The 142199-nt window shown below is 35.2% G+C and overlaps 5 protein-coding genes and 1 long non-coding RNA gene across 14 annotated transcripts; 2 read left to right on the top strand and 4 right to left on the bottom strand.

Moving 5' to 3' along the window:
- Nucleotides 1–2938: 2938 nt before the first annotated feature.
- LOC112326293 (uncharacterized) lies at nt 2939–7307 on the top strand. Its single transcript, XM_024593857.2, has 2 exons — nt 2939–3814; nt 5396–7307. Exon 2 carries the CDS (start codon nt 5557–5559, stop codon nt 6520–6522), a length of 966 nt encoding a protein of 321 aa, XP_024449625.1. The 5' UTR covers nt 2939–3814; nt 5396–5556; the 3' UTR covers nt 6523–7307.
- Nucleotides 7308–9055: 1748 nt separating this feature from the next.
- Nucleotides 9056–11295, bottom strand: LOC18094961 (sugar transporter ERD6-like 17). The gene is made up of 6 exons (XM_006369371.3): nt 11225–11295; nt 10922–10997; nt 10738–10802; nt 10566–10658; nt 9987–10064; nt 9056–9220 (listed from the first exon to the last, which is right to left on the bottom strand). The coding sequence occupies exons 2-6, from the start codon at nt 10992–10994 to the stop codon at nt 9119–9121; spliced, it is 411 nt and encodes a 136-aa protein (XP_006369433.2). The 5' UTR covers nt 10995–10997; nt 11225–11295; the 3' UTR covers nt 9056–9118.
- A 7621-nt stretch (nt 11296–18916) lies between these two features.
- Nucleotides 18917–20360, top strand: LOC112328384 (uncharacterized). The gene is made up of 2 exons (XR_008057029.1): nt 18917–19955; nt 20022–20360. It is a non-coding gene; the product is annotated as an uncharacterized LOC112328384 (long non-coding RNA).
- An 8613-nt stretch (nt 20361–28973) lies between these two features.
- Nucleotides 28974–34339, bottom strand: LOC7486658 (cyanogenic beta-glucosidase). Of its 5 annotated transcripts, XM_024611192.2 has the most exons (13): nt 34107–34339; nt 33514–33583; nt 32846–32904; nt 32669–32744; nt 32488–32565; nt 32218–32305; nt 31830–32088; nt 30519–30634; nt 30187–30404; nt 29989–30020; nt 29785–29887; nt 29593–29701; nt 28974–29414 (listed from the first exon to the last, which is right to left on the bottom strand). In XM_024611192.2, the coding sequence occupies exons 1-13, from the start codon at nt 34287–34289 to the stop codon at nt 29222–29224; spliced, it is 1584 nt and encodes a 527-aa protein (XP_024466960.1). In that variant the 5' UTR covers nt 34290–34339; the 3' UTR covers nt 28974–29221. The 5 variants fall into 5 exon arrangements, with proteins under 5 accessions (XP_024466960.1, XP_052302188.1, XP_052302184.1 ...); XM_052446228.1 differs by lacking the exon at nt 32846–32904 and having other exon boundaries at nt 34107–34337; XM_052446224.1 differs by lacking the exons at nt 32669–32744; nt 32846–32904.
- Nucleotides 34340–37294: 2955 nt separating this feature from the next.
- LOC18094956 (cyanogenic beta-glucosidase) lies at nt 37295–101481 on the bottom strand. Of its 3 annotated transcripts, none has more exons than XM_052446211.1 (13): nt 101167–101460; nt 42130–42199; nt 40605–40663; nt 40342–40417; nt 40198–40275; nt 39925–40012; nt 39369–39627; nt 39009–39124; nt 38688–38905; nt 38309–38340; nt 38120–38222; nt 37900–38011; nt 37295–37782 (listed from the first exon to the last, which is right to left on the bottom strand). In XM_052446211.1, the coding sequence occupies exons 1-13, from the start codon at nt 101359–101361 to the stop codon at nt 37563–37565; spliced, it is 1626 nt and encodes a 541-aa protein (XP_052302171.1). In that variant the 5' UTR covers nt 101362–101460; the 3' UTR covers nt 37295–37562. The 3 variants fall into 3 exon arrangements, with proteins under 3 accessions (XP_052302171.1, XP_006369428.2, XP_002298155.4); XM_006369366.3 differs by lacking the exon at nt 101167–101460 and adding an exon at nt 42470–42731; XM_002298119.4 differs by lacking the exons at nt 37295–37782; nt 37900–38011; nt 38120–38222; ... (7 more) ...; nt 40605–40663; nt 42130–42199 and adding exons at nt 96138–96625; nt 96744–96855; nt 96964–97066; ... (7 more) ...; nt 99295–99353; nt 100827–100896 and having other exon boundaries at nt 101167–101481.
- Nucleotides 87702–93171, bottom strand: LOC18094960 (cyanogenic beta-glucosidase). 3 transcript variants are annotated; one of them, XM_024610989.2, is made up of 13 exons: nt 92946–93171; nt 92236–92305; nt 91568–91626; nt 91391–91466; nt 91210–91287; nt 90942–91029; nt 90554–90812; nt 89247–89362; nt 88915–89132; nt 88717–88748; nt 88513–88615; nt 88321–88429; nt 87702–88142 (listed from the first exon to the last, which is right to left on the bottom strand). In XM_024610989.2, the coding sequence occupies exons 1-13, from the start codon at nt 93126–93128 to the stop codon at nt 87950–87952; spliced, it is 1584 nt and encodes a 527-aa protein (XP_024466757.2). In that variant the 5' UTR covers nt 93129–93171; the 3' UTR covers nt 87702–87949. The 3 variants fall into 3 exon arrangements, with proteins under 3 accessions (XP_024466757.2, XP_052302183.1, XP_024466762.2); XM_052446223.1 differs by lacking the exon at nt 91568–91626; XM_024610994.2 differs by lacking the exons at nt 91391–91466; nt 91568–91626.
- Nucleotides 101482–142199: the final 40718 nt, after the last annotated feature.

Below are 142199 nucleotides of genomic sequence, written 5' to 3'. Positions count from 1 at the left end.
CCCATGGTTTAGTGCCCTTCTCCCTAATTATTTTGATTCACCTCTTCCTTTCCTTTTATTGATTATTCTCCTTGATTTTTTTTATTCTATATTAGTTTCTTCTTATTTTTTTTTTTCATTTCGTGTGTGTTAATTCTTAGTAAATTTGTTTGTCTCACTAAACCATATCAAGTCATGGGGTAAACGGCAGAGTTACTGCCCCTTTATTTTTTTTGGTAAAAATAATAGCCTCTATAATTTTTAATAATTCAATTTTACTATGTTATGTTGTACTTCATGTTCTCGACAACTTTTCCCCCTTTTATCTTTGAATCCTAGCCCCGCCCCTTGATGGTGCTGAAAGTGAGAGAAATTAGTCTTCACTCTTCTTCAGTTTCAACGGTGGGAGGTCGGGGATGAGAAAGCTCTCTAGTAAACAAATTGGAATAGTTTCTTCTTGCACGATCTTCCATAGTTCTGCTAGTAGATATACTTTGGGGTACTATTAGCTTTTTTAGTGTAACAATTAGGAATAGTAAGAGGAAGGTACTAATTGAAGATTAGATAATGAGTTCAAGGAGACCGTCTTGGGCACTTGTCTATTTACAAGGAGATAAGAATGAAGTGTACGAGAGAAGCTTATGCTTTGCCTGGAAAGAAAAGGAAAATCAATTTTCACATGTTGTGGCTGTTTTGACCACACAAAATGGGAGATTTTTATATTCTGAGCTTCCAAAGCAAGGAAGATCTGATATAATACTATATACTAATCATACATATGTGTGCTAAGTCTTAGTTGAATATTATATTAGCAAGCGACAGTCCCAAATTAGTTGATTGTATGGTGGTTGTGGGCATGTGGCTCTTAAAGCAATATTGCTAGATTATTTATTTACTATGATTTTTTATAATCTTGACTCTTGATCATAGATATTTTAATATAAATAAATACTATATATCAATGATTGCGAACATTGTTCGTCTATCTTCGAATTCCACTGATTAAAGTATATATAAGCAAAATTTAAGAAATTTTACCCATAAAATAAAAAATAATTCAGAACAGTACCGGCTACAGCCATATGATGAGTTGCATAAACATCACGCATGAAATAGTCTTGAGATAGAATTTCCGCTACTCATAATTGCTACAATCACTTCAAAGCCTAACGTAGCAGCATTGCCACACTGTCATACAGTTGGTTTTTGTGAAAAAGGCCGAAGATGGTCCACGATTATCGGCATAGAAAGTACCACATGGCCCTTCTTCATCTCCCTGGAATGGAATTTCCTACAAGCGAGAGAGAGATGAGTTCACGGGGAAGTAAGAAACTACGATTGGGGCACCTGATGATTTTGATTTGCTTTTGGTTTTCTCTGTCTTATTACGGGCTTCATCTGCAACCCTTGAAGAAGATGATGAAACAAAGAAACTAAAAATGGCAGAGAAACGACCCATTTCTTGCTTTCTCTTGTTATCTAAAACAATTTTCGATCAAAGTATTGGTGTAGGCCAACTAGTTATCTTTCTTTAGCTGAACAAAGTTAAGTTGGAGTTTCTTGATGATCTTCAAGGGAATCCAGTCTATTTATAGTGAGAAAATATTTGGAAGTTGCTTTGACAGTCTTGTTGTGCAAGGAAACACAAGATTCTTGGTTTGTGGCTGCTTTGACTAATAGCCACAGTTGACCCCGCGTTTCTTTTTCGTGCCTGCTTTGAACACCAGCAGCACATGCTTAGAAAGTTCATGACAATTTTTGTTTACATTTTGCAATCTGCATCTAGTCATGAATTAAGACATGAAAGTCTTTCAATTGTCACTTTCAATTTGAAAATTAAGCCTGTCCTAGCTCGTTGGACCGGCGTGTAGCAAACACAGGCAGGATACACGGTTTCAGGTTCAACGTGAGAGAGCTTTATTTAACTAAAAAATAAAATAAAAAGCTGCTATGTTAGCCACGGAATGATTACGCTGACAAGCCTATCATTGTGGAATTCATATATTATCAACTATATCAATAAATATAATAAGACATAGATAAAAGCATGTGGAATTCATATATTATCATCTATATTTTACTTAATATATATGACGTATTTCTCATCCTAGTTTGATGTGATAAACTTTTAAAGTTTATCTAGAAGTATTATGATATGAGTTTTTTTTTAAGTGTTTATTATTTTAAAATATATTAAAATAATATTTTTTTATTTAATTTTTTTATATTAGTATTTTAAAGTGATTCAAAAACACTATTTTTTTTTAATTGGAAGCAAAAAATTAAATTCAAAATTTATTAAAAATTCAGTTTAACCACAGCTTTAAACATTACCTTATTCTATATAATAATCCCAAATAGCCATCTTTTTTTAGAGCATATATGCTCTATAGTAATGGATTTATAGTTGTCGTTTTAAAAAAAACCCTTAAATACATTGATATCATATAGTAATATTTTTATATGAATTGATGTTGAAACAAAACAGGGATGATATTTTTGCATATTTGAGCCAATGCTAAAGATCCGGTAGAAAAAAGGATTTTGTTACCATCGTTGTCACTTTATAAAGATGAATGAAGAAACTTCCTACTCCTATTACTTAGAAGGTTGTCCAAACATTTTTTGAAAAATACATTATTTTCTTATATTTATTACCATGAGCAATAGTTATCGATAATGCTTAGGATTTTAATGGAAAAATAATTCAAGATTTATGTCAAAAGCAAAAAATCAAGTATCTTAATTCTTTACCTTATCTGTTGTTACCCATTTTTGGGTTCACATAAAAATAAAAAAATACAAAAAAATATATCAAAAGAAATCCAAACAATAATAGGAGCGAGAAAAAGGATTGCTGGAATGCCGAAAAAATGCCAAAATTGGTTGAGGAGATTCAAAAATACAAAAGGTTGAAATTTGACAGTGAGAGCCCTGTTGATGAGAAAAATTTAATTTTAGGAAGAAAAGTCCAAAATCAGATGTTTATGGACTCAATTAAATTTTATCCAAGGTTTAATTGAATTTATAGAGGGTTTGATTGCAAGAAAATTGATTTTTGTAAGTCAATTTAGGCTTTTATCGGAAGAAATTAAAGTTCTGGGGTCCAATTGTAATTTTAAAGAGTTGATTTGGTCAAATCAGGGGCTTAATTGCATAATTATTGAAGTTTGATGGACAATTAGGGACTTAATTGAAACAATTCGAGACCAAGGATCAAACCAGAAAAGGCGCTAACATTAAGGGACCCAATTACAATTTTGTCGGGGGGTTTGATTATAAAACAGCGAAAACTTCAAGAGCCAAATTAGAAGAACCCAAACGGCGCCGTTTCCACCATTAATGGTCTTCAAACAGCTGTGAATCGGTGACAATAATGGAAGGAGACGTTAGCAACGATTATGGAATTATTCTCGAATCAATGGGGCGGGTATCGCGGCTGACATCCCTCGTCACCGTGATGAACGCCGGCTTACCAAAATTGCTGGCGTCCTCTGGCTATAAAAGCCAGAGGAAGAGCTGCAACAAGGGAGGGAAAAAAAGGAGAAGGAGGGGGAGAAGGACCCGATGAAAAAAAAAAAAAAAACAGAGGGAGAGGGGAATGTAAGGAAGAGAGAAACAGAGGAAGGAAGAGCATAAGAAAGTAAAAAAGGCAGCAAGAGAAGAGAGCAGAAGGAGGAGGATAGAGGAGAGCAGACGGGCAAAGAAAGAAAAAGGGAAAGAGAGAGAGACGTGAGTTGAACAAAAAACAGAGGAACGCATAGCAACCCGAAACAGCGAACGCAGATAGCAGAAGAGATCAGCACCACCATCTTCTTCATCTCTCCAGCACCTGGTATGTTTTACTTCCTTCCACAGTCTCTGTGATACAAAGTGTTGCCTGCGTTTTGGGTTAATTGGCAAGAAGGAGATGAACAGTGCGAAGGTAATTTAATTACCTTCGCACTGTTCATACACGGGTAAAGTTTTACACGTGCATGGCATAATTGGGTCACTGGCTTTGGGCCAGTGACCAGGCTGGGCTGGCTGAGTCCAGCCCAGCCACACAGGTGGGCTGGGTCCAGCCCAGCCACATGGGCCGGGTTGGGCCCAGCCAGAAAAATTCAAAAAAATTCAAAAAAATTCTTTTCAAAAATCTGTGATTTTCCGCAAATATTTCACTGCATTTTGATCAATATTGGTTTGTATTTTTATACTGTAAAGATACAAATTCGGTATTAAATACCTGGTTTTCAAAAAAAATAAATAAATAAAATAAAATGTTTTGTTTTCATGCATACGGCCAAGTCTCTCTAAAAAATATATAAATAAAAAATCATATTGTATCTTCATATAAAAAAAAAAGTTTAGCATGCATTTTGGCTTTAATAACCAGTTTATTAAAGTCACGAGAACTTACCAATATTTCAAAAATTCAAAAAAACATTATTTTGTTTTCTTTTAATATCTAGGATTACGACCTTATACGTAAGACGTATTCCGGATATCAAATTATTTGTTGACGTTAGAACAGTTAGGTTTTACCCAATAAGATAAAGATTTCTTTATCGAAGAGAACTTTTTCTTAAACCATAGACGGACCAACAACTAAAAAACACAACAAAACTTTAAATTTTATCAGACAATAAAACAATGCAGCTTACCTTAGGTAGGGCGTATTTGGGGTGCTAATACCTTCCCTTTACGCAACTAGTCCCCGTACCCGATCTCTGAGACTAGTTAGGGTTCCTAGTGACCAAAATACTAGGTGGCGACTCCCATTCCATTTTTCCACTAATAAAAGACAAGAATTCCTTGTCTCGCCACATTGACACATTATATAAAAATTCGAGGGTGGATGTTTTCGCCGCGACGCCGCACACGTGCGACAGAATGGCGACTCCACTGGGGACCTTGTGGACTAAACTTTGTTTTTGTCTGATAATTGTGTTTTGTTTGGTTTGCGTGTTTTCTGTTAATAAGCTTATTTTATTTATTTATTTATTCACACTTTAATTTCTGTACATATATAATCATGTATTGTATAGAAATGCCTCATGCATCACATGTTTTAAATTTTTGGAAAGCACACACAAGCTTTAAAGTTAGGTGGGGAATTAGCGATCTGCCCTATGACTATTGGTCAGGGTTCAGATGCGTGAAACACCCAACTCATATCTGAGTGCCTGCTTGGTAATGGTGGGCATACGTGCCTTAACTGTTCCTTGCAACGCCCCCACATTGTCTTTACGAAGATCGTCACTGGGCAGATATGAGACCCTTTTGAGACTAGATAATCAACCTACCATTGGTCTCACTTAATGAATAGAACATGTCCTTAGGTTGTGTGTTTTACCTTTTGTTTTACATCAAAGTAAACATTTCCTGAAGCTTCTTGAACTCAAGACTTGTGGTTGACACAATGGTCGTTACTCAGGAAATTTCCGTTGTGGAGCAAAAATCAAAATGCAAGGGTTACGACTATGTGTCAACCCTAGAAGGGCAAACTCATCATATAGGAACATACTCATACATTTATTATACAAGTTGCCAGGTTGAAACATAGGTCCCCCATCCAAGATTTCCTACACCTGAAAGATGGATAATGAAGAAAGAGCTCAATTGGAGGCCCATTATCAAAATGAAATTGAGAGCATCAAAGGTGAAGTTGCTAGACTTACAGATCTGCTTGAACAAGTGCTGAGCTCCAAAAATGAAAAGGGGATTTTTGCACAACCTCCTGTGAAAACACCATCAATCCACGTCCCAGGGACATCTCAAAACTTGGGGGCAGATTCAAGAGCAGAACAACATTTTATGCCTATCGCCCCTATCCCATCAAGTCAAGCTCCCATCACCGTGGATTTAACAATAGATGGACCCCCTGGCAATAGATCCACTGATTTTGTGAACTACGACAAGTTGTCTGCTTTGGAAGAAAGATTAAGAGCAGTTGAGGGTAATGATTGGTTTGATCCCATGCGAGCAGCTGAAGTGTGTTTGGTACTAAAGAACTTTAGGATACCAGAGTTCATCAGATACACTGGATTGGAATGTCCAAACACTCACCTTCGATCTTACTGCAATAAAATGGCTGAGGTGATTTATGATGATAAGCTGTTGATCTATTTTTTCCAAGATAGTCTAACGGGATCTGCCCTAAGCTGGTATATGAGGTTGGACAATGCTAAAGTTAAGAAATGGAAAGATTTGGTGGAGGCTTTTCTTAAGCAGTACAAGTTCAATCTTGAAATTGCTCCTGACAGAACCATCCTAATGTCTATGGAGAAGGAAAACCAAGAGTCTGTGAGGGCATATGCTCAAAGATGGCGAGATAAGGCAACATATGTTCAACCTCCACTGATAGATACAGAAATGGTGATGTTGTTTGCCAACACATTTCAATCCCCTTATTATGCGCATTTAATAGGAAGATCGGCTCAACATTTCCATGAAGTTGTGAGGATTGCTGAAAGAATTGAACAAGCTATAAAGAGGGGAAAAATTGAAGGTTCTGTCATGGATTCCAGAACAATGATGAGAGATGACTCTGGAGGTGGATGAGCAAGAGGCAAGTTGAGTTTGTGAAAGGTGATGTCATTGGCTATATTGTCCCACGAACATCTTCAGAATGACAAGTGATTGAAAATGCTTGCTAAGAAAGCTGGTCCAAGAATGGCGATGAATTGTCAATTATATTGTTATGGAATTTTGTCATTTTGCATTTTGTTTTGGGATCACATCTCATTCTTTAACGAAACATGTCTTTTATTTGTCTCTTTGTTATTCTGAAGTCAGGAGATGTTTAGCATTTCATTTTTGACAAAATATTTTGATCAAACTCCAACATGCAATTAAGGCTAATCAATCTTGAAAGATTAAAAGTATTTTGATTTCAGAAATGACTCGAGGATTGGGGTGACCAAAAAAATTTTGAGCTCACACATGAAACTGAATCACCCACCATGTAGCTAAGTTTTAGCAGTATGCATAATGACATGTAATGGATTCAGTAGTTATGGACTCACGAATCAAGGTTCTTGCAAGTCGAAATCATTACATTGGACGAGGACAAAATTTATCGGTTCACACCAACCTTGCTTGAAACGAGAAAAGGCCATCTTTGTTTTATCCTTTCACAATACTTGAAATATATCATTTGCAATCCCATTTTGAGCCTGATAGAATATTCTTTTCAAAAGAAACCCTGACGAGGATCACACCCCACACTGGCGGCAAATAAGAGAAGACAAAAGTGAAAGGGAAGGCTTAGAACAAAAGTCCAACATTTGAGAGAGAGCTAAAAGAAAGAAGACCTAGACTGGGGGCATGTAAAAAAAAAAAAAACTGTGAGAAAGGCTATGTGAATGCCATTAAAAAAAAAAAGAAGAAGAAAATTGCCTACACTTAAAGGCAGGTCAAAGATAAATGAAGGAGAATGCCTATTAAGTTTAGGAAAGACAAAAGGAGTTTCACAACAAATGTCGAAAGTCGAAAAAAAAAAAAAAGTCTGGGCTACAAACATGACTTCTGGTATCCATAATAAAACCCCTGGTGTTATCAGATGATTGAGATTGGTTATTCATCAAAGAAAAAGTTGGATTTGCATTCTGATATATGTTAAGAGAATTCTGATATTTGAGGTTAATAAGGTTATATGTCGTTTTCTCTACAAAGACAACAAGAGAAAGAGAAATGATGAATAATTGATGTTGATCCTAGGTTTTTGAAACCCGCAAACACCTTTTGAGCCTGTAAAATTCCTTTCTTTCATAGCCATAAACCATAGCCTTCATTACGTACTTTTAAAAGCCCTTTTCAATCAAGTAAGCAATTTGAACCAATAAATGACGCTCTCAAAGCTTGAAGAGTTTTTCCATAAGGGTCGTGACTTCATGGATTAAGCTACTTGTTATTAGGCATGCTGGTAAAATAAGTGCTAAAAAAAAACCTTTCTTGATAAAAGCCCGAGTTCTGACTTGAGCATCTTGTTTCTTGAAATTCACAGAAGGTCACCTCATCACAGACCATCAAAAGATATACCCAAGATCAGAGATTAAAATTGACACAAAGAACCATGGAAAAAGCCATTTTGATCTTTTGATGAGTCAATTTCTGTTTTCAAAATACAAGATAATCAAAGGACTACATGTATTGAATGACGTGTGTTGGGCCTTTGACCAAAGAAGCTTGAATTTTAAAAAAAAAACTGACATCTCTCTGATTTCATTTCAATAATTATACTTTAAATAGACATGATCTTTGAAATATGAGAGTTGATTCTCGAACAAGAAAGATTGTCAAGCAAGAAGAGCATCGGTCGAGTTTGCAAAATCCTTATTATGTCTAGACTTGACTGCAGACTCCAGACTCCACTCTTGGTGGTGCCAATAAGCCAACGCTGCCGAATTCGACACTGCTACCGATTTGTCACTGCTGCCGATTCTGCCGACACTGTCTCGCGGGTTGCCATTGCCCCAATGTCTAAACCAACAATTTTTTTCATCAAGTTTTGGACTATTCATCGTCTTAGAGGGATTATGTCCTTCTTGGCCAAGGAAGTTTGGGGCAATAACAGGTCTGTGATATCTTTAGATGTTTTGGGCCGCACGTGCGTTACACTGATGTATTCAACGAGTCTATAGCCTTGGTTGACAAATCTGGGTAATCTTTGAAATTTTATCATGATGGAGATAGATCATTGCAATTGTTGGTGTCTTATTTATATTTAAAAAACATTAGAAGACTTGTATAAGAAAACTATAAAAAAATTCTAATTGTAGAGTATTAATTTTATTTTATTCAAATTAAAATTATCATAAAAAATTATATTGTTGACCCAAAAAATAATTATATTAAAGTTATAAATATTTGGTAAAATAATATTTATTTTATAAAATAATAGTATTAGTGAGAGAGGCTCATCACTAGCCCAGTTGAAAGAAGCATGATAAAATCTGCTTCCTTATTATAACCGTAACGGCCATGAAAGACTTCCCTTTCGTCCATGTTTCCTTTCCTTGTGTCAAAAGGATTGGAATCGTATAGTTTGGCTAGGTTTCCTCTTCCATTCCGGATTAAATAAAAACTATTATTCTGGGATTTCTCTTTGCATTAGTTCCTTGTAAGTTAATAATCAATGATCAGATGTTCATATATTTTAAGAGAGAGACTTACTAGCTTTAGCAAACACTGTGCTAAGATAAGCTGCAAACACACTGTTCCCTCCCAATTGTTGAAGTAACATTAACCCTACTCCAATCTAAGTTAGTTGAAATTGTGTTTATCAGTCAGCATAATGAAATGAGATGATATTTGATTGAAAGAATGAGGACAGATCGATTAATGAATTAATTTGTAACTCAACTTGTATTGAGAGCAGAAAATAAAGCTGCAAATACACAGCTTAATATCGAGACTGTTTTAATTTCTTATCTCAAGAATGCCGTTTATATTGTTACAATATAATGATTAACTAGCTATATTAGAAAATTCTAAATAGGAAATGGTTGGTTTAACATCTATTCCTCCTATTTTATGAGGAAAGTAAGAGTGTCTGGTATTGTGATGCAATGCTTGTTTAGAATTGAGGTTGAACCTGCTTTTCGTCAAAATTTTAAAAAAAAAAATTAATGTTTTTGGATCGTTTTGATGTTCTGATGTTAAAAATAGATTTAAAAAAAAACATTATTTTGATGCATTTCCAAGCGAAAAGAAAAGCATTCTCTATCATACTCCTAAACACCTTTACATGGTGTTTTTTAAAAGTGTTTTTCACTATAAAATTCATCAAAATAAATTTTTTTCATATTTTTTTTTATTTTTTATATCGTCACATCAAAACTATCGAAAAGCACTAAAAAATACTTCAACTTAATGTTTTTTCAAGTGAAACGCGCCAAAAAAAGAACATCCTGCACTCCCAAATAGAAAAACTCAACTCATGCTATCTCTCTAATCCCATTATCCCAACAGGTCTCAATTGAAAAGAAGAAGAAGAACAAAGGACAAGCTTATCTTAAACTTACCATAACTGGATAAGCATATTTCTTTTGAAACAAGCCTTGAAATCCAGCTTCACTGCGTTGGAAATTCTCTGTAGCATCCTACAACAGATATTGGAATCACATGTCAGCTCCTTGAGAAATATGAAAAGAGTAATGTTGGGATACTAATATTTCTTACTAACCAATCATGTGACATTTAACATTTAAAATGATCCTTGTCATTTAAATTGATTAATTTTGTATGCTGTATGGGAATATCGACGCTATAGTTGTTGCCTAAAACAAAATAATTTTTTCAATTTCATCCCTCAATTGTACATCATTATCTTCCCCTTAACAATGGCTAACAACAATTGTTAACCCACTCAAATTACTAAAACAAGCCTCAAAATCATGAAGGATAATATTTCCAGAAAATCACTTTATGTTTAGATGAATCATATGAAGAGTTTATATAGTTCCTTGAAGAGTAATAAGAAAGTGAAGGAGAAAAACAGAGGTAGGAAGAAAACATGAGGCTAAAAGCCGATCAAACCAAAAAAAAAACAATAACAAAAGATACTTTAATACAATCTAGATTTTTAAGACAAGAAATATTACTTTGATTTCAATAGCTTCTTGAGAAAAACCGGCATCCACTCCTCTAAGCCGTCGCAAAGCATCTTCAAACTCTATTTCCTTGCCAATTGATGCCTATAGCAGCAAACACTTAGATTACCTTTACTGTCTCAAAATGGGAAAATATGTGTGTGTGATCACAAAAGGAACTCACTAGCCATCTTGGAGACTCTGGTATGAAGACTAAACCGACAACTTGCATTAAACATGGAATTATAGCTGGGATTCAACAAGATTTAGGCACAAGTAAATTAACAATGATAAAATGCTTAATCATTTTAGAAATAAAACTCCTTCGATGATGAAATAATTAATTAAATCAAATTGTGAAACATTACCTAATAGAGACACGGTGCGCCATGAAAAAAAGTTTCCAAGGAAAAAAACTACCAAGAGGCCAGAACAGTTCATCAACTGCAAACATGAAGAGTAAAGTCATTGAAAAAGAAGGAAATGAAAGAAGACATTGATGGCCTCAAATTATTTTTCGCTCGAAAAATAATTGATGTTTTTTTTAGGTTTTCTGGATGGTTCTAACATCAAGAATAAAAACAAATATGAAAAAACATTTTTTTTAACATGATCTTAATTGAAAAACATTTTTAAAAAACATCGTGCATCACAATACCAAACACGTTTACCTGAAGAGTCACTACAAATCGACCTCTAATATTTTTAGGTGTTATTTCTGCAATATATACAGGTACCTGTAATGAACAATCTTCATGTAGTTAATTACGAGTTACATAGAAATGTTAATCAATGATCAGAGGATAACTCCTTATTCCATGGTATAAATTAAAAAATACATTACATGATATCAAACTTCTATAAAAACATCAACAAGAATAACTCCTTACTCCTTGGTATATGGAATGAAAACGGTTTTACCTCTCAAAGTAGAGATACCCTCTTTAAAGAGTGTTGAAAGAAGCTCAATTAGAAGAGTCAGAACGTGCCAGAATACGATGCGAGTAATAGTTTTTTATAATGCCCATAATTTTAATGGAAAGATGATTCAAGAATTATGCTAGAAGTGGAAAATCAAGCATCTTAATTCTTCGCCTTATCGGCTTAAGATGAATGGTAGAGTAGAAGCGGCGAACAACAATATAAAGAAGATTATACAGAAAATAATGATCACGTATAAAGACTAGCATGAAATGCTTTCATATGGATTTCATGGATAACAAATTGCTATAAAAACATCGACATGAGTAACTATTTACTCGATCGGTATATAGAATGAAAGCGGTTTTACCTCTCAAAGTGGAGATACCTTATTTAAGGTTGTTGAAAGAAATTGAATTAGAAAAGTTAGAATGTGTTAGAATATGATATAAGTAGTTGAATTTGATCAATAAAAAGAGATTGACTTTGATTTGCATTGGAAAGTTGTATCAAAAAAGGATTGTTAGGCTTACAATAAAAAAAGTGCTTCCAAGAGTTTTTCAGGAAGGAGATTTGATTTTGAATAAGGTTTTTCAAATTCCTGGTGAAGATCAAAGAAAATACACGCTAAGTTATGAAGGCATTTATATAGTCAAGAAGACATTTTTAATAGGAGCTCTTATTTTGTCAAATGTTGAAGGAATGGAGTTGTAAGCTTGTAAATTCACATGTTGTAAGTAAATATTATGCTTGAATTTAATGCAATAAAGAACTTAAAATTTTGGCCAAAGAATTTTCAAAATGATTATTTTGTTTTATTCCTTGTTTCTCTTAATTAATCTTTTTCCTTGATTCTTAATTAGTCATATTTCCTTAAAAATAGTCTTTTATTTTTGTTAACTGCATAACCAACTCTAATATTAATTAAATAAAACTAATGAACAAGAACAACATTAAAGAAAAAAAAATAGAAAATGAGTTTATTTGAGTTTGAAGTGTATTTGGATCATCTATGAGATTGCTAGAAAAATAGCAAAGGGAGTTATGATGAAAGACGATAGTAAAAAGAAAAAGGTGGAAATGAATGTTAAGGGTAATCCAAGAAGCAAATGAAGCTTCAACATAGAGTTATAAAGAAACAACAAAGAAAAGATCTAAAAGGTTCATAACCACATTGCTTATTCAAAATAGAGTTTGAGTAGAAAATGAGCCTACTATCATAATCATATCTGCAATCAAAGATAAGGGTTTGAGGTGACAAGAGGAAGTTCACAAATCCTGAGCCAAGTTTGATCACCTTCTTTGGCCATAGTCTAAGTTTTTAAATTGTTTATCAAATATCCCAAAAAGATCATATTCCAAAACATCCTCAAACGATCATATTTCAAAAGATCCCTAGTCAATTATATTTGAAAGATTCCTAGTTGATCATTTTTCAAAAGATCCCAAGTCTATCATTTACCAAAAAAGATTCCTAGTCAATAATTTTCTAAAGATCCCAAGTCGATCATGTTTCTAAAGATCACCGGTTAATCGTTTTTCAAATATCCCAAGATGATTGTCGCACGTGTGCGGCGTCGTGGCGATCGTCCACCCTCTCAAGGAAAATGTATAGGTCTATCTGGAAAATGTGAAGAGACAAGGAATTCTTGTCTCTTATCAGTAGAAAATTTGAATGGGAGTCGCCACCTAGTATTCTGGTCACTAGAAACCCTAACTGGTCTCAGAGATCGGGTACGGAGACTGGTTGCGTAAAGGGAAGGTATTAGCACCCCAACTACGTCCTACCTAAGGTAAACTGCATTGTTTTGTTGTCTGATAAAATCTAAAGTCTTGTTGTGGTTTCTAATTGTTGGTCTGTCTACGGTTTAAGAAAAGTCCTCCACTATAAGGAGATCCTTATCTTATCGGGTAAAAACCTAACTGTTCTATGTTGTCAAAAGAAAATACCGTTTTAATATCGGAAATACGTTTTACGTATAAATTCGTAATCCCTGATACTAAAACAACACAAAATAATTTTTTTTTGTTTTTGATATTTTGGCCAATGTTCTCTTGACTTTAATAAACTGGTTATTAAAGCCAAAATGCATGCTAAAACATTATTTTTTTGGTGTATGAAAAACACAATATGATTTTTTTAGCTTTGAGACACTTAGCCATATGCACAAAAACATTTTATCAAAAAACATTTTAAGTTGACAAAAATCGGGTATTTTAATAACGGATTTGTATTTTTTACGACATAAAATACAGACCGATATTTAAACAAAATAGCGTAAAACAAAACGTTGGAAAATCACAAAATGTTAAAAATATATATATTTTTTGCTGGGCTGGACCCGGCCCACTATTGTTGGGCTGGACTGGACTCGGCCCAAGATCCATGAGCCCAGCCCACATCAGCTGGTTACTGTGTATGAGCACAATAACCAGCTTTATCTCACCTGCAAAGACGTGTACCGTGCACGTCCTGCATGGCAAGGGAAGAAACGAAAGCAAGAGGGGTGGAGGGTTTACCTGGAGAAGCCTCGGTTGTCAGTGATGGCCAGCGGTGGTGGTGGTTCCAGACGGTAGTGGTGTTGGTGGCAGCTCCTCCTCTGTTTTTTTAATCTTTCTTTTTCTCTGTTTTTTCTTCTCGTTTTTGTTTTCCTTCTCTCTTCCTCTCTCTGTTTTTTTTCTTTCCTTCTCTCCCCCTCTTTTCTCTTCGTTTCTCTCTCTTTGCTCTCCCATTTTTTTTCCTCTTCGTTTTTTTTCTCTCTATTCCTCCTTTTCTGCTCTGCCTCGTCTCCCCTGTATTTATAGGAAAACAAGGGAGAGACATGGCTGGGGCGGCCACTGTGTTGCCGCCCCACGATTGCCCGAGGAGGCACGTCTCCTCCGTTTCTCCAACACGTGGGAGGCCACGGGTCAGCTGAGCAAAATAAGGTCTTTGGTCGGCGTCTTTTTGAACTAAAAGGAGGAAGAAAAGACGGTGAAAACAGGGGAACAAAACTTTCTTCTTCCCCTGTTTTCTGCGCGTCCAGGGGAAGAAGAAAGGCTATAGTGCCGTTCAAAACGGCACCGTTTTGAGCTCTTTTTTTTAACAGTGTATGAAACGACACCATTTTAGCAAAAACGCGCCATTTCATTTAAATGAAAACGGCGCCAAACTTATGTCAAAGTACAAATCAGTCCTCAATTTGTGATTTCTCCAATCAAGTCCTAAATTGCAATTTTGATTTAAAAATCAATGCAATTGCATCCCTACCAAATATCAAACAGCGACTCTGAAGTTGGCCGCCTTTTTCACTTAGATCCTTGGTCTTGAATTTATACAATTTGACACTGAATTGAGTGATAAACTCCTAATTTCTTCAATTTGGTCCCTGAATTCCGTGTGCAGAGTGAAAGACAAAAAGTTTAATTACAGCCCCTCTATTTACGCTCGTTTTTCATTTTGGTCTTTGGTTTCGAATTTCTTCAATTAAGTCCCTAATTGGCCATCAAACTTCAATATTTATGCAATGTAGTCCCTGATTTGACCAAATTAACTCTCAAAAATTATAATTTGACCCCAGAACTTTAATTTCTTCCAGTTAAAGCCTAAATTGATTTCAAAATCAATTTCTCTTGCAATCAAACCCTCCATAAATTCAATTAAACCTTCGATAAAATTTAATTGAGTCCATAAACATATGGTTTTGGACTTTTCTTCCTCAAATTGAATTTTTTTTGTCAACAGGGCTCTCATAAGTCAACAAAATACTGTCAAATTTTATTTTTTGAATTTTTGAACCTTCTCAACCAATTTGTGACCATTTTTAGGGCGTTCTGGCATCTTCTTTTCACTGTTATATTTTTTTATAATAGTTTTTGATTGTTTTGTATTTTTTTGAAGAGAGAAAAAAATTTACATTGGGGAATAACCCAAAAATAGATTATGACAAACATCAACATTTTAAAGCGATTTAAAAATATTAAAAAAATTTAATTTAAAGTAAAAATAATTCAAAATTTATTGAAAAAACGATTCATCTGCAGCTGCAAACATGATCTTATTCTATATAATAATCCCAAATAACCATAGCCTAACAGGAGTGTAAGGGGGCAAATTTTTTTTTTTTTTCTAGAGCATATATGTTCTATAAGTAAAGGACTTATGTTTGTCGATTAAAAAAAAATTATAAATATATGGATGCCATATAGTAATATTTTTATATGAATAGATGTTGAAACAAAACAGGGATGATATTTTTGCATATTTAAGCCAGTGCTAAAGATCCACGTAGACAAAAGGATTTTGTTACCATAGTTATTTTATAAAGATGGTTGAAGCAACTTCTTACGCCTATATTTACCTAAGACATAAACAAATTAGAAGGTTGTCTGAATATTTCTTGAAAAAAGACATTATTTTTTTATCTGAATTATCATGAGCAATAGTTATTGATAATTTCCAGAAGTTTAATAAAAAAATAATTTAAGATTTATGTCAAGAGTGAAAAATCAAGTATCTTAATTCTTCACCTTATCGGCTCTAAAATGAAGATTTTGAGGCCATGGACAGTCGAGGGCTTAGATTAATGAATAGACATCATCTTTACCAAAAAATCTAAATTATTAGGTGTTGGTTTCGTTCTTGCATATAAACTACTTGGTTGTTTTTCTTTTATTGTTTTAGTATGAGATATTTTCTTACAACTTGCACATGGATGGGAATGTACCTCAAGATTTTTTATCTACAAATAGACATCCGAAATTTCGAAACCCTTAAAAAGATAAGTTTTTACTCTTCGTATATATTCTCCACGTTTTAGTCCTCAAAATCTGATGCATGGAATAAAGTGATCATTGTTTTATCTTTGGGATGAAATCCAAACCATCGACCTGGGCTAAAATTTTGATGTTGCCCTCGAATTAATTCTCCAACATTGTGTTATTTTTAGGGGGAATATTGTGACTTAGTTGACCATATAACTAAGTTGTGGGCTGCAAGTAACTAGATAGAAATAATATGATCAATTTAAATAAATTATTTGATCAATTTCACAATTACAAAAATAAAATTTTATGAGAATTACAAAACCCTGTTCATCAAATCTCAGATCATGAAGCTAGCAATCAAAGAACATTAATAAAGGAATTGCTTTCATCTTTATCCTTTCCACTTCACAATGATGCATCATCAACCTAAGTGAGTGAATGATATAGTTTCCCAGGGCTGGCTAAATATGACTAATTACATCTGATTTTGTTGGCAAAATTACTACAAGCGAGATGGATATGAATTAACAGGGAAGTAAGAAACTACAATGGGAGCTCCTGATGATTTTGATTTTCCCTTTGACTTCTCTGATTTGGGCGCTTTTACTTCCGGAACTGAAACGTTGTCATTGGAGACTCGTGAGGAAAAAGAGGTATCAAAGCAGCTGAAAATTGCTGAGAACTTAGCCATTGTGGCTTTGTATTGCTAGCTTGACGTTTCTTTCTCCGTGAAGAGAGGCACTTGGTGTTTTTTTTTAGCTTAACAGTTAGGAATACCTAGTAAGAGGGCAACGAGAGGGAAAAAACAAGCTTAGAGAAGGCACGTTGGAATCTAAGTTGATGAATTGAAACGCAAAAGAATTGGCTATTTATAATGAGAAAAAAATGAAGCGTATGAGAGAAGTTTATGTTTACTTGCAAAGAAAGGAAAACCAATTTTCAGTGGCTGCTTTCGGCCACAATGACTAGTGACACTTATAAGGGGAAGATTATTATATTTCGAGCTTGCAGAGCAAGGAAGATCTTGATATATATATATATATATATATTTTAATGTGTCCAAGTCTTAGTTGCGTATATATTACAAAAGCATGGGAACAGTCCGAACTTATTTTATACTATGGTTATTGTGTCCCTTCGGCTTTTGAAACAATGGTAGATAATCGTTACCTATGCCTTTTTTTGAACGTTGACTCTGGAGCATATATTTGCTTTCAAATTGCGTGTCAGAAAGAGATGTTTATTTGCTTGAAACATTGTCTGTTATCCAGCTGAGTCTTGTTTTCATGACAAAGTCCAATTGATCTAAATTAATTCTCTTAGAAAAGTATTTGAACGTGTTTTATGATGCACTTGTCATTTTCTAATTCCCAGATGTAAGCACTTACATTAGAGACCTCTGTACATCTGAATTAGAGACGTCAGATCATGTATTAATACAATTCCAATTTGCATGAAAACAATGGACAAAATTAATTTCATGGTGGGGTCTTTTGGTGTGCTCTAAACACACCTGATGAACTGCTGGTTTAATAGCAAATGATGGTAAATACAAGGTTTGAGAGGAAAACTTGGAAACTACTCTCATATGATATTACTTGAAATATCTGATTAACAAAAATAATTTAGTTTTCAATGATATTTGACAAAATCTGATTCTTGTTTTTCTTTAACCCTCCATCGGTTATACAATTGTGAAGAACATTTCTCTTACACGAGTAATGATCTTCAAGTGCTGATTACATTCATAGATGAACAAATGACAAAATACCATGCTGATTATTAGTACGGTGTTTTTGTAGCAAGTTGTAGGCATTTTTGTTTTATCAATCTTCGTTTTCTTTTCTTTTAGTTATGACTTTTCATGTAAAAACTATAAATTTTCATGATCGCCATCCTCTAAATGGCTAGCATGATATTAATAATTATTATAAAAAAAAAAAAGAACTAGATGTAAGCTTGCAAGTTCCTAGGGGTGTGCAGGATCTGTAGGATTAAGATTTTGCAAATAAATTTAATGGGTGAATGATTTGAGAGGTGGACTCCATAAATTTTACTCTTACTTCGGGACAAAATTATATATGATTTTGTATTCATCCTTTGTTTTCTTTACAGGATAAGCAATTCTTGCAATACCTAGCTATTGCAACAAATAAAATAACATATCCATAAAAAAATAAAAAAAATAAATCAGAACCGCACAGGCTCCCGCCATATGCTGAGCTGCATAAACAATCACATGGCCTTTCTTCATCTTCCTGGAATGGAATTTGCTACAAGCGAGAGAGATATGAGTTCATGGGGAAGTAAGAAACTACGATTGGAGCACCTGATGATTTTGATTTGCTTTTAGGAATCTCTGCCTTCTTATGGGCTTCATCTATAACCCTTGAAGAAGCCGATGGAACAAAGCAACTGAAAATGGCTGAGAAATGACCCATTTCTTGCTTTCTCTTGTTATCTAAAACAGTTTTCGATGAAGTAGTATTGGTGAAGACACTGTAGGCCAACTAGTTAACTTTCTTTTGCTGAAAAATGTTAAGTGGGAGTTTCTTGATGATTTTCAAGGGAATGCTATCAATTTATAGTGAGCAAATATTTGGAAGTTTGCTTGGACAGTGCTGTGCAAGGAAATACGAAGTTTCTTGGTTTGTGGCTGCTTTGACTAATAGCCAAAACACAGGTGACCCCTCGTCTCGAGTAATATCTCTTTTTTGTGATTGCTTTGAACGCCAGCACATACTTAGAAAGTTCATCACAACTTCTGTTTACCTTCTGCAATCTGCATCGAGAAAAAAATTTAAGACATGAAAGTCTTTAACTCGTCACTTCCTATTGAAAATTAAGCCTCTGCTAGACAGTTAGACCGTTGTAGCAATATTCATACTCGTTTTCAATATTCAACGTAAGAGAGCTTAATTTAATCTAAAAAATATAAAATAAAATGAAATAAGAACGTGCTAGGTTAGGTTAGACGAGAAATGTTTACACATGCTAAATTTACCATATCACTTGCAGGCTATACTAATAAATAGAAGACATAGATAAAATTATGTGAATTGCATCATGATCAACAAAAATCTCTGTATTTTACCCTGTATGTCCCATGTTTATTAATTTAGTTTATGCCTCATGTGATGTGATGAACTTAGTTTATGTAATAATTTCTTTATGTTAGCCTAATTTCGTCAGGGCAGAGTCAACAGGGGTGTGGAGGGGGCGAAAAATGAACAGAACAACTAAGTTATGGGCAAAATTATTGTAGACCAGAGAGAAAAACACTGTGGGCTGTAAACCCATTTTCCTCTCCCTCTCCCTTTATGAGCAAAATTATTGTAGACCAGTTCGACTCCCCAACCACCAGACGCCAGCCCCTCAACAACCACAAGAACCACCATCCACAGCTCATTTCCCTTCCAAAACTCACGGCAGCTCTAGCTTTTCCTTATCACTACCAACAGCACCGCTGACCACAGCCTCTCCCTTTCCAAAACACAAGTAATTAACAACCCTCCCTCTCGGTCATCTACTCATTCCCCATCAAAACAAATCCATGACGTCCTACACCACTAGCAGCTCCCAACATAGTCGTCCTCATCAACAATAGCCCACACATCTAGTAACACTAACGATTGTCCTTCAGCTGCACCGTTGACCATCACAATCCAGCTACTCCATTGAACAGCAACCAACAAACCGAGAGGAAGAAAGAATCAATTCTAAAGAAATAGAAACGTAAGTAAAAGCAATTGTTTGTGTGTTTTTCCTCGTTTTGCTGGTAACGTTGACTTTCACCACCAGCTAGGGAGGAAGAAGAGGACTAACCACTTCAAATCCACCTATATTTCTAGTTTTACCTGTGGAGGCGCCTGGTTCCACACACCAGCAGTGGGAGAGGCACGTGGTTCCACTCGTTATCACTATTCGCCCAGCCCCTGGAATCTTTCAGTACTGTCCTCAAGTTTCAACAACTTCTCCATATTATTTTTATCTTGGGAAGATCTATTTTATAATTTTAGATGTTTAATATGTATTTTTAAATTATTATTTGAATTTGAATTATTGGTGCTTTGTAGATATGTGTAATTAGGTGTGTAAGTAAAATATAGTAAAATAGAGAATGTGTGTGTATGTTTATTTTCTTTTTATTGCCCTTTTACTTTGTGTTAAATAAATGATAAAAAAAGGGATAGATAAAAAGAAGAAAAAAAACTAATTAACAAAATGTTTTATTTGCATATGGACAAGTCTCTCAAAATAAAAATAAAAACATATTTTGCTTAAATAAAATAAAATACATGGTATTTTAGTATTTTTATGCAAAATTCAAAGAATATATATTTGCATGCATTTTGAATTTAATTACCATTTTACTGAATTCATGAGAATTTTGTCAATATTTTAATAATCTCTAAAATTTTAATTTATGAGAATTAATGGTCAATATTCTAGTATAAATATTGGACCTACAAATAGGCTGATATTTAAATATCAGAAATTGACTGGAAAATTCATTAATTTTAATTGGGAGTATTTATCGCCACAACACACAAGTTGTGGAAAACACTTCCGTCTTTAAGGATAGGTGAACCATTTCAAGATATCTACATGGATCCCTCTCCATAAAAATTAATTTGGGTACACGAGCTTATAATAAATTCGAAATGCTAAAATTTATTCACTGGAATAAATTCCTATCATATGTCATAAGCATACCACCAATTAGAAACCCATCAAAATCTTTAAACCAAATTCAAACAACATAATGCATCTTATTTCAAGTAGGGTGTACTAAAGAAGCTAATACATTTTCTAGCCACGAGCAGTCCCTTAACCTTTGAATTTCTGATAAGTCCATTACACTCGGGTTTTCTAGTAACCCTAAATCAAATAATTAGGTGACGACTTTCACGACCTCTCAACGTCATGCGTCCACGTGCAATAGAATGACAACTCCACTTGATAAGGTATTGCTTCTAATAGTATTGGACTAAACTTTGTGTGTTTTATATGGTTTAGTTGTTTTGATGTGTTCACATTTTTTTTTTCATTTGGCTTATTTTATTTTATTTATGATTTAGCATATTTTATCATGTCTATGCATGTATGTTTTCATGCATCATTAGTTTATTTGCAATATATCGCTATGAGATGAGCACATAGAAACTTTAAGTTATGTGGGGGGAGTAGCATCTTACCCTATGAATTTTAGTCGAGGTTTAAGCTTATGAAATCATCTAACTCTTTGCTAAGTTCTTGGACTGGTAGTAACTAATATACATGTCATCTCATTACCTACCGAGCCCTCTTATTGCCTTCATGAAGACGATCACTAGAACAATGAGAGATCTTTTTTTAAACTAAGTAGTGAACCTACCCCCCGTCTCACGTAAAATGATTATAACTTGCATTTAGAGTGTATACTCCCTATACATTGTTTTGCATTAAGGCAAGCCCTCCTTAAAGCATCTTAAGTTCAGGACTTATGGGTGACACAATGGTCGTCACTCAGTAAATTTCCGTTGTAGAGTTAGGAACTCATCAAAATCTTTAAACCACATTCAATTCATATAATACAGCTTACTTTAGGTAAGGTGCAGTAGATTTGTTAATACCTTTTCTAACCACAATCAGTCCTTTACCCCTTGAATTTCTAATAAGACTAGTACACCCGAGTTTCCTAGCGACACAACTAGGTGGTAACTTCCACTATCCCCTAATGTCGTATGTCCACAGGCGACAGTTCCCTTACCTTTTTTTTTTTTGTTTGTTGGTTAGTGTTATCCTTTTAAGAAAAAAAATCACCAGTTTTTTTAGTATCAAATCCTTGAAGATAGTAATAGAAATCAACTTAGGTATTAGCCATTGATTCCTCTTTGCTTGAGTCATGGAGAAAGGATCAAATTTTAAAAATTGAATCTTGCATAAGAATGGAAAGGTTGGGCTGTGGTTCTTAATTAAAGGCTGACTGAGAAAATATATTTGACCTAAAATTTGAAGTGGATTATAAGACTTAAACCCTGATTTCTCGCACCATGATTGTAGCTGACAAATTAAACGCATGTTTTCTCATGTTTTTGTGCCATTAAGGAATTCAATTACAATCAAGATTAAGCCTTAATGTTACATGAGAGGTAGATATCTCTCATTTGAAATCTACAAAAATAAAATCCAAAACAATGCCATTATTGTATAAGCTTTATTGGGATCACATTGACCTAGCTCAAACTACTAAATCGGATGCTAAGAAAATATTGCGGAATGATAAATGACAATTTTATTTTATTATTTTTCTTACAATTCTATAATTTTGTTTTATTCATTGTTTTTTCTATAAGAATATCACTGCTGAACAAAAAAAATTATATTTTTACAATAAAACAAGAGCATAAAATTATTAATATATACAAAATTTAAACATAAAAATAACAGAAATATTTACTTGGGTTTGAGATTGATTTTTTTTTTGTCGAAAAACACCAAAAAATTATTGGAAAATACCACTAGGACACGTGGTGAGAGTGTGGCTCACGCACTGGCGGATTAGATTCTCTGGACTGTGACGCGCGTGTGTTACACGGGCCTATATTAAAAGCCTGCATAAATGAGGGGAATAATAAACTGCGAAGAAAAGCTCCAAAACAAACTCTTCTCCTCTTCCTTCCTTAACCAATGCTTCGGGTATAAGTGAGGTTTTGTCTAGAGGAGAAACCCACGGTGGATGAGGGTAGATTTATGGTTTGTTTCAAGGTGGTTTCTTGGCTATGGACCCAGATTCAATCAATTGGGTTTGTTGGGTTGTTGTCTTCGGGTTTAGAGAGAAAAAGCTAAGTTGTATTTGGGCTATGGGTTTGGAGGATAGATGGGCTGACGGGCTATGAGAGTAGGTGTCAGTGTGGTGTGCCAAGTTTGATGGCTAAGGTGAGGGTTGTTTCTTGGGTTTGTTATGGGTTACAACCGTGGGTATTTGAGGGTGGTTGGGGTTACTTTCGTGGGTATTTAAGGAGAAAAAGGTAACACTTTCATTTTTTGTTTGGATGATTTGTTGAGGTTTTATAGCGGATCGGCTTCGATTAATTTCTGTGGGTTTTGGTTTTTAGTGGTGGCGGCTTCACGGTGGTGCTCTTACTGGGTTGTTTCAAGACTGAAGGATGTGAAGAATGATGGTTAGAGATAGGTTGTTCGAGTTGAATTGGTTCGGGATGTGATGGTGTGGGTTTGTTGTGCGTCGTGTCGATGAAGAGGGCTGAGCTGACTGTGGGTGGCGGGTTTGAAGATGGAGGTTGTTGTTCGTCTATTATGGGTGAATAAGAAAATGGTGTGGAAGGTTATGAATGGAATTGATCTTGGAGAAACAATCGCTCTGTGATGCTTTGTGGTGCTTCTATGGAGCTGAGTTGGTGAAGGGTAGGAAATTGGTTTTTGGTTGGAAGAGATACTGGAAAAAATTTTGGTATTCAGTTGTGAGGAATAGTGGATGAAATTCTTGATGCTTTCTCTGGTGTTGCTTGTTTCGGGTTAATGGAGGGTAAGGAAGATGACAGGTTATAATGGTTTTGGTTTGCTGGTCTTGGAAGTTGATGAGGAAGACAATGGTGTTCTTGGAAGAAATTGGATTAGGTGACAGTGTATGGTGGTGAATCAATGACCACGGGTTTTTGGTTTGGGACTAGAATGGCTTGAAATTTCGGTTTGATTTTGGTGTGGGTGACTTGAGGCAGTTGCGTGGTTTTTGTTTTTATGGGTATGGGAGGCTTTGTCCTTGGTTGCGTCCTGGGTGCTTGGGAGGTTTTGTTTTGTGCTGTCTTTCTGGAATCAGAGGCTGGTTCTTCCCCTCCCCCTTTCTTGTGGAATTCCTTGCTTTTTATGGAGAGAAAAGGCTGAAGTTTTGAATGATTTGGAGGCTTGATTTATTGAGATTGGATTGGAGATAATTTGGGTTGTGATTAAGGGATTTTGAAGCTGGAATCTTGACTGAATGTCTAGCATTTGAGAAGCCAAAATTGAGGGATTGTGATTCTGGATTTAATTGCGAGGATCTTCGGTTTAATTGCTCAGAAATTTGGTTTTGAAGAGCTATAAATGGGAGATTGCTATCTCTGGTTTAATTGTCTGGAATTAATTTGGGACTAAATTGAATTAAATCAATTCAATTGGACTTAATTGGATTGAATTGGACTGGATTGAGACAAATGGGACTGAAATGAAGTTATATAAATAGCCATTTGGTCATTGGAGTGTTTCCCCTTTTTCATTACAGTCCTTGAATTTTGATTGTTTCTAAGTTTACTCAAATAGGGTTAAATCTTGAAGTCTCTCTCAATTTAATCCCTAAATCAAATCTTTTTAATTATCCTTGTTTCTCAAATTCATGTAATTTCAATTGAATTTGTCTTAATTGAAGTAAATCACTTGTTGGAAATTTATTTTTCATTCTCAAAATTGTGCAATTAAATTTTGATTTTCTTCTTCATTAAGCTCTTCATTGATTGATAACTTAACTATATTTTTTTTAAATCATCCTTGAAATTGAAATTTTTTTACTCTTAGCCAAATTAAATTAAATGAATTCATTTTCTTAATTTTTTTTCCAATTTAGAACCCTTAATTGTAGCCTAATAAATTCTCAACCTTCATTTTTTCCTGTAATGCTTAATCATTGGCCCAATTTCAACCATAACTATTTTTTTTGTTTTGTATTTTTTATGATTTTTTAACACATAAAAATGACAAAAGTAATGAAATTGTTAAAATTAACTAAATTTATTGAAAAGAAAAAAATTTAGATTTTTTTTCTAATTTTTGAAATATTAAAAAATAAAAATAAAAATACCTAAGATGGTTTCATTCTTATGAGTGACTTACTCAAAATAATCTCATTCTAATACGTGATTTATCTTAAGGTGTAGAAATTACTTACATGACTGTAGGATTTCTTAGCGTTTCCTAATTGTAGGGTCAAATTTCTCCTTGGTATCATGACTTGAGGATAACTTATTTATTGATTTGGATTTATTGGAGCCTTCTTTGACTTGATCAAGGATTCTTTCTTGAATTTGTTTTGCAGAAATATTATACAATACTTTAGGATCCTTATATAAGCTCTTTATTTTTTCTAAAAAATTGAATAAGATGAAAGGAATGATTACTAAAACTATATGCAACAAGGGGTATTTTTTTTAGATAGTGAGGACAAGAGGCTTAACTTCAATTAGACACCAAATCCCTCCCCCCGAGACTAGGGCGTTATACCACTCATTATTAAAATTTCGTACTGCTTTAATTGGCTGATTGAGGTGTTTCGTGCACAAGATTTTAGTTTCATACTTCTTTTCGTATTATTAAACTTGAGCTGTTTCACTTGCCAACATTCTTTTACATAAGTAGTCTTCTTTTTTACAACATTTTGTTTCACAAAATTGTACTATGTATACAGGCTACAAGCAGATCTTTTGATATCTTATTATTAATGCTACAGATGAATAACATGTACAAATTCCAAAATAAAAATAAAAATAATAATTATAATAAATCAGAACCTAGTATAAATAACCATTCATGAATCACGATGCAACTGCAGCTGGATTCGGCCTTGACTCCTTTGTGTAGGCCGAGTTTAAGAGTCCAGTTTATGGACAAAACCTTCATTCTCATGTGGACAGTGGATTTCAAAGCCCATTTGACATCCTCTTAATTTCATCTGGATCAAACTATGATTTAGCCTTTCAATCAACATATGATCCTCAAGACTTATAATTTCAGAACCTCAGCACATGAATCATTGTGTTATTTTACACCCTGAAACAAACACAAAAGAGAGTGTCACTGTTCTATCTGCCAAAAAAAGGAATGAAGCTGCGATGTACAAAGCTGATTACAGCTGACGGGAGTTTGAATGAAACAATTAACAAGAATGAGATGGATACTGAGGACTCAGCAATTCGGATGTGTAACAGGACTAACTTGCTAGCACATGGCGAAAACAATGAAGCTTCTGAGGGTGATGAGGTTCGTTTAATGCTAGAAATAGGGGAGGCTTTGCAGATTGCAAAACCTCACAACTTAGATGACTTCACATCTTATATAAAACAACAAAGGCATAAAGAGAAGGCTAATTGGGAAGCATCTCAGTGAGCAGCTGTTCCTCCTTGTTAGGTAAGGATTTTAAATCACTTTTCTTATGCAGATTCTTTCATGGAATTCTTGTGGTTTGGGGTTAGCTAGAAAGAAGAGGACGATTTCAAAGTTAATCAGGGATTTTGATATAAAGGTTTGTTTTTTATTTGAAACCAAGTTACAGAGTTATTTAAAGAGATTGGTTTTTCAATGTAACTTGAGTATAGAAAGCATGTGGTGGCAAAAGTCTCACCAAGTTTGTGTCGCCGAGGTGATCACAACACTCGTTTCTTCCATCTAGTTGCTAACTTCAAGAGGGCTAAAAACCATATCCTGAAAGTGGTTCATAATGGTTTTGTTGTTGAAGGTTTACGATCATCAAAGATGCAAAAGTTAGCTACTTCTCCAACTTATTTAGAAGCCTTGATAGATTCCGAAATGGTTTAGGGCCCGTTGGTTTTAAAACAGTTACGACTTCTTCTTCAACTAGTTTGGAGCGAGATATCACTTTGGAAGAATTGAAGCATAGTGTTTGGGACTATGATGGGAGCAAGAGTCTTGGTTCAGATGGTTTCAATTTCAAATTCTACAAGCTTGCTTGGGATTTCATTGCAGATGATTTGTTAGATCTGGCCAAGAATTTTTTTCAAAACAGGTAGTCTTCCAAAAGGAGTCAATCATACTTATGTTCATCTAATTTTGAAGACAATTTCCCTGGTTGGCTTCAAAGAGTTCAGACCTATTAGTTTGATTCACAACGTTTACAAAATAGTGGCTAAGGTTCTTTCTAGTCGTCTGAAAAAGGTTATGCATAACCTTATCAGTGAGAATCAAACAACTTTCTTGGCAGGGAGGCAAATAATTGATGGGTTTTTGGTTGCTAATGAAGCAGTTTATTTCTTGAAAGATGCAGGGTGTCGAGCTTTATCTTTAAGGTGGATTTTCACAAAGCTTTCGACAGTGTCTAGTGTGATTATTTAGAGCAGGTTATGAGGTATATGAGTTTTGGTGAAAAATTGATTAATTTGATCAACACTTGCATGTCCACCACAAAATTATTAGTGCTGATTAATGAATCTCCTTCTAAGGAATTCTTGATAGGTCGTGGGATTCGTCAAGGTAGCCCCCTTTCTCCATTCCTTTTTCTAATTGCAGCAAAGAGGTTATTTGTTTTGTTTCAGAGAACAACTACAACTGATCTTTTCAAAGGTATTCTTTTTGGAGACAACTTTTGCCTCAGTCATCTGCAATATGCAGATGACACTCTAATTTTCATGCATGCTAATCTTCACATGGTTAAAACAGTTCAAAGGATTCTTCTGTGGTTCGCTATTTGTTCAGGTTTGCATATTAACTTCCATAAAAGCTCTTTAATTGGTATAAATGTTGGGGAAGATGCTTGTGCTAGTATGTCATCTTCAATCTTTTGCAGATTTGGTTCCTTGCCTTGCTCTTATCTGGGCATGCCTTTGGAATCCCAAAATTGCATGGTCATATTTCCCCATTTTGAAAAGATATTTTGTCAATCTTGGATCCAAACAGTGTTATCAACTCAGTATTGCATCAAAACATTAAATTCATGATTGGTGATGGGTTCTCCATTCTCTTTTGGTTTGATGTGTGGATAGGATCAAATGCTTTGCGTAGCATTTTCCCTAGGCTTTACAAAGTTTCTGCTATTCAAAATAGTTTGGTTCATGAGATGGGTCAATGGGTGAATGATCATTGGCGAAGGAATTTGGTTTGACGTAGAAACCTCTTATCTTATGAAGAGTAGCAATATCATCAATTGCTATCGATGCTGGAGCCAATGATAATTCAGCATGAAAAAAATAACAAAATCATATGGCTGTGTAATTCTGATGGAAACTTCTTAGTTAAGTCTTGTTGTACCTTAATTGATAATACCTCTTTTGCTAATGCTAAAGTTTTTGAAGCCAACGTCTAGATTAAAAGGGCCTCTCCGAAAGTTCAAGTGTTTCTTTGGTTGACAGTCTAGGACAAAGTTAGTACAAGAGCTTTTCTCCATCACCGGAATGTTTTGCCTGCCACTCAAGTTTCGTGTGTCTTTTGCAACTCAGATTTGAAAACTTCAGAGCACCTTTTTACACATTGTAACTTTTCTAGAAGTGTTTGGATGAAAGTTTTGGATTGGTGGGGTATCCAATGTTGTTTACCGAGCACACTAGACTCGCTGCTTTTGCAGTGGTCCGAAATGAGGCAAGGCAAATTCCAAAGGTTAGCTTGGAGACTAATCTCCAGTAGTACTACTTGGGGTATTTGGTTGTTGAGGAACAATATTGTTTCTTAGGAGGGAACTATAAGCTTGTTTGATTATTTCTCCAACATCTTTCATCAGGTTGCTTACTCTGGATTAAAACTTCACTTATGCAGGAAATGACCTCTTAAGATCTTTTGATGACATCAAATTATGGTGTAATAAAAAATCTTAGGTAGTTTCTTTGTTTCTATTGTAACATTAGTTATTTTTTTTTTGTAGTAGATTAGTTTTTTTTCTCTCTTTCTGTTTCTCTACGTGTATTTTTTTTTTAATGTTTCTATATTTTGCTTTGACTATTAATTTTATAACCTTTTCAATATATTCTGGATGATTATAAAAAAAAAAAAAAAAAAAAAATCCAACTGTAGCCCTTTCCACTCCTCATAATCTCGGCATAACTCTGAAGCCATACATACTACCAGATGGTTTTGTGGAGGGAGGCTTGCATAAGATAGTCAATGGTTGCATGGGAAGAACCCACATAGAATCTCTTAAACTTTCTGATATATATACACACTAATATACAACACTAGTATATATAAATAGTCCCGTATATATTGGTCAAACACTTTCTGATCCATCAAGCTATTCTTAATCGCTTGAATTATACCTTTGGATCAGCCCATTTGTCCGCAAGGAATTCCGAAAACCAGGATGCTGAGCGCTTCCCCTTTCTTGAGAAACCAGATGAACGGTTTACTTGCACCAAACCAAATCCTATGGTAAATCCATCTATAAATTCGAAGTCGTCGGCGAAAGACCATGCAAAGTAGCCTTTGACTTGAACTCCATGGTCTCTGCAAAAATGAGCTCCAATGTTAAACAGTTTGGTCTAATAGTTTATCTAAATCATTATTTGAACCACCAGAAACTTTTTCGGTTAGCAGCCGATTTTAAGTTTATATATGTTCATCTTAATTAAAGGCAACAAAGGAATTAAAATCGTTTAACCACGCATGCAATAGGTAAACTCACTTGATAGATTGTAGAACATTCCGAAGATGGTTAAAATGGAATTCTATTCTAGGATGATCATCCAAGACTTTCGCTTCTGATACATCAGCACCAAGGAAGTCACTGTACCCTTGAAAGAAACAAGAATCTATGAATTCGACCATTAAAATTTTACTAACTTTCCATTAGAATGTGCAGAGTTTATTTTAATACCATTCTCAGTTATGTAAATTATTGGATTTTGGTATTTGTCTTTTATGTGATTCAAAAGATATCGTATCCCCTCTGGATAGATATACTGCCATGGCGCACCAGCCTGTAATTTGTAACAAATCCAGCGTAATATAATAAAGATTTTTCCTCAATCTCAAGTATCGAAAAAAAGCTATGTAAATTATGTATAATTTGCATACAAACCTTTGGACCGATGAGGATCCCATTTCGTTCTCCTGAAAAATATGAAGAGAACAACGGGGTAAAATTATATCATAACCACCTCAGCCTGGGAGATCATTTTTTTAAGCAAAACGTAACCTGACATTTCTTGTGGCTATGGTTCATGGCTACAATGCACCATTTTGTGCCTTAGCAAGACTAAAACAACAAAATTCTTACCTGTAATGTTGGAATTACAATCTGTTTGATATCTGCGATGATCTGGATCGGAAGAATTGGCATTTGCTGCATAATATGCAGTATAGTAATTTAATCCAACAAAGTCTAATGATCCTTTGAGAAAAATAGAATCCAGTGGAGAGAATTTTGGTAATCTATCTTGAACCAATTCCCGCATGTTGCTTGGATAGTCACCATATGTCAAAGGGTTCATGAACCTATATAGAAGCGTGAAAAATTGTAAAAAATATACAGATAATGTTATTAAAGCATATAATGAAAATAACAGAAGGCCTAGCTAGCTACTAGCATATATTTGGAGAACTACATACCAACCAAGCATGAAATCAAGAGTTCTTTTTGCAGCTTCATAATCTTCTGTACTGTTAGAGTATGGTTCATACCAACGAGCATTGAGTGTTATCCCAATCATCCCATTTTGAGAAGCCTGCATTTCAACAAACAAAGTGATACATACATATATTATTTTAATTTTCTACACATCCCGTAAAATTCATTAATTGTAAATTATGATTTGATTCATGTATGTTTTACAATTTTGTAAGTTAGTTTTTCTAGTTTTAAGCCCGATTTGTTTCATGAAAAATAGTTTTTTAAAAATCACTTTTCAAACTTTTATATGTTTGTTTGTCATTAGAAAAATTAGTTAATAAAAAACAATTTACTGTCAAAGAAAAAATTATATTCGTTTCCTAAAAAGTGTTTTCTTTTTATTTTAGACGGAAAACACTTTACAGAAGTTGTGAAAAATTCAGATAAATCTTATTATTTTTTTATTATATTCAATTTGGTCTTTAATCTTTTGATTGCAATATATATTTTCTTTTGAATCCTTTTTTTTTTCAATCTCATCATTTAAAATTTAATTTCAATTGATTTCCTTATTCTTTTGATTATTATATTTTTCTCTTATCATTTTTTTAATTGAATTTTTTATCTATAAGTTCTAATTCTTATTTTTTATTGTTATTTATTTTATTTGAAATAATTTATGATGTTTTTTGAAATAATTTATCAAATTGTATTTGTTTTAATTTCATTATCTTTCAACTTTTTTATCTGTGAGATCTAATCTCCACTTTATTTATTTTATTTGAAATAATTTATGGAATTAGATTTTTTTTTTAATTTCATCATCCTTCAACTTTTTTATCTGTAAGATTTATTCCTCGTTTTATTAATAAATTTGAAAAAAAATTAAAACATTAATAAGTTATTTTTCCAGCTTATTTTTTATTATATAACCAAATACTGGAAAATATTTTACAACTCACATGACATTATTATATACCAAAAAAATAATTTATTTTACATGAAAACTACTTTCCAAAATAATTCTTAGGCATGTAAATAAACGGGCCTAAAAAACATTTGTAGTCTATTGACAAGAGTTGATTGTTAGTTCTTTTATAAATGTAGTTGGTGAAATTAGAAGATTTTACTACAGGCGAAGAAAAGAATTAAGAAAGACAATGATTAAATTTTCACGCAAAACTAACACAAGGATTAATAATAGGATTCAATATTTATGCCTTAAACACAAGGGATAGACTAATTATTTCGCTAATATCATAGGGATTAAATAATAGTTTATCCATTAAAAATGTGCATTTAGTGGATACCTGATACCTTTTCTTGTATGTATCTGCTGCTGCTACATGAGAAAGGAGGAGATTATGGGCAACTAGGTAAGGTTCCGTGGCAGAGTTTCCATGTTTGCAGTACTTTTCATCCACCCATTTGGAACATCTGCCAGGTGCAAATTGACCTGAATCATAGCCGTCACTGGAGTATTTGTGTGGCTCATTTATAGTAATCCAGTACTTCACTCGGTCACCAAATTCCTGGAAGCAAAGCTCAGCAAAATCTCGAAAATCGTTCCTATAAATTAATCAGAAGAACAAAAAATTCTATGTTACAATTCCATATCCTATTTTTACAAATAAAAATGCTTGGCTTCTATTTTGATATATGTATTTAATGTTGGAACAAAAAAATGTGATAACTTACACAATATTATCACTTAGAAAGCCGCCGTACATGTCTTCGAGTGCTTGAGGAGTATCCCAATGAAAGATAGTTACAAAAGGCTGTAAACCTGTGTTATAGCATAAAATATGAGAGAGGGTTTTAGATAATAACTTCTCAAATAAAATTTTGCTTTTCTTTTTCACTTGGAAAACTATTTCTCAGCAAACTATTTTGAAGAATCAAGCAGCACGGATGACTAACAACAAGATTTTATATATATATTTCTAGGGAGAGGGAGAAGATTTAAACGTTTAGCTATGGTGGCATTGATGAGCTTGTTGTAAAACTCAATTCCATCTCTGTTCACTCCTGCCCTTATTTTCCCACCTGAATATCATTAGATTTTTGTTTTAGAGAAAAGTAAAAGTAAAAATTATCAGCAAATAAATAAATAAAAAGCACACCATCACTGTTCTTATATCATACTTACTGGGAATTACTCTCGACCAAGAGATAGAGAATCTGAAAGAATCCATATTCATGTCCTTCACTGTCTGAAGATCACTCTGTCGACACGGTATGGACATTCACGTCCATTAGTAGAAGTATCCATATCCATCCAAGAAACTCTATGTTACAATTACATTATCATCAAATTGATATATACCTGGTAGCGATGGTAAAAATCAATTCCCATCTCTCCGTTGCTGCCATCAGCTATTCTTTCTGAATGTTTTCATAAAAATGATTGATGGAGCTGTACATTAATGTGTTTGTGTGTGTGTGTATATATATATACTTTTGGTCTAAATGTAATAGTAATATAAAGTCTTTTTATTTAAATTCCCTTGAAATGATCAGAATATGATCATTTAATGATCATGCTACTGTATTAATTAACATCATTTAAATAAAATAAAAAATTAAGAAATTAATCAGAAACATGGTGGAGTAAAGTTCTATTTAGTTACTGTTTAATTTAGCTTCTTCATTCGTAAAATCAAAACTATATTTTGATATATAGTGTAGAAAGACAACAAGCTTTCGTTGAAAATATCTGTAAGAGAATATAGATTTAAAAAAAGTTGAATCACTTGTCCTTAGCAAATTACCCGATTCAAAGAGGCAAAAGCCAAAGGGAGAAATCGCAAGTAATTGAAACACTAAAATTTGAAAATTCATCTCTGAAATCAAAATTTAATGAACCCGAACCAGACCTATTTTGACATATAGTGTAGAAAGACAACAAGCTATTTTTGGTCTTTCTTCATCATCATCATCTTCATCTTAATTAATAACGCACGCATGCACACAGAGAATGGGCGAGACAAATACCTGGGAATTCTTGAGTAAAAGTGTCCCATATGCTCCGACCTCTGCAACTTTCGTTTGCATCACCCTCGTACTTGATACCATAAACACAGATTTGCATAATCAGTTCAGGATTCAAATTTTGATACATGCTAGCTCTAAATTCCTGAATCCGAATAGCATTAGCTTTGTAGCTATATTTAAGCTTGGTTTATAACTAATTGGCTATTTGTATTGAGCATTATGATCATTCTACTACAATTGTATATATTTCCTGTACTAAAATTATGTTTGGTATGGGTTTAAAAACTTTATATTGTCTCAAACGCCATCCATAAGTTTTTTATTCACTGTAAGTTTACCATGTAAATAGACATGTTTTACTAGTAGGATAATATTAAGTAAGATCAGCATTCTATTATTATTGTATCTAGACATGTTATTGCAGTAGTGTGCGTCACTATGTATCTAGACATGCTACACATATTAGCATTCCACTGCAATTGAATCTAGACATGTTATAGCACTAGTGTTCATGACGATGTATCTAGACATGTTATAGCACTAGTGTTCATGTAACTAGTAACTCGAGTTAAAGATTCAATCGATCTAGCTACCTGGTAAGAAGACGAGGCTGTCCCAAATATGAAATCACTTGGAAAGGATTTACGGTTGAAAAAATTAGTGGCAAAAGGAACATTTAAGTCCATAATGTTGTTTGGCATCACTAGCTTGGCAGAAGCAAACGAGCTTACTAGGAGGAGCATTCCTGAAAAAATCCAGCCAAGATGAATTGCCATTTGGCTAGATACTAATGTGAATGGTTTGAGGGATTTATGGTTTCAATTCTCATGCTATCCCTCCCTTTATATCTAAGACATGTTATACATTTCACCATTCTTCTGCAATTGTATCTAGACGTTATAATAGTACTTAGTATTGGTGACGATGTATCTAGACTTGTTGTACCTGGGATTTTGTCATGATAAATAATTGATTTATTGTGTACATCATGCCCAATTTCAAGCCCCGTAGAACCAATTCTGATGTTATCATCGCCAAACACAACCTGAAATGGGTAGTTGGAATGTACTTTTTTATTTAAATCAAATTATTCTTAATTTGGAATTATGTAGCTTTATATTTATACTTTTAAAGTTCTCAACTCAATCAAATAAAATTATTAAAAATAGAGATCAATTGACCGAACGACATGCCACTAACACATTTTTTTAAGTTTGAACGATGTGTCGTTTAGATTTTTTGATTTGGGATTGGACAATTTCAATTGAGCCTCTATTCTTCCAATTTATTTTAATTTCATCCATAATTGCTTTCAAACTTTTAATTTCAAGGAATTTCACTTCCGCCAAACTCAATTGTCAGCCCTTAAATTAGACTCATTTTTCATTTTGGTCATTGGTTATGAATTTATGTATTTTAACCCTTAATTGACCACCAAACTTTCAATTTTTTCAATTTAGCCTCTGATTTGGTTAATTTCAGCCCCTATATTTACACTTTCTTTTTTCATTTTGGGTGGTTTTGGATTTCTTCAATCAAGTCCCTAATTACCCATCAAACTTCAATATTTATGCAATTAAGCCCTTGATTTGACTAAATTAACTCCTAAAAATTGCAATTCGATCCCCAAACTTCAATTTCTTCAAATTAAAGCCTAAATTAATTTTAAAAATCATTTTTTCTTGTAATTTTCTAATTGAGTCCTTAAACATTCAATTTTGAATTTTCCTTCTTAAAATGAATTTTCTTTGCCAATATACACTGTTAAATTTTTCAATCTTATATATTTGAACTTTATCAACCAGTCTTGGGCGATTTCTTAAGCGTTCTGGTATACTCTTCTCACTGATATATATATATATATATATATATATATATATATATATATATATATATATATATATATATATATATATATATTATTTTCTTCTAATATTTTTTGTTGTATTTTTTTTCCATTTTTTAATGATTTTTTTGTTTATATAGGTCCTAAAAATAGATAACAACAAAAACTTTTAAGGACCTATAAGACAAAATGGGGTCCAGAGCCTAATTTTTATTATCCTTATATGTTCAATACCTATTCTTTTAACAACCTTGATGAAATCTTTTTTTTTAGGGATAAACATCATTTTTTATACTTCTTTTTTTAAAAAAAGAGATTGATGTTATGATTTTAAAATCAAATACGGGTTGCGCCTATTTTTAGCAATTTCAATGAAGATTCCTTTTTAGGAATGAACATCAATATTATTTTTATGAGTTTTCTATTTTAGAGATTGATGTTAATTTTTTGATGTGTTTCTAATTTTTAGAAACTGACATCAACCTTCAAAATAAATCGCGAATAATAGAAACAAACACCAACCTTCAAAATAAATCACGAATAATAGAAACTAACACCAACCTTCAAAATAAATTCCAAATAAACTTAGAATATTATAACATGGAATGAATTTAGAAAAAAAAACAAGTAATGATAACTTTTTATCTGAAAGGATATGTTAGGGGTGATGTCTACCTTCTCTTTGAATATAACTAACCTAGTTTCTAAATTTATGGAATCAATGTAAATATTAGAATTTTTAATTCTTTTATATTACTGACTTTAATTTTCTCATCTTCCGTACATTTTCCAAAACAGATTCAAATCTCGAGCTACTGCAAGTGATGTCCATCGGGGAGCGATAAAAAGCACAAACTTGATTCAAGTAAACAAGGATTACTAAAGTAACCATTCAATTCAAAGACTGATAACAAAATTAGTCTCTAATGAATTCAAAAAATCACACAGTTCATTAAACTTTGCTAATTAATGTTTTTGAGATTCATAATAGATCAAGAATATGGAGAGATGATTCATGGCGTATGGCCTTTCAAACAATAACATTTCAATTTTAGGTATTTTATAGCTATATTTGTAAATTACTAAAGTTGAATGCGTCACAGACCATCCAAAAGGCCTGCCACATTTAACAGCAACAAAACATCAAAGGAAATCAGACGTGAAAGTCTGGTATATCTGCCGAGATGACAAGTTTACTATAAAATCATGCAGTACTCTGATTGATAGATTAATGATGTTTAATAGAACTTGCTCATTTAAATCAAGCATTTGGAACAAAGCAGCTCCACCACAAAATGAAACTTTATATTGCCGGCTTCAAAACAGACAATGTACAAGATCATTTATTTCCAGTCGACGTCTATCATTGGAACAATGCTTCTTTGCTTTCTGTGCAGCTGAATTAGAATCATCAGATCATATGTTGCTTCTGATCAACTTTGCATGGAAAAAATGGACAAAATCTCTTTCATGGCGGGTGTCCTTTGTTGTGTTCCAAAATGAGTTGATGAGTTGCTGTTTCAATGGCCAGCAATGGTTAATGGTAGATTTCAGAGGATAGCACGGAGACTTCTCTCATATGGTATGGTATTGCTTGGAGTATCTGGTTGACCATAAATAATTTGGTTTCAATGATATACAACTAGATTTAGAATCATTCTTCTCTTTAACCCTCCACCGGTTGTCTACATGGTTAAAGAATTGTGAAGAACATTTCAATTACACAGGTAATGATCTCCTCAGAAATGCTGTTGGTATTTGTAAATGGACAAACAACAAAAGACGTGAGACTGGACTGATGCATCTCTATTTTTTCTTTCTGCAAATATTCTTACTTCTATAACAAACTGTCAACTTGTTTTGATTTGGCCATGGCTACCATTGACTAATAATACTATCGAAAAAAAAAGAAAAACAAACAGCCACAGAACATAATTAAGATAATAGTACGGTAAGAGTACTTCACAGCCTTTTCAAATTAAAATACAAAGCATTTCAGTACTAGAACAACACGAGGCTGGAGCTCTTACATTGAGATTTAACTTGGTGACATATATAACCAAGTTTTTATTGAAACAATACAGTATAATACATCACACACTTAATTAGGAAAAATTCATAGAATCGAGTTCACTGGATAAAAGTTATCCTAGTGATTATTTATTTATTTATATTGGCGGCCAAATACTTAATTTCTCTTCCATCAAGCTATATTCAATCGCTTGAAATATAATGGTACTGGATTAGCCGGTTGGTCCCCAAGGAATTCTGTAAACCAATGTGATGAGAGCTTCGCAATTCTTGTGAAATTAGACGTACGGTTTACGTACAACAAACCGAATCCTATGGTATATCCATCTGTAAATTCGAAATTGTCGGCAAAGGACCATACAAAATAACCTTTGACTTGAACTCCATGATTTCTGCCAAAATTAGTTCAAATGTTAACAGTATGGTCTTGTAATAGCAGAATTTAAGTGCATGCTCACGGTAACTAAGACAACAAAGCAAGAAAAAAAAATCCCAAAGTGTAAACTCACTTGATAGACGCTACAACATTCCTAAGATGAGTACAATGATATTCTACCCTTGGAAGATCCATCACGGTTCCATGATGTAGTTGTACATCTGTCTTAACGACTTCACCGTAGCCTGAACAGAAGAAAGAAATGGAATCAAGAATTGATGATGAGTTTGGCCATTACAACTTTGACTAGCTTCAATTAATTATAGAGCCAAAAGTTTTGTTCTTTCAAATACCATTTTCAGTGATGTAAATTACTGGATTATTGTATGTATCTTTGATGTGATTCAACATATACTGCAACCCCTCTGGATAGATATACTGCCATGATACACCAGCCTGCAATTTGTGATAAGAATATTTTTTAGTTTCAATTCCGTAAAAAAAAAAAAGAGTTTGAAAATTTGTATTATTTGCATACAAACCTGTGGACCGATGGGTTTGCCATCTCGTTCTCCTGAAAAACATTAATGGGTAAAATTTAACCACCTTATGGAAGAATTTTTTTTGGATTAGATCCTCGGCTTTTTGGTGGAAAATGTACAAATTAAACAAAATCTCTGTTTTAAGTGATGGAAGTAATTAAGGGAAACCTTGGCAAGGTAAGTAAAACTTCATTTCTTTTAGGAACATAGTCTGTAGAAATTAACGAATGAACCTGTGGCATACCTGTGATAATTATCCATGGCTACAATGATGTTTTTCGTCCCATGCAACAAGATTAAAACGAAAATATTCTTTCCTCTTTTTCCTCTTTCGTTCTCTTATATGTATATATATTATCATTACATTTTATGAGCATACCTGTAATAATGCAATTAGAATCTGTTTGATATCTACGAGGGTCTGGACTAGAAGAATTCGCATTTGCTGCATAATATGCAGTATAGTAATTCAATCCAACAAAGTCCAACGATCCTTTGAGATTTATAGAATCCAGTGGAGAGAATGTTGGTAGCCTATCATTGACTAATTCCCGCATGCTGCTCGGATAGTCACCATATGTTATAGGGTTCAGGAACCTAGAAACGTGAAATGTTAGTAAAAAATCTACACATAATTATATTGAAATAGCTAATGAAGATAATTTAAGGCCTACTTATTTATGTTTGGAGAAATACATACCAACCAAGCATGAAATCAAGAGATCTTTTGGCAGCATTACGATCTTCTGTACTGTTAGAGTACGGTTCAAACCAGCGGGCATTGAGTGTTACCCCAATCTTCCCATTTTGAGATGCCTGCATTTTTTCAAGAGTAGTTCATCGACAAGAGTTTGTTGCTGATTTCTTTTTCCAATCCCTTGAGATTGGAAAATTTGTGAGAAATAATGATTACTTTTTCTGGCAAAACTAGCAGGGGGATTAAAAATAGGATTCAATTTTTAGCATTTGAACTCAAGGGATTGACTAATTATATAGCTAAGATCATGGGGATTAAAAGATACTTTACACTACCCATTAAAAACGTGCAATTAGTGGATACCTGATACTTTTCCCAGTATGTATGTACTGCTGCTGCATGGGAAAGGAGGAGATTATGGGCAACTATGTAAGGCTCGGTGGAAGAGTTCCCATTTATGCAGTACTTTTCATCCACCCACTTGGAACATCGGCCCGGTGCAAAGTGACCTGAATCGTAGCCATCACCGGTGAACTTTTGTGGCTCATTCAAAGTAATCCAGTACTTCACTCGGTCACCAAATTCCTTGAAGCAAAGCTCAGCAAAATCTCGGAAGTCGCTCCTATAAATTAGACGAACAAAAAATTCACTATAACAACTTGATTCCCTAATTTTTGCACTTTGTGAATTATTAAATAAGCTTTTTTTTTTTTTTTTGAAAGATGTGTATATTATTTAAACGCCAAATCCTGGCGGGAGTAATACAGAAACTACACAATATCTTACTATGGCAAAAAACCATAAATAGAATAAAATGCAGTATAAGAAAAATAAAAGCAAAGAAAACCTTAGAATAGCAGCTTGATATATGCATAATGATGGAACACAGTATGTTACAGCATGCTAGGTGACAACTTACACAATATTATCACTGAGAAAGCCACCGTACTTGTCTTCAAGTGCTTGAGGAACATCCCAATGAAAGAGAGTTGCATAGGGCTGTAAACCTGTGTTGTAGCATAAAACATGAGAAAAGGTCTAAGATAAGAACTTCTGAAATCAAGTTTTGCATTTCTTTTTTTTTACATGGCAAATTATTTCTTAACAAACCATATATTTTGATGAATCAAGCAGCACGCATGACTTACAGCAAAAAAATTTATATTTCTAGGGAAAGGGAGAAGATTTAAACCTTTAGCTATGGTTGCATCGATTAGCTTGTTGTAAAACTCAATTCCATCTTTGTTCACTCCTGCCCTTATTTTCCCACCTGAACACACAAGATTTTTTTTAAGAATTGAAAGTAAAAAGAAAATATCAACCAACAAATACTTACTGGGAATTACTCTGGACCAGGAGATCGAGAATCTGAAAGCATCCATATTCATATCCTTCATTTCTTCAAGATCACTCTGTCACAAAGTATGCAAATTTACGTTCATTATTTGAAATTTGCATGCATATATGAGTTGAGTTTTGAGTAATGAAAATGTATCTATTTGATTTTAACAAATTTGAATTTTACGTAATAAATGCATTCCATTTTTTGGTATGCCATACCAGAAGGCAACTTAAATTCCATTTTCATCAAATTCATACCTCGTAGCGATTGTACAAATCAATTCCCAAGTCTCCGTTGCAGCCATCAGCTATCCTTTCTGAATGTTTTCATAAAAATCATTGATGCAACTGCATATTAGTCATTCATGCAAAGTATAATGGTTTATCTCTCTCAATTTTATTTATTATTTATTTAGTGTTCTTGATGGGATCCACCTCTATTATGTTTTGGGTTCTTATATTTTTTTCTCCGGCCCAAGTTTTTTTCTATGTTTTTAAATCTTTTTGATCTGTGAAGCAATGCTTCAGAACATGCATGAATATGATATGAATCGCCCCCATGACAATTCTAAAAATAAAAAAGATGTAATACTTCATATATATCTTAAATTAATAAAACATTACCATAATTAATACAATAATTATCATATATGTGTAATCGATTGAAATATAAGAATATATAAAGTAATAAAGAAGAAAAATATGCGTCATTTTATCTATATTGGATTTGAAATTATAAATTTAATTGAGATATAAAAATTTAATTTTCTTAATCACAATTGTTGTGATTACGAAATGATAAACGATAGTCTCATCTTTCCTCCTGTAAATTTAATTATTGTTGCTTAATATCTCTCTTTTAATTTATTATTTTATAATAAAATAAATATTTTTGGTATAGATATAATTATATCATGATTTTTTAAAAAAATATATTAAAAAATGAAAAAATAATTTTTTTTATTTACCTTTTAATTAAAATTCCCTTGATATATGGATACGATCCTTTAATCATAATGCTACTGTATTAATTAACATCAATTAAATAAAAATATAAATGTTGACAAATTAACCAGAAAATGATAGAGTAAAGCTATATTTGGTTAAATGTTTTGGTTTCTTAATTCAAAAAACTCAAAATTATATTTCTATACATAGGTTTGAAAAGCTATAAACTTTGACCGCCAAAAGCCAAGTCATATATCTCCATACATCGTGTCTTTCTTGCTTGCTGTTATATATATATATATATATATATATATATATATATATATATATATATATATCAGAAACACTGTGTCTAGACCGAAGCAAACCTGCTTGTGCATATATATTCTTAGTTTCGATTCATTTCATTTTTCCCTTTGATAAATACTCTCTTAGTGGAAATAAGAAACAATGGGAAAGGCCAACCTGGACTATTTATTGGCTTCCTTTCATAGTTTGAACGTAATTTGTCAAATGTCTTCCCTCTATTATAATCCAATAAATGTATAATAATAATAATAATAATAATAATAATAAAACAAAACTATAGGGTTAGCTTTCAAATTGAGATTCAATTAAAAAATTAAAGGACACCCGTAGCAATAATTGCCTGATGAAAGAGGCAAATGCTAAAGGGGGGGAGCACATGTAATAGAAATAATAAATTTTGAAAATTGATCCCTGAAATTCAATTTAATGAACCAGAACCAGCCATAGGGTAGCTTTCTTTAGCTCTTTCTCCTTCATCTTTATCGTAACAACATGGGCACGCACATAGAAAATGAGAGAGAACTACCTGGGAAATCTTGAGTAAAAGTGTCCCATATACTCGGACCTCTGCAACTTTTGTTTGCATGACCCTCGGTCTGCATACCATCACAAAGATTTGCATTATCAGAGGATTACGAATAATACACGCTAATTTACCAAAAATAAAATATCGTGTGTGCGTTTATTTTTCCGTTTGCTGCTCCTCTCCATGTGGATTCTGCACTTTGGTGCTGCATGTATTATTCTTGATTTACAAAAACTCTTGAGTTACAGCAGCTAAGCGAAATGTATCCAACAAGAGCAAATAAAAAAGAAATGTATACTGCATCATTAGGGAACTCTGGAAGCTAAGCGAAGGTTCATACCTGGTAAGCGGATGCCGCTGCCCCGAATATGAAATCCCCCGGAAAGGATTTACGAGATAACCCGAATTTAAGATCAGTGATACAAGTCGTATCAAAGTCCTCAGTGATACCTCTTGGCATCTCTATCTGAGCAGAAGCAAACGAGAACATTAGGAAGAGCATTCCTAATAAAAGCAAGCCAGTAGGAATAGCCATCAAGCTAGTTGGTAATGTGTATATGCTTCGAGGGACTTATGGTTTCCATTGCCATGCTAACCCTCCCTTTTTATAGAGGCTTCAAGAGAGACGTAGGTGTGCAATGCAGGCATTCTCGGCTGTTCGTGGCCCTAACAGTACTCTTCAATTAACTATTGATATGGACGATAAATCCACAATTTCGACATGTTTTCTGACTTCAGATTATCCTTTGAATTTCATCTCTACTCTATATTTTTCAATCTGTTTAACTGTTTATGCTTCTTTTAAAATAGATTCTATAAATAGAACAATTAACTCACCAAGTGTCAATTTAATCTTTTCATAATGTGTGTTTTAATCTTACTGTAAAAAATTGCTCGCTTTGTCCCAATAGTAGAAAGACTTTTCTCCAAGGGAAGAAAAAATCTCTTGCAAGCCCATGCATGTGTGTATATATATATATATATATACGGGTCTTTTATAGGTGAATTTCTATTAAAAAAAATGTACTTGGAATGTACTTGGATTGAGTTTTTATTAGCACGCAAAATATTTGGATCACTTAAATTTTCCAAATTCAATATGAAAGCCCTCAAAATTGCATTGGATTTTTTCTGAACAAAAAAAAGTACCAACTTTTACAATTTTTGTTATCTTCTACATGATCTTAGGGTTTAAATGTGTGTATCCGGAAGCTGGCAGCTGCCTCCTCACGCAAGCCATGCTTGTTCCTTGGTACTTTAGAAGGCAACTTCTTTCTTTTTATTTACTTCCGCAACTCCCAATCGACGTGTCAACTGGTCCAAATCGGTGATATTTATTACATGCCACCACTGTTCACTCTAACCTAAAAGGCATTCACAGGCGGCTTCTTTTCTTTTCTTTTCTAGGTGTGGATCAACCTTCTCTGTCACATGATAATCGTCCGGACGGTTGAATAATATATATAAATTATTTTACTTATTAAAGGTAAAATAGTAATTTTAGTTTAACCTATATATAATCTTTTTGTATTTAAATTAAAAAATATATATTTTACAATAAACAAATTAATGAGAATTTTAACTTCCTTCTCTCTTATATTCGTATTTCTTTTGTATTAATTTGGATTACTTTATATTATAGAATGTATAGCATGTATATCTCTGAATAGAAAATTAATGTAGGATTATTCCAATGTTGTAATCCCTATGGTTATTGTCGTATTCTGGCCTACATATATAAATAGGAAAGGTTGGCTAAGGCTAACCTATGTCATTCTGTTATTCTCAACTTGGTATCAGAGCCCTAAATAAACTAAAACACCTCTTCTCCTCTCTGCAATGGATCCTTCCCAGCTGGCAGCCATCTCTTCCTCTACAGCAGCACCGGTTGTGCCATCCTGCTCTCCTGCCACAGCACCACCTTCTTCTTCAGCTTCAGTTCTGCAATGGCCACAACCTACAGATGTTGGCCATGCTCTCTTCAACCCCAATAATGCTCCTCTGCTGCCGTCCTTTTCTGCTGAAGCTGCTGCAGCTTCTACCATGGCAATTGTGTCCCTCTCCCACACTCATCAGATCATCTCTCTGAAATTGACAAACATCAATTATCTGTATTGGCGAATGCAGATGAAACCGTATCTTTCAGGCCAAGGAGTTTTCGGCTTTGTTAATGGTTCAAACTCCTGCCCCTCTCCACATATTCTTGTTGCCGATGGTGTCTCTCTTCAAGTATCTCAACACTTTCTTCATTGGAAACAACAGGACCAACTCATTCTAAATGCCCTGCTCTCTTCGCTATCCATGGAAGTTCTTCACCTTGTTGTTGATTGTCCAACCTCATGTTCTGTCTGGCATACACTTGAGCAAGGTCTAGCTTCTACATCCAATTCCCATATTATGCAACTTCATGGCTCTCTTCAAGACCTTCGACAAGGTGATGATTCGGTAACTCAATTTCTGTAAAAAGCTAAGGCTTTATTTGATGAGCTAGCAGCTGCTGGCCGGCCTATTTCGCTAGCCGATTTCAATCTATATGTGTTTCGTGGCCTTCGCGGAGAATTTAAAGACTTAGTGACAAGTCTTGTTACAAGGGCAGATCCTCTACCATATGCAGATTTGCTTAGTCATCTGCTAACTCATGAATTTATTCATAAATCCTCTCATTTGTCTATGGGGTCTGCTGCAATTCATGCACCCTTGTTGCCCACGCCAAACATCCCTCCTTCAGCTCTCCTCTCTGACCGTCAGCCTGCTGCTCAGTTTGGACGTAATAGGGGTCGTTCTCATGGCAGCTGGCGTCATCAACAGTTCCATCACAGAGGGTCTCGCAATTCTAATTCCAGGCCTGACTTTCATAGCTTCCATAGCACTCCCAGCAATGACAACAGACACATCAACTGGCAGGGAAATTGGCAGCGCAGTAGGGGATCCAATTCCCGCTGCCAGTTATGTCAAGCCTTCGGACATGCTACTCCTCAGTGCTCCCAACTTCAGCAACGTGGTTATGGACAGTAGCATAGTGCTAATCTGGCACTGCATAATCCTGCAGGTACTGCTGAATGGTTTCTGGACACCGGTGCAAATCAACACGTCACACCTGACCTTGCAACCTTGACTGCTTCAGAACCATACAATGGTAATGATAATTTACATGTTGGTGATGGTAAGGGACTTCCCATATCTCATATTGGCCATACAAAACTATATACCCCACATCGTTCGTTCACTTTATCTAATATCCTGCATGTTCCTGCAATCATGAAACCCCTGCTTTTTGTTTTATGTCAAGGATCTCCACACCAATGAAGTACTCCTCTTAGGATAGAGTAAAGATGTTCTCTATACTTTGTCCAGGTTCAGGTCTTCCATCCCGTCAGTTCCTTAAGCCTATTGGTCTCCCTGCATCTCTGCTTCTGCTGATTTGTGGCATCGTCGCCTAGGTCATCCTACCTCTCGCATTTTTCAATTTTTAGTCTCGGAAAATAAGATCATTTATAACAACAAACGTCTTAATTTTCATTGTCAAAGTTGTCCCTTAGGAAAATCATCGTGTTTGTCTTTAAGACCTACTGGTCACAAAACTTCTGCTCCGCTTGAATTAATTTTTAGTGATGTGTGGGGTCCTGCTCTCCTTTTTTCTTCGGATGGTTATCATTATTTTGTTATCTTTATTGATGCGCACACAAAATATATATGGTATTATCCACTTGTTGCAAGATCTGATGTTTATTCTGTTTTTCATCAATTTCAAACTCTTGTCGAACGTCAATTTTCATTAAAAATAAAATATATTCTAACTTATTGGGGCTGTGAATATCGCAAACTCTCCACTTTCTTTCAGACTATTGGTATTCATCATCGTCTGATATGTCCTCATACTCACGAACAAAATGGAACAGTAGAAAGACGTCATAGGCATATTGTGGAAACCGGCCTTACTCTTCTAGGCCAATGTAAAGCTCCATTCCATTTTTGGAATTACGCTTTTGACACTTCAGTTTATCTCATTAATCGCATGCCTACTATTGTTCTTGATAATCGATCTCCATTTGATTATTTGTTTCAACGGTCTCTTGATTATCATTTTTTGCGTACTTTTGGATGTCTTTGTTTTCCTTTTTTTGCGTCCCTATAATAATCATAAATTGGATTTTTGGTCTTCTCCATGTGTGTTTTTTGGCTACAGTTCCTCTCACCTTGGTTATCGATGTTTTGACGTTGAATCTCATCGCATGTATATCTCCCGTCATGTCCGTTTTCATGAACATGTTTTTTCGTTTGATAAATCTGAACAGATTGCACAGGTCTCAGCTCAAACCCACACACCATCTCCTGTTACCATCCTCCCAAATCTAACCCACTCCCTATTGTTCACGATCATACCACCCCTCATCTCGCCTCTGCCTCTGCCTCTGCCTCTGCCCTGCCTTCACCCTACCCAAACACCACAGCCTCCACCTTTCCCTTGCCGCTCACCATATGCATCTTTATCTCACCATGCTGTTGCAGGTACAGGTTGCAGATCAGTTTTCCCTGCCCTTCAGCACGATGTCTTTGCTAGTACTGGGACACCCTCTGGTTCCTCCTCTGCTTCTTCTTATTCTGCCAGTCACCCGGTTTCTACAGACTCTGTCTCTGCTGCCAGCCCTCTACTTGCGGCAGTTTCTTCCCCGGCTTCTTCCTTTGGTCTGAATCTGGTGGTTGATCTCTTCGCTTATCCACTACATCAGGACACCTTTGTGACACCTACCTCTCGTACATCACCACCGTTGCTCAGCCGCCACCCTATGGTCCTTAGATCGCGGCAGCCCAAAACCGCAAATATGGTGTCCTCTGCTACAGCCGATACAGCTGCCACCCGGTATTGCTCTCTCCTTCCTCTGAACCTGTTGCCTTTTCTGATGTAGATAAATATGTTGCTTGGCATGATGCTATGTGTGATGAGATCAAGGCTTTGCAATTCAATCACACTTGGTCCCTAGTGCCCTTTCATCCTTCGATGAATGTTGTGGGCAGCCGATGGGTATATCGCATCAAACGTCGTATTGATGGCAACATTAAACGTTATAAAGCCCGTCTAGTTGCTAGAGGCTTTACTCAACAGGAAAGCTTTGATTATTCTGAAACTTTCAGCACAGTTATTAAACAGGCCACCGTCAGATTAGTCTTTTCCATTGCGGTTTCCTGTAATTGGAAGATTCATCAGCTTGATATTCATAATGCCTTTCTCAATGGTGTTCTTACTGAAGAGGTCTACATGAAACAACCTCTAGGTTTTGTTGACCCTACTTTTCCATCTCATGTGTGCAGATTGCACAAGTCATTATATGGTTTAAAACAGGCACCAAGGGCATGGTACACTCGTCTGAGTGATTTTTTACTCTCTATTGGTTTCCTTGGCTCCAAGGTTGACACCTCCCTATTTATCTTATCTAATGGTACCAATATCTTTTATCTCCTAGTCTATGTTGATGATATTCTTCGCAACTCTGCCATGCTTCATCGCCTAGTCTAGTTACTAAGCTCCGAATTCAAGCTTCGTGACTTAGGTGATGTTCACTACTTTCTGGGTATTGAAGTTCAGTCTACAGGTATGGGTCTGATATTGCGCCAACACAAATATATTCTTGACATCCTCACTCGGGCTGGTATGACTTCTTACAAACCCGTTGATACTTCAGTCTCTCCTTCCAAACTTGTTATACAGCCAGATCATCCATTCTCTGATCCCACACGATTTCATCAAATTGTGGGTGCTCTTCAGTATCTTACATTCACTCGTCCAGATATCTGCTTTGCTGTTAACAGAGTTTGTCTGTACATGCATGCTCCTACAGATTCCCATTGGGCTGTTGTTAAACGCATACTCCACTACCTCAAAGGAACGACATCCTATGGTTTTCATATCACTCGAGGTACCTCTTTTGCTCTTCATGGTTTTACAGATGTCGATTGGGCTGGTAGTATTGATGATCACAAGTCTACGGGTGGCTATCTTGTTTTCTTTGGTCAGACACTGATTTCATGGAAATCCAGCAAGCAACGTACAGTTGCCCGCTCCTCCACTGAGGCTGAGTATAGAGCCTTAGCAGATGGTACTATTGAGGTCATCTGGCTTCAATATTTGTTAATAGATCTGCAGGTTCCCTCCGTCTCTACTCCTACCATTTGGTGTGATAATCTTGGTGCGACCTATCTCTCTGCGAATCCTATCTTTCATGCTCGTACTAAGCATGTTGAGGTAGATTATCATTTTATCCATGACCGGGTTGCGAAGAAGGAAATTCAGATCCGCTTTATCCTTTCTCGGGATCAACTTGCTGATGTCTTCACCAAACCACTTTCCGCTGCGTCCTTTACTGCTTTCAGGTTCAAGCTTCGGGTCGATCCTCCACCCTCAGCTTGAGGGGGCATATTATAGAATGTATAGCATGCATATCCCTGAATAGGAAATTAATGTAGGATTATTCCAATGTTGTAATCCCTACGGTCATTGTCGTATTCTGCCCTACATATATAAATAGGAAAGGTTGGCTAAGGCCAACCTATGTCATTCTGTTATTCTCAACTCTTTAACATGGTATTAGAGCTAATTTTATGGAACGAGCCTTTTAATTTTTTTTGGAGCGATATTGGTTCTGCTTTTGCAATTTGGTATTTATGTTCTGTTTCTGCAATTGTTTTGGTATTTCATCTTCCCTTCAGTTTCTGCAATTCGGTATTTGTGTTTAGTTTCTGCAATTTTTGTTTGTGTCTTGGAGCAATCCTATAACTTCAAGAGGATATTTGTTTAGTTTTTGCGATATCTATTTAGTTTCTGCAATCTGGTACTTTGTCTTTCGATACTTTTGCATTATGGTTTTCTTTGTTTGTTGATTATGGCTACTAAAAGAGATGATTTGCTTCAGTTTGTGAGTGTGAGGTTGGATGGAAAGAATTATTGGTATTGGAGTTATGTAATGAGAAATTTTTTTAAAGGTAAAAAGATGTGGGGATATGTTAGTGGAACTTATGTGATACCCAAAAATACAAAGGAGGGGGATGCTGTTTTGATAGATACATGAGAAGCAAACAATGCAAAGATTATTACTTGAATCAACAATTCTGTTGAGCATTACATAGGTACGCAGTTGGCAAAGTATGAGACAACAAATGAGGTTTAGGATCATCTATAAAGGTTATTCACGCAATCAAATTTTGCAAAGCAATATAAATTAGAGAATGACATACGAGATCTTTATAAGAAGAATATGAGTATTAAATAGTTTTATTCTGCTATGACAATCTTTGAGATCAATTGGTTGTCACAGAATCAGCAGAACTAAAGGCATGTGGCGCATATATTGATCGTAGAGAGCAGCAACGATTGATACAGTTTTTAACAGCACTTCACAGTGATTTTGAAGGACTTAGAGGTTCAATTGTGCATCATTCTCCATTGCCTTCTATTGACTCTGTTGTCAGTGAGCTATTGGCTGAAGAAATATGTCTTTAGTCTTATTCTGAAAAATGAATTCTATCTACTTTGAATCCCTCTATACCAGCAGTACCGTCTAAACCATTCTTTAATCATCAAAATAAGCCTTATACAAGGATTGCCTTCGACAAGTGTAGTTTCTGTAAGCAGAAAGGTCAATATAAGGCTTAGTGTCCCAAGTTGAAACAACAAAATCAAGCTTGGAAGCCTGACAGTCAGTCATAATCTAATGCTCATAGATCATCTTAGGGTTATAAACCACCAAACCACAATACTGCAGCAGTAGCTTCATAGGATCTATCACTGATCCTAGTACTCTAGCTGAGCAATTTCAGAAGTTTCTCTCCTAACAGCCAAAAGCAATGTTTGTTTCGCCTTTCATAGGTCAGTTGCCTCATAGTTCCTCAGGTATGTCACATTTAAAATAGGTCTTGGATTCTAGTGCTTCACATCATATGTCTCTAGATTCTTCATCTTTTACATCTTTGTCCCCTTCACCCTCCATTCTTGTTATGACTGCTAATGACAATCTCATGCCCTTAGTAGGTGTTGGTTCTATTGTCACACCTCACTTGTCTCTCTCTAATGTTTATTTTATTCCAAAACTCAGATTGAATCTTGTTTTTGTTGGTCAATTATATGATTTGGGTGATTATTTAGTCATTTTTCCTCTTCTTTTTGTTATGTACAGGATCTGTAGTCTCAGAAGCTGATTACGACAGGCCATAGAAAGAATGGATTATATATTTTTGATGAGTTAAAAGTGTCAGTTACCACTGCTGCTACCACTACTATTTATTTATCTTCTTTTCGTTTGAGTCCTTCATCTTCTAGTTTTTATTTATAGCATTCTCGTCTAGGTTATGTTTCATCTTCTCGTTTGAGATTTTTGGCATCCACAAGAACTTTAGGAAATTTGCAAACCTATGATATTTCTGATTATAGTAGGATGTAAACTGGTGAATTTTTCCACTTTACCATTGAATTGAAGTATTTATGTTTCTTTTTCCCCATTTGACTTGATTCATTCTGATACATGGGGACCTTCTCTTATTGCCATTAAAGAAGGGTCTCGATATTATATTTCATTTATTGATGCTCATACTCGTTATTACTAGGTTTATTTAATGAAATATCGTTCTGACTTTTTTGAGATATATACAGCCTTTCGAGCTATTGTCAAAACTCAATATTCTACTATAATCAAATGCTTTATGTGTGATTTGGGTAGGGAATACACCTGTAGTAAATTTTGTAAGTTGTTTGCCTTAGATGAAATCATTCACCAAACTTCACGTATAGATACTCCTGAGTAAAATGAACATGATGAAAGAAAACATAGGTACATTGTCGAACTGTTTGTTCTCTCTTATTGTCTACTTTTGTTCCTAGTGAGTTTTGGGGAGAAGTTGTCCTTACTACTATAAGTTTGATTAACACAATTTCATCTTCTCATAATTTGGGTTTATCTTCTTTTGAAAAGTTATATGGGTATGTCCCTAATTATTCCTCATTTATAGTTTTTGGTTGTACTTGTTTCATTCTTTGTCCTCATGTAGAACACAGTAAGTTGTCCTCTTGGTTTGCTATTTGTGTCTTTATGGGTTATGGTGAAGGTAAAAAGAGGTATCGTTGTTTTGATCCAATAACTTAGAAATTTTATTTGTCTCGTCATGTTGTCTTTCTCGAGCATATACCTTTCTTTTCTATTCCATCCACCACTCATAATCTAATTAGACCTGATCTTATTCGTATAGATTTTTTTTTTCTGAGAATTCTGATAATTTATCATCTCACATTCTAAGTACCTCAGATACCCCTCCCCATGTTCGACCAATTTATACTAATCAATCTGCAGGTACTGACACTTTACTCTATGGCATACCTGAAGCTCCATTATCATCTACAACCCCTCAAGCTTCATCTAAGATTGTGGATCCACCTCTACGTCAATCCATACACATTTATAAGTCCACAAAGTTACCAGATTTAGCTTCTATTCATTATCTCTCTAAGCCCTCTTCCTATAAAGACGCAATTCTTGATCCTATTTGGCAATAAGCTATGGATGAGAAACTTTCTACTTTATATAAGACATATAATTGAGATTTGGTTCCTCTACCTTCTGGTAAGAGTGTTGTTAGTTGCCATTGGGTATATAAGATCAAGACTAATTCTGATGGATCTCTTGAGCGATACAAAGCTAGGTTGGTTATAAAAAGATACTCTCAATAGTATGGTATGGATTATAAGGAGACATTTGCCATTGTTGCAAAAATGACTACTATTCGCACTCTTATTATCGTAGCTTCGGTTCGTCAGTGGCATATCCCTCAACTTGATGTTAAAAATGCCTTCTTGAATGGAGATCTTCAAGAAAAAAGTTTATATGATGCCTCCTCCTGGTGCTTTACATAACTCTGGGTATGTTTGTAAGCTCAAGAAAACATTATATGGTCTCAAACAAGCACCTCGTGCTTGGTTTGAGAAATTTTCTGTTGTGATCTCGTCTCTTGGATTTGTTTCTAGTAGTCATGATTCTGTTTTTTTATTAAGGGCACTGATGCAAGTCGTATCATTTTATTCTTGTATGTTGATGACATGATTATTATTGATGATGACATTGATGGTATCTCAGTTTTGAAGACAAAGTTGGCTAGACAATTTGAAATGAAGGATTTGGGTTATCTTCGATACTTCCTGGCTGTTGAGGTAGCTTACTCACCCAGAGGTTACTTTCTTTCTTAGTTGAAATATGTTGCAGATATTCTTGAGTGAGCTAGACTTATTGATAACAAGACTTTAGATACTTCGATTGAAGTTAACACATGGTATTTTTCTTCTAATGGTTTACCTTTGACAGATCCTACTTTATACCATACTATTGTTGGGAGCTTGGTATATCTCACCATTACTCATCCATATATTGCATATGTTGTTCATGTTGTTAGTCAATTTGTTGCTTCTCCTACTAATGTTCATTAAACAACTATTCTTTGTATTTTCTGATATCTTTGGGGTACAGTCTTTTAGAGTCTTTTACTTCCATCCACCTTTTCCTTGAAGTTGCGTTCATACTCTGATGCTGACCTGATAGTAATCCCACAAATCACAAGTCTGTTACTGGTTTCTGTATCTTTTTAAGTGATTCTCTTATTTCTTGGAAGAGCAAGAAATAACCTATTGTTTCTCAATCCTTAACCGAAGCAGAATATCGAATCATGGCATCTACTACCAAAAAGATTGTTTGGTTACATTGGTTACTTGCGGATATGGGAGTTTCACTTTCTTATCCCACTCCTATGTATTGTGACAACCAAAGTTCTATTTAGATTGCTCACAACTTGGTTTTTCATAAACGAACTAAGTACATTGAGATTGATTGTCATCTTACTCGTCATTGTCTCAAGCATGGCACCATTACTTTGTTGTTTGTTTCTTCTTCCTTGCAGATTGTAGATTTCTTTACCAAGTCACATTTCATTTCTCGTTTTCGTTTTCTAGTTGGCAAACTCTTGATGCTTGTAGCTGCCGCATCGTGAGTTTGAGGAGAGATGTTAAATAATACATTTATTAAAGGTAGAATAATATTTTTAGATTAACATATATATAATCTCTTTGTATTTAGGTTAAAACAAGTACTTTAGAATAAACAGATTAATGAGAACTCTAGCCTTATTCTCTCTTATGTTCATATATTTTTTTTTTGTTAATTTAGATTACTTTATCAACCACTCTTTTCCAAACCTGGTGACTTTGTCCCCCTTAACCCCGAACCTTTCTTTAATTATGGTTTCCATAGGGTGACAACTTTTCTTTGTCCAATTTTATTTCCAAGAGAAGGCAGTCCACCTTATGTTTCCTGACCTTAAAGGTCACACATGGGTTGAGTTTGGACCTGACCTCAGCTAACTCTAACTGTTAGCATCCATTTTTAGGGATCCCCAAATAAAAAAAAGAAAAAATACAAAAGAAATCTAAAATTATAGGAAGAAAACAAAAAAAAAACAATTTCAAAGAGAAGAGGACACTGGGGTGCCCAGAACATGCCCAGAGATTTGTTGATGAGGTTTAAAAGTATAAAGATTGAAATTTGAAAATATATTTTTGACTAATAAAAGCCCTGCTGGCAAAGAAAATTCAATATAAGGAAGACAAATTCAAAATTGGATGTTTAAGGACCCAATTACATTTTGTTGAAGGTTTAACCGAATTTATGAAGGATTTAATGGCAAGAAAATTGATTTTTAAGTCAATTTGGGCTTTAATTGGAATAAATTGAAGTTTAGGGGTCAAATTACAATTTGTAAGAGTTAATTTGATCAAATCAGGGGCTTAATTGCATAAATATTAAAGTTTGATGGGCAATTACAAACTTGATCAAAGAAATACAAAACCAAGGACCAAACTGGAAAAGGCGCGTGAATATAGGGGCTGGAATTGACCGAATCAGGGGCTAAATTGGAGAAATTGAAAGTTTGTTGATCAATAAGGGGTCAAAAAAATTAATTCAAAACCAAGGACCTAAATGAAAAGGGCGGCCAACTTTAGGAATGACAGTTAAATTTGGTAATGATGCAATTTAATTGATTTTTAGAATCAAAATCTTAATTGAGGATTGATTTGGAAACAAAGTCTTTAGAAGCTATTTTCATTTAAATGAAACGGCGCGTTTTGTACAAAATGACGTCGTTTCATTCACTATTATTTTTCTAAAAAAAGACAGCTAAAAACGGTGTTGTTTTGATTACACTGTTCATCTTCTTCTTCCCTTTGACGCGCTACAGGCAAGGGAAGAATGTTTTTCTTCCTCTCCTTTGCTACGTCTCTCTATCTCTCCCACTTGCCCAAAAACCCCAACATAACCCACACCCCTCTTATGGCCTACCATTGAGATGAAAAAAATAAGGGGACAAGCCTTGCGGGCAGCCCTGAGGCAACTGCACAGTAGCAACCCTGCCACCCTACCCCTTCGGCATGGACAGGGGTAGGGTAGCTCTCTCTCCCCCTGCCCCTTATAAATACCTCCCTCACCAAGAGGTGAGTGGGATAACAAAACAAAAAAAAATAGAGAGAAGGGATAAAAAAAAGACACAAAAAAATAAAATGAAAAAACAAAGAGGGAAAGAAGGAAACAAGGTGTTGTAACCCATTTTTGGGTCCCCACAAAATATATATAAAAATATATAGCCAAAGGAGGTTAGAAAAATAACAGGAGGTAGAAGCGCTCAGAAAGTGGTTGGAAAATTGGTCAATGAGGTTAAAAATACAAAGATTGGTTTTTTGACAGTATATTCTTAAAGGAGGAGAGCCCTGTTGAGAAGGAAAATTTGAAATTTGAGGAGAAAAGCCCAAATTTGGATGTTTATGGACTTAATTGGATTTTTAAATGAATTTATAGGAGATTTGATTGTAAGAAAAATTGATTTTTAAGTCAATTTGGGCTTTAATTAGAAGAAATTTAAGTTCTGGGGCCAAAATATATTTTTTAGGAATTTATTAGGTCAAATCAGGGGCCTAATTGCATAAATATTGAAGTTTAAGGGCCAATTGGGGACTTAATTGAGAAAATTCGAAACCAGGGACCAAATTGGAAGAGGCGCGTAAATGGAGGGGTTGGAATTAATTGATTCAGAGGCCTAATTGAAGAAATTAGAAGTTTTTTGATCAATTAAGGGCTCAATTGCATAAATCAGAGGCCAAGGACTAAAGTGAAAAACGCGGCCAACAAGAGGGGCGAAGACTGAAATTGGCAGGGATGTAATTGAAGAAAAAAAGATGATTGAGGGCTGATTTGAAATTTGGCGCGTTTTGGCGCCACATTTAAATGAAACGGCGCGTTTTCTCCAAAACGACGCCGTTTCATACATTAAAAAAAAAGAAAAAAAAAAGAAAGAGCAGAACGGTGTCGTTTTGAACGACACTGTTCATCTTTCTTCTTCCCCCCGAACATGCAGCGGGGAAGAAGGAAAAAGGGAAGCTTTTTTTTGAATTTTTGCCGGCCACTCTCTCGCCTGGAGCCCACCGACCGGACACAATGGCCGACCACCCACCGCGCACTTGCCAGAAAACCGGGGAGGGGGGCCGAACCTTGGCAGTCGTGCCCAATGGCCGACCGGCCGGTTGCTCCCCATGCTCCACAGCAAAGCCACGCCCTGGGCTCTATAAATAGAACCCCAAGAACGCTGGGGAGGAGAAAAAGCGACGGGGAGAAAGAAACGGGAAAAAACAGAGGAGAGGGGAGGAGAACGAAAAAACCGAAAGAGAGAGAAAGGGGAGAGGAAGAAGAGTGAACCGAAAGAAAGGAAAAGGGGGGGAAAGAAAACCAAAGAAGAAGAAGAAAGGGGAGAAAACGAAAGGGAAAGGAAACGAAGGACATGGGAGGAGTAAGGAACTCCCTCTCGGCTGCTAACAGCAGCGCCACTGCCGCCGTCCGAGAGTCAACCGCCTCCGCCTCCAGCAGCACCAGCGCCAGCACCGCCTCCAGCAGCAGCAGCAACACCAGCGCCACCACCACCTCCGCGCCAGGTAACTCTTCTTCCCCCCTATTCTGGTTTTTATTTGTTTTTCCTTCTCTGCATGCAGAACGAATAGCGTTCTGCATGCAGGGGTGGGGGGAAATTAATTCCCCCCGCCCGTTTTGGTCTGGGCCAGGCGGATCCTGGCCCAGTCCTGCCTTCTGGGCCGAGTCCGGCCCAGCCCTGTATTCTGGGCCGGGTCTGGCCCAGAAGAGAATATTATTTTTTGGGCCGAGATCGGCCCAATCCATTTTGGGCCGAAATCGGCCCAACACTTTTGGGGCTGAGTCCGGCCCAGTCGGTTGGGCCGGACCAGCCCAGCCCATTTAATATTATATATTATATTATATATATTATATTTTGTATTATTTATATATATATATATATGAAAAAATTATAAAAATTATGCAAAAATTATAAAAAAAAATATATGTGATTTTGTTGTAATTTTATTACTGTATTGTGATTAATATCGGTTGGTATTTTATACTGTAAAGATACAAAATTCGGTATTAAAATACCCGGTTTTCATCAAAACATTAAAGATTTTCAAAATAAAAAAATGTCTTTTGCCTTCAAAAATTCTCTAAAAATGTTGTTGATTTTTCTGCATTTGTTTTATCAAAGTGGATTAATATTTGGTTGTATTTTTATACCGCAAGGATACAAACCCAGTATTAAAATACCCGATTTGCGTCAAAACGTACAAAAAATACATATTTAAAAAATGTTTTGTTTTAAAATACGGCCTAGTCTCTCCAATATATATATATAAATATTATAACATCATATTTTCACACAACAAAAGAAATTTCAAAACAATATATGTATTAGCATGCATTTTGGCTTTAATAACCAGTTTATTCAAGCCATGAGAACTAGGCCAATATTTCAAAAATTCTAAAAAAAATCTTTTTGTCTTTGGGATTACTAATTTATACATAAAACGTATTCCTGATATTAAAAATATGTTTTTTTACATAGACATTAGAACGGTTAGGTTTTACCCGATAAGATAAGGACCTCCTTATTGAGGAGGACTTTTCTTGAACCATAGACGGACCAACAACTAGGAAACACAACGAAACCTTGAATTTTATCAGACAAATAAACAATGCAGCTTACCTTAGGTAGGGCGTATTTGGGGTGCTAATACCTTCCCTTTACGCAACTAGTCCCCGTGCCCGATCTCTGAGACCAGTTAGGGTTCCTAGTGACCAAAATACTAGGTGGCGACTCCCACACCATTTTTTTACTGCTAAGAGACAACGAATTCCTTGTCTCCCCACATTGACCAGATTTATCCCCCCCCATTACATTTATTTTTGTGGGTGGACGATCGCCGCGACGTCGCTCACGTGCGACAGAATGGTGACTCCACTGGGGACCTTGTGGACTAAGCTTTGTTTTTGTCTGATTTGTTTTGTTTTCGTGTGTTTATTGTTAATATGCCTTTCCTTTTGTTACCTGCTTATACGCTTTAAATATTTTTACATATATTGTTCATGCATTTGTATAGAACTGTCTCATACATCTTATAGAACTGTCACATGCATCACATACTTTGATTATTGAGAGCACACACAAACTTTAAGTTAAGTGGGGGACTAGCAGCTTACCTTACGACTGTTAGTCAAGGTTTAAGTTTGTGTAAACCCCTACTCTTCGCTGAGTGCTTAGACTGGTAATAGTTGGTACATGTGACCATCTCATTGCCTACAAGCCCCCATATTGCCTCCACGAGGGCAATCACTGGGACAACAAGAGACCCTTTTTAGAGACTGAATAGCCAACCTACCCTCGTCAAACACAAAAGATTTAGAACCGGCTATAGGGTGTATGCCCCACAAAATACATTTTTGCATAACACAACCTAAACCATAAAGTATTTGGTTTTCAGGTCATTTTGAAACGATAAGATGGCCATCATTACCAAATTTACTACTGTGGAATATGGGCAGAATTCTGAATTGTCACAACTATCAGAGGGAGATTGCTCTAGATATGATGCAAGGAAGCTTCCAGTAGTCAAAGACCTGAATTGCGTAGTATATGAGATGAAGAGAATATTGGGCCATAGTCAGAATATTGATGAGGCGGCATTTTTTGGGAAGTATGGGCGATTATTGGAAATTGCAAAGATAGGAGTATTGAACCCAGCAATTAAAGCCTTGATTAACTTTTGGGATCCCGATTACAGATGCTTTTCCTTTGGAAATGTGGATTTGTGTCCCACTATAGAGGAATATGGAATGTTGATGGAGTTTCCCAAACACCTGCACCAGGTTTATTTTCCTTTGAGAAATGACAAGGTGATTCCTGAGTTGTCAAAATTATTGAAGATTCCACATCTGAGCAGATTTTTAGAAAAGAATGGCAGCGGTTTAAAGTGGAAGTTTTTGGAAGCTGAATTAGAAAGGAAAAAGGAGCAATACGTCTCAGTGCTAGAAAGAGACAGGTTAATCGCTCTGGGGATCTATGGTCCAGATTTTTGGTGGTTTAACCAAAAACCCTTGAAGATGGTGGAGGAAGAAGAATGGGGAATCCTAGGTGATCAAGGTTGGATGAAAAAACTGCAAGAGTTACCTAGTAGCAACTTTAGTTGGAAGGCCCCTTGGGTTAAATCAGTTGATGTCATAGTAAGTTGTGGACAAAAAAGCTGGGTACCTTTAATTGGGATCACAGGTTATGTCAGCTATGCTCCGGCTCTGGTGATAAGACAATTAGGTGGCATACAACACATCCCAAGAACTGTGGGACTTGCTGAATTTTCCGGATTTTTCAAGGATCAATCCGCGCGAGAAGTTCTTGAAACCATCAAACAAGATTGGAGCCAGTTGACTCTAATTCAAAAGGAGTCGGAAAGATTGAGAGACCCTATTTCAAGCGAAGGATATGAAAAGTGGAGGAATTTGACCCCGATAGCCGCTCCGAAAAAGCCATGTTCTGAAGATGGGCCTTCACGAATTGAAGAAGGGTCATTGAAAAGAAAAAAAGGTCAGTAATGAGGAAGACCTTATGAAGCAATTAGAAAGGCTCCAAATAGAATTAGGAAAAAGTAAGGGAGATAAAGCAGCATTAGAAAAGATGATGATGGAAGGGGATAAAAGCAGAGTGTTTCTAAACGAACAGCTCGAATCTAGAGATGCGAAAATAGTGATGTTAGAGCTGCAATTGAGCAAAGGAAAGGCTGTAATAGAAGAGTCCGAGAAAGAAAGAGGAAGATTGATTTTTGATTGTATGCAAAGCAGTTCCGAGTTGGAAGCATTGAAAGCCGACTTCGATGGCTATCAAGAGAATGTTGAGTACAATCAGGACAAATTCTTGCATGTTAGAGCAGAGTTGTTAGACCGAATTGAGAAGTATGATGAGTTAAACAAGAAATATATGATGATAGAAAGTCGGCTAGCTGAATTACAAGAGTTCGAAAGAAAGGGGAATGAAGAGGAGGTTTTGAAGGCAGATTTGGCAGCTAAGAAAATTGAAATTAGAATGTTGAAGGTGAAGTTTGACAAAGAACGAGAAAAGGTGAAACAATTGACCAACAGGTTGGAAGTTTCAGAAAAACATAAAGAACAGATCGACACCAACAACAATACCTTGAATCGGAATAACATGTTGCTTATAGAGAAGATGGCCAAGGTAGATGAGCAAATGGATGAAGCTGCCATTCACGCACGAATTATTAGAGCCAATGCTCGAAGGGTGGGAAGGGACATCTTTCGTTATCGACAAAGCTTGGCTGAGACAGATGCCTTCTTAAAGAAAATTTAGAATCGAGGCCTCGCGTTCCTACCAGTGGCTAGAGATATGGATGAAGAGGAAGATTGATGTATTTCTCTTTTTATTATTTTGTACCCTCTTTTCAAGAGATGTATTAGCCAATATTAATGAAAAGGGGCTTTGACCCATCTTTTGTAAAAACATAGGCCTACCAAAGCAGCAGCTTGAGCACAACTACTCCTGATAAGGAACGTGACAAAAAGAGTCCATGCCCATTACACAAGAGGAATGTTGGCCATCGATCGTTTTTTAAAAAAAACAAGCTTCTAAGAGCATTCATGCATTATTTTCTTTATCATACATTCATTTACATTTTTCCATGCATCTCAGACCGTGAAACATAGGTCCCACATCCAAAATCCACAACACCCGGTCTCGAGCGAGAATGGAGAACGAAGAAAGAGCTCACTTAGAGTCATATTATCAGACCGAGTTGGAGTCTGTAAAGAATGAAGTTTCTCGGCTAACCGACTTACTTGAGCAGCTTCTAAGGGCTAAGAATGGGGAGGGAACATCAGCACGACAGCTTGAAGGAGCGCCAGCAGTTCACATTCCTCAAGCATCTCAAAACCAGGGGGCAAACTCGGCCAATGAACAACAGTTTGTGCCTATTACTCCTATCCTACCACCTCATACTCCAGTCACTGTTGACTTAACAACGGAGGGAGTCCCGGATAATAGGTCTCCCAGTTTGATAGACCAAGACAAGCTATTTGCTCTGGAAGAAAGATTAAGGGCAGTTGAGGGTAATGACTGGTTTGACCCTATGCGAGCAGCCGAAGTATGTTTGGTACCAAACATCGTGGTACCAAAAGATTTTCGAATACCAGAGTTCATTAAGTATACCGGTTTGGAATGCCCAAACACTCACCTTCGATCTTACTGCAACAAAATGGTGGAAGTAATCCGTGATGATAAATTGCTAATCTATTTCTTTCAAGATAGCCTAGCAGGATCCGCTTTAAGCTGGTACATGAGGTTAGACAGCATTAGGATCAAGAGCTGGAGAGACTTGGTGGAGGCTTTCCTTAAACAGTACAAGTTTAACATGGAAATCGCTCCTGATCGAACAAGTCTAATGGCAATGGAGAAAAGGAGCCAGGAGTCAGTAAGGGCTTATGCGCAAAGATGGAGGGATGAGGCAATGCATGTCCAACCCCCTTTGATAGAAACGGAGATGGTGAGCTTGTTTGCCAATACCTTCAAAGCACCTTATTATGAGCACCTAATGGGTAGCTCCTCTCAACATTTCTATGATGCGGTACGCATAGCTGAGAGGATAGAACAGGGGATTAAAGCTGGGCGAATAGCAATGCCAGTGGAAAAGAAGGGTTTTATTGGAAGAAAGAGAGAAGGCGATGTTAACAATCTGGAAGACGGGTATAAGGGCAAGAAAGTAGATTCCCACAATCCACAAGTACCTACCTCTCAATTCTCACGCATAAACTTTAACCAATCTTTTTCCCCTAATCGAACAAATAACAAATCAAACTACCAAAATCACTACCAGAGACCCCATACAAGATACCCTTCAGAACAACTGCCGCCGCTACCCATACCTTTGAAGGACATGTACGCCAAACTGTTGAGCATTGGGCACATAGCTCCTATCCCTACACTACCATTACAACCACCATTCCCAATTTGGTACAAGCCCGAGTTAACTTGTGAGTACCATGCGGGTAATCCCGGGCATGGGATTGAAACCTGTTACGCTTTCAAGAAAAGATTGCTGGAGCTTATTAAGATAGGATGGGTATCCTTTGAGGACAAGCCCAATGTTAATTCAAACCCATTGCCTAAGCATGCCCCAAATAGTAGTGGAATAGGCATGATCGAAGTGGTAAATCAATGCAAGGTGTTGAAGGTGTCCATGAAGAGGTTGTACGACATGTTGGTACAATCAGGATTTCTAAAGACAAAGGTGGAGAGCCATTTAGAGGGATATGATTACTATGAATACCATGGAAGAGATGGACATCATATTGAGGATTGCATCGAGTTTTGCGAAAAGATTGCAAAAATGCTAAAAATAGGGGAGTTGAGGATTGAACCCATGAAGAGCAGCGGTGAGGTGAGTATGATGGAAGGTCAAGATGAAATGATAGGAGTATGTAGGATCCAACAAACAGCTAATGGGCCCCCAAGGCTAATCTTGGTTAAACCGTCCTACACAAAAGGGAATCACAATGCCATGCCTTATAATTATGGTTATGCCACTAACGTTCGAGCTCCTCTTCCTTTGTTCCAGTCTGAGATAAGTGGTTTGACCAGGAGTGGTCGTTGCTTTACGCCCGAGGAGTTGAGGAAGTCAAAGGGCAAAGAAGTGGTAGATCTGGACAAAGCACTAGAAGTTAATAAGCCGGTAACGGAAGAGGAGTCGAATGAATTCTTAAAGTTGATCAAGCATAGCGAATATTGCATAGTAGACCAACTAAAGAAGACTCCAGCTAGGATCTCCCTTATGTCCTTAATACTCAGCTCTGAGCCGCATCGAAACACCTTGCAAAAGGTATTGAATGAGGCATATGTACCCCAAGACATTGAACATAAAACCATGGAGCATTTAGTGGGAAGGATCCATGCAACTAATTACCTGTACTTCACGGCTGATGAGCTGGATGCTGAAGGTACCGGACATAACAAGCCCTTATACATTACGGTTAGGTGCAAGGATTGCCTCATAGGAAAAGTACTCATTGATAATGGCTCAGCCCTTAACGTGTTGCCAAAGCACATGCTGGAAGAAATGCCGATCGATGAATCCCATATTAAGCCAAGTACTATGATGGCCAGAGCGTATGATGGATCGCCTAGGCCAATAATTGGGACTTTAGAAGTGGAGCTATACGTGGGACCACAAATGTTCCTAGTAACACTTCAGGTTATGGATATCCACCCTTCCTATAGTATGTTGTTAGGAAGACCTTGGATTCATGCAGCGGGGGCAGTAGCTTCATCATTGCACCAATGCCTGAAGTATATCATGAATGGGATGTTGGTAACTGTCAAGGCCGAGGAGACAGTATCCATGACAAAGAATGTAGCTGTGCCTTTTATCGAAGCGGGTGATTGCAAGGGTAACAATATCCATGCCTTTGAGATTGTGAACACCGACTGGGTGCCGGAGAACACAGTGCTAAGAAGGCCAAGGATCTCGGAAGCAGCAAGGATGGCAAGTCTATGCTTCTTGAACCGCGGGATCCCATTTCAATATAACCTTATTATCAGGATACCAGAAGGGGTTAATCTGGCAAGGATGAAAAGTGCTGCTCAAAGATTTGGGTTAGGATACCAACCTAACCAAGAGGATTATCGGTGGGCTGCTGGTCGGAGAAGGGCAAGAAGGATGGCTAGAATTAAAGGAAGAGAGCTAGAGGAAGAAAAGCTAGAAATCCCTCCCCTTGGCGTGTCATTCCCAAAAGCTGCATACATAATGCAACATGATAAAGAAGCCGAAAGCCTTGACCAAGAGCTGTCAAACATGAGCATAAATACCTTGGGGGAAAACAAGGTGGAAGGAGATGACATGAAGACAGTAGCAAGAAAGGGAGACGAAACACTGCCACAACTGACGGTCTACACCATAGAAGAAGTCTCCGCCAAGACCTTTGTGCGCAAGTTGGCTCAGGACGAGAAGTTTCAGAACTGGGTGACCCAAGAAGCTCCAGTGGTTTTCAAAATGTAAACCAATTTTGTTTGTCTTAACATGCTTTTGTCATTGCTTTGGTTGGTTTTTTATTTTCACTAGTCGACGATCAAGGCTCAATTGTCGGCTAGATTTCGTGTTTGTCATGGAGCCTACCTTTTCTTTAAATAAATTGTGAGATCATGCACTTTTCACAAATTGCCATCTTCTTTTATGCATTTACACCAAACAATTCCCGCTTTCAGGAATCCTGAAAGCGGATCTCCTACAACATCACATACATGGCCAAACTTGAACGAACATGTGATAACTATGGAAGAAGAAGAGTGGGATGAAAGCAGTATCAGTGAATTCACCAGGCTAGTAGAACAACATGAACAGACTTGGAAACCTGCCGCAGAGGAACTCGAAACCATCAATGTAGGCAGTGATCAGTTCAAGAAGGAGTTGAAAATAGGTACACTAATTACTTCGGAACTAAGGACAAAAATGATCGCCCTGTTACAAGAATATGCAGATGTCTTTGCTTGGTCTTATGAAGATATGCCCGGTTTGGACACAAATATCGTAGTACACAAGATACCGTTGGAAGAAGGCTGTAAGCCAGTCAAGCAGAAGCTGAGGAGGGCCCACCCGGATGTCTGGATCAAGGTCAAGGCAGAACTCGAGAAGCAATGGGATGCTGGTTTTCTAGAAGTAGTTAGATATCCACAATGGGTATCTAACATTGTTGTGGTGCCTAAGAAGGAGGGGAAGATTAGAGTATGCGTGGATTTTTGGAATTTGAATAAGGCTAGTCCCAAGGATGATTTTCCGCTACCACACATAGATGTTTTGGTGGACAACGCGGCCCGGAGTTCCACATATTCCTTTATGGATGGTTTTCAGGATACAACCAGATAAAAATGGCTCCGGAGGATAAGACGAAAACAACTTTTGTCACACCTTGGGGGACATTCTGCTATAAGGTCATGCCATTTGGATTGAAAAATGCAGGAGCAACCTATCAAAGAGCAATGGTGACTTTGTTCCACGACATGATGCACAAGGAAATTGAGGTGTATGTAGACGACATGATTGCCAAGTCTAAAAGGGGAGAGGATCATGTTGAAGTTTTGAGGAAGTTGTTTGAGAGATTGAGGAAGTATGAATTAAGGCTCAATCCTGCAAAATGTTCATTTGGAGTTAAATCGGGTAAGCTGTTAGGATTTGTGGTAAGTGATAGAGGTATAGAGGTGGATCCAGATAAAGTAAGGGCCATCCAAGCTATGTCATCCCCTAAGACGGAGAAAGAAGTAAGAGGATTCTTGGGAAGGATAAACTACATTGCTCGGTTCATAGCTCAGTTAACAACGACGTGTGAACCAATATTCCGACTACTAAGGAAAAAGAATCCTGGAACCTGGAATGAGGAGTGTGAGGAGGCATTCAATAAAATCAAGCATTATTTGCAAAATCCACCTTTACTGGTTCCTCCGGTATCAGGAAAACCTCTAGTATTGTACCTAACAGTGACTGAAGCAGCCATGGGATGTGTATTGGGTCAACATGATGAAACCGGAAGGAAGGAAGGAAAGAGCTATTTATTACTTAAGTAAGAAATTCACTGAATGTGAGTCTAGATACACGGAGATAGAAAGGCTTTGTTGTGCGTTGGTGTGGGCAGCAAAGAGGTTGCGGCATTATATGTTATACTATACCACTTGGTTGATTTCAAAAGTGGATCCTCTGAGGTACATTTGTAACAAGCCATTTCTCTCAAGTCGAAATGCAAGGTGGCAAGTTCTATTAGCAGAATATGACATAGTATACATGACAAGGAAAGCCGTAAAAGGAAGTGCAATCGCGGACCATCTGGCCGATAATGCTGTTGAAGATTACGAACCTTTGGATTTTGACTTCCCTGATGAAGATATATTGTCAATAGAGAAAGAAGAAGAGAAGACAGATTGGTGGACGATGTTTTTTGACGGTGCAGTGAATGTATATGGTAACGGGGCTGGTGCGGTAATAATCTCTCCTGATAAGAAACAGTATCCAGTTTCGGTTAAACTACATTTCGAGTGCACCAACAACACAGCTGAGTATGAAGCTTGTATCCTCGGTTTAGAAGCGGCATTAGAGTTGAAGATAAAGAAGTTAGATGTATATGGAGATTCAATGTTGATTATCTGTCAGGTTAAAGGGGAATGGCAAACCAAGGAGGAAAAGTTGAGGCCGTACCAGGAATACCTGTCCACGCTAGCAAAGGAATTTGAAGAAATTAGATTCACCCATCTGGGAAGGGAGGGGAACCATTTTGCAGATGCTTTGGCCACACTAGCTGCTATGACTACCATTGATCTCAAGTGCAAGGTACAACCGGTACACATTGACATTAGAAATGACCCAGCTCATTGTTGCTTAGTTGAAGGAGAGATAGACGGACATCCTTGGTATTACGATATCAAGAACCTTGTGCAAAATCACGAATATCCGGTGGGAGCTTCCAAAACGGATAAGAAAACCTTGAGAAGGTTGGCTATAGACTTCTATTTAGATGGAGAGATTTTGTATAAAAGATCATTTGATGGAACCTTGCTAAGGTGTTTGAATGAGGCAGATGCTAGAAAGGCATTACGGGAGGTCCATGAGGGGATTTGCTCAACACATGCTAGCGGGCATATGATAGCAAGGAAAATACAAAGGGCTGGTTATTTTTGGATGACTTTAGAGAAAGACTGCATCGACTATGTCAGGAAATGTCATAAATGTCAAGTTTACAGTGACAAGGTCAATATGCCCCCAGCTCCTCTATTTAATCTAATATCCCCTTGGCCATTTGCAATGTGGGGAATTGACGTGATCGGGCCTGTTAACCCAAAAGCTAGCAATGGTCATAGATTCATCCTCGTGGCTATTGACTACTTCATCAAATGGGTGGAAGCTAATTCGTATGCCCATGTAACACAGAAGGTAGTGAAGAGGTTTATAGAAAAGGATTTGATTTGTCGATATGGTCCTCCGGAAAAGATAGTGACCGATAATGCACAGAATTTCAATGGCAAAATGATAGTGGAGTTGTGTACCAAGTGGAAGATTAAGCATTCGAACTCCTCGCCATACCGGCCAAAAATGAATGGCGCAGTAGAAGCTGCCAACAAGAACATCAAAAAGATTATTCAGAAAATGGTAGTCACGTATAAAGATTGGCATGAGATGTTGTCATTCGCTCTACATGCATACCGCACTACAGTTAGGACCTCGACAGGAACCACTCCATATTCTCTGGTGTACGGTATGGAAGCAGTGATGCCTTTGGAAATAGAAATCCCGTCATTAAGAGTATTGATGGACTCTGAATTAGAAGAGGCCGAGTGGGCCAAAGTGAGATATGAGCAACTGAACCTGATCAGTGAAAAGAGGATGGCCGCAATATGTCATCACCAACTTTACCAGAAACGAATGGCCAAGGTATATGATAAGAAGGTTAGACCGCGGTTGTTTCAAGAAGGGGATCTAGTATTGAAGAAAATATTGGCACTACCTGGAGACGATCAAAGCAAATGGGCACCGAATTACGAAGGTCCTTACGTAGTAAAGAAGGCATTCTCAGGAGGAGCGCTGAAGTTGGCTAGAATGGATGGAGAAGACCTAGCTCGACCTGTGAATTCTGACTCTGTAAAAAGATATTATGCTTGATGTAGGCTCCTAAATCAATAAAGCAAAGTTTGGCCATTGACTTCTTTCTCTTTTGCATTGATCTCACAACAATCATTTTTGCATTAATCCCAAAAGTGCATGTCTTGTGTTTAGCATCGGCTGAACGAATTTCTTCTCTCTATAAAAGCCTAGACTAGAATCACACCCCTACACTGGGGGCAATAAGAGATGTTTTCATGTACGGAAGCCTATAGATTTGAAAACCAAGCTAAAACATTTGACAAAAGCATGACAAAGAGGCAATGACAAGTCATACATTTTGGAAAAAGGACTATTTGAAGAAAGTCAGAGATTTCTTCTCCAAGAATATGATAGGAGGCAACACGAGAGATGAATCTAGCATACGACTTCAAAAGCAAGCTCATGTTAAGAGGGAATCTCATGAACTCGAAGAAGATGATGGGGCCTATGTTTCAAAACCAGGTACGAATGCATGCATGGCATCTAATCATAAATCATTGCATATATGTTTTTTGGATCATTACAGGAGGAGACCTTAATACATTCCAACAAAATTGGAGATGAAGAAAGAATCATTGAGTTGATTCTAGAACAACGAGAAGAGAAGATAATAATTTTCAAACCTTGCCATCAAGAAGAACGACATCGAGCAATCAGTAAAAGGGAATTGCTAGAGGGGACTCCAGGTTAACCGATTTACAAGATAGATTTTTTGGTTTTTGATTAAAGGAGATCGCCAGAAGGGATCTCATTATTTCAGCTTCGAATAAAAGGGAATCGCCAGATGGGATTCCAAGTTGTCTTAGATCGCCAGAGGGGATCTTGTATTTCGATATTGGTCGAAGAAGGTCGCCAGAAGGGACCTCGCATATCGCTTTGAATAAAAGGAATCGCCAGATGGGATTCCAAGTTGATGGAGATCGCATACTTCACTATTTGAAGGTCGCCAGATGGGACCTCATATTTCATGTTTGTTAAAAGGAATCGCCAGATGGGATTCCAAGTTGACTAAAGGAGATCGCCAGAAGGGATCTTGTGTTTCGCTATTTGGAGGTCGCCAGATGGGACCTCGTATTACCTGTTGAAAAAAAAAAGGAGTCGCCAGATGGGATTCCAAGTTGATTAAAGGAGATCGCCAGAAGGGATCTCGTGTTTCGTTATTTGGAGGTCGCCGGATGGGACCTCGTTTTTCATTGAATAAAAGGAATCGCCAGATGGGATTCCAAGTTGATTAAAGGAGATCGCCAGAAGGGATCTCGTGTTTCGCTATTTGGAGGTCGCCAGATGGGACCTCGTATTACCTATTAAAAAAAAAAGGAATCGCCAGATGGGATTCCAAGTTGATTAAAGGAGATCGCCAGAAGGGATCTCGTGTTTCGTTATTTGGAGGTCGCCAGATGGGACCTCGTTTTTTATTGAATAAAAGGAATCGCCAGATGGGATTCCAAGTTGACTAAAGGAGATCGCCAGAAGGGATCTCGTGTTTCGCTATTTGGAGGTCGCCAGATGGGACCTCGTATTACCTGTTGAAAAAAAAAAAAGGAATCGCCAGATGGGATTCCAAGTTGATTAAAGGAGATCGCCAGAAGGGATCTCGTGTTTCGTTATTTGGAGGTCGCCAGATGGGACCTCGTTTTTCATTGAATAAAAGGAATCGCCAGATGAGATTCCAAGTTGGTTAAAGGAGATCGCCAGAAGGGATCTCGTGTTTCGTTATTTGGAGGTCGCCAGATGGGACCTCGTTTTTCATTGAATAAAAGGAATCGCCAAATGGGATTCCAAGTTGACTAAAGGAGATCGCCAGAAGGGATCTCGTGTTTCACTATTTGGAGGTCGCCAGATGGGACCTCGTATTACCTGTTGAATAAAAGGAATCGCCAGATGGGATTCCAAGTTGAAGGAGATCGCCAGAAGGGATCTCGTATTTCGCTATTTGGAGGTCGCCAGAAGGGATCTCGTATTTCGCTATTTGGAGGTCGCCAGAAGGGACCTCATATTTCAACATTTGATTACAAGGAATCGCCAGATGGGATTCTAAGATTTTTTTTGTTAAAGGAGATCACCGGAAAGGATCTCGTATTTCGATATTGGTTAAAGGAGGTCGCCAGATGGGACCTCATATTTCATGTTGGTTAAAAGGGAATCGCCAGATGGGATTCCCAGTTGAGGAGGATTGCTGTAAAAGACAAGTTTCAGATCAATCAAGCTTCAACCAGATCAGTTTCGGGAGTTCCATTTTGGGTTATCTTTATAAAACTTACTGCGCAAAACCTCTGCTCCGTAAGCATTATAAAGAGGGGGCATCTGTTGTAACCCATTTTTGGGTCCCCACAAAATATATATAAAAATATATAGCCAAAGGAGGTTAGAAAAATAACAGGAGGTAGAAGCGCTCAGAAAGTGGTTGGAAAATTGGTCAATGAGGTTAAAAATACAAAGATTGGTTTTTTGACAGTATATTCTTGAAGGAGGAGAGCCCTGTTGAGAAGGAAAATTTGAAATTTGAGGAGAAAAGCCCAAATTTGGATGTTTATGGACTTAATTGGATTTTTAAATGAATTTATAGGAGATTTGATTGTAAGAAAAATTGATTTTTAAGTCAATTTGGGCTTTAATTAGAAGAAATTTAAGTTCTGGGGCCAAAATATATTTTTTAGGAATTTATTAGGTCAAATCAGGGGCCTAATTGCATAAATATTGAAGTTTAAGGGCCAATTGGGGACTTAATTGAGAAAATTCGAAACCAGGGACCAAATTGGAAGAGGCGCGTAAATGGAGGGGCTGGAATTAATTGATTCAGGGGCCTAATTGAAGAAATTAGAAGTTTTTTGATCAATTAAGGGCTCAATTGCATAAATCAGAGGCCAAGGACTAAAGTGAAAAACGCGGCCAACAAGAGGGGCGAAGACCGAAATTGGCAGGGATGTAATTGAAGAAAAAAAGATGATTGAGGGCTGATTTGAAATTTGGCGCGTTTTGGCGCCACATTTAAATGAAACGGCGCGTTTTCTCCAAAACGACGCCGTTTCATACATTAAAAAAAAGAAAAAAAAAAGAAAGAGCAGAACGGTGTCGTTTTGAACGACACTGTTCATCTTTCTTCTTCCCCCCGAACATGCAGCGGGGAAGAAGGAAAAAGGGAAGCTTTTTTTTGAATTTTTGCCGGCCACTCTCTCGCCTGGAGCCCACCGACCGGACACAATGGCCGACCACCCACCGCGCACTTGCCAGAAAACCGGGGAGGGGGGCCGAACCTTGGTAGTCGTGCCCAATGGCCGACCGGCCGGTTGCTCCCCATGCTCCACAGCAAAGCCACGCCCTGGGCTCTATAAATAGAACCCCAAGAACGCTGGGGAGGAGAAAAAGCGACGGGGAGAAAGAAACGGGAAAAAACAGAGGAGAGGGGAGGAGAACGAAAAAACCGAAAGAGAGAGAAAGGGGAGAGGAAGAAGAGTGAACCGAAAGAAAGGAAAAGGGGGGGAAAGAAAACCAAAGAAGAAGAAGAAAGGGGAGAAAACGAAAGGGAAAGGAAACGAAGGACAAGGGAGGAGTAAGGAACTCCCTCTCGGCTGCTAACAGCAGCGCCACTGCCGCCGTCCGAGAGTCAACCGCCTCCGCCTCCAGCAGCACCAGCACCAGCACCGCCTCCAGCAGCAGCAGCAACACCAGCGCCACCACCACCTCCGCGCCAGGTAACTCTTCTTCCCCCCTATTCTGGTTTTTATTTTTTTTTCCTTCTCTGCATGCAGAACGAATAGCGTTCTGCATGCAGGGGTGGGGGGAAATTAATTCCCCCCGCCCGTTTTGGTCTGGGCCAGGCGGATCCTGGCCCAGTCCTGCCTTCTGGGCCGAGTCCGGCCCAGCCCTGTATTCTGGGCCGGGTCTGGCCCAGAAGAGAATATTATTTTTTGGGCCGAGATCGGCCCAATCCATTTTGGGCCGAAATCGGCCCAACACTTTTGGGGCTGAGTCCGGCCCAGTCGGTTGGGCCGGACCAGCCCAGCCCATTTAATATTATATATTATATTATATATATTATATTTTGTATTATTTATATATATATATATGAAAAAATTATAAAAATTATGCAAAAATTATAAAAAAAAATATATGTGATTTTGTTGTAATTTTATTACTGTATTGTGATTAATATCGGTTGGTATTTTATACTGTAAAGATACAAAATTCGGTATTAAAATACCCGGTTTTCATCAAAACATTAAAGATTTTCAAAATAAAAAAATGTCTTTTGCCTTCAAAAATTCTCTAAAAATGTTGTTGATTTTTCTGCATTTGTTTTATCAAAGTGGATTAATATTTGGTTGTATTTTTATACCGCAAGGATACAAACCCAGTATTAAAATACCCGATTTGCGTCAAAACGTACAAAAAATACATATTTAAAAAATGTTTTGTTTTAAAATACGGCCTAGTCTCTCCAATATATATATATAAATATTATAACATCATATTTTCACACAACAAAAGAAATTTCAAAACAATATATGTATTAGCATGCATTTTGGCTTTAATAACCAGTTTATTCAAGCCATGAGAACTAGGCCAATATTTCAAAAATTCTAAAAAAAATCTTTTTGTCTTTGGGATTACTAATTTATACATAAAACGTATTCCTGATATTAAAAATATGTTTTTTTACATAGACATTAGAACGGTTAGGTTTTACCCGATAAGATAAGGACCTCCTTATTGAGGAGGACTTTTCTTGAACCATAGACGGACCAACAACTAGGAAACACAACGAAACCTTGAATTTTATCAGACAAATAAACAATGCAGCTTACCTTAGGTAGGGCGTATTTGGGGTGCTAATACCTTCCCTTTACGCAACTAGTCCCCGTGCCCGATCTCTGAGACCAGTTAGGGTTCCTAGTGACCAAAATACTAGGTGGCGACTCCCACACCATTTTTTTACTGCTAAGAGACAACGAATTCCTTGTCTCCCCACATTGACCAGATTTATCCCCCCCCATTACATTTATTTTTGTGGGTGGACGATCGCCGCGACGTCGCTCACGTGCGACACGAGGGACAAAAACAGAGACAAGAACGAGAAAAAAACACACTAGGGACAAAGAAACACAGACGAAAGAGAAACAAAAAAATGAAAAATAAAGAAAGAAAAAACAAAAAGAAAAAAAGAGAATAAGGTTGCCTTTCCCCCAACAGCCGCGACTACAAGCCACCATTGAAAACAGCTTCCCTCAATGCACAACCACCTCGTTTTGAAGAAGAACTAGCAGCTCCAACTCCAGCAGGGACGAACGTCGTCGTGAGCCACAATCAGGTCAGCTTCCCCCTCTTCTTCTTCTTCTTCTTCTTCACCCCCCATCACCACTATTCACGTAGCATGTGTACAATGGAGAGCCCATTGTTTCTAGGCCGGACGAATGTCGACCCAGTCCCCTTAAAGCAAAACTTGTTGGGCTGACCTCGGCCCAACCAAGGTGGGCTCAGCCCATATAATTGGGTCGGACCCATCCCAATATATTTTATTATATAATTATAATAATATATAATATAATATTATATATTAAATAAAAACAAAAACAAAAAAATCTAAATTTTTGTTTCAATCCTTTCAAAAAAAAAATTGTGATTTTCTCGTAGATTTTTCTACCAATTTTGCTTAATATTGATTTGTATTTTTACAATGTAAGATACAAATCCGGTATTAAAATACTCGATTTTCTCTGAAATATTGCAAAATAAAAATATAAAAAACAACAAAAAAATATCTTATTTTCATGCATATGGCCAAGTCTCTCAAAAATATATATAAAAAATCATATCATATTTTCATACAATTTTTTTTCAAAAAAGAGTATGTATTAGCATGCATTTTGGGCTTTAATAACCAGATTATTAAAGTTATGAGAACTAGGCCCATATTCCAAAAATACCAAAAAAATTATTTTCTTTTCTTTTAGTATCTAGGATTACAAACTTATACGTAAGATGTATTCCCGATATTAAATAAAAAGATAGTTCTTTTATTTTTTATATTGACATTAGAACGGTTAGCTTTTTACCTAATAAAATAAAGATCTCTTTATTGAGAAAAACTTTTCTTAAACCTTATACAGACCAATAATTAGAAAACACAACAATACCTTAGTTTATATCAGACAATTAAACAATGCAGCTTATCTTAGGTAAAGCACATTAGGGGTGCTAGTACCTTCCTTTTACGCAACCAGTCCATGTGCCCAATCTCTGAAACCAGTTAGAGTTCTTAGTAACCAAAATATTAGGTAGCGACTCTCATTCCCTCTTTCCACTAATAAATGATAAGAATTATTTATCCTATCCATTTCCCCATCCTATTCCCGATCCAGGAGAATGATTGTCGCGACGCCACACACGTGTGACACTAACCTTCCCTAATTTGTCCCCATGTTTGGGCAAACCTAACTTGGTCTTGGTCTGATAAAAGGTCGTTCTGAGTGAATCCCATGTCCAGCTTTAAATCTCGCCCTTGTACACCATAGTGAGTTGATAGAGTGTATAATGAAGATAAACTTACAGTTTTCAAGCTCTAAAGTTATAATCATTATACTCTAAAGCAATATAAAAAATATTTGATATTTTATAAAAATGTTTTAATAAACTGAATAATAATTAAAAAAAAGCACGTTAACTATTTATATAGAAGTCCTAAAGTCAACCTAATTAAGAGTCGAGATCTAAGTAGAAAAAAACTAATTAAAATTCAAAAATATTTTGAAAAATATCTAAAATAGGCAACATAACAATTTATGGGTCTAATTTTTAGAAATCCAACAGTCCAATAATGACAAATCATTTCACATTAAAAAATATTCGTAGAATCTCCTAAAAATATTTTAGTCTGATCCAATGATTGGATCATCCATTGTTGTTGTTTTTGTTAGGCTTATTAATTAGACATGTTTAGGCTTTTTTGGTAGACTTTATTTCATGTTCTTATTAATTAGATATGTTTAGGCTTCTTACTTTATTTCATGTTCCACGTCAACCTCTTTTACTTTTGAAAATTTTGATCTTAATTCATTTCCAAGCTCTAGATACAAAGACTGGTCATCATAGAAAGGATAAATGTCTCGCACATAAAAAAAAATCTAAAAGTACTCATATGATCAGTATCACACATATACGACGCCACGACGATCATCTTTCCGGATCAGAATAGTTGGGAATGATGCAAGTGGAAAGGATAAGGAATTCTTGTTCTTTATCAATAGAAAAAAGGGAATCAGAGTCGTCACCTAATATTTTGGTTACTATGACCCTAACTGGTCTTAGAGTTTGGGTAAGGGGACTGATTGCATAAAGTGAAGGTATTAGCACTCCTAATACGCCTTACCTGAGGTAAGTTGTATTATTTATTTATCTGATATAAACTAAGAAAATATTGTGTTTTCTAACTATTTGTTTGTTTAAGGTTGAAGAAAAGTCCTCATCGGTAAGGAGGTTCTTATCTTATCAGGTTTAAAACCTAACGTATAAGTTCATAATCTCATATATTAAAAAAAATGTTTTAGTATTTTTGAAATGTAGACCAAAATCATTTGGAATTTTACAAATTTGTTCTAAAATCCAAGCAATATTTTTAAAAACAAAACATGCAAAACTATTTTAAATTTTCTTTAAAAAAGATGCTCAAATCCTTCGTATTTTTTTAAAAAAAGATTTTATGTTATATTTTTTTTTGTGGAGGAAAAATGATTCGTTTAATACCGAAAACATATCTTGTGTATAGGTCACAATTCTAAATATTAAACACGTGAGGGTAGAAAAAAAGAGTGGGGAATTCAAAATTAATTTCAAAATGATTTTTTCAAAAATTAAAAAATTATTAAAAAATTGACGAAGGACGTATCTGGTAAAACGCAAATAAAATGTTTTTATCAAGGCTATTTTAACCAATATATCAATTCAAAACAAATTATTGTTCATCAACTCAAAACCAAACAATGTCAAACATCTACATAGATTTTATTAATTTCACCTACTTCAATCAAATTTCATGTTAATTCAAATGAATCAAAATAACTCCAAATATAACTCATGCACCAACGTAATGTCCAAAACATAATTTCAAAATTCAACACAAATAAACACATCATTTCAAAATAATAAAATAATAGACATCAAACCAAACTAATAGTGTCCAAACAGTCTAAATATTATACAAAATAATAAGCATTTGGTTCCAAAACATTCACAGTGTTATAGCAATTTATCCAAAAAAGGTTTGAGTTTATAGATCGATCATCCAAAGCGTTTGAAATGTCTAGGATATACTAAAATAGACATTGAAAGACCTCTGGCATAGTGGCAGCACATGTACCATGAGCCACCAACATTGTCGACATGTGGATTCACGCGCCACTACTGGAGGAGCGTGAGCTGGTGGATTCGATGCTCCTTTGTCTCCTCTTCACCTCTAGACTGGCGGTGACGCCCACCACTGCTTAAGAATAGAGATCTAGCCTTTCAAAGCTTCAATTTTTTCTATCTTCCTCTTTAATGGCTTTCAGTTTCCCCTTATTTCTTCGCATTCTCCTCTGTAATGAGGCTGCCACCGTGACTAATAAGGGATAAAAAGGGTGAAGGTTATGGCCAATTATGAAAGATCTGAGTTGGCAGTGGAGGCCGAGAGAGGGATTGAACGTTGCCTTGTGCAATTGAAACTAATGGAGAGATATTGACTAGTTTCCTTTCTTTTTAGTAGTGATTGGGAGAGGGAAATTGCAATTTAGGCGTTTAAGAGACTAATTCATTCAGCCAGCGACAAGTTGAGTAGGAGAGGGATTATTGGTGTGAACTAGGGTGTACTATGGAATGGGTTCAAAGTTTAGAGACTGCCATTATTAAGGTGGTTCTCAACAATGACCACCGAAGAAGCTTCTGCTGTCATTGGTGTCCGTGGCTACTAGTTGGCCTTTAAAGCTACAGGCATTTGCGATGGCAAAAGGGTTATGATGGAGAGCCAGGGTTGATGATGGATGGTAGTAGCTGGTTGCTACCAGTCCTACTACTACATAGTAGTGTCATGGTGGTCTTCGTGTATCGTGGGGAGTTGGTGTGGTTGTGGTTGTGTATAATCGTGCTCACGAGTCGTGGTGATTGAAATGAGCTATTATGTGTTGTTGATGTAGAAAGACTGATGGTTTAACTGGTGTAAGTGTGTTGACAACTATGATGGTTTGTGGAGGAGGGATCATCATTAGAAGAAAGCTTAGGTGTTGATGGAGAGGAGTTACGGTAGAGAGGACGATGTGGGTCCCTTTTTTGTGTGGTGGCTAGAGGGTAGGTATAAAGAAAATATGTTAGGGATTTTTTTTTTGTGGGAGAGAGTGTGAAAATTTTATGTTATTCTTTTTTTTTTCCTCTCCCCCCTCTCTTGTGTGAGATAAACACCTTTTTATAGGTAAAAAATGTCATCTTCTTTCCCAATTGATTAGTCCAACAAGCAACCTAAATTCACTTTAGTCCCTTGTTTTCTTCCTTTCCATTTTATTACCTTTTTCCAAATATTTTTTATTTTTCTTATTTTTTTGTATTTTGATTTTTTTTAAAGGCAAAATCAAAGCCGACTCAACGAGAAAAATCAATAATTTTGAAAATGACGCTTTAAAAGCTAAAAGCATTGAAATGAAATTTGAAATTTGAATTCTTTTGAGAAGTCACTAAAAATAATGCAAACACATCAAGAACATATTTTTTTATTTTTTGTATGTTGAAAATATTTAGAAAAATAAGGGGTCAAAATTGGGTTACAACAGATGCCCCCTCTTTATAATATTTACGGAGCAAAGACTCATCAAGGGCTTTGCGTAGTAAGTTTGTAAACACACATAAATTTTTCTTCAAACCTAATCTTCTTAGAACTTTAGCTCGGTTGACTTGAAACTCTATCTTTGTAATAATCCTCTTCAATCAAAATTATGATTCAAATATTTCCATCGGGAAATGAATTGTGCCATCTTGGTGACTCTTTTTTTTCAGTTTAGTTGACTTGAAATTACGATTTTGATTTGCTTTTAGGAATCTCTGCCTTCTTATGGGCTTCATCTATAACCCTTGAAGAAGCCGATGGAACAAAGCAACTGAAAATGGCTGAGAAATGACCCATTTCTTGCTTTCTCTTGTTATCTAAAACAGTTTTCGATGAAGTAGTATTGGTGAAGACACTGTAGGCCAACTAGTTAACTTTCTTTTGCTGAAAAATGTTAAGTGGGAGTTTCTTGATGATTTTCAAGGGAATGCTATCAATTTATAGGGAGCAAATATTTGGAAGTTGCTTGGACAGTGCTGTGCAAGGAAATACGAAGTTTCTTGGTTTGTGGCTGCTTTGACTAATAGCCAAAACACAGGTGACCCCTCGTCTCGAGTAATATCTCTTTTTTGTGATTGCTTTGAACGCCAGCACATACTTAGAAAGTTCATCACAACTTCTGTTTACCTTCTGCAATCTGCATCGAGAAAAAAATTTAAGACATGAAAGTCTTTAACTCGTCACTTCCTATTGAAAATTAAGCCTCTGCTAGACAGTTAGACCGTTGTAGCAATATTCATACTCGTTTTCAATATTCAACGTAAGAGAGCTTAATTTAATCTAAGAAATATAAAATAAAATGAAATAAGAACGTGCTAGGTTAGGTTAGACGAGAAATGTTTACACATGCTAAATTTACCATATCACTTGCAGGCTATACTAATAAATAGAAGACATAGATAAAATTATGTGAATTGCATCATGATCAACAAAAATCTCTGTATTTTACCCTGTATGTCCCATGTTTATTAATTTAGTTTATGCCTCATGTGATGTGATGAACTTAGTTTTATGTAATAATTTCTTTATGTTAGCCTAATTTCGTCAGGGCAGAGTCAACAGGGGTGTGGAGGGGCGAAAAATGAACAGAACAACTAAGTTATGGGCAAAATTATTGTAGACCAGAGAGAAAAACACTGTGGGCTGTAAACCCATTTTCCTCTCCCTCTCCCTTTATGGGCAAAATTATTGTAGACCAGTTCGACTCCACAACCACCAGACGCCAGCCCCTCAACAACCACAAGAACCACCATCCACAGCTCATTTCCCTTCCAAAACTCACGGCAGCTCTAGCTTTTCCTTATCACTACCAACAGCACCGCTGACCACAGCCTCTCCCTTTCCAAAACACAAGTAATTAACAACCCTCCCTCTCGGTCATCTACTCATTCCCCATCAAAACAAATCCATGACGTCCTACACCACTAGCAGCTCCCAACATAGTCGTCCTCATCAACAATAGCCCACACATCTAGTAACAGTAACGATTGTCCTTCAGCTGCACCGTTGACCATCACAATCCAGCTACTCCATTGAACAGCAACCAACAAACCAAGAGGAAGAAAGAATCAATTCTAAAGAAATAGAAACGTAAGTAAAAGCAATTGTTTGTGTGTTTTTCCTCGTTTTGCTGGTAACGTTGACTTTCACCACCAGCTAGGGAGGAAGAAGAGGACTAACCACTTCAAATCCACCCATATTTCTAGTTTTACCTGTGGAGGCGCCTGGTTCCACACACAGCAGTGGGAGAGGCACGTGGTTCCACTCGTTATCACTATTCCCCCAGCCCCTGGAATCTTTCAGTACTGTCCTCAAGTTTCAACAACTTCTCCATATTATTTTTATCTTGGGAAGATCTATTTTATAATTTTAGATGTTTAATATGTATTTTTAAATTATTATTTGAATTTGAATTATTGGTGCTTTGTATATATGTGTAATTAGGTGTGTAAGTAAAATATAGTAAAATAGAGAATGTGTGTGTATGTTTATTTTTTTTTATTGCCCTTTTACTTTGTGTTAAATAAATAATAAAAAAAGGGATAGATAAAAAGAAGAAAAAAACTAATTAACAAAATGTTTTATTTGCATATGAACAAGTCTCTCAAAAATAAAAATAAAAACATATTTTGCTTAAATAAAATAAAATACATGGTATTTTAGTATTTTTATGTAAAATTCAAAGAATATATATTTGCATGCATTTTGGATTTAATTATCATTTTACTGAATTCATGAGAATTTTGTCAATATTTCAATAATCTCTAAAATTTTAATGGTCAATATTCTAGTATAAATATTGGACCTACAAATAGGCTGATATTTAAATATCAGAAATTGACTAGAAAATTCATTAATTTTAATTGGGAGTATTTCTCGCCACAACACACGAGTTGTGGAAAACCCTTATGCTTTTAAGGATAGGTGAACCATTTCAAGACATCTACATGGATCTCTCTCCATAAAAATTAATTTGGGTACACGAGCTTATAATTAAATTCGAAATGCTAAAATTTATTCACTGGAATAAATCCCTATCATATGTCATAAGCATACCACCAATTAGAAACCCATCAAAATCTTTAAACCAAATTCAAACAACACAATGCATCTTATTTCAAGTAGGGTGCACTAAGTGCGCTAATACATTTTCTAGCCACTAGCAGTCCCTTAACCTTTGAATTTCTGATAAGTTCATTACACTCGGGTTTCCTAGTGACCCTAAATCAAATAATTAGGTGACGACTTTCACGACCTCTCAACATCATGCGTCCACGTGCAACAGAATGACAACTCCACTTGATAAGGTATTGCTTCTAATAGTATTGGACTAAACTTTGTGTGTTTTATATGGTTTAGTTGTTTTGATGTGTTCACATTTTTTTTTTCATTTGGCTTATTTTATTTTATTTATGATTTAGCATATTTTATCCTGCCTATGCATGTATGTTTTCATGCATCATTAGTTTATTTGCAATATATCGCTATAAGATGAGCACATAGAAACTTTAAGTTATGTGGGGGGAGTAGCATTTTACCCTATGAATTTTAGTTGAGGTTTAACTCTTTGCTAAGTTCTTGGACTGGTAGTAACTGATATACATGTCATCTCATTACCTACCGAGCCTTCTTATTGCCTTCATGAGGACGATCACTAGAACAATGAGAGACCTTTTTTTAAACTAAGTAGTGAACCTACCCCCGTCTCATGTAAAAGGATTATAACTTGGATTTAGAGTGTATACTCCCTATACATTGTTTTGCATTAAGGCAAGCCCTCCTTAAAGCATCTTAAGTTCAGGACTTATGGGTGACACAATGGTCGTCACTCAGTAAATTTCCGTTGTAGAGTTAGGAACTCATCAAAATCTTTAAACCACATTCAATTCATATAATACAGCTTACCTTAGATAATGTGCAGTAGATGTGTTAATACCTTTTCTAACCACAACCAGTCTCTTACCCCTTGAATTTCTAATAAGACTAGTACACCCGAGTTTCCTAGCGACACAACTAGGTGGTAACTTCCACTATCCCCTAATGTCGATGTTCACATGCGACAGTTCCCTTACCTTTTTGTTTGTTTGTTTGTTGGTTAGTTCTATCCCTTTTATAGATGGATGTTAACCCCCCTATGAAAAGAAAAAAATCACTAGTTTTTTTAGTATCAAATCCTTGAAGATAGTCATAGAAATCAACTTAGGTATTGGCCATTGATTCCTCTTTGCTTTAGTCATGGAGAAAGGATCAAATTTTAAAAATTGAATCTTGCATAAGAATGGAAAGGTTGGGCTAGCTGTGGTTCTTAATTAAAGGCTGACTGAGAAAATATATTTGACCTAAAATTTGAAGTGGATTATAAGACTTAAACCCTAATTTCTCGCACCATGATTGTAGCTGACAAATTAAACGCATGTTTTCTCTTGTTTTTGTGCCATTAAGGAATTCAATTACAATCAAGATTAAGTCTTAATGTTACATGAGAGGTAGATATCTCTGATTTGAAATCTACAAAAATAAAATCCAAAACAATGCCATTATTGTATAAGCTTTATTGGGATCACATTGACCTAGCTCAAACTACTAAATCGGATGCTAAGAAAATATTGCGGAATGATAAATAACACATTTTATTTTATTATTTTTCTTACAATTCTATAATTTTGTTTTATTCATTGTTTTTTTTATAAGAATATCACTGCTGAACAAAAAAAATTATATTTTTACAATAAAACAAGAGCATAAAATTATTAATATATACAAAATTTAAACACAAAAATAACAGAAATATTTACTTGGGTTTGAGGTTGATTTTTCGGTCGAAAAATACCAAAAAAGTATTAGAAAATACCACTAGGACACGTGGTGAGAGTGTGGCTCACGTACTGGCGGATTAGATTCTCTGGACTGTGACGCGCGTGTGTTACACGGGCCTATATTAAAAGCCTGCATAAATGAGGGGAATAATAAACTGCGAAGAAAAGCTCCAAAACAAACTCTTCTCCTCTTCCTTCCTTAACCAATGCTTCGGGTATAAGTGAGGTTTTGTCTAGAGGAGAAACCCACGGTGGATGAGGGTAGATTTATAGTTGTAGGTTTCAAGGTGGTTTCTTGGCTATGGACCCAGATTCAATCAATTGGGTTTGTTGGGTTGTTGTCTTCGGGTTTAGAGAGAAAAAGCTAAGTTGTATTTGGGCTATGGGTTTGGAGGATAGATGGGCTGACGGGCTATGAGAGTAGGTGTCAGTGTGGTGTGCCAAGTTTGATGGCTAAGGTGAGGGTTGTTTCTTGGGTTTGTTATGGGTTACAACCGTGGGTATTTGAGGGTGGTTGGGGTTACTTTCGTGGGTATTTAAGGAGAAAAAGGTAACACTTTCATTTTTTGTTTGGATGATTTGTTGAGGTTTTATAGCGGATCGGCTTCGATTAATTTCTGTGGGTTTTGGTTTTTAGTGGTGGCGGCTTCACGGTGGTGCTCTTACTGGGTTGTTTCAAGACTGAAGGATGTGAAGAATGATGGTTAGAGATAGGTTGTTCGAGTTGAATTGGTTCGGGATGTGATGGTGTGGGTTTGTTGTGCGTCGTGTCGATGAAGAGGGCTGAGCTGACTGTGGGTGGCGGGTTTGAAGATGGAGGTTGTTGTTCGTCTATTATGGGTGAATAAGAAAATGGTGTGGAAGGTTAAATGGAATTGATCTTGGAGAAACAATCGCTCTGTGATTCTTCGTGGTGCTTCTATGGAGCTGAGTTGGTGAAGGGTAGGAAATTGGTTTTTGGTTGGAAGAAATACTGGAAAAAATTTTGGTATTCAGTTGTGAGGAATAGTGGATGAAATTCTTGATGCTTTCTCTGGTGTTGCTTGTTTCGGGTTAATGGAGGGTAAGGAAGATGACAGGTTATAATAGTTTTGGTTTGCTGGTCTTGGAAGTTGATGAGGAAGACAATGGTGTTCTTGGAAGAAATTGGATTAGGTGACAGTGTATGGTGGTGAATCAATGACCACGGGTTTTTGGTTTGGGACTAGAATGGCTTGAAATTTCGGTTTGATTTTGGTGTGGGTGACTTGAGGCAGTTGCGTGGTTTTTGTTTTTATGGGTATGGGAGGCTTTGTCCTTGGTTGCGTCCTGGGTGCTTGGGAGGTTTTTTTTTTGTGCTGTCTTTCTGGAATCAGAGGCTGGTTCTTCCCCTCCCCCTTTCTTGTGGAATTCCTTGCTTTTTATGGAGAGAAAAGGCTGAAGTTTTGAATGATTTGGAGGCTTGATTTATAGAGATTGGATTGGAGATAATTTGGGTTGTGATTAAGGGATTTTGAAGCAGGAATCTTGACTGAATGTCTAGGATTTGAGAAGCCAAAATTGAGGGATTGTGATTCTGGATTTAATTGCGAGGATCTTCGGTTTAATTGCTCAGAAATTTGGTTTTGAAGAGCTATAAATGGGAGATTGCTATCTCTGGTTTAATTGTCTGGAATTAATTTGGGACTAAATTGAATTAAATCAATTCAATTGGACTTAATTGGATTGAATTGGACTTAATTGGATTGAATTGGACTGGATTGAGACAAATGGGACTGAAATGAAGTTATATGAATAGCCATTTGGTCCTTGGAGTGTTTCCCCCTTTTCATTACAGTCCTTGAATTTTGATTGTTTCTAAGTTTACTCAAATAGGGTTAAATCTTGAAGTCTCTCTCAATTTAATCCCTAAATCAAATCTTTTTAATTTAATCTCTTTTTAATTATCCTTGTTTCTCAAATTCATGTAATTTCAATTGAATTTGTCCTAAATCTTTTTTTCTTCTTAATTGAATTAAATCACGTGTTGGAAATTTATTTTTCATTCTCAAAATTGTGCAATTTTAATAAATTTTGATTTTCTTCTTCATTAAGCTCTTCATTGATTGATAACTTAACTATATTTTTTAAAATCATCCTTGAACTTGAAATTTTTTTACTCTTAGCCAAATTAAATTAAATGAATTCATTTTCTTAATTTTTTTTCCAATTTAGAACCCTTAATTGTAGCCTAATAAATTCTCAACCTTCATTTTTTCCTGTAATGCTTAATCATTGGCCCAATTTCAATCATAACTATTTTTTTTGTTTTGTATTTTTTATGATTTTTTTAACACATAGAAATGACAAAAGTAATGAAATTGTTAAAATTAACTAAATTTATTGAAAAGAAAAAAATTTAGATTTTTTTTTCTAATTTTGAAATATTAAAAAATAAAAATAAAAATATCTAAGATGGTTTCATTCTTATGAGTGACTTACTCAAAATAATCTCATTCTAATACGTGATTTATCTTAAGGTGTAGAAATAACTTACCTGACTATAGGATTTCCTAGCATTTCCTAATTGTAGGGTCAAATTTCTCCTTGGTATCATGACTCGATGATAACTTATTTATTGATTTGGATTTATTAGAGCCTTCTTTGACTTGATCAAGGATTCTTCCTTGAATTTGTTTTGCAGAAATATTATACAATACTTTAGGATCCTTATATAAGCTCTTTATTTTTTCTAAAAAATGAATAAGATGAAAGGAATGATTACTAAAACTATATGCAACAAGGGGTATTTTTTTTAGATAGTGAGGACAAGAGGCTTAACTTCAATTAGACACCAAATCCCTCCCCCCGAGACTAGGGCGTTACACCACTCATTCTTAAAATTTCGTACTGCTTTAATTGGCTGATTGAGGTGTTTCGTGCACAAGATTTTAGTTTCATACTTCTTTTCGTATTATTAAACTTGAGCTGTTTCACTTGCCAACATTCTTTTACATAAGTACTCTTCTTTTTTACAACATTTTGTTTCACAAAATTGTACTATGTATACTGGCTACAAGCAGATCTTTTGATATCTTATTATTAATGCTACAGATGAATAACATGTACAAATTCCAAAAACAAAATAAAAATAATAATTAGAATAAATCACAACCTAGTATAAATAACCATTCATGAATCACGATGCAATTGCAGCTGGATTCGGCCTTGACTCATTTGTGTAGGTCGAGTTTAAGAGTCCAGTTTATGGACAAAACCTTCATTCTCATGTGGACAGTGGATTTCAAAGCCCATCTGACGTCCTCTCAATTTCATCCGGATCAAACTATGATGCCTTTCAATCAACATATGATCCTCAAGTCTTAGTAATTTCGGAACCTCAACACATGAATCATTGTGTTATTTTACACCCTGAAGCAACCACAAAAGAGAGTGTCACTGTTCTATCTGCCAAAAAAAGGAATGAAGCTGCGATGTACAAAGCTGATTACAGCTGATGGGAGTTTGAATGAAACAGTTAACAAGAGTGAGATGGATACTGAGGACTTAGCAATTCAGATGTGTAACAGGAGTAACTTGCTAGCACATGGCGAAAACAATGAAGCTTCTGAGGGTGATGAAGTTTGTTTAATGCTAGAAATAGGGGAGGCTTTGCAGATTGCAAAACCTCACAACTTAGATGACTTCACATCTTATATAAAACAACAAAGGCATAAAGAGAAGGCTAATTGGGAAACATCTCAGTGAGTAGCTGTTCCTCCTTGTTAGTTAAGGATTTTAAATCGCTTTTCTTATGCAAATTCTTTCATGGAATTCTTGTGGTTTGGGGTTAGCTAGAAAGAAGAGGACGGTTTCAAAGTTAATCAGGGATTTTGATATAGAGGTTTGTTTTTTATTTGAAACCAAGTTACAGAGTTATTTAAATAGATTGGTTTTTCAATGTAACTTGAGTATAGAAAGCATGTGGTGGTAAAAGTCTCGCCAAGTTTGTGTTGCCGAGGTGATCACAACACTCGTTTCTTCCATCTAGTTGCTAACTTCAAGAGGGTTAAAAACCATATCCTGAAAGTGGTTCATAATGGTTTTGTTGTTGAAGGTTTACGATCATCAAAGATGCAAAAGTTAGCTACTTCTCCAACTTATTTAGAAGCCTTAATAGATTCCGAAATGGTTTAGGGCCCGTTGGTTTTAAAACAGTTACGGCTTCTTCTTCAACTAGTTTGGAGCGAGATATCACTTTGGAAGAATTGAAGCATAGTATTTAGGACTACGATGGGAGCAAGAGTCTTGGTTCAGATGGTTCCAATTTCAAATTCTACAAGCTTGCTTGGGATTTCATTGCAGATGATTTGTTAGATCTGGCCAAGAATTTTTTTCAAAACAGGTAGGCTTTCAAAAGGAGTCAATCATATTTATGTTCATCTAATTTTGAAGACAACTTCCCTGGTTGGCTTCAAAGAGTTCAGACTTATTAGTTTGATTCACAGCGTTTACAAAATAGTGGCTAAGGTTCTTTCTAGTCGTCTGAAAAAGGTTATGCATAACCTTATCAGTGAGAATCAAACAACTTTATTGGCAGGGAGGCAAATAATTGATGGGTTTTTGGTTGCTAATGAAGCAGTTCATTCCTTGAAAAGATGTAGGGTGTCGACCTTTATCTTTAAGGTGGATTTTCACAAAGCTTTCGACAGTGTCCAGTGTGATTATTTAGAGCAGGTTATGAGGTATATGGGTTTTGGTGAAAAATTGATTAATTTGATCAACACTTGCATGTCCACCATAAAATTATTAGTGCTGATTAATGGATCTCCTTCTAAGGAATTCTTGATAGGTCGTGGGATTCATCAAGGTAGCCCCCTTTCTCCATTCCTTTTTCTAATTGCAGCAAAGAGGTTATTTGTTTTGTTTCAGAGAACAACTACAACTGATCTTTTCAAAGGTATTCTTTTTGGAGACAACTTTTGCCTCAGTCATCTGCAATATGCAGATGACACTCTAATTTTCATGAATGCTAATCTTCACAGGGTTAAAACAGTTCAAAGGATTCTTCTGTGGTTCGCTATTTGTTCAGGTTTGCATATTAACTTCCATAAAAGCTCTTTAATTGGTATAAATGTTGGGGAAGATGCTTGTGCTAGTATGCCATCTTCAATCTTTTACAGATTTGGTTCCTTGCCTTGCTCTTATCTGGGCATGCCTTTGGAATCCCAAAATTGCATGGTCATATTTCCCCATTTTGAAAAGATATTTTGTCAATCTTGGATCCAAACAGTGTTATCAACTCAGTATTGCATCAAAACATTAAATTCATGATTGGTGATGGGTTCTCCATTCTCTTTTGGTTTGATGTGTGGATAGGATCAAATGCTTTGCGTAGCATTTTCCCTAGGCTTTACAAAGTTTCTGCTATTCAAAATGTTTGGTTCATGAGATGGGTCAATGGGTGAATGATCATTGGCGAAGGAATTTGGTTTGACGTAGAAACCTCTTATCTTATAAAGAGTAGCAATATCATCAATTGCTATCGATGCTGGAGCCAATGATAATTCAGCATGAAAAAGATAACAAAATCATATGGCTGTGTAATTCTGATGGAAACTTCTTAGTTAAGTCTTGTTGTACCTTAATTGATAGTACCTCTTTTGCTAATGCTAAAGTTTTTGAAGCCAACGTCTAGATTAAAAGGGCCTCTCTGAAAGTTCATGTGTTTCCTTGGTTGGCAGTCTAGGACAAAGTTAGTACAAGAGCTTTTCTCCATCACCAGAATGTTTTGCCTGCCACTCAAGTTTCGTGTGTCTTTTGCAACTCATATTTAGAAACTTCAGAGCACCTTTTTACACATTGTAACTTTTCTAGGAGTGTTTGGATGAAAGTTTTGGATTGGTGGGGTATCCAATGTTGTTTACCGAGCACACTAGACTCACTGCTTTTGCAGTGGTCCGAAATGAGGCAAGGCAAATTCCAAAGGTTAGCTTGGAGACTAATCTCCAGTAGTACTACTTGGGGTATTTGGTTGTTGAGGAACAATATTGTTTCTTAGGAGGGAACTATAAGCTTGTTTGATTATTTCTCCAACATCTTTCATCGGGTTGCTTACTCTGGATTAAAACTTCACTTATGTAGGAAATGACCTCTTAAGATCTTTTGATGGCATCAAATTATGGTGTAATAAAAAATCTTAGGTAGTTTCTTTGTTTCTATTGTAACAAATTAGTTTTTTTTTTCTCTTTCTGTTTCTCTAAGTGTATTCTTTTTTTTTTAATGTTTCTATATTTTGCTTTGGCTATTGATTTTATAACCTTTTCAAAATACTCTGGATGATTATCCAAAAAAAAAAAAAACAATCCAACTGTAGCCCTTTCCACTCCTCATAATCTCGGCATAACTCTGAAGCCATACATACTACCAGATGGTTTTGTGGAGGGAGGCTTGCATAAGATAGTCAATGGTTGCATGGGAAGAACCCACATAGAATCTCTTAAACTTTCTGATATATATACACACTAATATAAAACACTAGTATATATAAATAGTCCCGTATATATTGGTCAAACACTTTCTGATCCATCAAGCTATTCTTAATCGCTTGAATTATACCTTTGGATCAGCCCATTTGTCCGCAAGGAATTCCGAAAACCAGGATGCTGAGCGCTTCCCCTTTCTTGAGAAACCAGATGAACGGTTTACTTGCACCAAACCAAATCCTATGGTAAATCCATCTATAAATTCGAAGTCGTCGGCGAAAGACCATGCAAAGTAGCCTTTGACTTGAACTCCATGGTCTCTGCAAAAATGAGCTCCAATGTTAAACAGTTTGGTCTAATAGTTTATCTAAATCATTATTTGAACCACCAGAAACTTTTTCGGTTAGCAGCCGATTTTAAGTTTATATATGTTCATCTTAATTAAAGGCAACAAAGGAATTAAAATCGTTTAACCACGCATGCAATAGGTAAACTCACTTGATAGATTGTAGAACATTCCGAAGATGGTTAAAATGGAATTCTATTCTAGGATGATCATCCAAGACTTTCGCTTCTGATACATCAGCACCAAGGAAGTCACTGTACCCTTGAAAGAAACAAGAATCTATGAATTCGACCATTAAAATTTTACTAACTTTCCATTAGAATGTGCAGAGTTTATTTTAATACCATTCTCAGTTATGTAAATTATTGGATTTTGGTATTTGTCTTTTATGTGATTCAAAAGATATCGTATCCCTTCTGGATAGATATACTGCCATGGCGCACCAGCCTGTAATTTGTAACAAATCCAGCGTAATATAATAAAGATTTTTCCTCAATCTCAAGTATCGAAAAAAAGCTATGTAAATTATGTATAATTTGCATACAAACCTTTGGACCGATGAGGATCCCATTTCGTTCTCCTGAAAAATATGAAGAGAACAACAGGGTAAAATTATATCATAACCACCTCAGCCTGGGAGATCATTTTTTTAAGCAAAACGTAACCTGACATTTCTTGTGGCTATGGTTCATGGCTACAATGCACCATTTTGTGCCTTAGCAAGACTAAAACAACAAAATTCTTACCTGTAATGTTGGAATTACAATCTGTTTGATATCTGCGATGATCTGGATCGGAAGAATTGGCATTTGCTGCATAATATGCAGTATAGTAATTTAATCCAACAAAGTCTAATGATCCTTTGAGAAAAATAGAATCCAGTGGAGAGAATTTTGGTAATCTATCTTGAACCAATTCCCGCATGTTGCTTGGATAGTCACCATATGTCAAAGGGTTCATGAACCTATATAGAAGCGTGAAAAATTGTAAAAAATATACAGATAATGTTATTAAAGCATATAATGAAAATAACAGAAGGCCTAGCTAGCTACTAGCATATATTTGGAGAACTACATACCAACCAAGCATGAAATCAAGAGTTCTTTTTGCAGCTTCATAATCTTCTGTACTGTTAGAGTATGGTTCATACCAACGAGCATTGAGTGTTATCCCAATCATCCCATTTTGAGAAGCCTGCATTTCAACAAACAAAGTGATACATACATATATTATTTTAATTTTCTACACATCCCGTAAAATTCATTAATTGTAAATTATGATTTGATTCATGTATGTTTTACAATTTTGTAAGTTAGTTTTTCTAGTTTTAAGCCCGATTTGTTTCATGAAAAATAATTTTTTAAAAATCACTTTCCAAACTTTTATATGTTTGTTTGTCATTAGAAAAATTAATTAATAAAAAACACTTTACTGTCAAAGAAAAAATTATATTCGTTTCCTAAAAAGTGTTTTCTTTTTATTTTAGACGGAAAACACTTTACGGAAGTTGTTAAAAATTCAGATAAATCTTATTATTTTTTTATTATATTCAATTTGGTTTTTAATCTTTTGATTGCAATATATATTTTCTTTTGAATCCTTTTTTTTCAATCTCATCCTTTTAAAATTTAATTTCAATTGATTTTCTTATTCTTTTGATTATTATATTTTTCTCTTATCATTTTTTTAATTGAATTTTTTATCTATAAGTTCTAATCCTTATTTTTTATTGTTATTTATTTTATTTGAAATAATTTATGATGTTTTTTGAAATAATTTATGAAATTATATTTTTTTAATTTCATTATCTTTCAACTTTTTTATCTGTCAGATCTAATCTCCACTTTATTTATTTTATTTGAAATAATTTATGGATTTAGATTTTTTTTAATTTCATCCTCCTTCAACTTTTTTATCTGTAAGATTTATTCCTCGTTTTATTAATAGATTTGGAAAAAAATTAAAACATTAATAAGTTATTTTTTCAACTTATTTTTCATTATATAACCAAATACTGGAAAGTATTTTACAACTCACATGACATTATCATATACCAAAAAAATAATTTATTTTACATGAAAACTACTTTCCAAAATAATTCTTAGGCATGTAAATAAACGGGCCTAAAAAACATTTGTAGTCTATTGACAAGAGTTGATTGTTAGTTCTTTTATAAATGTAGTTGGTGAAATTAGAAGATTTTACTACAGGCGAAGAAAAGAATTAAGAAAGACAATGATTAAATTTTCACGCAAAACTAACACAAGGATTAATAATAGGATTCAATATTTATGCCTTAAACACAAGGGATAGACTAATTATTTCGCTAATATCATAGGGATTAAATAATAGTTTATCCATTAAAAATGTGCATTTAGTGGATACCTGATACCTTTTCTTGTATGTATCTGCTGCTGCTACATGAGAAAGGAGGAGATTATGGGCAACTAGGTAAGGTTCCGTGGCAGAGTTTCCATGTTTGCAGTACTTTTCATCCACCCATTTGGAACATCTGCCAGGTGCAAATTGACCTGAATCATAGCCGTCACTGGAGTATTTGTGTGGCTCATTTATAGTAATCCAGTACTTCACTCGGTCACCAAATTCCTGGAAGCAAAGCTCAGCAAAATCTCGAAAATCGTTCCTATAAATTAATCAGAAGAACAAAAAATTCTATGTTACAATTCCATATCCTATTTTTACAAATAAAAATGCTTGGCTTCTATTTTGATATATGTATTTAATGTTGGAACAAAAAAATGTGATAACTTACACAATATTATCACTTAGAAAGCCGCCGTACATGTCTTCGAGTGCTTGAGGAGTATCCCAATGAAAGATAGTTACAAAAGGCTGTAAACCTGTGTTATATCATAAAATATGAGAGAGGGTTTTAGATAATAACTTCTCAAATAAAATTTTGCTCTTCTTTTTCACTTGGAAAACTATTTCTCAACAAACTATTTTGAAGAATCAAGCAGCACGGATGACTAACAACAAGATTATATATATATATATAGGGAGAGGGAGAAGATTTAAACCTTTAGCTATGGTGGCATTGATGAGCTTGTTGTAAAACTCAATTCCATCTCTGTTCACTCCTGCCCTTATTTTCCCACCTGAATATCATTAGATTTTTGTTTTAGAGAAAAGTAAAAGTAAAAATTATCAGCAAATAAATAAATAAAAAGCACACCATCACTGTTCTTATATCATACTTACTGGGAATTACTCTCGACCAAGAGATAGAGAATCTGAAAGAATCCATATTCATGTCCTTCACTGTCTGAAGATCACTCTGTCGACACGGTATGGACATTCACGTCCATTAGTAGAAGTATCCATATCCATCCAAGAAACTCTATGTTACAATTACATTATCATCAAATTGATATATACCTGGTAGCGATGGTAAAAATCAATTCCCATCTCTCCGTTGCTGCCATCAGCTATTCTTTCTGAATGTTTTCATAAAAATGATTGATGGAGCTGTACATTAATGTGTTTGTGTGTGTGTGTATATATATATACTTTTGGTCTAAATGTAATAGTAATATAAAGTCTTTTTGTTTAAATTCCCTTGAAATGATCAGAATATGATCATTTAATGATCATGCTACTGTATTAATTAACATCATTTAAATAAAATAAAAAATTAAGAAATTAATCAGAAACATGGTGGAGTAAAGTTCTATTTAGTTACTGTTTAATTTAGCTTCTTCATTCGTAAAATCAAAACTATATTTTGATATATAGTGTAGACAGACAACAAGCTTTCGTTGAAAATATCTGTAAGAGAATATAGATTTAAAAAAAGTTGAATCACTTGTCCTTAGCAAATTACCCGATACAAAGAGGCAAAAGCCAAAGGGAGAAATCGCAAGTAATTGAAACACTAAAATTTGAAAATTTATCACTGAAATCAAAATTTAATGAACCCGAACCAGACCTATTTTGACATATAGTGTAGAAAGACAACAAGCTATTTTTGGTCTTTCTTCATCATCATCATCTTCATCTTAATTAATAACGCACGCATGCACACAGAGAATGGGCGAGACAAATACCTGGGAATTCTTGAGTAAAAGTGTCCCATATGCTCCGACCTCTGCAACTTTCGTTTGCATCACCCTCGTACTTGATACCATAAACACAGATTTGCATAATCAGTTCAGGATTCAAATTTTGATACATGCTAGCTCTAAATTCCTGAATCCGAATAGCATTAGCTTTGTAGCTATATTTAAGCTTGGTTTATAACTAATTGGCTATTTGTATTGAGCATTATCATCATTCTACTACAATTGTATATATTTCCTGTACTAAAATTATGTTTGGTATGGGTTTAAAAACTTTATATTGTCTCAAACGCCATCCATAAGTTTTTTATTCACTGTAAGTTTACCATGTAAATAGACATGTTTTACTAGTAGGATAATATTAAGTAAGATCAGCATTCTATTATTATTGTATCTAGACATGTTATTGCAGTAGTGTGCGTCACTATGTATCTAGACATGCTACACATATTAGCATTCCACTGCAATTGAATCTAGACATGTTATAGCACTAGTGTTCATGACGATGTATCTAGACATGTTATAGCACTAGTGTTCATGTAACTAGTAACTCGAGTTATAACAGCGGGCGTTTGTATTCAATAACGACATAACTGGGGGGGGGGGGGGGGGGGGGGGGGGACCAAACAAATAGTGTGTACTAAGTACTCAACTAGGGAATCCTAGAAGCTAAGTGAAGATTCAATCGATCTAGCTACCTGGTAAGAAGACGAGGCTGTCCCAAATATGAAATCACTTGGAAAGGATTTACGGTTGAAAGAATTAGTGGCAAAAGGAACATTTAAGTCCATAATGTTGTTTGGCATCAGTAGCTTGGCAGAAGCAAACGAGCTTACTAGGAGGAGCATTCCTGAAAAAATCCAGCCAAGATGAATTGCCATTTGGCTAGATACTAATGTGAATGGTTTGAGGGATTTACGGTTTCAATTCTCATGCTATCCCTCCCTTTATATCTAATACATTTTATACATATCACCATTCTTCTGCAATTGTATCTAGACGTTATAATAGTACTTAGTATTGGTGACGATGTATCTAGACTTGTTGTACCTGGGATTTTGTCATGATAAATAATTGATTTATTGTGTACATCATGCCCAATTTCAAGCCCCGTAGAACCAATTCTGGTGTTATCATCGCCAAACACAACCTGAAATGGGTAGTTGGAATGTACTTTTTTATTTAAATCAAATTATTCTTAATTTGGAATTATGTAGCTTTATATTTATACTTTTAAAGTTGTCAACTCAATCAAATAAAATTATTAAACATAGAGATTAATTGACTGAACGATATGCCACTAACACACTTCTTTAAGTTTGAACGATGCGTCGTTTAGATCTTTTGATTTGGGATTGGACAATTTCAATTGAGCCTCTATTCTTCCAATTTATTTTAATTTCATCCATAATTGCTTTCAAACTTTTAATTTCAAGGAATTTCACTTCCGCCAAACTCAATTGCCAGCCCTTAAATTAGACTCATTTTTCATTTTGGTCATTGGTTATGAATTTATGTATTTTAACCCTTAATTGACCACCAAACTTTTAATTTTTTCAATTTATCCCCTGATTTGGTCAATTTCAGCCCCTATATTTACACTTTTTATTTTTATTTTGAGTGGTTTTGGATTTCTTCAATCAAGTCTCTAATTACCCATCAAACTTCAATATTTATGCAATTAAGCCCTTGATTTGACTAAATTAACTCCTAAAAATTGAAATTCAATCCCCAAACTTCAATTTCTTCCAATTAAAGCCTAAATTAATTTTAAAAATCATTTTTTCTTGTAATTTTCTAATTGAGTCCTTAAACATTCAATTTTGAATTTTCCTCCTTAAAATGAATTTTCTTTGCCAATATACACTGTCAAATTTTTCAATCTTATATATTTGAACTTTATCAACCAGTCTTGGGCGATTTCTTAAGCATTCTGGTATACTCTTCTTACTGATATATATATATATATATATATATATATATATATATATATATATATATATATATTATTTTCTTCCAATATTTTTTTTTGTATTTGTTTTTCATTTTTTTATGATTTTTTTGTTTATATAGGTCCCTAAAAATAGATAACAACAAAAACTTTTAAGGACCTATAAGACAAAATGGGGTCCAGAGCCTAATTTTTATTATCCTTATATGTTCAATACCTATTCTTCTAACAACCTTGATGAAATCTTTCTTTTTAGGGATAAACATCATTTTTTATACTTCTTCATTTTAAAAAGAGATTGATGTTATGATTTTAAAATCAAATACGGGTTGCGCCTATTTTTAGCAATTTCAATGAAGATTCCTTTTTAGGAATTAACATCAATATTATTTTTATGAGTTTTCTATTTTAGGGATTGATGTTAATTTTTTGATGTGTCTCTAATTTTTAGAAACTGACATCAACCTTCAAAATAAATCACGAATAATAGAAACAAACACCAACCTTCAAAATAAATTACGAATAAACTTAGAATATTATAACATGGAATAAATTTAGAAAAAAAACAAGTAATGGTAACTTTTTATCTGAAAGGATGTGTTAGGGGTGATGTCTATCTTCTCTTTGAATATAACTAACCTAGTTTCTAAATTTATGGAATCAATGTAAATATTAGGATTTTTAATTCCTATATTACTAGATGGTGACTTTAATTCTCTCATCTTCCGTACATTTTCCAAAACAGATCCAAATCTCGAGCTACTGCACGTGATATTGTCCATCGGGGAGCGATAAAAAGCACAAACTTGATTCATGTAAACAAGGATTACTAAAGTAACCATTCAATTCAAAGACTGATAACAAAATTAGTCTCTAATGAATTCAAAAAATCACACAGTTCATTAAACTTTGCTAATTAATGTTTTTGAGATTCATAATAGATCAAGAATATGGAGAGATGATTCATGGCGTATGGCCTTTCAAACAATAATATTCAATTTTAGGTATTTTATAGCTATATTTGTAAATTACTAAAGTTGAATGCGTCACAGACCATCCAAAAGGCCTGCCACATTTAACAGCAACAAAACATCAAAGGAAATCAGACGTGAAAGTCTGGTATATCTGCAGAGATGACAAGTTTACTATAAAATCATGCAGTGATCTGATTGATAGATTAATGATGTTTAATAGAACTTGCTCATTTAAATCAAGCATTTGGAACAAAGCAGCTCCACCACAAAATGAAACTTTATATTGCCGGCTTCAAAACAGACAATGTACAAGATCATTTATTTCCAGTCGACGTCTATCATTGGAACAATGCTTCTTTGCTTTCTGTGCAGCTGAATTAGAATCATCAGATCATATGTTGCTTCTGATCAACTTTGCATGGAAAAAATGGACAAAATCTCTTTCATGGCGGGTGTCCTTTGATGTGTTCCAAAATGAGTTGATGAGTTGCTGTTTCAATGGCCAGCAATGGTTAATGGTAGATTTCAGAGGATAGCACGGAGACTTCTCTCATATGGTATGGTATTGCTTGGAGTATCTGGTTAACCATAAATAATTTGGTTTCAATGATATACAACTAGATTTAGAATCATTCTTCTCTTTAACCCTCCACCGGTTGTCTACATGGTTAAAGAATTGTGAAGAACATTTCAATTACACAGGTAATGATCTCCTCAGAAATGCTGTTGGTATTTGTAAATGGACAAACAACAAAAGACGTGAGACTGGACTGATGCATCTCTGACAAACTTTGTTTTCACTAAGATGCAGACTTCTTTACAAGATAACACCTTCTCTATTTTTTCTTTCTGCAAATATTCTTACTTCTATAACAAACTGTCAACTTGTTTTGATTTGGCCATGGCTACCATTGACTAATAATACTATCGAAAAAAAAAGAAAAACAAACAGCCACAGAACATAATTAAGATAATAGTACGGTAAGAGTACTTCACAGCCTTTTCAAATTAAAATACAAAGCATTTCAGTACTAGAACAACACGAGGCTGGAGCTCTTACATTGAGATTTAACTTGGTGACATATATAACCAAGTTTTTATTGAAACAATACAGTATAATACATCACACACTTAATTAGGAAAAATTCATAGAATCGAGTTCACTGGATAAAAGTTATCCTAGTGATTATTTATTTATTTATATTGGCGGCCAAATACTTAATTTCTCTTCCATCAAGCTATATTCAATCGCTTGAAATATAATGGTACTGGATTAGCCGGTTGGTCCCCAAGGAATTCTGTAAACCAATGTGATGAGAGCTTCGCTATTCTTGTGAAATTAGACGTACGGTTTACGTACAACAAACCGAATCCTATGGTATATCCATCTGTAAATTCGAAATTGTCGGCAAAGGACCATACAAAATAACCTTTGACTTGAACTCCATGATTTCTGCCAAAATTAGTTCAAATGTTAACAGTATGGTCTTGTAATAGCAGATTTTAAGTGCATGCTCACGGTAACTAAGACAACAAAGCAAGAAAAAAAAAATCCCAAAGTGTAAACTCACTTGATAGATGCTACAACATTCCTAAGATGAGTACAATGATATTCTACCCTTGGAAGATCCAGCACGGTCCCATCATGTAGTTCTACATCTGTCTTAACGACTTCACCGTAGCCTGAACAGACGAAAGAAATGGAATCAAGAATTGATGATGAGTGTGGCCATTACAACTTTGACTGGATTCAATTAATTATAGATCCAAAAGTTTTGTTTTTTCAAATACCATTTTCAGTGATGTAAATTACTGGATTATTGTATGTATCTTTGATGTGATTCAACATATACTGCAACCCCTCTGGATAGATATACTGCCATGATACACCAGCCTGCAATTTGTGATAAGAAAATTTTTTTAGTTTCAATTCCGTAAAAAAAAAAAAAAAAAAGAGTTTGAAAATTTGTATTATTTGCATACAAACCTGTGGACCGATGGGTTTGTCATCTCGTTCTCCTGAAAAACATTAATGGGTAAAATTTAACCACCTCATGGAAGAATTTTTTTTGGATTAGATCCTCGTTTTTTTGGCGGAAAATGTACAAATTAAACAAAATCTCTGTTTTAAGTGATGGAAGTAATTAAGGGAAACCTTGGCAAGGGAAGTAAAACTTCATTTCTTTTAGGAACAAAGTTTGTAGAAATTAACGAATGAACCTGTGGCATACCTGTGATAATTATCCATGGCTACAATGATGTTTTTCGTCCCTTACAACAAGATTAAAACGAAAATATTCTTTCCTCTTTTTCCTCTTTCGTTCTCTTATATGTATATATATTATCATTACATTTTATGAGCATACCTGTAATAATGCAATTAGAATCTGTTTGATATCTACGAGGGTCTGGACTAGAAGAATTCGCATTTGCTGCATAATATGCAGTATAGTAATTCAATCCAACAAAGTCCAACGATCCTTTGAGATTTATAGAATCCAGTGGAGAGAATGTTGGTAGCCTATCATTGACTAATTCCCGCATGCTGCTCGGATAGTCACCATATGTTATAGGGTTCAGGAACCTAGAAACGTGAAATGTTAGTAAAAAATCTACACATAATTATATTGAAATAGCTAATGAAGATAATTTAAGGCCTACTTATTTATGTTTGGAGAAATACATACCAACCAAGCATGAAATCAAGAGATCTTTTGGCAGCATTACGATCTTCTGTACTGTTAGAGTACGGTTCAAACCAGCGGGCATTGAGTGTTACCCCAATCTTCCCATTTTGAGATGCCTGCATTTTTTCAAGAGTAGTTCATCGACAAGAGTTGGTTGCTGATTTCTTTTTCCAATCCCTTGAGATTGGAAAATTTGTGAGAAATAATGATTACTTTTTCTGGCAAAACTAGCAGGGGGATTAAAAATAGGATTCAATTTTTAGCATTTGAACTCAAGGGATTGACTAATTATATAGCTAAGATCATGGGGATTAAAAGATACTTTACACTACCCATTAAAAACGTGCAATTAGTGGATACCTGATACTTTTCCCAGTATGTATGTACTGCTGCTGCATGGGAAAGGAGGAGATTATGGGCAACTATGTAAGGCTCGGTGGAAGAGTTCCCATTTATGCAGTACTTTTCATCCACCCACTTGGAACATCGGCCTGGTGCAAAGTGACCTGAATCGTAGCCATCACCGGTGAACTTTTGTGGCTCATTCAAAGTAATCCAGTACTTCACTCGGTCACCAAATTCCTTGAAGCAAAGCTCAGCAAAATCTCGGAAGTCACTCCTATAAATTAGACGAACAAAAAATTCACTATAACAACTTGATTCCCTAATTTTTGCACTTTGTGAATTATTAAATAAGCTTGATATATGCATAATGATGGAACACAGTATGTTACAGCATGCTAGGTGACAACTTACACAATATTATCACTGAGAAAGCCACCGTACTTGTCTTCAAGTGCTTGAGGAACATCCCAATGAAAGAGAGTTGCATAGGGCTGTAAACCTGTGTTGTGGCATAAAACATGAGAAAAGGTCTAAGATAAGAACTTCTGAAATCAAGTTTTGCATTTCTTTTTTTTACATGGCAAATTATTTCTTAACAAACCATATATTTTGATGAATCAAGCAGCACGCATGACTTACAGCAAAAAAATTTATATTTCTAGGGAAAGGGAGAAGATTTAAACCTTTAGCTATGGTTGCATCGATTAGCTTGTTGTAAAACTCAATTCCATCTTTGTTCACTCCTGCCCTTATTTTCCCACCTGAACACACAAGATTTTTTTTAAGAATTGAAAGTAAAAAGAAAATATCAACCAACAAATACTTACTGGGAATTACTCTGGACCAGGAGATCGAGAATCTGAAAGCATCCATATTCATATCCTTCATTTCTTCAAGATCACTCTGTCACAAAGTATGCAAATTTACATTCATTATTTGAAATTTGCATGCATATATGAGTTGAGTTTTGAGTAATGAAAATGTATCTATTTGATTTTAACAAATTTGAATTTTACGTAATAAATGCATTCCATTTTTTGGTATGCCATACCAGAAGGCAACTTAAATTCCATTTTCATCAAATTCATACCTCGTAGCGATTGTACAAATCAATTCCCAAGTCTCCGTTGCAGCCATCAGCTATCCTTTCTGAATGTTTTCATAAAAATCATTGATGCAACTGCATATTAGTCATTCATGCAAAGTATAATGGTTTATCTCTCTCAATTTTATTTATTATTTATTTAGTGTTCTTGATGGGATCCACCTCTATTATGTTTTGGGTTCTTATATTTTTTTCTCCGGCCCAAGTTTTTTTTCTATGTTTTTAAATCTTTTTGATCTGTGAAGCAATGCTTCAGAACATGCATGAATATGATATGAATCGCCCCCATGACAATTCTAAAAATAAAAAAGATGTAATACTTCATATATATCTTAAATTAATAAAACATTACCATAATTAATACAATAATTATCATATATGTGTAATCGATTGAAATATAAGAATATATAAAGTAATAAAGAAGAAAAATATGCGTCATTTTATCTATATTGGATTTGAAATTATAAATTTAATTGAGATATAAAAATTAAATTTTCTTAATCACAATTGTTGTGATTACGAAATGATAAACGATAGTCTCATCTTTCCTCCTGTAAATTTAATTATTGTTGCTTAATATCTCTCTTTTAATTTATTATTTTATAATAAAATAAATATTTTTGGTATAGATATAATTATATCATGATTTTTTTAAAAAAATATATTAAAAAATGAAAAAATAATTTTTTTTATTTACCTTTTAATTAAAATTCCCTTGATATATGGATACGATCCTTTAATCATAATGCTACTGTATTAATTAACATCAATTAAATAAAAATATAAATGTTGACAAATTAACCAGAAAATGATAGAGTAAAGCTATATTTGGTTAAATGTTTTGGTTTCTTAATTCAAAAAACTCAAAATTATATTTCTATACATAGGTTTGGAAAGCTATAAACTTTGACCGCCAAAAGTATCTTGACCACATCCTGACGTACCAAGTCATATATCTCCATACATCGTGTCTTTCTTGCTTGCTGTTATATATATATATATATATATATATATATCAGAAACACTGTGTCTAGACCGAAGCAAACCTGCTTGTGCATATATATTCTTAGTTTCGATTCATTTCATTTTTCCCTTTGATAAATACTCTCTTAGTGGAAATAAGAAACAATGGGAAAGGCCAACCTGGACTAGTTATTGGCTTCCTTTCATAGTTTGAACGTAATTTGTCAAATGTCTTCCCTCTATTATAATCCAATAAATGTATAATAATAATAATAATAATAATAATAATAATAATAATAAAACTATAGGGTTAGCTTTCAAATTGAGATTCAATTAAAAAATTAAAGGACACCCGTAGCAATAATTGCCTGATGAAAGAGGCAAATGCTAAAGGGGGGGAGCACATGTAATAGAAATAATAAATTTTGAAAATTGATCACTGAAATTCAATTTAATGAACCAGAACCAGCCATAGGGTAGCTTTCTTTAGCTCTTTCTCCTTCATCTTTATCGTAACAACATGGGCACGCACATAGAAAATGAGAGAGAACTACCTGGGAAATCTTGAGTAAAAGTGTCCCATATACTCGGACCTCTGCAACTTTTGTTTGCATGACCCTCGGTCTGCATACCATCACAAAGATTTGCATTATCAGAGGATTACGAATAATACACGCTAATTTACCAAAAATAAAATATCGTGTGTGCGTTTATTTTTCCGTTTGCTGCTCTTCTCCATGTGGATTCTGCACTTTGGTGCTGCATGTATTATTCTTGATTTACAAAAACTCTTGAGTTACAGCAGCTAAGCGAAATGTATCCAACAAGAACAAATAAAAAAGAAATGTATACTGCATCATTAGGGAACTCTGGAAGCTAAGCGAAGGTTCATACCTGGTAAGCGGATGCCGCTGCCCCGAATATGAAATCCCCCGGAAAGGATTTACGAGATAACCCGAATTTAAGATCAGTGATACAAGTCGTATCAAAGTCCTCAGTGATACCTCTTGGCATCTCTATCTGAGCAGAAGCAAACGAGAACATTAGGAAGAGCATTCCTAATAAAAGCAAGCCAGTAGGAATAGCCATCAAGCTAGTTGGTAATGTGTATATGCTTCGAGGGACTTATGGTTTCCATTGCCATGCTAACCCTCCCTTTTTATAGAGGCTTCAAGAGAGACGTAGGTGTGCAATGCAGGCATTCTCGGCTGTTCGTGGCCCTAACAGTACTCTTCAATTAACTATTGATATGGACGATAAATCCACAATTTCGACATGTTTTCTGACTTCAGATTATCCTTTGAATTTCATCTCTACTCTATATTTTTCAATCTGTTTAACTGTTTATGCTTCTTTTAAAATAGATTCTATAAATAGAACAATTAACTCACCAAGTGTCAATTTAATCTTTTCATAATGTGTGTTTTAATCTTACTGTAAAAAATTGCTCGCTTTGTCCCAATAGTAGAAAGACTTTTCTCCAAGGGAAGAAAAAATCTCTTGCAAGCCCATGCATGTGTATATATATACGGGTCTTTTATAGGTGAATTTCTATTAAAAAAAATGTACTTGGAATGTACTTGGATTGAGTTTTTATTAGCACGCAAAATATTTGGATCACTTAAATTTTCCAAATTCAATATGAAAGCCCTCAAAATTGCATTGGATTTTTTCTGAATAAAAAAAAGTACCAACTTTTACAATTTTTGTTATCTTCTACATGATCTTAGGGTTTAAATGTGTGTATCCGGAAGCTGGCAGCTGCCTCCTCACGCAAGCCATGCTTGTTCCTTGGTACTTTAGAAGGCAACTTCTTTCTTTTTATTTACTTCCGCAACTCCCAATCGACGTGTCAACTGGTCCAAATCGGTGATATTTATTACATGCCACCACTGTTCACTCTAACCTAAAAGGCATTCACAGGCGGCTTCTTTTCTTTTCTTTTCTAGGTGTGGATCAACCTTCTCTGTCACATGATAATCGTCCGGACGGTTGAATAATATATATATATATATATATATATATATATATATATATATATATATATATATATATATATATATATATATATATATATATTATTTTACTTATTAAAGGTAAAATAGTAATTTTAGTTTAACCTATATATAATCTTTTTGTATTTAAATTAAAAAATTATATATTTTACAATAAACAAATTAATGAGAATTTTAACCTCCTTCTCTCTTATGTTCGTATTTCTTTTGTATTAATTTGGATTACTTTATATTATAGAATGTATAGTATGTATATCTCTGAATAGGAAATTAATGTAGGATTATTCCAATGTTGTAATCCCTACGGTTACTACCGTATTCTGGCCTACATATATAAATAGGAAAGGTTGGCTAAGGCCAACCTATGTCATTCTGTTATTCTCAACTTGGTATCAGAGTCCTAAATAAACTAAAACACCTCTTCTCCTCTCTGCAATGGATCCTTCCCAGCCGACAGCCATCTCTTCCTTTGCAGTAGCACCGGTTGTGCCATCCTGTTCTCCTGCCACAGCACCACCTTCTTCTTCAGCTTCAGTTCTGCAATGGCCACAACCTATAGATGTTGACCATGCTCTCTTCAACCCCAATAATGCTCCTCTGCTGCCGTCCTCTTCTGCTGAAGCAGCTGCAGCTTCTGCCATGGCAATTGTGTCCCTCTCCCACACTCATCAGATCATCTCTCTGAAATTGACAAACACCAATTATCTGTATTGGCGAATGCAGATGAAACCGTATCTTTCAGGCCAAGGAGTTTTCGGCTTTGTTAATGGTTCAAACTCCTGCCCCTCTCCACATATTCTTGCTGCCGATGGTGTCTCTCTTCAAGTATCTCAACACTTTCTTCGTTGGAAACAACATGACCAACTCATTCTAAATGCCATGCTCTCTTCGCTATCCATGGAAGTTCTTCACCTTGTTGTTGATTGTCCAACCTCATGTTCTGTTTGGCATACACTTGAGCAAGCTCTAGCTTCTACATCCAATTCCCATATTATGCAACTTCATGGCTCTCTTCAAGACCTTCGACAAGGTGATGATTCGGTAACTTAATTTCTATAAAAGCTAAGGCTTTATTTGATGAGCTAGCAGCTGCTGGCCGGCCTATTTCGCTAGCCGATTTCAATCTATATGTGTTTCGTGGCCTTCGCGGAGAATTTAAAGACTTAGTGACAAGTCTTGTTACAAGGGCAGATCCTCTACCATATGCAGATTTGCTTAGTCATCTGCTAACTCATGAATTTATTCATAAATCTTCCCATTTGTCTATGGGGTTTGCTGCAATTCATGCACCCTTGTTGCCCACGCCAAACATCCCTCCTTCAGCTCTCCTCTCTGACCGTCAGCCTGCTGCTCAGTTTGGATGTAATAGGGGCCGTTCTCATGGCAGCTGGCTTCATCAACAGTTCCATCACAGAGGGTCTTGCAATTCTAGTTCCAGACCTGACTTTCATAGCTTCCATAGCACTCCCAGCAATGACAACGGACACAGCAACTGGCAGGGAAATTGGCAGCGCAGTAGGGGATCCAATTCCCGCTGCCAGTTATGTCAAGCCTTCGGACATACTGCTCCTCAGTGCTCCCAACTTCAGCAACGTGGTTATGGACAACAGCATAGTGCTAATCTGGCACTGCATAATCCTGCAGGTACTGCTGAATGGTTTCCGGACACCGGTGCAAATCAACACGTCACACCTGACCTTGCAACCTTGACTGCTTCAGAACCATACAATGGTAATGATAATTTACATGTTGGTGATGGTAAGGGACTTCCCATATCTCATATTGGCCATACAAAACTATATACCCCACATCGTTCGTTCACTTTATCTAATGTCCTGCATGTTCCTGCAATCATGAAACCCCTGCTTTCTGTTCATAAATTTTGTCTCGATAATAATGTTTATTTTGAATTTCACCCTTTTTCTGTTTTATGTCAAGGATCTCCACACCAATGAAGTAGTACTCCTCTCAGGACAGAGTAAAGATGGTCTCTATACTTTGTCCAGGTTCAGGTCTTCCATCCCGTTAGTTCCTCAAGCCTATTGGTCTCCCTGCATCTCTGCTTTTGCTGATTTGTGGCATCGTCGCCTAGGTCATCCTACCTCTCGCATTTTTCAATTTTTAGTCTCGAAAAATAAGATCATTTGTAACAACAAACGTCTTAATTTTCAATGTCAAAGTTGTCCCTTAGGAAAATCATCGTGTTTGTCTTTAAGACCTACTGGTCACAAAACTTCTGCTCCGCTTGAATTAATTTTTAGTGATGTGTGGGGTCCTACTCCCCTTTTTTCTTCGGATGGTTATCATTATTTTGTTATCTTTATTGATGCGCACATAAAATATATATGGTATTATCCACTTGTTGCAAGATCTGATGTTTATTCTGTTTTTCATCAATTTCAAACTCTTGTCGAACGTCAGTTATCATTAAAAATAAAATCTGTTCAAACTGATTGGGGCTGTGAATATCGCAAACTCTCCACTTTCTTTCAGACTATTGGTATTCATCATCGTCTGATATGTCCTCATACTCACGAACAAAATGGAACAGTAGAAAGACGTCATAGGCATATTGTGGAAACCGGCCTTACTCTTTTAGGCCAATGTAAAGCTCCATTCCATTTTTGGAATTATGCTTTTGACACTTCAGTTTATCTCATTAATCGCATGCCTACTCTTGTTCTTGATAATCGATCTCCATTTGATTGTTTGTTTCAACGGTCTCCTGATTATCATTTTTTGCGTACTTTTGGATGTCTCTGTTTTCCTTTTTTGTGTCCCTATAATAATCATAAATTGGATTTTTGGTCTTCTCCATGTGTGTTTTTTGGCTACAGTTCCTCTCACCTTGGTTATCGATGTTTTGACATTGAATCTCATCGCATGTATATCTCCCGTCATGTCCGTTTTCATGATCATGTTTTTTCGTTTGATAAATCTGAACAGATTGCACAGGTCTCAGCTCAAACCCACACACCATCTCCTGTTACCATCCTCCCAAATCTAACCCACTCCCCATTGTTCACCGATCATACCACCCCTCATCCCGCCTCTGCCTCTGCCTCTGCCCTGCCTTCACCCTACCCAAACACCACAGCCTCTACCTTTCCCTTGCCGCTCACCACATGCATCTTTATCTCACCATATTGTTGCAGGTACAGGTTGCAGATCAGTTTTCCCTGCCCTTTAGCACGATGTCTTTGCTAGTACTGGGACACCCTCTGGTTCCTCCTCTGCTTCTTCTTATTCTGCCAGTCACCTGGTTTCTGCAGACTCTGTCTCTGCTGCCAGCCCTCTACTTGCGGCAGCTTCTTCCATGGCTTCTTCCTCTGGTCTGAATCTGGTGGTTAATCTCTTCGTTTATCCACTGCATCAGGACACCTTTGTGACGCCTACCTCTCCTACATCACCACCGTTGCTCAGCCACCACCCTATGGTCCTTAGATCGCGGCAGCCCAAAACCGCAAATATGGTGTCCTCTGCTACAGCCGATACAGCTGCCACCCGGTATTGCTCTCTCCTTCCTCTGAACCTATTGCCTTTTCTGATGCAGATAAATATGTTGCTTGGCATGATGCTATGTGTGATGAGATCAAGGCTTTGCAATCCAATCACACTTGGTCCCTAGTGCCCTTTCATCCTTCGATGAATGTTGTGGGCAGCCGATGGGTATATCGCATCAAACATCGTATTGATGGCAGCATTAAACGTTATAAAGCCCGTCTAGTTGCTAGAGGCTTTACTCAACAGGAAGGCATTAATTATTCTGAAACTTTCAGCATAGTTATTAAACAGGCCACCGTCAGATTAGTCTTTTCCATTGCGGTTTCCTGTAATTGGAAGATTCATCAGCTTGATATTCATAATGCCTTTCTCAATGGTGTTCTTACTGAAGAGGTCTACATTAAACAACCTTCAGGTTTTGTTGACCCTACTTTTCCATCTCATGTGTGCAGATTGCACAAGTCATTATATGGTTTAAAACAGGCACCAAGGGCATGGTACACTCGTCTGAGTGATTTTTTACTCTCTATTGGTTTCCTTGCCTCCAAGGTTGACACTTCCCTATTTATCTTATCTGATGGTACTAATATCTTTTATCTCCTAGTCTATGTTGATGATATTCTGCTTACGGGCAGCAACTCTGCCATGCTTCATCGCCTACTAAGCTCCGAATTCAAGCTTCGTGACTTAGGTGATGTTCACTACTTTCTAGGTATTGAAGTTCAATCTACAGGTATGGGTCTGATATTGCGCCAACACAAATATATTCTTGACATCCTCACTCGGGCTGGTATGACTTCTTGCAAACCCGTTGATACTTCAGTCTCTCCTTCCAAACTTGTTATACAGCCGGATCATCCATTCTCTGATCCCACACGATTTCGTCAAATTGTGGGTGCTCTTTAGTATCTTACATTCACTCGTCAAGATATCTGCTTTGCTGTTAACAGAGTCTGTCTGTACATGCATGCTCCTACAGATTCCCATTGGGCTGTTGTTAAACGCATACTCCGCTACCTCAAAGGAACGGCATCCTATGGTTTTCATATCACTCGAGGTACCTCTTTTGCTCTTCATGGTTTTACAGATGCTGATTGGGCTGGTAGTATTGATGATCGCAAGTCTACGGGTAGCTATCTTGTTTTCTTTGGTCAGACACCGATTTCATGGAAATCCAGCAAGCAACGTACAGTTGCCCGCTCCTCCACTGAGGCTGAGTATAAAGCCTTAGCAGATGGTACTGTTGAGGTCATCTGGCTTCAATATTTGTTAACAGATCTGCAGGTTCCCTCCGTCTCTGCTCCTACCATTTGGTGTGATAATCTTGGTGCGACCTATCTCTCTGCGAATCCTATCTTTCATGCTCGTACTAAGCATGTTGAGGTAGATTATCATTTTATCCATGACCGGGTTGCGAAGAAGGAAATTCAGATTCGCTTTATCCTTTCTCGGGATCAACTTGCTGATGTCTTCACCAAACCACTTTCCGCTGCATCCTTTACTGCTTTCAGGTTCAAGCTTCGGGTCGATCCTCCACCCTCAGCTTGAGGGGGCATATTATAGAATGTATAGCATGTATATCTCTGAATAGGAAATTAATGTAGGATTATTCCAATGTTGTATTCCGCCCTACGTATATAAATAGGAAAGGTTGGCTAAGGCCAACCTATGTCATTCTGTTATTCTCAACTCTTTAACATGGTATTAGAGTTGATTTTATGGAACGAGCCTTTTAATTTTTTTTGGAGCGATATTGGTTCTGCTTTTGCAATTTGGTATTTATGTTCTGTTTCTGCAATTGTTTTGGTATTTCGTCTTCCCTTCAGTTTCTGCAATTTGGTATTTGTGTTTAGTTTCTGCAATTTTTTTTGTGTGTCTTGGAGCAATCCTATAACTTCAAGAAGATATTTGTTCAGTTTTTACGATATCTATTTAGTTTCTGCAATCTGGTACTTTGTCTTTCGATACTTTTGCATTATGGTTTTCTTTGTTTGTTGATTATGGCTACGGAAAGAGATGATTTGCTTCAGTTTGTGAGTGTGAGGTTTGATGGAAAGAATTATTGGTATTGGAGTTATGTAATGAGAATTTTTTTAAAAGGTAAAAGGATGTGGGGATATGTTACTGGAACTTATGTGATACCCAAAAATACAAAGGAGGGGGATGTTGTTTTGATAGATACATGAGAAGCAAACAATGCAAAGATTATTACTTGAATCAACAATTCTGTTGAGCATTACATAGGTATGCAGTTGGCAAAGTATGAGACAACAAATGAGGTTTGGGATCATCTGTAAAGGTTATTCACGCAATCAAATTTTGCAAAGCAATATAAATTAGAGAATGACATACGAGATCTTCATAAGAAGAATATGAGTATTAAAGAGTTTTATTCTGCTATGACAATCTTTGAGATCAATTGGTTGTCACAGAATCAGCAGAACTAAAGGCATGTGGCGCCTATATTGATCGTAGAGAGCAGCAACGATGGATACAGTTTTTAACAGCACTTCGCAGTGATTTTGAAGGACTTAGAGGTTCAATTATGCATCATTCTCCATTGCCTTCTATTGACTCTGTTGTCAGTGAGCTATTGGCTGAAGAAATATGTCTTTAGTCTTATTCTGAAAAATGAATTCTATCTATTTTGAATCCCTCTATACCAGCAGTACCATCTAAACCATTCTTTAATCATCAAAATAAACCTTATACAAGGATTGCCTTCGACAAGTGTAGTTTCTGTATGCAGAAAGGTCAATATAAGGCTTAGTGTCCTAAGTTGAAACAACAAAATCAAGCTTGGAAGCCTGACAGTCAGTCATAATCTAATGCTCATAGATCATCTTAGGGTTATAAACCACCAAACCACAATACTGCATCAGTAGCTTCATAGGATCTATCACTGATCCTAGTACTCTAGCTGAGCAATTTCAGAAGTTTCTCTCCTTACAGCCAAAAGCAATGTTTGTTTCGCCTTTCATAGGTCAGTTGCCTCATAGTTCCTCAGGTATGTCACATTTTGAATAGGTCTTGGATTCTGGTGCTTCACATCATATGTCTCTAGATTCTTCATCTTTTACATCTTTGTCCCCTTCACCCTCCATTCTTGTTATGACTGCTAATGACAATCTCATGCCCTTAGTAGGTGTTGGTTCTATTGTCACACCTCACTTGTCTCTCTCTAATGTTTATTTTATTCCAAAACTCAGATTGAATCTTGTTTTTGTTGATCAATTATATGATTTGGGTGATTATTTATTCATTTTTCCTCTTCTTTTTGTTATGTACAGGATCTGTAGTCTCAGAAGCTGATTACGACAGGCCATAGAAAGAATGGATTATATATTTTTGATGAGTTAAAAGTGTCAGTTACCGCTGCTGCTACCACTACTATTTATTTATCTTCTTTTCGTTTGAGTCCTTCATCTTCTAGTTTTTATTTATGGCATTCTCGTCTAGGTTATGTTTCATCTTCTCGTTTGAGATTTTTGGCATCCACAAGAACTTTAGGAAATTTGCAAACCTATGATATTTCTGATTATAGTAGGATGTAAACTGGTGAATTTTTCCACTTTATCATTGAATCGAAGTATTTATGTTTCTTTTTCCCCATTTGACTTGATTCATTCTGATATATGGGGACCTTCTCTTGTTGCCATTAAAGAAGGGTCTCGATATTATATTTCATTTATTGATTCTTATACTCGTTATTACTGGGTTTATTTAATGAAATATCGTTTTGAATTTTTTGAGATATATACAGCCTTTCGAGCTCTTGTCAAAACTCAATATTCTACTATAATCAAATGCTTTATGTGTGATTTGGGTAGGGAATACACCTGTAGTAAATTTTGTAAGTTGCTTGCCTTAGATGAAATCATTCACCAAACTTCACGTATAGATACTCCTGAGTAAAATGAAGATGATGAAAGAAAACATAGGCACATTGTCGAAACTGTTTGTTCTCTCTTATTGTCTACTTTTGTTCCTAGTGAGTTTTGGGGAGAAGTTGTCCTTACTACTATAAGTTTGATTAATACAATTTCATCTTCTCATAATTCGGGTTTATCTTCTTTTGAAAAGTTATATGGGTATGTCCCTAATTATTCCTCATTTATAGTTTTTGGTTGTACTTGTTTCATTCTTCGTCCTCATGTAGAACGCAGTAAGTTGTCCTCTTGGTTTGCTATTTGTGTCTTTATGGGTTATGGTGAAGGTAAAAAGAGGTATCGTTGTTTTGATCCAATAACTTAGAAATTTTATGTGTCTCGTCATGTTGTCTTTCTCGAGCATATACCTTTCTTTTCTATTCCATCCACCACTCATAATCTAACTAGACCTGATCTTATTCGTATAGATTTTTTTTCCTGAGAATTCTGATAATTTATCATCTCACATTCTAAGTACCTCAGATACCCCTCCCCATGTTCGACCAATTTATACTCATCAATCTGCAGGTACTGACTCTTTACTGTATGGCATACCTGAAGCTCCATTATCATCTACAACCCCTCAAGCTTCATCTAAGATTGTGGATCCACCTCTACGTCAATCCATACACATTTGTAAGTCCACAAAGTTACCAGATTTTGCTTATTCTTGTTATTCTTCATCATTTACTTACTTTTTAGCTTCTATTCATTATCTCTCTAAGCCCTCTTCCTATAAAGAGGCAATTATTGATCCTATTTGGCAATAAGCTATGGATGAGAAACTTTCTGCTTTATATAAGATATATACTTGAGATTTGGTTCCTCTACCTTCTGGTAAGAGTGTTGTTAGTTGCCATTGGGTATATAAGATCAAGACTAATTCTGATGGATCTCTTGAGCGATACAAAGCTAGGTTGGTTACAAAAAGATACTCTCAATAGTATGGTATCGATTATAAGGAGACATTTGCCATTGTTGCAAAAATGACTACTATTCGCACTCTTATTATCGTAGCTTCGGTTCGTCAGTGGCATATCCCTCAACTTGATGTTAAAAATGCCTTCTTGAATGGAGATCTTCAAGAAAAAAGTTTATATGATGCCTCCTCCTGGTGCTTCACATGACTCTGGGTATGTTTGTAAGCTCAAGAAAACATTATATGGTCTCAAACAAGCACCTCATGCTTGGTTTGAGAAATTTTCTGTTGTGATCTCGTCTCTTGGATTTGTTTCTAGTAGTCATGATTCTGTTTTTTTATTAAGGGCACTGATGCAAGTCGTATCATTTTATTCTTGTATGTTGATGACATGATTATTATTGATGATGACATTGATGGTATCTCAGTTTTGAAGACAAAGTTGGCTAGACAATTTGAAATGAAGGATTTGGGTTATTTTCGATACTTCCTGGCTGTTGAGGTAGCTTACTCACCCAGAGGTTACTTTCTTTCTTAGTTGAAATATGTTGCAGATATTCTTGAGTGAGCTAGACTTATTGATAACAAGATTGTAGATACTTCGATTGAAGTTAACACGGTATTTTTCTTCTAATGGTTTACCTTTGACAGATCCTACTTTATACCATACTATTGTTGGGAGCTTGGTATATCTCACCATTACTCATCCATATATTGCATATGTTGTTCATGTTGTTAGTCAATTTGTTGCTTCTCCTACTAATGTTCATTAGACAACTATTCTTTGTATTTTCCGATATCTTTGGGGTACAGTCTTTTAGAGTCTTTTACTTCCATCCACTTTTTCCTTGAAGTTGCGTTCATACTCTAATGCTGACCTGATAGTAATCCCACAGATCACAAGTCTGTTACTGGTGTCTGTATCTTTTTAAGTGATTCTCTTATTTCTTGGAAGAGCAAGAAATAACCTATTGTTTCTCAATCCTTAACCGAAGCAGAATATCGAATCATGGCATCTACTACCAAAAAGATTGTTTGGTTACATTGGTTACTTGCGGATATGGGAGTTTCACTTTCTTATCCTACTCCTATGTATTGTGACAACCAAAGTTCTATTTAGATTGCTCACAACTTGGTTTTTCATAAACGAACTAAGTACATTGAGATTGATTGTCATCTTATTCGTCATCGTCTCAAGCATGGCACCATTACTTTGTTGTTTGTTTCTTCTTCCTTGCAGATTGTAGATTTCTTTACCAAGTCACATTTCATTTCTTGTTTTCGTTTTCTAGTTGGCAAACTCTTGATGCTTGTAGCTGCCGCCTCGTGAGTTTGAGGAGAGATGTTAAATAATATATTTATTAAGGGTAGAATAATATTTTTAGATTAACATATATATAATCTCTTTGTATTTAGGTTAAAACAAGTACTTTAGAATAAACAGATTAATGAGAACTCTAGCCTTATTCTCTCTTATGTTCATATATTTTTTTTTTTGTTAATTTAGATTACTTTATCAACCACTCTTTTCCAAACCTGGTGACTTTGTCCCCCTTAACCCCGAACCTTTCTATAATTATGGTTTTCATAGGGTGACAACTTTTCTTTGTCCAATTTTATTTCCAAGAGAAGGCAGTCCACCTTATGTTTCCTGACCTTAAAGGTCACACATGGGTTGAGTTTGGACCTGACCTCGGCTAACTCTAACTGTTAGCATCCATTTTTAGGGATCCCCAAATAAAAAAAGAAAAAATACAAAAGAAATCTAAAATTATAGGAAGAAAACAAAAAAAAAACAATTTCAAAGAGAAGAGGACACTAGGGTGCCCAGAAAATGCCCAGAGATTTGTTGATGAGGTTTAAAAGTATAAAGATTGAAATTTGAAAATATATTTTCGACTAATAAAAGCCCTGCTGGCAAAGAAAATTCAATGTAAGGAAGACAAATTCAAAATTCGATGTTTAAGGATCCAATTAAATTTTGTTGAAGGTTTAACCGAATTTATGAAGGATTTAATGGCAAGAAAATTGATTTTTAAGTCAATTTGGGCTTTAATTGGAATAAATTAAAGTTTAGGAGTCAAATTACAATTTGTAAGAGTTAATTTGGTCAAATTAGGGGCTTAATTGCATAAATATTTAAGTTTAATGGGCAATTACAAACTTGATTAAAGAAATACAAAACCAAGGACCAAACTGGAAAAGACGCGTGAATATAGGGATTGGAATTGACCGAATCAGGGGCTAAATTGGAGAAATTGAAAATTTGTTGATCAATTAGGGGTCAAAAAAATTAATTCAAAACCAAGGACCTAAATGAAAAAGGTGGTCAACTTCAGGAATGACAGTTAAATTTGGTAATGATGCAATTTAATTGATTTTTAGAATCAAAATCTTAATTAAGGATTGATTTGGAAACAAAGTCTTTAGACGCTATTTTCATTTAAATGAAACGACGCGTTTTGTACAAAATGACGTCGTTTCATTCACTATTATTTTTCTAAAAAAAATACAGCTAAAAACGGTGTTGTTTTGATTACACTGTTCATCTTCTTCTTCCCTTTGACGCGCTACAGGCAAGGGAAGAATGTTTTTCTTCCTCTCCTTTGCAACGTCTCTCTGTCTCTCCCACTTGCCCAAAAACCCCAACATAACCCACACCCCTCTTATGGCCTACCATTGAGATGAAAAAAATAAGGGGACAAGCCTTGCAGGCAGCCCTGAGGCAACTGCACAGTAGCAACCCTGCCACCGTACCCCTTCGGCATGGACAGGGGTAGGGTAGCTCTCTCTCCCCCTGCCCCTTATAAATACCTCCCTCACCAAGAGGTGAGTGGGATAACAAAACAAAAAAAAAATAGAGAGAAGGGATGAAAAAAAGACACAAAAAAATAAAATGAAAAAACAAAGAGGGAAAGAAGGAAACGAGGGACAAAAACAGAGACAAGAACGAGAAAAAAACACACTAGGGACAAAGAAAACAGACGAAAGACAAACAAAAAAATGAAAAATAAAGAAAGAAAAAACAAAAAGAAAAAAAGAGAATAAGGTTGCCCTTCCCCCAACAGCCGCGACTACAAGCCACCATTGAAAACAACTCCCCTCAATGCACAACCACCTCGTTTTGAAGAAGAACTAGCAGCTCCAGCTCCAGCAGGGACGAACGTCGTCGTGAGCCACAGTCAGGTCAGCTTCCCCCTCTTCTTCTTCTTCTTCACCCCCCATCACCACTATTCACGTAGCATGTGTACAATGGAGAGCTCATTGTTTCTAGGCCGGACGAATGTCGACCCAGTCCCCTTAAAGAAAAACTTGTTGGGCTGACCTCGACCCAACCAAGGTGGGCTCAGCCCATATAATTGGGTCGGACCCATCCCAATATATTTTATTATATAATTATAATAATATATAATATAATATTATATATTAAATAAAAACAAAAACAAAAAAATCTAAATTTTTGTTTAAATCCTTTCAAAAAAAATTGTGATTTTCTCGCAGATTTTTCTACCAATTTTGCTTAATATTGATTTGTATTTTTACAATGTAAGATACAAATCCGGTATTAAAATACTCGATTTTCTCTGAAATATTGCAAAATAAAAATATAAAAAAACAACAAAAAAATATCTTATTTTCATGCATATGGCCAAGTCTCTCAAAAATATATATAAAAAATCATATCATATTTTCATACAATTTTTTTTTTCAAAAAAGAGTATGTATTAGCATGCATTTTGGGTTTTAATAACCAGATTATTAAAGTTATGAGAACTAGGCCCATATTCCAAAAATACCAAAAAAATTATTTTCTTTTCTTTTAGTATCTAGGATTACGAACTTATACGTAAGATGTATTCCCGATATTAAATAAAAAGATATTTCTTTTTATTTTTTATATTGACATTAGAACGATTAGCTTCTTACCTAATAAAATAAAGATCTCTTTACTGAGAAGAACTTTTCTTAAATCTTATACAGACCAATAATTAGAAAACATAACAATACCTTAGTTTATATCAGACAATTAAACAATGCAGCTTATCTTAGGTAAAGCACATTAGGGGTGCTAGTACCTTCCCTTTACGCAACCAGTCCATGTGCCCAATCTCTAAAACCAGTTAGAGTTCTTAGTAACCAAAATATTAGGTGGCGACTCTCATTCCCTCTTTCCACTAATAAATGACAAGAATTATTTATCCTATCCATTTCCCCATCCTATTCCCGATCCAGGAGAACGATTGTCGCGACGCCACACACGTGTGACACTAACCTTCCCTAATTTGGCCCTATGTTTGGGCAAACCTAACTTGGTCTTGGTCTGATAAAAGGTCGTTCTGAGTGAATCCCATATCCAGCTTTAAATCTCGCCCTTGTACACCATAGTGAGTTGATAGAGTGTATAATGAAGATAAACTTACAGTTTTCAAGCTCTAAAGGTATAATCATTATACTCTAAAGGAATATAAAAAATATTTGATATTTTATAAAAATGTTTTAATAAACTGAATAATAATTAAAAAAAAGCACGTTAACTATTTATATAGAAGTCCTAAAGTCAACCTAATTAAGAGTCGAGATCTAAGTAGAAAAAAACTAATTAAAATTCAAAAATATTTTGAAAAATAACTAAAATAGGCAACATAACAATTTATGGGCCTAATTTTTAGAAATCCAACAGTCCAATAATGACAAATCATTTCACATTAAAAAATATTCGTAGAATCTCCTAAAACAATTTTAGTCTGATCCAATGATTGGATCATCCATTGTCGTTGTTTTTGTTAGGCTTATTAATTAGACATGTTTAGGCTTTTTTGTAGACTTTATTTCATGTTCGTATTAATTAGATTTGTTTAGGCTTCTGACTTTATTTCATGTTCCACGTCAACCTCTTTTACTTTTGAAAATTTTGATCTTAATTCATTTCCAAGCTCTAGATACAAAGACTGGTCATCATAGAAAGGATAAATGTCTCACACATAAAAACAAAATCTAAAAGTACTCATATTATCAGTATCACACATATAAAAAAAAATCTAAAAGTACTCATATTATCAGTATCACACATATATGGCGCCAGGACGATCATCTTTCCGGATCAGAATAGTTGGGAATGATGCAAGTGGATAAGGAATTCTTGTTCTTTATCAATAGAAAAAAGGGAATGAGAGTCGTCACCTAGTATTTTGGTTACTATGACCCTAACTGGTCTTAGAGTTTAGGTAAGGGGACTGATTGCATAAAGTGAAGGTATTAGCACTAATACGCCTTACCTGAGGTAAGTTGTATTATTTATTTATTTGATATAAACTAAGAAAATATTGTGTTTTCTAACTATTTGTTTGTTTAAGGTTGAAAAAAAGTCATCATCGGTAAGGAGGTTCTTATCTTATCAGGTTTAAAACCTAACGTATAAGTTCATAATCTCATATATTAAAAAAAATGTTTTAGTATTTTTGAAATGTAGACCAAAATCATTTGGAATTTTACAAATTTGTTCTAAAATCCAAGCAATATTTTTAAAAACAAAACATGCTAAACTATTTTAAATTTTCTTTAAAAAAGATGCTCAAATCCTTTGTATTTTTTTTAAAAAGATTTTATGTTATATTTTTTTTTTGTGGAGGAAAAATGATTCGTTTAATACCGAAAACATATCTTGTGTATAGGTCACAATTCTAAATATTAAACACGTGAGGGTAGAAAAAAAGAGTGGGGAATTCAAAATTAATTTCAAAATGATTTTTTCAAAAATTAAAAAATTATGAAAAAATTGACGAAGGACGTATCTGGTAAGACGCAAATAAAATGTTTTTATCAAGGCTATTTTAACCAATATATCAATTCAAAACAAATTATTTTTCATCAACTCAAAACCAAACAATGTCAAACATCTACATAGATTTTATTAATTTCACCTACTTCAATCAAATTTCATGTTAATTCAAATGAATCAAAATAAATCCAAATATAACTCATGCACCAACGTAATGTCCAAAAAATAATCTCACAATTCAACACAAATAAACACATCATTTCAAAATAATAAAATAATAGACATCAAACCAAAATAATAGTGTCCAAACAGTCTAAATATTATACAAAATAATAAGCATTTGGTTCGAAAAAATTCACAGTGTTATAGCAATTTATCCAAAAAAGGTTTGAGTTTATAGATCGATCATCCAAAGCGTTTGAAATGTCTAGGATATACTAAAATAGACATTGAAAGACCTCTGGCGTAGTGGCAGCACATGTACCATGAGCCACCAACATTGTCGACATGTGGATTCACGCGCCACTGCTGGAGGAGCGTGAGCTGGTGGATTCGATGCTCCTTTGTCTCCTCTTCACCTCTAGACTGGCGGTGACGCCCACCACTGCTTAAGAATAGAGATCTAGCCTTTCAAAGCTTCAATTTTTTCTATCTTCCTCTTTAATGGCTTTCAGTTTCCCCTTATTTCTTCGCATTCTCCTCTGTAATGAGGCTGCCACCGTGACTAATAAGGGATAAAAAGGGTGAAGGTTATGGCCAATTATGAAAGATCTGAGTTGGCAGTGGAGGCCGAGAGAGGGATTGAACGTTGCCTTGTGCAATTGAAACTAATGGAGAGATATTGACTAGTTTCCTTTCTTTTTAGTAGTGATTGGGAGAGGGAAATTGCAATTTAGGGGTTTAAGAGACTGATTAATTCAGCCAGCGACAAGTTGAGTAGGAGAGGGATTATTGGTGTGAACTAGGGTGTACTATGGAATGGGTTCAAAGTTTAGAGACTGCCATTATTAAGGTGGTTCTCAGCAATGACCAACGAAGAAGCTTCTGCTGTCATTGGTGTCCGTGGCTACTAGTTGGCCTTTAAAGCTACTGGCATTTGCGGTGGCAAAGGGGTTGTGATGGAGAGCCAGGGTTGATGATGGATGGTAGTAGCTCGTTGCTACCAGTCCTACTGCTACATAGTAGTGTCATGGTGGTCTTCGTGTATCGTGGGGAGTTGGTGTGGTTGTGTATAATTGTGCTCACGAGTCGTGGTGGTTGGAATGAGCTATCACTACAAGATTTAACAGTTTTACCGACGTAATTTTTCCGTCGGTGTAAGACACATATTCCATCGGTAATTATATTACCGACGGAATCAAAGACGGAAATGATCCGTCGGTGAATCGTTCGTCGGTAATGTTTTGTCCGTCGGTAAATCCGTTGGTAATAGAATTACCGACGGATTTACTGACGGAACATACACCTCGGTAATAATTTTTTTATTACCGACGGAATTACCGAGGGACTTACCGACGGAATTACCGACGGACTTACCGACGGATTAACCGATGGAAATTCCGTCGGTAATTATTGAAAAACATTTTAAAAAAATTCATTTTATAAAATTATAAAATAATTAAATTAACATAAATTAACACTGTATAATATATACTCAAAATGCTTGGAAAAAAGAATAAGAAAATCAATTCAAACAAATTTGCAACAAATAAATAAATAAAATAAAAAAATTAATTCAACTAAAAAATTAATTCATATGAAAAAAATGAAGTTGCAATTGCTAAAAATTTAAAAATCCTATAAATAAATCTACTAAAAATTGATCTCATATGAAAAAAAAAATCTCACAACAACATTTATACAATTATTAAGAACAAAAACAATTAAAAATAAAATAAAAAACAAATATAGTGAAAAAAATCATGAAAAAGGAAGAAAAAAGAAAAACCTTACCTTAATGTAGTTGCAATTGAAGCTAAGGAGAGAAAAAAAATTTCATTAAGCATATTAATTAAAAAAAAACTAAGAGGATAAAAGAAGAAAGAAGAAGAAGACATACCCAAGCATGGAGGAAAAGAGAGGGAGATGAGGAGAGAAAAGAAGAGAAAGAAATAGATAAGAAATGATGTTTTTAACATAAAGTGAAGAAGAAGAAGAAGACATACCTTAATGATGTTTTTTACATATAGTGAAGAAGAAGAAGAAGAAGAAGAAGTAGAAGAACAAGAAGAAGTAGAAGAACAAGAAGAAGTAGAAGAACAAGAAGAAGAAGAAGAATAATAAGAAACGGCTCTGTCTCTTGTGAAATAAGGGCATTCAGGTTTTTTATTGGGACGATTTACCAACGGATTTACCGACGGATAATTAAATATTAATATTTTTTAATTATTCCGTCGGTAATTCCATCGGTAATATTTAATTTAAATTTTCAATTTCGTAAAATTTTTTCAGAAACCGCCAAAAATTTACCGACGATTTTTCAATCCGTCGGTGATTCCGTCTGTAATATTTAAATGAAAATTTTAAATCAATTGAATTTTTTCAGAAAACCGCCAAATAACACCGACGACTTTTCAATCCGTCGGTGATTTACTCTCTGGAAAATACCGACGGAATTTTCCGTCGGTGATTCCCTTTGTAATTAACATGATGAACAATGTTCACAATTTACCAACAAATTTACCGTCGGTAATTCCGTTGGTAAAAATGACACGTCATCATTTTTTTTTTGCTTTGTTTTAATTTTTTTTCCCACGGTAATTCCCTCGGTATATACCGAGGGAATATTTCCGTCGGTAAAATCCCTCGGAAATTTATCGACGGAAATATTCCCTCGGTATTTCCGTTTGTATTTATCAATTTTCTGGTAGTGTATAATGTGTTGTTGATGTAGAAAGACTGATGGTTTAACTGGTGTAAGTGTGTTGACAACCATGATGGTTTGTGGAGGAGGGATCATCATTAGAAGAAAGCTTAGGTGTTAATGGAGAGGAGTTACGGTGGAGAGGACGATGTGGGTCCCTTTTTTGTGTGGTGGCTAGAGGGTAGGTATAAAGAAAATAGGTTAGGGTTTTTTTTTGTGTGGGAGAGAGTGTGAAAATTTTATGTTATTCTTTTTTTTTTCCTCTCCCCCCTCTCTTGTGTGAGATAAACACCTTTTTATAGGTAAAAAATGTCATCTTCTTTCCCAATTGATTAGTCCAACAAGCAACCTAAATTCACTTTAGTCTCTTGTTTTCTTCCTTTCCATTTTGGTACCTTTTTCCAAATATTTTTTATTTTTCTTATTTTTTTGTATTTTTATTTTTTTTTAAAGGCAAAATCAAAGCCGACTCAATGAGAAAAATCAATAATTTTGAAAATGACGCTTTAAAAGCTAAAAGCGTTGAAAAGAAATTTGAAATTTGAATTCTTTTGAGACGTCACTAAAAATAATGCAAACACATCAAGAACATATTTTTTTATTTTTTTTATGTTGAAAATATTTAGAAAAATAAGGGGTCAAAATTGGGTTACAACAGATGCCTCCTCTTTATAATATTTACGGAGCAAAGACTCATCAAGGGCTTTGCGTAGTAAGTTTGTAAACACACACAAATTTTTCTTCAAACCTAATCTTCTGAGAACTTTAGCTCGGTTAACTTGAAACTCTATCTTTGTAATAATCCCCTTCAATCAAAATTATGATTCAAATATTTCCATCGGGAAATGAATTGTGCCATCTTGGTGACTTTTTTTTTTTCAGTTTAGTTGACTTGAAATCCAACATCTCAGCAGTTCCCTTAGAACCAAAATTTCATGCGACAACTTAGTTAACCTGAAATCTCAATCTAACGATTCCCTTTTATTAGAACCAAAATCTTTGTTAGTAGCTCGGTTAACCTGAAATCCCAATCTAGAGATTCCCTTTAACTAGAACCTAAATTTCTGCCTTTAACTCAGTCAACCTGAAATTTCAATTTGATGATTCCTTTTAACCATAACCAAAATTTTTGTCTTCAGCTCGATCAACCTGAGATTCCAATATGGCAATCCCTTTTAACCAAAACCAAAATTTTATCTTCAGCTTGGTCAACCTGAGATATCAATCTAACTATTCCCTTTAACCACAATCTTGGTCTTTTTCTTTAGCTCGGTCAACTTGAGATACCAATATAGTGATTCCCTTTAACCAAAATCATCATTTTTGTCTTCAGCTTAGTACACCTGAAATCTTAATCTTGGCAATTCTCTTTAACCAGAACCTTGATCTTTATCTTCAACTCGGTCAACCTGAAATTCCAATGATTCCCTTTAACTAAAACCTTGGTCTTTCTCTTTAGCTTGGTCAACTTGAAATCTCAATCTCGTGATTCCCTTTAACCAGAAGTTTGGTCTTTGTCTTCGACTCGGTGAACCTGAAATCCCAATCTAGTGATTCCCTTTAACTATAACCAAAACTTTTGCTTTCATCTTGGTCCAACCTAAAATCCTAATCTGGCGATTTCCTTTAACTAGAACCAAAATTTTTCTTCAGCTTGGTTAACCTGAAATCCCAACCTAGCGATTTCTTTTAACTAGAACTAAAATTTATGTTACTTCCTGATTGCGGGGTTTGAAAACTTGGTGTTTCCTGATTATAGGGTTGACCTAATACTTCCTAATTGTGGGGTTTGAAAACTAGGTACTTCCTGATTGCAGTGTTGAACTGATACTTCTTGATAGTGGGGTTTAAAAACTTGATGCTTCCTGATTATAGAGTTGGCCTAATACTTCCCGATTGCAGGGTTTTAAAAGTTGGTGCTTCCTGATTGTAGGTGTTGTGACATACAAGACGTTGAATGATGGATCTGCCTCCTAAGTGATGGTGAAAAGAGGTTTTGGATTTAATCATAAAATTATGATTATAAGGTTCAGGAGTCGCCACCTAGTGTTATGATCACTAGGAAATCTAATGGTTTGTGAGAGTTCGGGTAAGGGACTAGTTGTGCAAGGAGAAGATGTATCACCCCTAGTGTACTCTACCTATGGTAAGCTGCATTGTTATTTGATTGTTGTTCTATGTCGTGTTTTTATTTGTTGATCTTTTTCTAATGTCAAAGGTAGATCTCCCTTCGTGAGGAAGTCTCCACCTTATCGAGTTAAATCCTAATCATTCTAAGGTCTAAATTTTAGCATCGTATTTATTTGGAATTTGTAACTTTAATACTTGAGGGTATAGTTTACAATGTAATTTTATCCCCCAAGTATTCAAGTCTACAGTTAAATCCAAACACCCTAAATATTAATTAAACAATATAGTTGTTGAAGGATTTTTTACATTTTGCCCAAAGCCTAATAGATAATCATAAATTAGTTATGATATCCATTTTGTATTTTTTGAAATATGATAAAAACCAATTTTATCCTCTTTTTCTAAAATATGCATGAAAAACCTTTAGGATTTGGCCGTATGCACAAAGATAAAAAAAACATATTGTTTTTGTCTTGGGAAAGAAGAAATTGAATTTAAATATATTTTTGAATTTGTTTTGTTGAAATTTTTGAATTGTTTTCTTTTTTAAAAGTTTTGGAGAAAACCAGATATTTTTTAATGTTGGGTCTGTATCTTACAGTATAAGTCTATAGCCCAAAAACATACGTGGGACCCACAAATGTTTGCTGGAATAAAGGTTTGCAGCAGGGAGGAAAACATTTGCAATGGTTATTCCTGATGTAGAGGTGATCGAATGGTGGTCGTGCTGGTGGCTTGTGGTGAAGCTTTCGATGGAGAAGACGATGGCGAGGTGGTTGATGGATGTAGAAGTCGAGGTCATGGCGGCAGAGGAGGAGAAATATGATAATGGCAGAAAAACTAGGGGAGAGCTTGTTTTTCTCCAAATTTGACCTCTGATTTCTTTATCCTCAATGCCTAGAATCCACCCCTATTTATAAGGAGTGGAAGAGGGACACTTTGTCTTTATTAGGGACCAATCTTAGCCCTCGATTCAAACCGGAATGATCCAATTATTGGTTCAAAGTTGTCATCATGGGCTGAAAAAGTTGGCAGCTAAAGGCTGCCTAAGTTGGCTTCTCTAGGACGGCGGCTGTAGGGGAAATTGGTTGACAAGACCTACTCTATGGTGTATTCCAATCTCAAGTTATCATAGTAATGTATGGTTTCCCCGATTTAGTAGGGAGAAGAAGCATTAAATGCCTTTAACGACACGTAAGGAAGGGGTGATGAATAGTAACCAGACGACGAGTTGTCTAGTCTATCCTTTTTTTTTATCTTCAAAACAACGTTGTTTTGGCTTTAATTTAGGGATTTGATCAAAGTTTAATTTAGTCCTTCAGCTTTTGATTTCTTTTAATTGCACTCCTGATTGATCCCAAACTTTTGATTTAATGCAATTTCGCCCCTGCTGAACTTTAACATCAACCTCGAATTTCAGTGCCTTTTTCATTTTGGTCCTTAGTCTTGGATTTATGCAAATTGACCCTCAATTGACCATTAAACTTTCAATTCTCTTTAATTTCACCCCTGATTTCAATCAATTAAATCCCTAGAATTTGGTGCCTTTTCCAAAAAGGTGTTTGCTTGCGAATTTCTTCATTTTAATCCCTAATTGACCATAAACTTTGATTTTCTTGCACTTTTACCCCTGATTTCAATTAATTGACTTTGTAAAAAAATTAAGTTTAGTCCTCTAAAATTCCAATCTTCTTAATTAAGCCCAAATTGGGCTCTCAAACTTAATTTTTCACCAATTAAATCCCTAATCAAATTAATTTGACTCATTTAAAGTATAACTAAGTCCTTGCACTTAATTAAATCATTTAATTTGACCTAAATTAATTCTTAAACATAATCAAAGTTTCAATTTGGCCAATGATGAAATCAAATTGCCCTATTAAAAATCTAATTATTTTCATAGGCTTAATTTTTATGCAGATGCATCTAATAATAATTTAATTTGACCTTGAGTCTGCATTGTCTTTCCAGTCTTGGGCAAAATAAGGTATGATTAAGCTTCTAATTTGACCAAAATTTCAGCCTGTTTTTTCTATATGTGCCTAGGATCTTCTTCGGCCTCCTTTTGCCACATTGTCGGTTTTCCTGTTATTATGGCCTTTTTGTTTTGCTTTCTTATAAGAAAAAAAAAGTAAATTTTGGAGAATAACCTAGAAATGGGTTATGATAGCAGGGTTTGGAAACTCGGTGCTTCCTGATTGTAGGGCTAACCTAAAGTTTCCCGATAATGGGGTTTGAACTTGGTGCTTCCTGATTGTTGGGTTGACCTGAAGATTTTTCCTGATATCAGGGTTTTAAAAACTAAGATTCCCTGCTATCATAGCTCAATGATTCTTTCTTTGTCAACTCAGATTCTTCAACATCTTGTTGGATTTCATTAAGGATCTTCGTGAAAAATTAAAAAAACATATATACAATGCTTTGGGGTTGGATGGCATGCATGCATCCTTACTTGTTTTAAACATAGCCCCCCTTCTTTGATGCTCCATCGTCGTAGAGAGTCTTTGCTTGCTATCCAAATCCTTTTTTATTTTCCTGATTCACTAGGTCATTCAAGTTTATTGTATGCTAGTCCTCTACTCAAATGTAAGTGCAGTGCCCATCTTAGACTATCTGCAATGACTATTGCTCTCATTGTTTATTAAAGGAGATTAATAAATCATTCACTACTTGGATTCTCTCAAGAACTGCCCTTTGATTAGTTGTGTGCATCCTGCCAACAATCATCAAAAGATTTCTAGTGTCGACCATATCTTAGATTGTCAATAAGTCATGATGTTGCCCCTAATTGAACCATATTCTTTAAGCATATGTTATCATCAACCTTCATGGAATTTTCAAGTCATCTAGACATGTATCTCAATGATTAAAGCAAAGGCTCATCATTATATGCTCAATGTTTTTCTCAATAAATTTCTCTTAATTCGTATAATCTTATCAAACAACTCTTGCACATTTCTAGCAACCATTACAGGAACTTATATATCCATGAAGTTGTCCCTTAATTTGGGCCATGCAACCCTAATATGACAGCATTTCCTAGATTCTTGAAGAAAACCGTTACAGTAATCCTTTGCTAATGATATTTAACATCTCTTTAGCTGATACGGCTAGGTTCATCCTTTTAGACCAAATCTATCTTTAGAGATTCTCCCTCATTTCAAGGCTTTGTCAGCTACACTCGATCATGTGAAGAAACACATTATCATTATTAATGATATAAAGGAAATGATTTTCTTATTCTTTCCACACCATACCAAAAATCCTAATCTAGGAAGATGATCGTCGCGATGCTACATACATATGATAATAGTAAATCAATTTAGCTAGAATTTGTTGGATAATTGATTGAGAACAATCATCTAGGATTTTGAACAATTAGGGAAATTGAATATGAATTAATTAAGGACTAAATTGAATTAAGTTAATTCAATTGGACTCAAACGGAAGAAATTGAAGTGAAATGATTGGATTGAAAAAAATGGGTTTTAAACAAAGTTAAAAAAAAATCAATTAGTCCCTGAAATATGTCCTATGTTTCATTACAATCCTTAGCTTTTGATTTTTTCTGATTTTACTCAAATATGGTTTTAAATCATGAATTCTCTTTCAATTTAATGTCTTAATTGATTTTTCAAATTAGCCATTTTTAATTTAGTCCTTGGTTTCCAGATTCTTTCAATTTCAACCAAGTTGTCATAAATCTTTGTTTTTCTTTTAAATGCTTCCCTAATTGAATTAGTTTAGACTTCTAGATTTAACCACTTATTGTAATTTCATCTTTGGTTCCCGAAATCATGCAATTTTGACCAATTTAACTCCCAATTTTGATATACTCTTTAAATAAATCCTTAATGGACTTTTTAATTTTGTCAAGTGTTTTGAATTCATCCTTGGCTCTTTGACTTTTCTAATCTTAGCCAAATTAAGGTCAAATTAAGTCTTTTTTCTTTAACTTCTCTTCAATTTAATCATTATTGATGACCCAAATCACCCAATCTCAATTTTTTTCCTGTGATACTAAATTATTGGTCCAATTTCAACCCTAGCTATATATTATTTATTATTTTTAACATAAAATAAATAAAAATGATTAAAATAACAAAACGATTAAAATTAACTAAATGTACTAAAAAGATATATTTTTATTTTTTTTTTCTATTTTTTTAATCATAAAAAATATAGGGTCCAAATTTAGGTGATGACAATGTGGGTACTCAAAAACTTAGTCAAATAGCTTAGAAGTTTCTTACTGGGATGAAAGGTTAAGAGGGTTTGGTTATGGGATCTATCCTGGAAAAAAAAAGGTATTATAGTTTAAATATATGGTTAAATACTATAATGTTCCACCAAAGGTATAGTTTCAATTATGGCTTGATATCTTGTATAAACGGTCATATATATCTTGAATAAATATATAGTCTTAGTTGGTAGATTGGTTGGGACAACACTAGGTCTTTTCTCAGTCTATATTAGAGAATAATATAAAGTTATTCTTGGAACCTCACCTAATACCTTAAGTTTTAGGGTTAGGATGGTTCTTTGACATGGTATCAAAAGCTTGTTGACCAAGTGGTCACAAGTTCAAATCTCACAACCCCTATTCTAATTAATAAAATCAAGCACAAGGTCATGTTGGCTTGCATGTGCAAGTTTTAAGCCCAAAGAGCTTTCACTTGAAGGGGTATATTAGAAAATGATATAGAACTATTCTTAGGACCTCACCTAATAGCTTAAGTTTTTAGATTGAGATGCTTCTTTGATAGTCACTATATGAATTTTTTTTCTTTTAATAAAATGGCATAGTATTTGGATCTAGGTAAAACAAAAGATGTGGTGTTTGTTCTTTTTTGGTATAGTCTATTATGTTTAGAATGCTCAAAATAATATGATTTTAATGAGGAAGAAAAATAATAAGATGATGTTTATCATTCCCTTATTTATTGAGTTGTAATTTGCACAAAATGTAATGATATGAGTTTTACTACTATACTAGGTTAGATTTACTATGTTCATCACATGGTCATTTAATGTGGACTAATAAGACAAATATAAAAACTGATTCATCTTGGATACCTTCAACTATAGATATGCAAAAATGGAATATTAACGCGTCTGCAAATGATAATTTAGAACCTTTATGAATGGGTGGAGTTTTAAGAAATCATGATGGAAACTTTCCTTGTATTTTCTCTTGTTCTACAAGTAATATGGACTCCAATGAGGTTGAGGTCTTGGCAATTCAAAAAGCATAGTTTTGAGTATTGATTACAACTATGCCTTTTCAAATCAATTGATTATGGAGTTTAATTCTTACAATGCTATTACTTGGATTAAAAAAAAAACATCATGTGTCCATGGTGCTTGCAAGGTGAATCAATGATATTTTCACTGTATGCACTCTGCTTCCTTCTATGTTTTTTTAGCATGTTCATAGAGAGAAAAATCATGATGCGAATCATTTAGCCAAGCAATTAGTTCTTAGGCGTCATTTGGGAATGCGGCCCAAACAACGTTTCATCAAAAAATAATTTTTTATTTAAATTAAGTTTTTGTATATTTTTGGATCATTTTGATGTGTTGATGTCTAAAATAATTTTTAAAAATTGAAAACAAATATTATTTTAATGCATTTTCAAGTGAAAAACACTTTGAAAAACAACTATTACCACATTCTCAAACACCCTATTAGTTGCATAATTATAGCCTTTTATTCTGAGATTGTTTAAATATGATTATGATAAAGAGTTTTGTTTTTATAAGTAAGTTTTCTGACTCGTTTGAGATTTTAATTTCTCTTCTTTGTTAAGCCATGTTTTCATTAGCTATAACAATTGATTTATAAAACTCTCATCGTTCTTAAAAAAAACAAGGCAAGATTTTTAAAAAATCTCTAAATGTAAGAAAAATGTGTGGTTTATATAAAATTTGTTATTTAGACAATAAAAATCACTTTAGAAGTCAAACAAATGGTTAAAGGGATGTTTTCAATTCTTAACTAGTTTCAAACCTATTAAAGTGTAATATCAAACTAGATCCTACAACATTTGACAACTTAAAGTTGAGAAGAAATAGGAGGCTTAACCTATTAGTTAGTCAACATTTCCTATTTATATATATAGGGCAATATACAATAGTAAAGGTAGAGATTACAACACTAGAATATTTCCTATACACACACACACACACACATTCCATAATATGCCCCCTCAAGCTGAGGGTGGAGGATCGACTCGAAGCTTGAATCGAAAAGCAGTCAATGAAGCAGTAGGGAGCGGCTTAGTAAAGAGATTTACAAGCTGATCTGAAGAAGAGATAAAACAAATTTGAATCTCTTTCTTCGCAACCCTGTCTCGTACAAAATGATAAACAACTTCAACATGTTTAGTATGAGCATGAAAGATAGGATTCGCAGACAAATAAGTAGCACCAAGATTATCACACCAAAAGTAGGAGCAGAGGCAAAAGGGATCTGCATATCTGTTAATAAATACTGAAGCCAAATAACCTCAATAGTGTCGTCTGCTAAGGCTTTATACTTAGCCTCGGTAGTGGAGCGAGCAACTATGCGTTGCTTGCTTGATTTCCACGAAATCAGTGTATGACTAAAGAAAACAAGGTAACCACCCGTAGACTTGTGATCATCAGTACTACCTGTCCAATCTGCATCCATAAAACCATGTAAAGCAAAGAAGGAACTGCGAGTGATATGTAAGTTATAGGATGTCATACCATGAAGATAACGTAGAATGCATTTAATGATAGCCCAATAAGAATCTATAGGAGCATGCATAAACTGACAGACTCTGTTAACAGCAAAGCAGATGTCTGGCTTCATAAAGGTGAGATATTGAAGAGCACTAATAATTTAACAAAACCGTGTAGGATCAAAAAACAAGGAATCGGGCAACAAGGTAACTTTAGAGGTAGAAATAGGAGTATCAACAGGTTTGCAAGAGGTCATACCAACTCGAGTAAGAATGTCGAGAATATACTTATGTTGTCATTACATTAGACCTATATTGGTGGACTAAACCTTAATTCCTAAAAAATAGTGAACGCACCCTAAGTCGCGAAGCTTAAACTTTGAGCTCAACAACTGTATTAGATAGTGAAGCATAGTAAAGTCACTACCCGTAAGCAGGATATCATCAACATAAACCAAAAGATAAAACATATCAGTACCCATAGACAAGATAAATAAGGTGTCAACCTTGGAAGCGTGAAAGCCAAGAGAAAACAGAAAATCACTCAAATGAGTGTACCACGCTTATGGAGCCTGCTTCAAACCATATAGAGTTTTATGCAACCGGCATATATAAAAGGGAAGGATAGAGTCAACAAAACCTAGAGGTTGTTTCATGTAGACCTCTTTGGCAAGAACTCCATTAAGGAAGGCATTATGTACATCGAGTTGATGAATCTTCCAATCACACGAAACCACAATGAAGAAATCCAACCTGACAGTCGTTTGCTTATGACAGGATTGCAGGTCTCAAAGTAATCAATGCCTTCTTGTTGAGTAAAACCTCTAGTAACTAATCACGCCCTATACCGCTCAATACTATCATCCGAATGGCGCTTTATCTTGTACACCCAACGACTGCCAACAACATTCATTGAATGATGAAAAAGAACCAAGGACCAAGTGTCATTAGAGTGCAAGGCCTGAATTTTATCTCGCATAGAACCATACCAAGCCTTATACCTATTCACATCAGATAATGCAATGGGTTCATAGTTGAGAGGAGAGATTACCCGATAGATAGGGGTAACAACCATGGCTGCAGATGCCATCAAATGTGCAGTCTTGGGCAGCCATGAACGAAGGATATAGGATGTTGACGAGTAGCATGACAAGATGAAGGAGAACTTGAACCTTTAAGCTACTAGAAAGGATAAGAGAAGAGATCAATAATTAATTGCAGGTCGGCTACAGAACCAAACTGAGGCGCGAAGCTCGCGACAGTAGAACCTGAAGAGTTTATGGCAGAACCATAAGTCTTTACAGTAGCAGACCTGGAAAAATGCAACTCTGAAGGAGAAAAACATGTACCTAAAGAATGATCATTAGAGAAACAAGTAAATGGTGACATAAGGGTCGGGCTGAGGTGTTGTTGGATGATGGCAGACATGGTTGGAGGGTGGGTTGAGTGGTATGCTGGTATGGTGGACCGACGGGGCAGTGAGGGAGAAAATTAGGGAGGTAATCAAGTTTTGCAAGTGTGTAGGATGCATAGGATGGGAGGAGGTGTTGGGGTGTTATGCTATTTGTTTAGATTTTACAAAAGGCAACACATCTTCATGAAAACAGACATGACGGGAGACATAAACACGTTGAGATGCTAAATTAAAACAATGATAACCAAGATGAGAGGAGCTATAACCTAAGGACACACGTGGAGATGAACAAAAATTCAACTTATGAGTATGATATGGATGCAGAAAAGGAAAACAAAGACACGTAAAAGTATGCAAAAAATCATAATCAAGAGTACGATGAAACATACACTCAAATGGAGATTGATTTTGGAGGACAAGAGTAGACATGCGATTGATAAGATATACTAAAGATTCAAATGTATAATTCCAAAATTGTAAAGGAACACTACATTATCCTAGGAGGGTAAGGCCAGTTTCGACAATATACCGATGGTGACGCTCAATGATGCCATTTTGCTCATGTGTATAAGGATAAATTAACCTGTGATGAATACCAATAGTTTGAAAGAAACTATTTAACTTACGATATTCTCCACTCTAATCAGTTTGAACAAATTTAACTTTTCGTGAAATTATTGCTCAACAAGAACTTGAAAATGATGGAAGGTAGAAAACACATCATATTTCACAATAAGAGGTTAATACCATATATGTTTTGTATGCATATCGATAAAAATAACAAAATAACAAAAACCATCAGAGGAAAATATAGGAGCGGGACCCCAAACATCACTAAAGATTAAATCAAGTGGAGTGGTAGTTTTATGACCCATAGGTCTCAATGACAGATGCGATGACTTACCTAGCAGACAAGCTTGACATTCAACAAGAGAGTGTCTAGAAGTACAAGCTATTTTATTTTTGGAAGATAAAAAATTAAAAACATGGGAAGTAGGATGACCCAATCGACGATGCCACTGATTAGCAGTTGCAGAAATGCAAGGGACCAATAAGCCTAAGGGATGGACGTGGCATAAGACTCAGATAGAACATAGAGACCATTATTACTCTCATTGGAAAGGAGCACTGCCTTGGTGGTAAGACCCTTTACATAAAACACAAATGTGTGAAATTCAAAATAGACATTATTATCACGACAAAATTTATGAACAAAAAGTAGTGGTTTGGTAATATGAGGAACATGAAAAATGTTAGATAAGGTAAAGGTGTGTTTTGCATAATGTAACATGGTATATCCAATATTGGATATGGAAAGGCCCTTACTGCCACAAACATGCAAATGACCATTACCAAGATAAGGTGCAGATTCAATCAGAGTCATAAGATCAGACATGACGTGTTGATTCGCACCAGTGTTCGGAAACCAACAGCAAGATGGGCAGTCAGCTGTTGTCCACTACTGCGAAACTAAAGGCATTGAGGGGTGGTGTGGCCAAAGGAGAAGCAAAGCTGACACTTAATGCTCTGCTCAAAGGACCAGTGAAGAGACCACTATGAAGGACCATAGTTCCTTATGTTCTGCTGCCAGTTGCTCTGCTTCCATTCGGTGGGAGCAGAGCCCTAAGAACCATGAAAGTCATACCTGTGGTTGTGGTTATTGCAGTTGCTATTAGGACTTTAGTTGCCATGAGAATGACCTCTATTACGACTGAAGTTGCGGCTGTTTTGATACTAGGTAAGGTTGGTCGAAGGCAACAGAGATGACGTGGGTAGCAGATGTGGGTTGACAACCATGGATTAAATGGAGGTCTTGTGAAGAAACTCATGGGTAAGAAGATGGCTATGAAGATATACATATGACAAAGGTTCTGTCTTGGTCGCAAGGCTGGTTACCAAGTCTTTGAACTCACCATGAAGGCCACGAAACACATAGAGGTTGAAATATTCAAGAGAGATTTGCCGACCAACAGCAGTCAATTCTTCAAATAAGGATTTTGCTTGTTGCATGTGCATAGCAATCGAAGCATCACCTTACCGAAGGCCTTGAAAAGACCCACGGAGTTGCATAAAACGAGAATTAGATGGAGAGGCGAGAGCTTACTCAAGAGTATGCCAAACACAATGTGAGGTCTGACAATCTACCACAAGATGCAATACATCCATTAAAAGAGAGAAGAGTAACGTGTCAAAATAAGTTGATCTTGTTGCTTCCAACGAATAAAATAAGGGTTGATGGCCAAATAAGAACCAACAGAACTGTTAATTTCAAATATATGAGAAGGAGGACACGACACAGAGCCATCAACAAAGTGGAAGATACCCTAACCAAGAAGATATGGCTTCATCTGCATTCGCCAATAGAGATAATTGTTGTTCGTAAACTTCAACGAAATAACTTGTTAAGTGTTGCACAAAGCAACTATTGCTAGAGTTGAGGGCCCTATCATATGTAGAGGAATTGCAGAAACATGAGAAGATGAACCATTGTTCTGCTCTGCAAGAGAGGGAGCCTGCTGCTGTGGGAAGGGGCCACTAGTAGCAGCCTGTGCGTGGCCGGCTATGCTGCAGTGTCGGTTTGGTGGAGGGAGAAGTCGGTAGCAACAATAGAATCCATTAGGGAGAGATGAGTTTTAATGTATTAAGAGTCTGATACCAAGTTGAGAAGAAATAGAAGGCTTAACCTATTAGTGAGCCAGCCTTTCCTATTTATATATGGAGAGCAATATACAATAATAAAAGTAGAAATTATAGCACTAGAATAGTCTTATAATATTTCCTATATATATATACATTTCATAATACTTAAGTTCTTAGTTTGATGTGGTTTTAGATTCTTTTTGTTATTTATTATTTCTTTTTACAATAAAAGTCCAGATAATATATATTAGGAGCCAACAGAGCCAACAAAGAAGTGGCTAAAGTCAAAGCAAGTAAGTCGAAGTCTCAACTTCATGAAGTAAAATAGGAAAAAAAAATAAAAGGAATGTAATTTTAGTAGTGTTTCGCACTGTAATAACAATTATATTTTAAAAATATTTTTTACTTGAAAATATATTAAAATAATATATTTTTTAAAAAAAAAAACCATGAATCGAAGCCATTATAGAAGCAGATATTGAGTTGAAAGAGCTTTGCAATCTACATGGCTTAGTTGTTGAAATGATATTGAATCCATTCACCAGAGTCTGATTCTAAAAATCAATCTACCATAGCTCTTTTGGTGGCCAGGACTTCCAACCTCGTAGTGCTGTTTGAGACCTACAAGAACAACACGGTTTTGTCCATAAAAAAACCATTCTAGAAAGTAATCTCAGTGATCCCTCAATATACTTGAATGCCCCGGTTTTTCAAAATAAGATCCGTCGATATTGCATTTTAAGCCATCCACAACCGGCTTGTCCTTGAAAAAAGAGTGTTCATCTACATGTTTGCTCCAAGACGCCACACACAAGAAAATAAATGTTGCCTATGCCAGGATCAGTAATTTTAAAAACAAAATCATTCCTTACTAGCGAGATAGATTAAAACACAATATAAGCAACCAAGAAATTCGTAAGAAACCTTTTTCGTCTCTATCTTTTTCTTCATCACTTGAAGGACACGATTCAGAACATAGGTTATAGGTTAAAGTGGCTTACAGATTAAAAACAAACAAATATATAAGAACTTACTGATTTTAAATCTTTCCATTCTTCTCACAAGTAATCTTTATGCCAAGAATCTGTAAAGTTAGATTGGTGAAAAAGGTATGTCCTTGGGTTGATGGAGCAAAGTACAATATAGGGATCGATGAATCCTTATCTTTTGAGTATCCATATTTCAGTACAGTTTGTTTTTCTTTAGATACTCCTTTAGGGCATCAGGAAGAAGACGATAACATGGTAACTGGAATGGTGGATGACGTAGCTTTAATTATTAGTGCTTGTGCTGCCAGGTCTGGAGAGATTGTGTTATTTTGTTCTTGAAAACTACAAGGTATGGATTACGCAATCAATTTTTGAATTCATATGCTGAGTACTGCAGTGCAGTAATGTTTCAAAATTAGGTGAAGTTTTTAGTTTGGGCTTGTGCATATTGGATGACAATTATGAGCCTTCTAGAGTGATGGAAACTCTAGGTGGACCTGATAGTTTATAAGAAGCCTAAATCAGCCTGATGAACTCTTAGACCTAACTCGCAGGGTTTAGACCCAAGGTTATTTTACCTAATATTTCGATGGATTAACAAATTTAAAATTATTATATTTAATATTATATCTAGCATATTTTAAGCTAGGTGAAAATATATTAAAAAATAAAAATATTATTTATAAAAAATAATGGAAAAGTGATTTTAAAATTTTCAACTCAACAAATTATTATTGGATCTGTACTCTCTTTTACTTGTTCCTTAAGGGACCACACACAAAATCTTTCAATCCTCTCTAGACAAAAGTCTTCAACTACTTTTGCAATGAAACCAAACTTCTCATTCTATTATTCTTTATTTATAAAAGTTATACAAGCCTTGAGGTTCGTTGCATAAAAAATCCATGTTAAATAATAAATCCCAATTAATAAATAATTCTATAGCATATAAAAAAAATGTAAATATTTTTCCTTAAATTTTCAACGAGAGGAATAATGACTTTTTTATTGAGATGTATGTTTAATCCATCAGCACTCGGGGACCAATACTTAAATTTTAGCATTTATGCAACCAAGAAAAAATATTATCATTTAAATAATGTATGATTTCCTTCGTTATTTTTATTTATTTTATTAGTAAAGGTGAAAATATTAGATTATAATTTTAACAATCTTAAATAATGGCGAAAATATTAGATTATTAATTTAACAATCTTGAATTGTTGGCATTGCCAAATATTCTTTTTGAAATAGAAAAATATAATGTAAGAATAGTGATTTGTTTGTGCTTTATTTCATATTAATTAAATTACTATTTTTCTTTCTAAAAATATAGCGCAAGTCTTTAAACTTTGTAATGTTCTAATTGTAAGCTATATGATTCTTAATACTTTAAAAAACAGCTTTTTTGTGTATATATATTAAAGATTCAATTATCTTAGTGTACAACAAAAATAATACCAAAATACAGGTAAAATAAAATTACTAAAAACCTCTCAAGATTTGAGCGGTAATATTTTCTATGCGACATTTAAAAATTTACGCTTTATATATTACTATGTATATACATAGTTTATAATAATTTATATATGGAGTCAAAATAAAAAATTTCTGAAATTTGACAATAATAAAAGAAATTGTTAGGATGACGAGGAAATTACCTGAACTTTTTGTTTCCACCACTCATCGCTAGCAGAAATTGTTCCTACTTTACTATTCCAGCCAACACCAGTTTCAGAAACCAGCTTATTTCATATCCTCCAATCTTTTTTGCATCCATCCCATTTGTTTTTCAATTGTGTTTTAGTAAATGCATAGCCAGTTTGTTCTTTGAATGATGTTATAAGAAATTTTCACTCCATTTTATCGAAATGAATATTAGGTCTCATTTTCATATTAATGGCCTTAATGCATATATCACAAAATATATGCAACATTTCCTTTGTCCAAGCAGCCTTATCCAAGGATTCAAGACCTTTCATGATATCTTTTAAAACATTTAACAAAAGTTTAAAATCAATCAATGATATCAATTACATTGTGGGACATATATAACCGCAGATTCAACCAATACAAAAACAATCAATGTTCTGCATTTACAAAAGCTGTGTGGTTAGTAACAAACATTGACCATGCATTTAATTTGAATGAGAATGTTCCCGTTAATTCCAAGTAAACCAGAAGGAATTGCAATTTGTCATTAAAACTAATTGAAACCCATTATTTTTCAATTGTGGAGAACACTCAGTTTCTATTTACTTCTTTAAAAGAAAATCGTCATCGTCATCGTCATCGTCATCATGGCTGTTTGGATTCTCAGAAAACAGAGGAAAAAAAAACAAAAAAGTCAAGAATTTATTTCAAGATTCAAAGTAACACACCTTTCTTTCTCAACATGCAAACACGCAAATGCAAAATCGAAGTTCTGATTTCCTTGAAAAGTAGAAATGAAAGTAATTGACAGTGTGAATTTGGTCTAATCCTACACAACATGCTAACAGGTTACTCCTTAGGATTTACTATAAACAAACGCACAGTAAAGAACTCTATGATTTATCAAGCAGAAACAACATCAATATGCACAGAAAACAGATCAGCATGGATGCATCACATTGTTTCCAGATAATTAATTTTAATTAAGCAGCAGCACTGTAAGCTAGTAGACATCAACAACAAAACAGATTTCAACAAAGAACAACACATAATTATGCATAGTACACAGACCATGAAGCAGCACATAAATGTAATTTTTAGCTCAAGTAAAAAATTAAAGAATGCACAGTACAGGTTATGAAGCAGCACAAAAATGCAATTAAATTTGCTCAATTAAAAAAATTGGCGAAGGCACAGTAAACAGAAGAGAAGTAGCAACATCAATGAAATTTTTAGCTTATTTCAAACAATTGAAGAACGCACGGTAAACAGATCATGCAGCATCACAAAAATGCAATTTTTAGCTCAAGAAAAAAAAATTGAAGAACGCACAGTACAGGTCATGAAGCAGCACAGAAATGCAAAGAAATTTGCTCAATTAAAAAAATTGATGAAGGCACAGTAAACAGAAGAGAAGCAGCAACAACAATGAAATTTTTAGCTCAATTCAAACAAGTGAAGAACGCACAGTAAACAGATCATGTAGCATCACAGAAATGCAATTTTTAGCTAAAAAAATGAAGATGAAGATAAAGGCAAGAACTTACCTCTGTCTCTCTCTTGTGTGACTTTTCCCAGCACGGTTCTGCAGTGTTTTTCTGCAAACAGAAACAATAAAGACCCAAAACAAAAATGAAATTTTGAGCTAAATTTAAAAAAAAAATGACGAAGATAAGGCAGGTACTTACGAGTCTCTCGCTTGTGTGACCTTTCCCAGCATGAAGCTGTTGGGTTTTTCTGCAATGGTAACAATGGAGGGACAGATCTGTGAAGGTTTGGGTGACGATCTTTGTTTGGAAAGAAGAAAGGACATAGGGGAAGAAGGATGCTCTCAGAACTAGCGTCGTCCTGTACGTGGTTGTTTTTGCAAAATTTTAAAACGGGGTTGTTGTCAGCAAGAAACGAGAGAGGGGAACAGTCTGGGGAAGGTAGAAAATAGGAGTTTAGATCAATGGCCAAATTGATCTGCCAATTAACCGTAAACTATGAACAATTTTGGGTGAGGGTTTAGGACCGTTGGGAAAGTTAATTGGGACCGTTGGGAAAGTAAGGGGAAAGTGTCAGTGGTGAGAGAGAGGAGAAAACGCATGAAAAGCAATGGGTAATTGCTTTTCAAAAACTGTAGTCCAACCTCAGTTTTGGACTGGGACCCACGTCAATAAAAAACGTGGTTGGTGTTACCCAAACACTGTGTTGCAGATTTTAATTTCAGCCGCGGCAGCATATCCAAACACACACACATAAAAAAAATCATGGAATAGTGATTTTAAAGTTTTCAACTCAACAAATTATTATTGGATCTGTACTCTCTTTTACTTGTACCTTAAGGGACCACACAAAATCTTTCAATCCTCTCTAGACAAAAAAGTCTTCAACTACTTTTGCAATGAAACCAAACTTCTCATTCTATTATTCTTTATTTATAAAAGTTATACAAGCCTTGAGGTTCGTTGCATGAAAAATCCATGTTAAATAATAAATCCCAATTAATAAATAATTCTATAGCATATAAAAAAAATGTAAATATTTTTCCTTAAATTTTCAACGAGAGGAATAATGACTTTTTTACTGAGATGTATGTTTAATCCATCAGCACTCGGTGACCAATATTTAAATTTTAGCATTTATGCAACCAAGAAAAAATATTATCATTTAAATAATGTATGATTTCCTTCGTTATTTTTATTTATTTTATTAGTAAAGGTGAAAATATTAGATTATAATTTTAACAATCTTAAATACTGGCGAAAATATTAGATTATTTTAACAATCTTGAATTGTTGGCATTGCCAAATGTTCTTTTTGAAATAGAAAAATATAATGTAAGAATAGTGATTTGTTTGTGCTTTATTTCATATTAATTAAATTACTATTTTTCTTTCTAAAAATATAGCGCAATCTTGAATTGTTGGCATTGCCAAACATTGTTTTTTCTTTTCAAATCCATATAAAATTAAGTGAACAGTAAGTCTTCTTTGATTTTGGACCTTATGTCCAGTATTCTTAAAAAAAAGAAAAAAGAAGAAGAAGAAGAAGCAAGCAACAAAGTCTTTAATTGAGCAATTACGTGCTAAGGAAGAAGAGACTATAGCTCTGATCAGGTAAAGGTTGACAAAAAAGAACGGTGGAGGGAGCAAGCTAATTAGATAACAGCCTGGATACGTAAGAAGAACCTAATTAGATATGACATCCTCGTGCTCGATCGTGAACGCAAGTTTATGGCGAGGAAGGGGACCAACTGTGAACAAGCTCTGTTCGCCGTCATAAGAAAAGTCCTTTCCAAACTCAGTATCACAGGTTTCAATACCCTGTATCATCATTTCTCATCATGATAGAATCCCAGCCACACAAACTCAATCACCTTGCCATCTAGTTGCCAACTAGCTGTTTTTCTAAGCAGAAAATAATATAAATTATATTTTAAAATTTTATTTAATAATTTAAATTATTAAATTGAATTGATTTTTTAATATGATATCAGAGTTTTAATAACCAAACGGTCACGAGTTTGATTTTTATTATCCTTATTTATATGATAAAAATTAAGTACAAGGTAATGTAGGTTTGTGCAAATTTCAAGTCCAAAGAGCTTTTACTTGAAGAGATGTGGTAGAGAATAATATAAATCATATCCTGGAATTTCACCTAACAATTTAAACTATTGAATTGAGATGGTTCTTTAACACTTTCCCTCTCCTAAAAGATACCACATCAACCATTGTCCTCTTCCTTTCCTTCTCCCTCTCATTTTAATTCAATGCTTTGTGGATGAGATTAATGGCTAGGAAGATGAGAGATTGGCACTTAGGAATTTGAAGAGAGAAAGGAGACATGGGTTATTATGTACTTGATCATTTTAGTTTTTTCACCAAAACTAGTATACAAAGTGTAATTTTTTAAATATATATAAAAAGCATTGTTACCTGAACACAGCATCCACCTCTGCTAATAATTTCAACACAATACACTCGCTCAGACAAACCTATTTTTCGAGGTCAGTTTTTTTCATGTTCTCCATGAAGCAAACTTTACAGTTGCAAAGCAAGGAGTGGATAGAAACAGTGAATATGAGGCCTCATTTTAGAAGCATCATATGATCTAGAATAAGGTGTTCTTCAAGCATTCGATTCTTGCTTTGTGCTTAATTAATTACCTGCAAGTAGATCCTTCAGTTGTTCTGCGGGTCTATAGTTGGATTATTATTTTATGTTTTCCTTTTCTTTTTATAAAAATTGAGAGAAAAACAGTTTCTTTTTTAATTCCAATAACCTATTACCAAGAAATTATTCATCCTAGTGTAGTTTTCAACTAGCAACAAAGCATAATTTACTGGTCAAAGCATACATATCATAACAATATCAAATAAATCTAATGTGGTTTCAATGGAAAAGAAAATAGAGAAATATATTTCTGATTGTGGGGGGGCTAAAAAAATTCAATAAATCACTTGAGAAATTAATAAAGAGTAGCTTAATTTTCACAACAACCCGTGAAGATGGAGTGGAGGAGGTGGATACAAGTCAATTTCAAGGATTATTAATGTGGATGTCTTTTACATTATCAACAGTAGCTTAATTAAATATGAATGTGGTGGTTGCGTGGATTATCAATAATGTAGAATCAGGGAATGTTAATTGCATGTGCTTCTAATTTCCATCCATCATATAAAGATTACCCATGTAATTCTTGGGATAGAAAAAGGATTCCTTTATAAAAAAGAATCCTAGAACAAAAGAATTAGTATTTAGTATTTTAGAATCCTTGTAGGATTAGCATAGTTTGATTTTATATTATAATCTCATTATAAATATAAGAAACAGTGTATAAAGAATTTAAGTATTAAAGTGTGTTGATAAGAGTGTGTGTTTGATGAGATGGTAAATTAATCCATAAAGCTTTCCAAATATTGTGTGTTTTGTTTATAGAAAACTTGCACCTCTAACTATTATAATCTAACTAGGAATCTATCTGTATAATTAAATAAGAATTTTAGTAAATTAGTTTAACACAAATTCTTATCTAACAATCCCTCTCTTAAATTGATATTCTTAACTCAGTTTAACTATGAGGAACACTTCTCTAAATAAGGTTGTTCTTTACACCGTTTAATTATAAGTGACACTTCTCTAAACAATATTTTCTTGAGTACAAACACCAAGTAATCTTCTAAGCTGCACAAACCATTCTAATTTAAAAGACTTGATGAATATAATATAAACTTGATCTTCACTTTTGCAATAGATAATCTCAATGGTCCCATCATTTATGAAATCTTTTATGAAGTGAAACTGCACATTAATATGTTTGTTTCTACCATGTAGAACTTGATTTTAAAGAGTTTAATTGTTAAGTTATTGTCACAAAAACTTACCATAGAGCCTTGTCTCTTGAAATTAAGTTCTTCAAGCATTTTCTTCAATCATATCATTTGACATGCATATAAAATCACAACCACAAATTCAGATAGCTCCTAAACCAAGTTTAAAAACATATCTCGAAGTGCTTCTTCTATCATCTTGGTCTCTTATATAATCGCTATCAGTAAATCCAATCAAATCTATAATTGTTCTCTTTTTTTTATAGAACAATCCAAACTCCATAGTACCTTTCAAGTACCGAAGTATCCTTTCAGTAGTCAGAAGATAAAATTATATTGGATTATCCATGTATATACTAACAAGACTTGCTAAATACATTATGTCTTATCTTATTGCTGTCAAATATATCAAACTTCCTATAGTTTGCTTGTAAAGAGTGTCATCAATCTTCTTTCTTTCATGATCCTTATTTAGTTTCAAACCAAACTCATTTGATGTGCTCACCAAATTGTAATTTTTCATTCGAGACTTCTCTAAAATTTCTCGAACATATTGTTTTTTTAGAAATAAATATTCTAGCATTTGATTGACCCACTTCAAAACCAAGAAAATAATGTAAGTTTTCAAGATCAGACATATTATACTCGGTCATCATGTCTCTTTTAAATTTTTCAAACATAGCCCCATCATTACCAATGTAAATCAAGTCATCTATATATAAGCATGTAAAAAGAATTTTTCATCCATCTTCAATTTTAATAAAAAAAACTTAGGCTTATATGGACATCTTTTAAATCTTTTCTTCAAGAAATAAGCATCAATACGACTTTATCAGGCTCCTAGAGCTTGCTTAAACCCATATAAAACCTTTTTTAATTTATATATCTTATGTTCATTATCAAATTTCACATAACCAGGAGGTTGATTAACAAATACATGTTATTGAAGGTCTTTATGTGGAAAAGATGACTTCACTTCCAACTAGAATATAGGCCATGAATTTTTAAATGCTAAAGCAATAATCAATCTTATTGTATCATGCCTTACAACCAGAGCAAAAACTTCATTGTAATCGACACCATACTCTTTCTTGTAATCTTGAGCTACCAAATGTGCTTTATATTTATTAATTTCACCATTCTCCTTCAATTTTGTCTTATATTTTCCAACAATAATTATTATTTATAGTTATTCTAGCTCCCAGAATATAACCTTAATCAAACAATTAATATCTTTGCATTTCTTGAGTTCTCACTGTTCTACATTTCTACTTAAGTTTATTTGAAATGAATGATGATGGGTAGGATAACAAGACATTATTGGTGGATCCTTGCACAAAATGTTTTGGTATTTTCATTGGTATCTTTGAAATTACATGCTTTTATTATAAAAGTTATAATAAAATATTAGATTTGTTAGGAGTAGAGAAATATTTATTAATATATACGATGACTATATAATCCATTAATCTAGAATTTTAAATTGAAAATTGATAATGCCACTATCCCACATTAGCTAGGAGACGAGAGCCTTGGTCGCTTATAAGCACAAGGTTCAACCTCTCTTCCCAAGAGGCGTCTTTTAAGGACAAAACTCACTATGTGGTTCCAGTGGAACAATACCTCTTAGAAATTCTACCATGAATGGGTGTGGGCATACATCATCATTGATATCGTCTGTATAAATATCAGTCATGTGCGACTACCTAATCCTCTCGCCTGGGGGGCTATAATGATGTCATTATCCCATATCGATTAGAAGAAGAAGACCTTAGTCGCTTATAAGCACAAGGTTGAACCTCTCTCCTCAAGAGACACCTTTTTAGGACAAAACTCACTAGTGGTTCCAGTGGGACAATACCTCATGGGGGATACCATGTGCAGGCGTGGGCACACATCATCATTGGCGTCGTCTATGTCACACCCGGACATCGCGGCGACCGTTTAAAAATTAATCACTCGATTGGAAAAAGAAACAGATATCTGACTTCTTGTTCTTTTAGGGGAAAATGTCTTGTTCAAGGAGTCGTCACCTAGTATTATGGTCACTATGAACCCTAACTGGTCA

Source organism: Populus trichocarpa, chromosome 1, assembly GCF_000002775.5.
Source record: "Populus trichocarpa isolate Nisqually-1 chromosome 1, P.trichocarpa_v4.1, whole genome shotgun sequence".
Classification (NCBI taxonomy): Eukaryota; Viridiplantae; Streptophyta; class Magnoliopsida; order Malpighiales; family Salicaceae; genus Populus; species Populus trichocarpa.
The sequence above is the reverse complement of the archived record's forward strand: the minus strand, read 5'-3'. Positions and strand labels throughout refer to the sequence as shown.

Bases quoted from the DNA above. Each gene is read 5' to 3' on its own strand.
- LOC112326293 (XM_024593857.2), top strand. From the start codon at position 5,557: ATGGATAATGAAGAAAGAGCTCAATTGGAGGCCCATTATCAAAATGAA.
- LOC18094961 (XM_006369371.3), bottom strand. From the start codon at position 10,994: ATGAACTGTTCTGGCCTCTTGGTAGTTTTTTTCCTTGGAAACTTTTTT. The intron at 10,803-10,921 runs GTAATGTTTCAC...GTTGAATCCCAG, and splicing joins GCGCACCGTGTCTCTATTAG to CTATAATTCCATGTTTAATG. The intron at 10,659-10,737 runs GTGAGTTCCTTT...TTGCTGCTATAG, and splicing joins CAGAGTCTCCAAGATGGCTA to GCATCAATTGGCAAGGAAAT.
- LOC7486658 (XM_024611192.2), bottom strand. From the start codon at position 34,289: ATGGCAATTCATCTTGGCTGGATTTTTTCAGGAATGCTCCTCCTAGTA. The intron at 33,584-34,106 runs GTAGCTAGATCG...TATGGTATCAAG, and splicing joins CAGCCTCGTCTTCTTACCAG to TACGAGGGTGATGCAAACGA. The intron at 32,905-33,513 runs GTATTTGTCTCG...GAAAACATTCAG, and splicing joins TTTTACTCAAGAATTCCCAG to AAAGAATAGCTGATGGCAGC.
- LOC18094960 (XM_024610989.2), bottom strand. From the start codon at position 93,128: ATGGCAATTCATCTTGGCTGGATTTTTTCAGGAATGCTCCTCCTAGTA. The intron at 88,616-88,716 runs GTTTGTATGCAA...TACAAATTACAG, and splicing joins GGATCCTCATCGGTCCAAAG to GCTGGTGCGCCATGGCAGTA. The intron at 88,143-88,320 runs GTGAGTTTACCT...TCATTTTTGCAG, and splicing joins AATGTTCTACAATCTATCAA to AGACCATGGAGTTCAAGTCA.
- LOC18094956 (XM_002298119.4), bottom strand. From the start codon at position 101,361: ATGGCTATTCCTACTGGCTTGCTTTTATTAGGAATGCTCTTCCTAATG. The intron at 98,704-98,887 runs GTTTAAATCTTC...GCCACAACACAG, and splicing joins CGATGCAACCATAGCTAAAG to GTTTACAGCCCTATGCAACT. The intron at 98,479-98,615 runs GTAAGTTGTCAC...TCTAATTTATAG, and splicing joins TTTCTCAGTGATAATATTGT to GAGTGACTTCCGAGATTTTG.